Source organism: Natator depressus, chromosome 7 (assembly GCF_965152275.1).
Source record: "Natator depressus isolate rNatDep1 chromosome 7, rNatDep2.hap1, whole genome shotgun sequence".
Classification (NCBI taxonomy): domain Eukaryota; kingdom Metazoa; phylum Chordata; order Testudines; family Cheloniidae; genus Natator; species Natator depressus.
This window is the reverse complement of record NC_134240.1, coordinates 21213071-21357249: the sequence shown is the minus strand read 5'-3', so window position 1 is coordinate 21357249 and position 144179 is coordinate 21213071. Positions and strand designations below refer to the sequence as shown.

At 42.3% G+C, this 144179-nt stretch overlaps 2 protein-coding genes and 1 long non-coding RNA gene across 4 annotated transcripts; all 3 read left to right on the top strand.

Annotated features, from left to right (window-relative positions):
- The first annotated feature begins 2126 nt into the window (after positions 1-2126).
- Positions 2127-43300, top strand: LOC141990448 (uncharacterized). 2 transcript variants are annotated; one of them, XR_012640177.1, is made up of 4 exons: positions 2127-2343; positions 2857-2929; positions 3866-4108; positions 42225-43300. It is a non-coding gene; the product is annotated as an uncharacterized LOC141990448 (long non-coding RNA). The 2 variants fall into 2 exon arrangements; XR_012640178.1 differs by lacking the exon at positions 3866-4108.
- A 19719-nt stretch (positions 43301-63019) lies between these two features.
- TXNRD3 (thioredoxin reductase 3) lies at positions 63020-97109 on the top strand. The gene is made up of 16 exons (XM_074957634.1): positions 63020-63235; positions 70047-70107; positions 71874-71983; positions 72600-72716; positions 74521-74593; positions 75802-75921; positions 76461-76603; positions 80273-80388; positions 80501-80726; positions 81002-81094; positions 81596-81672; positions 83015-83171; positions 83384-83491; positions 88673-88768; positions 91791-91925; positions 92297-97109. The coding sequence occupies exons 1-16, from the start codon at positions 63113-63115 to the stop codon at positions 92357-92359; spliced, it is 1818 nt and encodes a 605-aa protein (XP_074813735.1). The 5' UTR covers positions 63020-63112; the 3' UTR covers positions 92360-97109.
- Positions 97110-102299: 5190 nt separating this feature from the next.
- LOC141991297 (uncharacterized) lies at positions 102300-142985 on the top strand. The gene is made up of 12 exons (XM_074959607.1): positions 102300-102333; positions 108308-108408; positions 109120-109206; positions 112635-112757; positions 119960-120166; positions 120851-121012; positions 130736-130816; positions 133817-133979; positions 135926-136000; positions 137589-137741; positions 138474-138576; positions 142909-142985. The coding sequence occupies exons 5-12, from the start codon at positions 119991-119993 to the stop codon at positions 142983-142985; spliced, it is 990 nt and encodes a 329-aa protein (XP_074815708.1). The 5' UTR covers positions 102300-102333; positions 108308-108408; positions 109120-109206; positions 112635-112757; positions 119960-119990.
- The last annotated feature ends 1194 nt before the right edge of the window (positions 142986-144179 follow it).

The window sequence follows — 144179 nt, the reverse complement described above, 5'->3', positions numbered from 1 at the left end:
TATTTCCCCATGTTAAGTATCCTCACACCTTCTTGTCAACTGTCTAAATGGGCCATCTTGATTATCACTACGAAAGTTTTTTTCTCCTGCTGATAAAAGCTCATCTTAATGAGCCTCTTACAGTTTGTATAGCAACTTCCACCTTCTCTGTCTGTATATATATTTTTCTTCTTACTATATGTTCCATTCTATGCATCCGATGAAGTGAGCTGTAGCCCAAGAAAGCTTATGCTCTAATAAATTTGTTCGTCTCTAAGGTGCCACAAGTACTCCTGTTCTTCTTTCAGTGTTGTGCTGTTAACAGCGGTACCTCACCACAGTGTGGTACTAACCCTGTATCACCTCCTTCTACACCACATACCAGTGACAGTCATTCCATAGTTCATCAATAAGCAGCTTGTCTGAGCTCTTCACTACCAAGTACTGAGTGTGCTTCTTGTCCTTCTTCCAAAGTTCTTTTGAGAGCACGTGGCATTGTGGGACCACGGGTCCTTCTATTTATGCAGTGCACACACAACTCCCCTCCACTGGATACACTGAGTAGTCCAGTCTCCCTCTGATACTAATAGAAGTGAGGTGTGTTTATTGTCAGAAGAACACCACCCTGAAAGCTGAATCAGGTCTAATGTAGAGCATGATGCACTAACTTGGGAGATATGAACTTCTAACATGGCTCAGCAAGTAATACAAATAGGTCCATGACCCAAAATTAGGATCTGGATCTACATCCCAAACACTGCAAAGCATGCAGTTGTTTACAGCCAAGGATTCTGTTCAAGTCAATCTCCATTCAATAGCTTCCTCCTCCTCTGATACCATTGCTGCAGTTTCTATGTCAGCAGTGAGTGTTTATTACCTTTTGCTCTGTAGGGCTGTTTTTAGTTTTCTTACATTTCCAATTATACCTCACAGTTGTCATTGATCTGTTTTTGTTAGCATGAAAATCAGAGCTGTGAGCTGTATAATTTAAGATTCTGCATTCACTAACCCTCTTTTTTGGTTTTAAGATAGACTATTTAAATGGATCTTTATTAAATAATATTACCAGAGCTATCAATCCTCATGCTTCATGGTGTAAACTGATCAGTTGCTGGGCCAGGAAGTAATTGCCTTGGGACTCCCTTGCTAAGGTTCTGCGCAATTAGGTATGTTATGGGAGTTTAACTCCTCCCTCTCTGCATAAGGCACTGGCTATTGTCAGAGACAGAATATTGGACTTTTAATGGATCATGGGTTCATCCTGATACAGCAGGATACTGGATACTGGACTAGATGGATCATTAGTCTGTTTTGCTATGGCAATGCCTATCTTCTTATCAACTGCAATTTTTTAGTCTGTACTCTTAGTTTTATTTATAGGCCAGCTCCTCAGCTGGTGTAAATCAGCAGAGCTGCAGTGACTTCAACAGATGTACGTTGATTTATATAGGGCCAGATCATCAGATGATATAAATCAGCATAACTCCATTGACTTGCATGGAGCTGTGCTGATATACATCAGCTGAAGATCTGGCCCTGTATCATGTTGCCCCTTTCTAGGTAGAGGGAGCCAGAACTGGTACATAATGTGTAGGTGCAGGAGGGAATAGTCTCATTCCATCTGTGTAATTGTAGAACATCTCCGTTGACTTTCCGTGGAGTTACTACAGCTTTACACCAGATCAGAATCTGGTCCAAGGCTCTAAAGAAGCTCTCACTCCAGGATTATCTGCTTTCCCTAGACTTCTCTTCTCTTGCTGCTGCTGTATGTATCCTAGCTTCTTAAATTGACTTTTCACATTGTCTAAACATATTTAGACAAAAGACTTCACTAGTGCTCAAAAGTTGCTTTCAACATCCTCCTACTCTCGTTCAAATCTATTCTCTTCTGCTTTCATGTTCTTATCATATTTAAGAATTCTGTGTAAATGAGCATTAGTGAATCAATTTTAAATTATTTTTCTATGAGTAATTTCAGCTGCGAGTTGCTTGCTTATGTGAATCTAAATGACATGGGTGGGGAAGGGATAAATTGTGCCTTTGCTGTGATCATTTTAAGTGCTGGAGCCAGGTACTGAGGAAGGGTTGAGTTGCTCTCCTGTCACTGCACGGAGAAGAAATTGCACAGTGCTGCGAAATTCGCGGAAAGTCACATGATCAGGTAGCATCTGAGAGGAACAGTGCTTCTTTCTCTCTCTCTCTCTCTCTGCTGCCTTGGCATGCTTACCTCCCAGTTCAGTCACTGCGGAACATGGCAACTGTGCAAACTCAACCGCCTAATTTGGACATGGAAAGGGGCCAGCAACATTAACAGCTGCCAGAGGGCAAACGCCAGTGGAGGCACTAGCTGATTGATGTGAAGCGGTGAGTGTGTGTGTGTTGTGGGAGGAGGGTTAGTGATGACTACGTGAGGTGGGTAAGCCTGTGTAGGAAGGGTAACGATAGTCTGCAAGATGCAGTAACAACTAGGGTGTGACTGGCAAAAGCCTAACAATTCTGTACTCAGCACCTACACCAACAAATTTATCCTTTTGCTATGCAAGGTTTATTTTAAACTGCAGTTTAATCAAGAAACAGTTATTCAGCTTTGCAATAAAAAGTGACTCTCCGTAGAGAGCTTTGTTCTTTTCCTTTTCCTGAGTGGTGATCTGGAAAGAGGAACTCTGCCATGGAAGATGATAATCACTAATTAAAACACAAGAGTACCAAAGGCCTGCTCCATCTCCCATCAGAGTCAACAGGAGCCTTTCCATTGCCCAAAAAGGGAGCTGGAGCTCACCTGAAATGGCTGGATTGCTAGCAGTATGGCGTATTGAAAACTGTTAAAATTGTGGTCTATCACTTTAATTTTTAAGGGTTTACTTGGTCTTGTTGTAGGCAGGGGGCTCTGTAGGGAAGCCTGACCTGGACCTGGCATCAGTCAGTCTGCAGACAGACAGCCCAGGGTAAGGTGAGTTGAGTTGTGCATCTCAGGGAGCAGCCATTTTTATCTCTCTCTGTTTTAGGATCTTGTGTGTTATCCTTCTGAATTCTATGAAATAAAGTAGTGTTACACTGTAATGTCCCAGAAAGAGTATTTTATATTGTTTTTCTAATTTCTCTGTTTATATGCTATGAAACATAATAAGTAGGGATAAAGGAGCCTGAAGCAGCCTTAATCATGGCTCTGAAAATCTTCAGGAAGGAGGATGTGAGTGCCTTTGCAAGCTTTGTGTCTGTTTTCAGTTTTGTCTTCTGGTTAGAGAAGGTGACTCAGAGTCAGGACCCTTGAATTCTATTGTAAACTCTGGAAAGGAGTGAAGTCTAGTGGTTACAGCAGGGGATTGGGTGTCAGTACTACTTTTTGAGTTCTATCCCTGAGTCTCCCATTGATTTCCAGTGATGTTAGGCCACTCTCTTGGCACCCACTACTCGTCCCCCTGAAAGCAATCAGAACCGTGGCATTGAATTCAGTGGGACCAGGATTAGGTTTTATGTCTTTTCACAAGTTATTTTTCCCTTCTGCAAAATGAGGATCATAATGCTTAACTACCTCTCAAGAGCCTTGTAAAACCTAATCAATTAGTTAATGTCTGAGATCCTTGATGGAAATGCAGACATGTGAAATGTCACTAAATACCTGCCTTATTGGCACTACAACGTTAAGGTGGCAAACTTAAAAATATTTAGGAAATGCAAAAGTTACTGTTCTCACATTGCACATACCACAGACACGCCAATTCTGTTTGTCACCATTTGTCCTCAATTAGTTATGATTATGAATAATAATATTGTATTGATTACTTATGTAGTTGCACGTGGCACCTTAGTGAACGCATAAGGGCAGACTGCGTGTCAGGAAGAGCTTACAATGTAAGGGCCATGGTATGCCATTGATTTTTTTTAGGCAGAACCCCTCATTGATTTCACTGGGAAGTATGCTTGTTGGTGTCTTTACGACTTACGGTCTACTCTGTCTCGAAGACGCATTTCTGGCAGCAGGAGCAATGGCATGCAGAATAGAGACTCAAAGCCAGAAGTCTCAGGTCCCATCCTCACAAGGACTCCTCCTATCTCCAGCTGTCTGAGTGACGCCTGAGCTGCTCCCCTTTTGGTGACGCACAGAGTGGCTGCAGCAGTAGTAACGTTGGTAAGCAGATTCAGTTGCTGGGGACTGTGCTATTGCAGGCTGCCTCTTCAAGATCCCCAGCACAACAAGGCACCCAGGGGTATCCTTACTGAGTATAACCTCCAGCCTGCAAGTCCACCAGAGAGTAGCCACGGAAGTGATGATGGGTTTCGAACTGACTAGAACACCCCCGGAAATAGCACCGCCCTCTTCCATGAGACCTTATACTGTGAGGGAGAAAATATCACATGCTCAGGGCACAAGGTGTTGGGCAGATGTAGCTGTGTGTGCTGGGGGCAGGTTTGTCTTTGCTTGGGCAATGTGATACTGGTGTCAGGGGAGTTCCCAGGAAGGCATGGGGAGGCCAACTGTGAAGTAACAAGAACTGAAGGAAAAAATCAAAATCAAGGAAGCAAATCACACGAGAGAAAGCACAGGCCACAGTCACAAGGCATATAGTCCAAAGGAGGAGGAGCAGATGTCTCCAGTGTAGCCCTATAACAAGGTGGCTTGCCCATGGGCTAGAGAGCCTGGGGCTAAGCCAACCCTGATTACAGGATGATCCCCACCTGTGAACAATCAGGTGATTCCTGAATAAAAGGAGCCAGGTTTAAGGGCTGACAGGATGCAGCTGGTGACAGAGCTGGAGGGAAGAGATTGCACGAAGCAAGAAATCTCCTGCATGGCCCTGAGACAGAATTCAGGAGAGTCAGAGCGGAAAAGGAAGCTCAGAGCAGGGAGGCTTGAGAGAGACCATGATCAAACAGGGAAGAGACTGAGTGACTAAGAGGGGAGGTAGATAGGAAGTGATCCAGGGAAACCTGCCCTATGGGGAAAGGAGCTGACCTAGCTGTGCAGTATAGGACCCTGGGCAGAACCCAGAATAGAGGGTAGGACTGGATCCCACTACCAGCCCAAGCAGGGTGCTGCAGGCTGAACCTGGAAGACAGGCTGAGGAACAGCCCCAGAAAGGGAAGAAAGATTTTTTTTTTTTGCATTAAGACATTTTGGGGACTCTAGTTTGGGACATGGTGACCCAAAAGGGGTGGGCTGGAGATGGTGACCTGACCAGATGGCTGAGTTACTGGAAGAGAAACCACCACTGTGCCCGTGTGACTGGTGGCAAGGGGTTCTAGCCCTGTGAGAGCTGCAATGCTACACCTGTCCAGAAGGGGGTGCCTAGGGGTGAGTGGACTCTGTTATGAGCACAGACAGAAAGAATCCCATAAAGCCAAGCCAAGCTAAGCACACTTGCCCACAATGATCCTCAAGTATCAGATGAATAATAATAAAAAATCCTGCAATTTGCTTCAAATCGTTCAAGTTTCTTTTCATGCCCTTTGCTTTTCTCCCAAGCTACCATGTTCCCCTCATTTCGTTTCCTTATTTCAGGATTTGGATCCTTTGTTTTGCAGCATGTCTGCTCCAAATAGTCACAAGTCAGGATCAAACTGAGCCTGCTAAGAGTTGCCTGTGTGAGAGGGCCCCTGGAAGGAATGCTGGGGTGTTCTTCACACTAAAGGCCTTGCCCAAGAGAATTATGGGGAGTTGGATAAAAACCAAACTGTGAATTATGCCTCATCTTCTGTGATACCAACCATAAAACATCCCTAATTATAGCCAGCCCATTTTATCCACTATTGCAGGGCATGCGGTGGAGGGTGTGAGATATGCCAAGAGCAAATGCCAGCTCACAGAAGCTTAGCAAAGCTCCTACCAGCTCAACCAAGGGAAGGTTCTTTTTGTCTGACCTGGCAAAGCCACTTTCAATGGACCATGCAGATCCTGGTTCGAATCTCAGCTGAGATAATGGGCCAGTTTCACCGCTGGTACATACTTTGGGAGAATTGCACCAGCTTATGCAGGCAGCAAATTTGGCTCAATTTGTGTAGGGCACACATACAAATATATGTCCATCAGATGTAGCAGGGCTGCTACTTGGGTAAGTTCACCCCACAGACGTATTCCTTTCTTGTCCATTCCAGGGGTGTGGGTATGTCTGTGTGTGTGCTTGCGCCTGATGGCTCCACTGCTCACACCTGCTAGCTTCCTATCCTGGGGTCCCTCTGCCCAGGCACCCTAATGATCTCACAGCAAGCAGTGCCCACAAATGCTATAGCCGTGCAGGAGTGACAGTGCCTGGAGACTATGGCATCCCTGAGAGCCCACCATCTGCTTTTAACTAACTGAACTATATAACACAGTTGTACAATGGCAAACAACACTGCAGTCCACTGGCTAGTGTGCTTACAATGCCACTGCCCTCTACTGGAGAGAATCAGAAATCCTCAATTGTGTGTCATAGGCCCTACACCCTTACTAATAAAGATTCTCCCTCTTGAGGAAGTGGGTTACTGCAGCGACAAAGGGGTTTATGCTATGGTGCTATGGCAGCTCAGCTGCAGTGCCCCAGCTATACTGCTGTAGTGAAGACATAGTCTTAGTCTTTGGTTCTCACACAATGACCAAAAGTAACTTCCATGTGATATCTGTCCAGTAGAGGGAGGGGAGAGGAAGGGGATCCCTAATGATGACATCACCAAAGTGGCCATCAGAACTGGCACTAACTGGCCATCACAGCAGAGCAGCCAAGCACTGAATAGGCCATAGAACAGGAACTGCTGACCCCCCATACAGGGGGATCCTTCCCCAGGGGCAGAGCAGTGTAGAAGGTTGCACTGCTGCCCTTTGTGCAGGACCTGTTTATCAAATGTTGCAAATAGAGGATTCTGCAGTTACTGCAAAGACGCAATTTCAGCCTCCAGACCTGTCCATCTAGCACTAAACTGACATGAAAAGAAAGAGGGGGGGGGGGAGAAAAAAAAATAAAGAATCTTCAGATTGTTGAAAAAAGGAGTCCACTGAAAAGACTGTCAAGGGTTTGGTTTAAACACACTAAAGTCTGGAAATTCACAGCTAAGCTCCAGGCATCCAATAATCAGACACAGCTGGATAGTGTGAAGGGTGATGGCCAGCTGTGAGCAGATCCTGGGTGCCTGTTATTTTGCTGTGAATTTCCATCCTTTTTGGAGAGTTTAAATCAGAACTTTAATGGCTTTTTGGTGGTGTTCTAGTTTGGTGAATAGTTTCCCGTTGTATCTGCTTATTCGGTGAAATAGCAAGGAAGCGCTGTTACAGTTGAAGATGACAGGAGGCTACAGAAGGCTATCTCAGCTGCATTTGCACAGCAGAAGCCTTTAAAAATCATTGTGCTATGAAGGAGACATTTCCATATTTCATGGCTATTTTTGCCTGGTGCCTAAAGCTGATGATACAGGGAAGAAAAAAAAAAGATCTGAATGAAAAATAAATAAATAAAAGCCCTTTTGCTTTTCCTTTCTTCCTAACAGTTTACATCCCAACCATGTCGCTCAGCAAACCCGACAAAGCAAAGTGGGTTATGCCTGTAAAACGAGAGGGATTAGGGCTGTGCTAAGGATATCTCTCCTTAGTATTTGAGTAAGGGAAGTAGAAATCTGTTCTCAGCTGGAGTTTAAACCCCCTCTTCTCTTTTGCTACCCTGCTGCACCCTAACCAGGTCTCATAAGCCAGCTAGAATCAATAGGGAAAAGGAGGTCAGAGGGATTGTGAGCCATTGATTATCAATGTGTGTTTCCATGCAGAACTCCTGCTGACCTCATGTGAGAAGATCAGCTTTAGAGCAATTAACCCTTTCCCTGGCTTCAATTCTGCACCTGCTCTACTCCTCTTACCCATTAGTGTCTGTCCTAATGTCTGCTGCATTCAGCTGGGATACATGATTAATGGCAGTAACACAGCACGCACAAAAATGTCAGTAATGTGTAAGCGACGGCTGTTAAGCATTGTGTAGCGTGGTCCAAAGGAGAGTATAACTAGGAGTAACAAGGGGAGACTGAGCAAAGGAAACTATGAGCTGAATATCAGGAAAAGTTTCCCTAGGGTGAGATTGATTAGGACGTGGAACAGCCTCCCAAGAGAAGCCGAGAGAGCCTCATTTGTCTACTCAATTAAATGCAGACTGGACAAAGCACAGTAAAAATCATGGGAGTGAGCAATGGACAAAAGCCTGGGTTTTCCGAGGGTGGATACTCCGAACTTCCAAAAATCAGGCTCCGTAAGGCATCTCAACCGGGGCACCCAAAATCATTAGTCACTTTCAGAAATCTTGGCCTGTACTTTCCCATCCCTAACATCTATGTGTCTGTGAGGGCCCGAAAAGCCAGATATTTACTTTCATGTCATTTATATTATTATTGCTAACTGCTATTTGTTAAGCACCAACAACATATTTGGATCTGCTCAAGACACACCAAAGAGAGGCAGTTCATGTCCGAGGGAGCTTACAGTCTGCAACCGAGACACCGAGAAGTCAGGATATGCTGAGAGACTGAGAGAAAGGAGCATATTTATTTCTTATTAACTCACTTCTTCTGGGCACCACAGAAGAGAAATTTCTAGGGGTGATTTGAATGAGACCACGGTGGTGGCTTGGTAGGCTGGGATTGGAAGGTCATTTCATGGGTGAGAAAACATATGGAGATGTGAGTGGGAGAAGGACACCACTGATTAATGAGAAGAGTGGCTGGCCCTGCCACGAAAAACCCATGACTATCAAGAAGGAGGCGGGTGGTGGTGGTCGGGGACTCTCTCCTCAGGGGTACTGAGTCATCTATCTGCCGCCCCGACCGGGAAAACCGAGAAGTCTGCTGCTTGCCAGGAGCTAGGATTCACGATGTGACGGAGAGACTGCCGAGACTCATCAAGCCCTCGGATCGCTACCCCTTCCTGCTTCTCCACGTGGGCACCAGTGATACTGCCAAGAATGACCTTGAGCAGATCACTGCAGACTATGTGGCTCTGGGAAGAAGGATAAAGGAGTTTGAGGTGCAAGTGGTGTTCTCGTCCATCCTCCCCGTGGAAGGAAAAGGCCTGGGTAGAGACCGTCGAATCGTGGAAGTCAACGAATGGCTACGCAGGTGGTGTTGGAGAGAAGGCTTTGGATTCTTTGACCATGGGATGGTGTTCCAAGAATGAAGAGTGCTAGGCAGAGACGGGCTCCACCTAACAAAGAGAGGGAAGAGCATCTTCGCAAGCAGGCTGGCTTACCTAGTGAGGAGGGCTTTAAACTAGGTTCACCAGGGGAAGGAGACCAAAGCCCTGAGGTAAGTGGGGAAGTGGGATACCAGGAGGAAGCACAAGCAGGAGCGCGCGAGAGGGGAGGGCTCCTGCCTCATACTGAGAAAGAGGGACGATCAGCGAGTTATCTCAAGTGCTTATACACAAATGCAAGAAGCCTGGGAAACAAGCAGGGAGAACTGGAAGTCCTGGCACAGTCAAGGAATTATGATGTGATTGGAATAACACAGACTGGGTGGGATAACTCACATGACTGGAGTACTGTCATGGATGGATATAAACTATTCAGGAAGGACAGGCAGGGCAGAAAAGGTGGGGGAGTTGCATTGTATGTAAAGGAGCAGTATGACTGCTCAGAGCTCAAGTATGAAACTGCAGAAAAACCTGAGAGTCTCTGGATTAAGTTTAGAAGTGTGAGCAACAAGGATGATGTCGTGGTGGGAGTTTGCTATAGACCACCAGACCAGGGGGATGAGGTGGACGAGGCTTTCTTCCAGCAACTCATGGAAGTTACTAGATCGCAGGCCCTGGTTCTCATGGGAGACTTCAATCACCCTGATATCTGCTGGGAGAGCAATACAGCGGTGCACAGACAATCCAGGAAGTTTTTGGAAAGTGTAGGGGACAATTTCCTGGTGCAAGTGCTGGAGGAACCAACTAGGGGCAGAGCTCTTCTTGACCTGCTACTCACAAACTGGGCAGAATTAGTAGGGGAAGCAAAAGTGGATGGGAACCTGGGCGGCAGTGACCATGAGATGGTCGAGTTCAGGATCCTGACACAAGGAAGAAAGGAGAGCAGCAGAATACAGACCCTGGACTTCAGAAAAGCAGACTTTGACTCCCTCAGGGAACTGATGGGCAGGATCCCCTGGGAGAATAACATGAGGGGGAAAGGAGTCCAGGAGAGCTGGCTGTATTTTAAAGAATCCTTATTGAGGTTACAGGGACAAACCATCCCGATGTGTAGAAAGAATAGTAAATATGGCAGGCGACCAGCTTGGCTTAACAGTGAAATCCTTGCTGATCTTAAACACAAAAAAGAAGCTTACAAGAAGTGGAAGATTGGACAAATGACCAGGGAGGAGTATAAAGATATTGCTCGGGCATGCAGGGGTGAAATCGGGAAGGCCAAATCACACCTGGAGTTGCAGCTAGCAAGAGATGTTAAGAGTAACAAGAAGGGTTTCTTCAGGTATGTTAGCAACAAGAAGAAAGTCAAGGAAAGTGTGGGCCCCTTACTGAATGAGGGAGGCAACCTAGTGACAGAGGATGTGGAAAAAGCTAATGTACTCAATGCTTTTTTTGCCTCTGTCTTCACGAACAAGGTCAGCTCCCAGACTACTGCACTGGGCAGCACAGCATGGGGAGGAGGTGACCAGCCCTCTGTGGAAAAAGAAGTGGTTTGGGACTATTTAGAAAAGCTGGATGAGCACAAGTCCACAGGGCCGGATGCACTGCATCCGAGAGTGCTAAAGGAGTTGGCGGATGCGATTGCAGAGCCATTGGCCATTATCTTTGAAAACTCATGGCGAGGGGGGAAGTCCTGGACGACTGGAAAAAGGCTAATGTAGTGCCCATCTTTAAAAAAGGGAAGAAGGAGGATCCTGGGAACTACAGGCCAGTCAGCCTCACCTCAGTCCCTGGAAAAATCATGGAGCAGGTCCTCAAGGAATCAATTCTGAAGCACTTAGAGGAGAGGAAAGTGATCAGGAACAGTCAGCATGGATTCACCAAGGGCAAGTCATGCCTGACTAATCTAATTGCCTTCTATGACAAGATAACTGGCTCTGTGGATGAGAAAGCAGTGGATGTGTTGTTCCTTGACTTTAGCAAAGCTTTTGACACAGTCTCCCACAGTATTCTTGCCAACAAGTTAAAGAAGTATGGGCTGGATGAATGGACTATAAGGTGGATAGAAAGTTGGCTAGATTGTCGGGCTTAACAGGTAGTGATCAATGGCTCCATGTCTAGTTGGCAGCCGGTATCAAGTGGAGTGCCCCAAGGGTTGGTCCTTGGGCTGGTTTTGTTCAATATCTTCATAAATGATCTGGAGGATGGTGTGGATTGCACCCTCAGCAAGTTTGCAGATGACACTAAACTGGGAGGAGAGGTAGATACGCTGGAGGGTAGGGATAGGATACAGAGGGACCTAGACAAATTAGAGGATTGGGCCAAAAGAAATCTGATGAGGTTCAACAAGGACAAGTGCAGAGTCCTGCTCTAAGGACGGAAGAATCCCATGCACCGCTACAGACTAGGGACCGAATGGCTAGGCAGCAGTTCTGCAGAAAAGGACCTAGGGGTTACAGTGGACGAGAAGCTGGATATGAGTCAACAGTGTGCACCTGTTGCCAAGAAGGCCAATGGCATTTTGGGATGTATAAGTAGGGGCATTGCTAGCAGATAGAGGGACATGATCATTCCCCTCTGTTCGACATTGGTGAGGCCTCATCTGGAGTGCTGTGTCCAGTTTTGGGCCCCACACTACAAGAAGGATGTGGAAAAATTGGAAAACGTCCAGCAGAGGGTAACAAAAATTATTAGGGGACTGGAACACATGACTTATGAGGAGAGGCTGAGGGAACTGGGATTGTTTAGTCTGCGGAAGAGAAGAATGAGGGGGGATTTGATAGCTGCTTTCAACTACCTGAAAGGGGGTTCCAAAGAGGATGGATCTAGACTGTTCTCAGTGGTAGCAGATGACAGAACAAGGAGTAATGGCCTCAAGTTGCAGTGGGGGAGGTTTAGGTTGGATATTAGGAAAATCTTTTTCACTAGGAGGGTGGTGAAACACTGGAATGCGTTACCTAGGGAGGTGGTGGAATCTCCTTCCTTAGAAGTTTTTAAGGTCAGGCTTGACAAAGCCCTGGCTGGGATGATTTAGTTGGGGATTGGTCCTGCTTTGAGCGGGGGTTGGACTAGATGACCTCCTGAGGTCCCTTCCAACCCTGATATTCTATGATTCTAAGTACTGCTGTAGCACTGGGTGTTTGGATTCCCATTAGATCACTGACCCATGTTTTCTACTGGATGAGACTTCTGAGAGCAACCTCGCTGATGTCACTTCACCAAGGGCATGGCTTTTGTGACATGATATTCTAGAGCCTTTCTAAATGCTCTCTCTAGGAAAGGCCTAATGAGGCCCCTGAAACGTGGCATTTCATGCCCTTGACCTGCCTTTAACAGCAGTTAATTGGGTTTGCTTTTTACTGGATCAGCAGACTTGATCACAGCAAAGAGACCTGCAGTACACTAAGGCACCATTACCCATTACTAAAGGATTAAAGTGTAACTGGGCTGTTGTTGTTATGGTGACCACAGGGAGTCCCAAAATGGTTAAGGGACTTCCAGTGGAGACACGGGATTTCAGACGAAGGCTCAGGCATCACATTAAAGACATGTTGGATACTGAGAACTCAGACATGACTAGGCTGCAACATGGAGGAAGGACAGCCTTGAGGCTAAAGCACAGAGCAGGTGTCTGGAAATCTGCATTCTATCCCTGGCTCAGCCTTTGACTCGGGGCAAGTCACTGAATCTCTCTCTTTCTCACTTTTCCTATCTGTAAATAGGACAATACCACATGCCTGACAGGGATATTGTGAGGGTTAATGTTTGTAATGAGTTTTGCAGTCATTGGCTGCGATATGCCATGGAAGCGCTCCGTATCATTATTATGGAATCATTCTTTGCATATGACCAACAAACTGTAATGAGCATTTCGCTTTGGCATTTACAGGAAGGTAGCTCCAGGCAATGTACATTAAGTGGAAATTTCAGGATGAGCCAAATGGTTCCAGTAAAACACCACCTGAGCCAAGCTCTCTCCCTAAACTTGGAACAAACATCAAGCGTGTTTGACTGTGTTTTTGGAGGACAGGTTGTGTTATTTTTTAATCCCATGTGTTTCTTGGTTCTGTCCAGGCCTGGAAGCCCTGAAAAAAAACACATGCCAAGCTAATGTCAATCTGACCCAAACCAGGATGCACAAAGAGGGGACAGTTCTCTTCAGATTTCCAGAATGAATAAATTCATATGAGAGCTGGGAGCAATTCTGGAAATAAACCCCAGAATTAGAGATTGGTCACAAACCCAATCTGCTGAAACATTGGCAAAAGTTAACGACCCTCTCCAGGACTGGGATTGGGTTTTGAGGGAATATAAAGCCGGGTTTTGATTTGGGATGGAAACCATATAAAAGGTACATTGGTTTTGGCAGCATATGGGTTAGAGTTTTTTTGGGGGGGGGGTCCCAAACTCAAAGTAAAACTCAGGTAGCAAGAATCCACATAAATCAAAACTGCACAGATCCATACAGAGTCCTTAGATCCAAAATCAGGATGATGTGGATGTGTTTAACCCAGATACATGTTGCCAATGTGAGATAAGACTCCAAATTTCTGGCTGTTTATCTGAATTAAACTGAGTCACCAAATCTTTCCCTTCCCTTCAAGGCCCATAGTAGTTTGGAGCTTTCACCCTGCTACAAGAGGAAAACTTTAAAATTAGGTCGTAGCTCTGAACTCCTAGTAGAGCCATTCAGGTCATTGCTATTTTTACCAGAAAAAAATCTTTGAAACCATAATCAGGACACAGTGAACACTTCAGAGGAGATGTTTCCCCACCACTTCTCTGGCCCTAGTTGTGGTATAAAGTTTAATCAGGTTAGCCAGGTTTTCTCTCCTGATTTCACAGCCTCCATTCAGCACACCAGATTATAAACTTTCAACATGTAATTGAACCTGACTCAAGAAGCCAATTGTATTACAGTGAGCTTTAAAAGGGGGAATGGTAAGGGCTAAAGTTTTCATTCAACGAATGCAATTTCTATGCGCAGAAATCAATTCCATTGACATCAGTTGAGCTTTAATGCTGAATTAAAGAGCTGCCAGGTTTCCCCATGGGGCTTTTACAGTCCGGGTTTTATGAATTCATTAAAATGCACACACAAACTTTTAGGTAAATAGCATTACGCTGTAATAAGGGCTACAGATCTACACTATTCCTCCGAGAGAAGATCTAATTTGAGTTGCCTAGTTGGCAAAATTGTTTTCCATTGCTCTGCATCTATTAGCGGAGGGTGTCATATTTTCCCTCGTTCCTGTTCTGCTTTCTCTCTGTTGGCTCAGCAGGGAGTTTTGTAGTGTTTTGAGAGTTCGTAGTGTTTACTAACACTAGAGGAGGGCACAGTGCTTTAGAAAGCAGGCAACAAACTGAGGAGCCATTGGGCTTAGGGCATGTAAGGTACACAGTGCAGCCCATCTCCGATCCACCCAACAGATCTGGGTTGGAGGTTCAAAATTTTCAGTGGACATGGGAACATGGTGGACATTTGCACAGCTACAAGATTTATAACCCCAATGAACTGCAGTTAGGATTCACTCAATCCCAGGTTGAAGGAGTTATGGGGCAATCCACTTGGCGCTGATGAAGGCATCTATGTTAAGAAAAAAGAAAAGGAGTACTTGTGGCACCTTAAAGACTCAAATAAATTTGTTAGTCTCTAAGGTGCCACAAGTCCTCCTTTTCTTTTTGCGAATACAGACTAACACGGCTGCTACTCTGAAACCTATGTTAAGAAAGCGAAGGTGCCATAGCTTTTGGAGAGGCCAGGGGGAATAGAGAGGGTGGGTTCTCTTTGGATGTTGGAGTTTGCTGAATTCAAGCCTCCCAGCAAAACCTTAGGCCACCCCTTTCCAAACAGAATAGCAGGGACTGCGAGGACCTGAGCTGAGGCCAGTTGAAAGGTGAGTTAACGGAATGTGCTAGACTAATACTTTGCACTTTAGCAGCTCCTCCTATCAGTTAATCTCAAAACAATTGCCAGGCCTCAGAGAGGTGAAGTTACAACACAGTGACTCAGGAGAAGAGCAGATAATGAGCCCTGGAAGACCTGAATGCCATTCTCTGGGTCTAACCAGTAAAGGACACTGCATTGATCCCCATTTTTAAAAGTGTCCCCCTGGCTGCATTCGCTACTGACAGCGGGCACAGTTAGACGACTGACTATCAGTCTGCACCTGCAGGCCAGGTAACTAGATAGCCAGAGTGCTCAGAGACTACGATGGGTGCAAAGTTGCAGGAACAAAATTAACCAATTTATTTGAGCATAAGCTTTCGTGAGCTACAGCTCACTTCATCAGATGCATTCATCGGATGCATTTTCCACTGAATGCATCCGATGAAGTGAGCTGTAGCTCACGAAAGCTTATGCTCAGATAAATTGGTTAGTCTCTAAGGTGCCACAAGTCCTCCTTTTCTTTTTGCGAATACAGACGAACACGGCTGCTACTCAGGAACAAAATTGGAAGCCAGGTTTAGTACCTTTGAAAAATTGTCCCCAAAAGCTGTAGAGAGGGTATTTGAATGGGTCAGCATCATCTCAGCTTGGATGTCGCTGTGCTACTGTGTCCCATCCATTCACATGCAGCATGGAGGCCCAGGAGACAAAACCCTCTGTCCACAGAACAAGTGAAGCACAGGCAATGGGAGTGCAAGTTTCCTGCGTGAAGCTGCCTTGCTGACATGCGTTGGCACATGGAGGGATTCCCTTTTGGGATGAGAGTGGCTCAGTCCTTGGCATCTCTCCAGAGACCAAGGAAAAAAGATGAAAGATCCAGTGAGTGTCAATTGCAATAGTGAGCTTTTGTGAGACGGACACTCATCCACTAAGGGCTGGACTGAGAAATCCAATGGCACATTTCACGCAGTTCACTAAACAGTTGGCAGATGGTAGCAATTTTCAGTCACTACCAACCTATCTCAGACTAGAATCAGTGACCTAAAGATGAATGATTCCGTATGTGATTGCCAGCCCTGGTCTCTCATCCCTTGGGTTGGTAGGACCTGGGGAACAGTGGAAGCAGCACATCTTATCCTTGAAAGACCAGGCACAGTGGGAATGCCTAGAACTACTCAAGAGTGATCTCTCTGGCTTATTAAGGAATACCATTAATGGGCTCTGAAGAGACTCCAGTTCAATCCTCCTCTTTGCTGGATGTGGGGACCTTGAGCACAGGACTCTGAAATGCAGAATTTCCTCCAGGGCAAAAAAACCAGACAACATGGCTGCCCTCAATGACTGCTTGGTAATGATACAGAACAGTTTAAAGATACCTGTTAAGATCTACATCTTGTTGTGCAAAAAGCTTATGCATCTCCTGGGCTTCCTTCACCTGACCCGCTGTGTATTAAAATAGCCAACAGATCATAATGCAATAGAAGCAAGGTAGGCACAGTGTGGCCGTATTTTTGCTCCCTTCTGAGTGTGTTGCATTGACAAAGCTGCTGGTAACTATTCATATGGGGCTGCCTGGAAGGCACCTCGAAGCAGAACAGTATCATTGCCTTTTGCTGGAAAATTATTTACTATTAAATAAACAGCATTTTCCATTTTTTTGAAAAAGCATATTTTTTTCCACTAGGGTTTACACGCCATCAGGAAAAAAATGCAGTACAAATTCCTGATGAGTCAGCCTACATATTAGAAGCTTTTCTTCTCTTTTTTTTTTTTTTTTCCAGTGGATCATGCTGAGCCTTCCGAGATGAAAAGACAAGCTATCATCTCTTTACACTTAGAGAACTCCCAGGAGCAAATGAGGAGGAAGATAATTAGACCAAATGTTGATACAATAAACCCCAATGGAATGCAAACCAGGAAGAAAGTGTTGCATTTGCCCAAATTCCAAAATGTTGATAGCATCCTGGTGGGAAATGCCATCAGAGCAATATGACCATTCCCCTCCCCCAGTCATTGCTGGGACCCCTTTTTGTCCTGTAAATTAACCCAAGTGAGCAGACTTTGGATCCTAGTTGGAGGGACTGTGTCTCATGCAGCTGGGATCTGTCTCCTGAATGAATAACAGTTTGAGAAAAGGTTCAGCTTCCCCAGCCCCTCCTTCTAAGGTCAAGAAGCAAAACTCATTTGAAATACCAATTGCTGCAGCAGGATACAAATCCTTCCTTGGACCAAGTGCACTGGCTGTGGATTGCAGGAACTGCCAAAAGACAGGTGCTGAATCAACGTTACTGGGCCCACATGGTTAGCATGCCAGGAGATGTCAATTTCAACTGTAAAGTTTTCCTAAGAGAAAACGTTAGGCATTTGACAGTGCACATATAACATGTAAAATAGATAGAACACAGCACCTTATTAAGAAGAAGATCTGGTACAAAAATTCATCTGGACCAAAACCAGGACATAAGAACAGCCATGCTGGGCCAGACAAAAGGTCCATCTAGCCCAGTATCCTGTCTTCTGACGGTGGCCAATGCCAGGTGCCCCAGAGGGAATGAACAGAACAGGTAATCATCATGTGATCCATTCCCTGTTGCTCATTCCCAGTTTCTGGCAAACAGAGGCTAGGGACACCATCCCTGCCCAATCCTGTCCTAATCCCATTCCAACAGTGGGCCTTCAGAAACTGAACCCAGTAGGTGCATAAAAAGCTGAGTAAATATTCGTGCTGTGGGTTGATACAAACCTCCATTCATTTTTCTTAACTACCCCAGAACTTCTTGTATCTGCAATGAACTATGGTAGTCAATCCACTGTGGGTTTTTCCAAAAGGTCTGACTGTAGTGGACAGAGGGAAATGCTGTCTGAAAAATCTGGGACAGTCCTGAATAACGATGCAAGCAGTGACCCAAAGGTTTAATTTTCCTTTTCCGGGGTGTAAATATTACAGCTGTTTCCATTCCCCCTGGCATAGGGTATCTTTAGAAGTGCCATACCAGTGCTGTTCAGTTGTTTTCCTGTGGAACACTAGCGACACCCAGTGGCCAAGTCTTTTTGTCACTCAGGGTGAGCACTGAAGGATCAGGGAAGAACAACAGCCTGTGGGAGAAAACTGATTTCACTTCCCAGCCTAATCTAGTTCTATAGCAGGTCTTGCGAAAACAGAGGTTGATTTGAAGGACTGGGAAGATGATTCAGATCAAATGACAACTCACCCTGAACCTTCACCCAGAACTTAAACCAAACCCAAACCTTTTTAAGATTCAATGCAGTTTACCTATCTTCCCCTCAACACACTACCTTTACTTTTCACTGCACAGCTCATCACTAACTGAATCTGGCCAAAATGCCATGAGAGGAGCTGTTCTTTCAACACCTCTGGCCTGGCCAAAAGCAGGAAATACAGAATATCTCCTCAAGAAAATCTGTGCATGTGATATTTCCAGTTATGTTTTGCAGACCCAGGATGGGGATAGTTCGGATGTGGGTTACAGAAGCATCTTCAACTTGTGGAAGTCAATCCAAGCTACAAAGAGGACCAAGTCACATTTGGATCCAGTTCCAGATCCCAATTTCAAACACTCCAGAACTCAGATCCAGGGGTTTTCTTTGGCCCATTATAAACATGGAGAACAGCTAGATACAGGATCCAGGTTAGGATTCCAAACCACTCCCACCCAAAGTTCAGGACGGTTTGGATGCAAGATTTTGGTTTGGGTCCATTTCTAATCTGACCCAAACCTAGCCTCCAAGCCTTTTTGCAGTCTCTCATCATTGGTTATTGTGAGTTTGGTTTTTAACTTTCTCAGTGATTGGGGGTTAAAATTGTACTTACTGTGCAGCTCTTTAGACTCCTGAGGACTTTCTTCCCATTACAAACTCACATTTCTTAGGTAGGTCAAGCTTGGGGTCTAAACTCCTTGACTGAGAGCCTTTTAGTATAATGATTTCATATCCCTTGTACATTAACATTTAAAGCTATTAAATGAACTCAGTGTTCTGCATGTTCATCAAATCCGATACTGCTTAATTGTGAGGATGCAATATGTTAAACATTTTGAATGGCTATCACAGGTGGTGGGGAAGAATACCTTGGTTAAAAAATTTTTTTTTAAAAAAGATGGCGAATCCTACCCTGCAATCATATAATAGCTGTATTGTTTGTCTGGATCCAGTATTGCTTTGTGCAAAATGTCAATGCCTGGGTGCTTGTATCTGAGCAATCCAGAGAGGAATTAGCTAGAAAATCATCCTTCTGTCACTGAATTTCCAAATGACAGAAAAAGCTAGTGCAATGAGCTCCACTGTAGACTTGCCAACTCCTTCAATTTCAGCAGCAGGCCAGTTTTCACATTCAGTCAGTGCCCACAGCCCAGTTAGATGTCTGTGATTTTAGCTTTTCCTCTTGTAGGAGGGAAAGCGACTAATTTCTGGACGGGAGATCGGGGTGGGGTGGGGAGAGAGAAGACCTCACAAAAGAACAGCTGCATTTAAATAAATACCCAAACTTTGGGTTTCTAAACGTTCTGACATTCTCCTATCGCTCCTCTTGATTGGATAATTTTAGATCTTTTCATACCTGCCAACATCCTCAAGGGAAAAAAAGATTGCAAATTTGCATACATTTGCACATATTTGCATACATTCAAGCATATACTCTCAGCAGCATGTGCCTTCCCATTAAAAAGTTATTCTGCACTAAACCCTAATGTCAAACCACTGCTAACTCCCATACTGAGCACTGAGCCCAGCATTGGAAAGAAACAGTAGATTGCTCAAGCTGACTTGTACCTGCCAAAAATCTATAGTCAGCAGGGAAAACCAGTAGACCCAGCAGGTCTTATTTTTAGGCGTGTGCTAGTGGCTGCTCAAAATAGAGCTTAGGATGCACACACAGCCACACACATACACATACAGAACTGGTTTCAAATACATGTCCAAAGTTGCAGGCATTCTTCAGACCTTCTAACATGGGCACTAACTCTATATCCATTGGATTGCCGTCTCCTCAGATTTGTCTGAATTGTTCCTGATGTTCACCATGCCACCAGGACTTCACTCACCATTGTACAAATTACTTGTGGGGAAATGCGAATGTCTGAAATGTCAAGTCCTTAACCTCCTCCCACAACCAAATTTAAGCAGGCAGCACCTAAGCAGCCATGGAATCCCAAAGGATTTGGGTCTGCCAGGAATTTTCCAAGCCAACGCCCTAAGCAGAACTCAAGTCATCCAGCCCCCAAGGTGGGTGATGATTTTACAGCCTGATCCAAAGCCAGTTGAAGTCAATGGTTGTCCTTCCAAAGGGCTTTGGGTCAGGCCCTTATTTTCTTAGGAGTCTTTGTTTAAAAACAAAACAAAAACACTGTTTCTAGCCTTTCTTGTTGTAAACATAACCTTCCAAAGGTAAATAGCTGCAGTAATTAGGTTTATTGAATCTATAGTGCTGGGGAATGTGCAATTCATGACATTTTCAATGAGAATGTATTAACTTACACTTTTGATATCTCTTGTTAAAATGTGAAATTAGCTAATTTGTAGGCACTAGATGCGCATGCTAACTTTGTCTGCACATAGCAAATGAACTTAAAATAACAACACTTTCTCATTGAATTTTGAGTGGTTTTTGCTAAAAATCGGGGGTGGCATAAAGAAAGCAGATGGTTTGGGTGTATTTTGGTAGGGAAAATCTGAGAGCCCCTATCACTGTTGCTTTGAAATTGTCCAGAAAGTGATTTTCCCATTCATCATTTTGTGTCCATATGTGTGGTACCCAGCTCCTTGTGGACTTGTAATTAATTGAACTAGGTACTTTGGGCCAGATCCTCAGCTGCCTTGAAGTCAATAAAACTATGCTGATTTACACCAGCTGAGGTTCTGGCCCCGAGACCCAGTATTGTGTAAAGAATGGCTTTATTGTACATGGTGGTCTGCTTGGAATGGTGACTTCCCCAAGTGCTTTGTCCCAGCATGCACTCGTTCTCATGCAGATAGTAGGGTAGCTTTTCAGGGACTGGCGAGGAATGGAAATGGAACATCCTTCCAGGACATTACCCTTTAGGAAAGTCCATTTTCTTTTAACATGGTCAGTATCATTACTGCACATGTTTCCTCACAATCATTGTCATGTGCTTCCCCTTGGCTTTGCAAATATTTTTAGGAAGGGCTAAATCTAAGATGCCATCTTTCAAAAAATGGGGTCTTCCTATGGTTCTGCTTGCAGGCTAGGGGGTTCTGAGGGAAGCCATGTGACCTGGGTCATCTGAATCAGTCAGCAGACAGACAGTCTGAAAAGAGCCAGCTTCAAGCAAGGTGGGATGAGTTGCATCTCACTGCCTTAGGGAGCAGCCTGTTTTGTCTCTCTCTGTTTTGGAGTTCTTGTGGTGTTTTGAATTCTAAGAAATAAAGTAGTATTACGTTGCAACCTTCCAGCAAGGGTATTTTATGTTTTTATCTAATTTCTCTGCTTGTTTTCTGGGAAACATAGTACTCCCTTTTAATGTTCCATTTGATTTCTAAGTGGATGCCTCCTGTTGGTGCCCCTACTTGCATTCCAAAAGGTCTCTCTCACTCTCATATCCAGCTTCATCTTCCTAAGCACCCCACCCTAGTCATCTTCTGCTTACAAACAGCAAAGGACAGGCAGTTGCACTGCAGTTCAGCCTCAGGATAGGCAGGATTGGTAAAAGCTACCCTTAATGTGGATCAAACACAGTCTGATCTTTTCCTGTGACTATAAATAGTCTCCCGGATTATTTGTGTGTCTGCTTCCTACCCACCTTCATATGATACGAGCCTTCAGCAGCCCTCAGCACACTTCCACAATAATATACACACACACCTTTCCAGAGAGCAAGCATTTCCTCCACAGAGAGCTACCAGGTTGTGGGTACATCTGTCATCATGCTTCTGCTCTAATGTCATACAAAGAATAAGAGCATCAGGAAAAAGAAAATAGAAACCTTTTCTAGTGAGGCCAGACTTGCCGGTCATGCCTATGGTAACTAGTGCAAGAATTAAGATGAAGAACTTCAAGCATGATTTTTTTTTTAAAGAAAATCATTCTAGAAGACAGATTAAAGCACCACACCACTTTGTAATAGTATTTGTAGTGCAGATAAAGTGTTTTTACTTTAATTTCTAGCACCAACAACAAAATAAGGAAGTAGGCTGGGATTGTATTTTTTTTCCTTTTAAAAACTGCTACAAAAATTGTTTGTACTGACGGAAAACAACTCAAAGTGGAGTTAGAAAACCAACTTAAGTGGGAAAGTTATCAGCTTCACAAGTGTAACCTATTTGTTTGATACCTGGTGCTTGAAGAAGATACAAAGCCAGCCTGCTAAAGATCACTGTGTTTTAAGTTTAATTAAGTAATGAATCAATGTTTACAAAATGCTTTGAGATTCTCGGGCGATGGGTGTTAATAGACATGCCAAAATATTGTTAGTATGAAAAAATCTTGAATTTACTAACCCCTTCATGTCTTTCTGAAAGCATGAGTTGTTTTTCGGGCCAGATCCACAGCCCATTGAAAGCAATTAAAAGACAACTTCAACATGTTTTAGATCAGGGCCTTTGGACATGATTCAGCAAGGGACTTATATGCATGCTTGCCTTCAAGTATGTAAGTTGTCCCACTGAAGTCAATGGGAATATTCTGAGGCTTGAAGTTAGGCACGTGCTTAAGTACCTTGCTGAATAGGGGCTTTAGAGAATAAATTATGATATTTATATTATTCACAGATTCATAGAGTTTAAAGCCAGGAGGGACCATTAGATCATCCAGTTCAGTGGTTTTCAACCTTTTTTCATTTGCAGACCCCTAAAATATTCTGAATGGAGGTATGGACCCCTTTGGAAATCTTAGACATACTCTGCAGACCCCCAGCGGTCTGCAAACCACAGGTTGAAAACCACTGATCACTACATAAGAGGCCACTAAATTTCACCCTGTTATCCTTTTATTGAGACCCGTAGTTTATGTCTGGCTATCTTCCAGAAAGGCAATCAGTCTTGATGTAAAAACATTAAGAGATGGGCACCCCACAATGGTCTCAATGTTTAATCACCTTCATCGTTAAAAATTTGGGCCTTATTTCTAATCTGAATGTCAGGCTTCAGCTTCCAGCCATTGGCCTTTGTTATGACTTTTTTTCCCTTCTGAGGCAGTTATCAGCTGCAGTGTCACTGGCTAAGGTAATATCACAAAAGTTATTTTCAAGCTTCCTTTGAGAAATTGATCACCAGCTGGAATCAGGAATTTTTTTATTATTATTATTAAATCCAGGTGCAGTACAAACCTATCCAGAGACGTGCTCTGTGCCCAAAAGATCTTGCAACATAGACAAAAGCAGTCACGTGAAGGAACAGGAGAGGTCAAAGATTACAAAACAGAAGACAACTGGCACACATCTCCTTTGCTCTGTTTTATTGCTCTTTGAATTGAGGAGGCTGGAGGTACTCAGCACCTTGCAGGATCTGGGCCTTTGTGCCTAAGCAAGATTTGCCCTGGCTGGCACTGCTGTGTAATGGAAAAGTCTTTCCAGCTACATTTGATGCTTAGGATTTGGCCTTCAATGACTGGGTTAGGTATATAGTTTATAGATGGAAAGACCTCTGCAAGATGAAGCTGGTTTAATGCTAAGGAGATGCACAGTAACATGCTTCCATACTAGGGCGGGGCCCCATTGGTTCAGATAAATGGACAGTCCTCCTGAGGCTTCACACAGGTTTGGCAGCAAGCTTGATCCAAACCTTTGTGCAAGGTTCTGAACTGTTCAAAACCTGTTTTTCAGGAGTTTGGAGTGGAATGAGTGGGAGCTGCAGGGGCTCAGAGATATTTATTTGCTAAAAGCCCAGTTCCGCTCCTCTTAGGGCAACGGAGATTCCCACTGATTTCAGTAGCAGTTGGATCGTGCCCTCCCAGTGTTGTCTTTTTTGCACAACCTGTTAGCTTCACTTTGCAGCTCACTCAGCCAGGAGGCTGAACGGAGGGCTCTCCGAGAAGACTGAGGACCCCCACCTCCAGATAAATGTACAGTACATAAGAAGCCAGCAATACAAGCCACTCCATGATTTCCCTGCCAATGCTTTCCCACAAAAGCCTCCTAGAGCTAGTGCCTATCCTTAGCAGAATCTCATAGCCTCAATGCTGGTGCTTCGTTTGTTTTACTGTTGGCTTGGTAACAGCTGCTGTTACTGTTAGAGGTGGCATAAGGGCAAAAGCAGTGCTTATCACTTTAGAGCTCTTCACGAAAGCCTCGCCATGTCTTTGGCAGTCTGGCAGAGTTTAATAACAGCAAGACTCTCCCCGGAGCAATGTTCCAGCGCTCCTCCAGGGTTGTGCTCTTGTATGTTACAGTGCAGGCCTTCTACATTATTAGCATAACAAAAGCCTGTGAGGCAGAGCCCGGGACTATTCTGTATTATTGCAGCGGCCAAAGGATCTGCGGGGAATAGGCTCTGGAAACAATCAAACTTTGGCATAATAAATAATGATGATAATCATTTTTGCAGCAACTTTTCTCTCTGGCTGTCAAACCCAAACATTTTTACAAACATTTATTAATCAAAGCTTACAACCCCTGTCCCCCACCCCCGTGAGAGAAGCAGTAGAAATGGGCCCAAACCAAACCCCCACGGCTTAACGCACTCTCTGTCTTGGGTGGGAGAGGGATTTGGAAGACAAGCCTGAATCTATATCCAAATTTTACAGCTGTCTCCTAGTTGTGTAATGGAACAAACCAACCTCCCTGAATAGTCTTGAATTTGGAGGGTGCAAGAAATCCAGATAGGGACCCCAGGTTTACAGCTCAGGCTAATCTCTAGTCAACAACTATCCCATTTTACAGACAGGGAAACTGAGGCACAGAAAGGGATTAAGGATGAACAGATTCCAGTTTATTCTACCGTAGTTGTACACAGTCTGCTAAGTTTGGTTTCATCCGTAGAGTGAGCAGTGATAACTCTCAGCCATGCAGGGAGTAGATCGTTTGACTAAGTACAGGCCATTTCTCCATAGTCAGTTTTAACTTCACTTTCAAGGCAGTATCTAGCCCTTGAGCCATGTATGAAACTCCCAGTCTCGTTGTAAGGAAATGGCTAGTGTGTTGTGCAGCACTGCCCCCTGCTGAAGTCAAATCAGAACTGCTTACATGTGCCCTATACTGCAAGCAGCTAATAAAGATTATCCTGAAGCCGATTTGGAAGGAGCCTGTGCTTTTGGAGTGAGAGTAGCTGGATTCTATCCTATTTGCCTCATGAAGTCCCAAGTGGCCAAGATATGCAGTATAGCCATAACCATGAAATCCTTGGTGGGCACAAATTTGTTATAGCATTAATGGCAGGTGCATGGACCGATCCACGACAGCTTAAGGCCTGTTAAGTTTCACCATAAAAACACGATTGCAAAACAACAACAGCATGAAACCAAATTACTTCACTGGGCCTGACATCAATGGGAGTTGGGGACTTCACTCCCACAGGCCCCTTTGAAAACTTCAGCCTCAATCTTGGGGTGCTGAGACAAACTGCACAGAGCACAAAATGCCCATACTTCAGCACAAAATGCCCACGAGGGTGAAAGAGGTGATCCCACTACTGACTACAAGTATGAAGCCATAGAGGAGATGCCTCAAAGAGTTGCCCCTCCCGACAGTTCTTGTTGGAGAAAGGCAAAGTGGGGCCCTGGGGCTTACAAGCCTAAACCATATGATTCCATGTTGATTTCAGCTGATAGGAACACTTTGTTAGAGGGATGGGGAGTGGTTCCGTTCTTTTTGTTTCTTTCTCATGATAATTAGGGTTGTTGATTAAGTGCAATTAACTAACACGATTAACTCAAAAAATTAATCGTGATTACAAAAATTAATCGCGATTAATTGCACTTTTAATCGCACTGTTAAACAATAGAGTACCGATTGCCATTTATTAAATATTTTGTACGTTTTTCTACATTTTCAAATATATTCATTTCAATTACAGCATAGAATACAAAGTGTACAGTGCTCACTTTATATTATTTTTATTACAAATATTTTCATTGTAAAAATGATAAACAAAAGAAATAGTATTTTTCAATTCACCTCATACGAGTGCCACAGTGCAATCTCTTTATCATGAAAGCGCAACTTTTGTTACATAACTGCACTCAAAAATAAAACAATGTAAAACTTTAGAGTCTACAAGTCCACTCAGTCCTACATCTTGTTCAGCCAATTGCTGAGAGAAACAAGTTTGTTTACATTTACGGGAGATAATGCTTCCTGCTTCTTATTTACAATGTCACCTGAAAGTGAACAGCATGGCACTGTTGTAGCCAGCGTTGCAAGATATTTATGAGCCAGATGCACTAAAGATTCATATGTCCCTTCAGTCTTCATCCACCATTCCAGAGGACATGCGTCCACGCTGATGATGGGTTCTGCTCGATAATGATCGAAAGCAGTGCGGACCGACACATGTTCATTTTCATCAGTAAAGAGAAAAGGAGTACTTGTGACTCCTTTTCTTTTTGCAGATACAGACTAACACAGCTGCTACTCTGAAACCTGAAACTTTCATCAGTGTGATTAATCACGATTAATTGCTATTAATTTTTAGTTGCTTGACAGCCCTAATTATAATCATAACTAAGCACAGTTTTTCAGACTTTTCTTTTAAATTCTCCCTCCCTGCTCTCTGCTCCATGAATCCCTCAACCTGCCACCGTAATACGCTCGTAAGGAAAAGTAATTGTGGGAACTCTTGGCCTTTCTTCCCAATCCCGCGTTCTGAAGGACAGGACTATCTGCATGCTGCCATTCATCCCATCAGCCGCCGCTCCGGGTAAGCACAATTTGCTGCATGCTGATAGCTACACGTTGACACTTAACGGGACAGCTACGTGCTCCAGTCTGACAAGGAGCGATCACTCTTGCATTAAAAGAAGAAGGGGATAGGGCGGGGAGTGGAAAGGAGGTAGAGGAGAGGGAAAAGGGAATGGTTAGCTGTTCAGAAGTTGCCCCGTAATCTGAGTGTCAGGACTAAAATGTTAGGTCAGTTGTTTTGATTGAATGTCAGAAGAAATTGTATGCCAGGGACTCACGCCTTGCACTTTACTGACAAAGAGAACTAATGGGAAAATACTCCAAAGTGACAGATTTTGGTGCCAACTCTCTTTTACTGCTGCATCAAACAAGCACAGGAAATGTCACTGCATTTTATATATATATATATGTATATATATAAAGCATTTAAATCAATAAAAATTCCAAAGTACATTCAAACCCAACTGAAAGGAAAGCAGTCCCTGCAGTCGAATTGCAGAAGCTGACAAGTCCATAAAAAAAATGAGATTTATTCTCCCGGCAAGATCACTTCATGATCTTTTCTCTGCGGTCTGCATCTGTAGCAGAAGAACAGCATTGTTAATTTGCTCAATCACATGACTGGATGTAATACACTTCTTTAACCTTCTAACATTTTGCTGTTCATGTGGAGTACCCATGTCTTACTTATTGCTGATCAAATTATGCAGGGGACTCAAAGCCCTGATAAGACGTTTTAAATACGTATGCATCAAAAATACATCTCTGTAACCCATGTAGCAGAAAATCATTATCACAGCCTCATATGCATATTTGGATTTGTTCTCTCAGCCTTGGAAGGCAGCACTGAAAGATCCAAGCATAGAAGAGCTAGAGAATTTTCCTCAGGTGGCATCACATAAATCATCAGTTTCTGATTTACGGATTATATTTTTCCTTCCAGATCTGTTTTATCTTATTTTCCAAAATACAGAGTAATTATATTAACTCCTCCATGGCCAAGATCTGTTCTGAGTCATTTAGTCATTGTTTCTCAGCTTGTGAGGAAAGGGAGAGTTCTGGTGGGGCAGATGGTCCTGTGCTCACGATGCTGGATGAGGACACAGGGAACCTGGGTGCTGTTCCTGATTCTGCTTGAAACATCCTGCATGACCTTGGGCAGGTCACTTACACTAAAACTTTCAGAAGTGCCTAAAGGCCATTGAGACTGTCACTTTTGAAAATGGGACTAAGACTCCTAAATCACATGGGCAGTTTTGAAAATTTTACCCTAAATCATTCTCTGCCTCAGATTCCCACCTGTCACACTGGGATAATAATACTTCCTTTGTCTATCTTGTTCATTTGAAGTGTAAGCTCTCAGGGCAGGGACTGTCTTTTACTGTGTGCTTGGACAACAGCTAACACAAAGGGGCCTCAATCTCCTCTATGCACTAAAGCGGTGGACGTGGAAGACTCAGGGTTTGGAACCTGGAGACAAAGGACTAATTTTCGAAAACTAGTGATTTTGAGAGCCTCTATTTTTGGGTGCCCAACTTGACACAACTTAAAGAGGTCTGATTTTGAGAGGGCAGCTCCTCAGCACTTTCTGAGAAGCAGGCCCCATCTAGGTGACTCAAACTGGGCACCAAGAATCACTGGTTAAATTTGAAAATTAAGGCCAAAGCTCTATACTTCTAGGTCCCCTGTTCAAATCTGGGTTGGGCTGCTCATGACTTGAACGTTCCAATCTGATGGTTGTTCAGTGCATTGGTTCTCAACCAGGGGTCCGGGGCACCCTGCTGGGCCACGAGTTGGTTTCAGGGGGTTTGCCAATCAAGGCTAGCATAGGCTCACTGGGGCCCAGGGCAGAAAGCCCGGGGCCCTGAGTCACACCATCCGGGCTGAAGCCGAAGCCTGAGCAATGTAGCTTTGTAGGGCCCCTGTGGCGTGGGGCCCCGGGCAACTGCCCTGCTTGCTACCCCCTAACACCGTCCGTGGTTTTTATATGCAGAAAAACAGTGGTTGTGACACAGGTGGGCTGTGAAGTTTTTATAGCCTTTTGGGGGGGTCTTCAGAAAGAAAAAGGTTGAGAGCCCTTGGTTTAGAGGCTTCTATGAAATGAGCTGATGACTCTTGGTCCAGTTGCTAGTGGACTCATCACAAAAACGCCACACAAGAAACACATACCAGTGCATGCCACGTGCAATTGGCTATGAAACCTCTGCGATACTGTTGAACGAATGATGTTACATGAAAATAAATTGTGTTCTATTGTGCTCAGAGCAGGAACCAGAAACAAACTCACGCAAAGGATTCTACTTCCCAGGCTGGTGGAGGCTGAGAGCACAGAGGGAAATGAAACAGGCACAGGTTTCAGAGGATAAAGCTAGGTAGGGCTGTTCATGAGACTCCTAAAACATCCCTGCTTGATGGTTTGTAGATTGACATAGACAATGGCCTCCAGGGAAGGAGAGGAGGGGAAATTAATTACATTGCCAAAGTCAAACTAGAGCAAAAGTGAGGGGGGCAGTGTATGCAAAGCCAAATGAACCTATTTCAAGCTGGAATTTTACAGCAATTAATAGCACCATGCCCTGATAAAGGTTACCTTGTCATAGCTAACAGTATGTGATTTCCCCTGCCCCCCTCTCCCCCCGACCCATTACCTATAGCTATATTGTTTGTCAGGAATGAACTTTAATAAGCTGATGCTGTCAGAACTCATCACCACAGTGGCTATGTGCATGGTACAGTGGGTACATGGGAAAGATGTGCTTTGATTTCCCTATGCAATGCTCAGGACTTTTCTCTTTTCCAATTTGGATCATGCCTGCCAGCCATGTGATAAGGCTCAAAGCAGGGCAAGACCCCTGCTCCAACACAGCAGGTGTGAGCATCTTTAGAAACATGGCACTTTCCTGGGAGTCTTCTTGTCTTCTTATAGCAATGGTTCAGGCAAGGGAAGGTGACATGGTTTTGTTTCGTTCGGGGCAGGAGGATGAGAGCCTAGGCACAGGTTCGAGTCCTAGCTCAGCTGATGACTTGCTATGAAACCTTAAGTGAGCCTATTAGGGCCTAATTTTTTTCTAACTGCAGACATGCAATTCGATGGACAAAAAAATGTTCATACAATTGTGTAAATAGTTTGCACAGTTACTGTGCTTGAGCGCACCAATAGACGTGTGTGTGTGCACGTCAGTTGGGTATGTGTGCAAACTAGCCTCACTGTGCCCCTAGATATGTGTTCATAATTGTGCATGCAAATTAATCAAAATTAGGCCCTCAATCCCTATCTGTCTCAATTTCCCCATCTCTAAAACAGATACATTCTTATCCACCTCGCAGGATTAGTTTGAGAATCATTCCATGCTTGTAAAGAGTTCTGAGAACTTTGGCTGGAAGGTACCATAGGCACAAAGATTATCATTAAACTAACCAACTATGCTGTAGGATTTACTCAACACTCTCTGGCTGGGACAGTGTGTTGTGCCTCCAAGAAGTGCAACTCACACTGGCCCAGCTTAGGGGATGGCTTTAAGCCATCTATGCACCCTCCAGATTCTGGATCAGTCGGGGTTCACAACAGCAGCCAGCATAATTCGGGCAGTTGGTCTAAACTACAGCAGCTCTGTAACCCACAGCCAACCAGACTGGCCAGAGCAGCATGCACAGCAGTCCTGCCCCCAGCCTGTCCGGTTCTAAGCCTCCTTCACAGGTCCTATGCCTGGGCTTGTGAGGTAGCCCACACCAGCACCAGGCAGCTTGTGTTTAAGACAGAACCCTACAGTGGCCCTATAGATGGGGAGAATCCCTCCCTCTCTCTTTCCTCTCCTGGCATCACAATGCCTTTGAGGAGCACTGAACATATCCTGTTTGCAAAAAAGAGTGAAAAATAGCATCTTAAGGAGAAAACATGCTAAGCATCTTAGAGACTAACCAATTTATTTGAGCATAAGCTTTCATGAGCTGCATCCGATGAAGTGAGCTGTAGCTCACGAAAGCTTATGCTCAAATAAATTGGTTAGTCTCTAAGGTGCCACAAGTCCTCCTTTTCTTTTTGTGAATACAGACTAACACGGCTGCTACTCTGAAACCATGCTAAGCATGGATTTTTAGAGCAATTGGCAATAACTGTGTGTTTACTTCCATAGGCAAAGCCATCATCTGACATGATTGATAAATTCCAGGGCACTGAACTTACTAAGTTATTCACGTGGGGAAAGCAATGCAGATTCAATAGCTTCCTTGGTGTGGAAAAAGGCCACACGCCTGAGCCGAATAGAAAAGTGCAGTGGCAGAGTACATGCTTCCTCAAATGTGCCTCCTTATAAGACTCTATCCCACCCTCTAGCAATGATCTTTAATGATGTCCATCCTGAATTTCCCCTTCCAATTACATCTGGCTGAACAATGGATTTTCCAGTTCTGGTCAAACTGACACCCCCCACCCCACCCCAGATTTTCAGCAAATCTAAAAACTGAAAACGTTTCAAGCTGGGTTGAAACCAACTGTCTCATTTTGGCACTGCTGAAACGTTTTGATTATTTTATTTTATTTTTGTCTTGGTCGACACTATTTGGCGAACTCAGCATGAAGTCACAAATAGTTTTGTGTGGATCATTGCTGCATTTTCTCAACAAATAACCTACTTGCCAAAAAAAAAAAATTTGCCCAGCTCTACTTCTACTTAACAGGGCATAGGGGAAGAACCATTCACAGAAATCTTCAGACAGACCCAAGTTCACAAGTGCTAATTCCCCCAGATAAGCTTCTGGGCTCAGAAAGTCTGAATACAAATGTTTGCAGTACTGGTTCAGCCCTTTTCCACAACCCCCCAATATTAGGACCATATTCTCTGTGAGTTCAGGTTGCCACCAAGAGGCTCAGCAAACTGTTGGATCAGCCCTAAAAATGTCCCCTTTCTACTGCCTTCCCACTACTCCAGATATTCATAGACGGCTGATCCTGCAATGAGCTGAGTGCCCTCAACTGCCATTCACTTCCCTCTGGGTTAAGGGTGCTCAGCACTTTCTAAGTTTGGAGACCACTCTGAGACAAAGCTTTATATTAGCTGGCTAAGTTACAGCAATAGGAAATGACAGGCAAGGGATGCAGGAAGGACTTTCACACTGCCACAATAGCACATGTGATAGCAGAAACATCTGGAGGGGGTTATTTATTGTCTCCGACTTCGCAATCACAGTACATACAATTACTGTTTGACAAGGACTGGTCACATGACCAACATCTGGAAATGTACTTGGGTCTTCAAATGAGTACAGCTTCACTGCCATTATTATCGGCTTCTGCTGAAATCAGCAGTAAACTGTAGTTAATAAAGGAAAGCCAGCTTTTATGGGCTAGAAAGACAGTAAATATATGCAAAATGGTTTGTTGAATCTAGCAGTGGGGTGCCATAAGAGGCTTCATAAACCAGAGTTAAAGTTTCACATCATTCTTCTAGTCTTGGGCATGGTACAGAATAACTCTCCAGGCACTTCTTGCTGGTACAGTTTGGCCATATACACAATCACAACATCTCTGTCTGCATTTAGTTCACCATTGCTACTAACCCTAGAGCTGGACCAATGATGTGCTTCAGATACTTGAGTGATGGGCTCAGAATAAGATTTTGACAAATACTCATTTAACTGTTTAAATGAATTTGTTTGGGCTGTCTTAATACCCCTTTTGCATTTACTTTCTACATGCATCTGAGTTCTGAGAAAGATTTTGCTGGTAAACATATACAGAGAGTGGATGAGTATGAGATTGGCAGAGATCAAATTGAAATTTGCATGCCCAAGTATTCACATCAGAAGTGCATTTACTTGTCCAACCAGACAACAGAAACAATACCATGTTATTTACCCAACCAATCACAGCTAAACAACTGATCTTGAATTTCAGATATTCACAATTAATCCCTCGCGTAAAAAATTAGAAAAGAGCTTCATTGAACAAACTCAAACAACAAATGAACTGGAAGAATGTGCAATATCTTCTGCCAGCTAATCCACCATCTGGAAAAAGAGGCTAAATTCATCACATAAATGATTGTATGTGCTCAGCTCCGACCAGATCTTTTCAAACATACTGTTTAGGGTACCAGTGTGGGAACCTTATATAAACTACTGTGACACCCTTAGTGCATGTCAACTAATATAACAAACTATGGTAAAATGAGGGTTACCCAATGGGAATGCAGTAAATCGGGAGCAAACCTTCTGCAGTGGAAACAGATGGCATTGAATATTAATGTGCCTAACCCCTGGTGTCCAGAAACAGCAATGCCATTCTCGCGGCTCAGGCTCATTCAGGACTGCAGTCTCAGAACATGGAGCCACTGCATGACCACTGCAGTCCCATCCTGCTTCTGACAGTAAAAGATGCTTAACGATGGAACATCTGGCACTGGATAAGTGTCACTCTATTAAAGCAGCAGTACCCCACATAGTTAGCAAAAGGAGCACTGTGAAAGCTTTGAACATAATAGACATCAATATCACGCAAGAGGAGCAAATAGAATTCATCATTTAGTTCCACCATGAGGAAGGACAGTCCAGTGGCTAGAGCACTAGCCTGAGAGACTGGGGTTCAATTCCCTACTCTGCCTCAGACCTTAGGCAAGTCACTTAGCCTTTCTTTGTCTCAGTTCCCCATCCATACAATGGGGATAATAGAATTTTCCTAACTCCTATGGCTGTTGTCAGGATAAACATGTTAGAGATCATGAGGCACTTGGTTAGTACAGTCACGGGGGGCTTGTATACCTTAGATAGAGACTCACAGTGTACTAATTTCAATTGGTTGCTTCTTGTTAATGCTGGGAATCCACTGTTTTCTAGTAGTTTAAACAACAGGTTGTAAGATAGGATTTGTCCATAGACATACATTGAATCACTAGTAGAGCCCTGATGAGAAGCCGGGATTTCCTGACATCTAACTCCCAATTTGTTCTTCTAGAGCACTCAGACTCTTATTGTTAACTATATAGACCTCTTGGACTTGGGGGAGTCATTTAAAACAACCCAGCTCATTCTATGTTTTCAATTGATTCGCTGGGGGCAGGAATGTAACTAGCATGTGTGTTTCATAAGCTGTGAAATATTTTAAAGGCAACCACGTTTTTGTTCAGAGCAAGGTGTGGGGAAAGAGGCTGTGCTAAAATGATGCAAAGTTTCACTGTAAATCAGATCCAGAAATCCATGCAAATCATCCTCTTCTTAGCTACGGTCAGTGTGGGGGTGAAATACACAAACCCTGGGACATGTTACTTCATATGTCTGAGTGTGCTTTACATGGATGCCTGTAATGTGGCTTTGATGTTTAGTTTGCAGGCACTACTGCACGTCAGTCCTGCTTTATCTGATAGTGGTGTTCAGATTCTAAAATGCCATAGCTGAGAGAACGCTCTTCATAAGACTTTTTTACTGTACAGTAACTGCTGTCTTGGATATCATCACTGAACACAGACACAGACTCTGGCACAGATAGAAGTATAAATTCAGCACCTGGTAACTCTGATATTTTGGGCTTTGGGGATCTGATAAGCAACATAAATGTGATTCACTTAAGGTCTTGCAATGTAGCAACTGGGAAATTCCCAGGTTCCAAATTGGGGAGTTGGATGTGCACGCAAAGGGATGGATTAAGGGATTGATCCTGCATGGAGCTGAGTACTCTCAATGCAGCAGTCTTCAGGGGGAGTTAGGCACTGAGCACCTCACTATGGGAGCTCAGCTGTTGGATGACTGAACCCTATGAGAGACTACAGATCAGCCAAAGGGCAAGGCAAATGACATTAAAGCAGCCAAAACAATGGTGGGTAACCTACAGACTTGACCCTGTGCCAGCACAGTGGTTTCTTTAGCTGAACAGGCCGAACAATCACCTGAAGACCTGAGATTTAATCCCACCTTATATTGCTATTAATTCAGTTAAATTGTAATAGGCAGGAATGCCTGTGTATTTAATGAGGTGCATGGTACCCATCACTGCTATATACCACCATAGAAAAACACCACACTAAGAGCTGGGCTCTCTGTCCAGAAGTTTGGAGACGAGGGCTAAAGTTAGGTCAAGCGTATTGAGAGCAGTGTGTAAGTAACTGAGCAAAATATACATATTTTTCTGATGCCTTGCAAGAGTAGAACTTTTTAGTCCCAAATTGGCTGAGCAGGCTTGGCATTCCAGGGACTGTAGTGTTCAGCAGAGAAGTAGTGCCGAAGTCCTATCAGAAGCGTAGCAGTGACGAACAACCAGAAAGCCACATCCCAATGGAAAGGAAATCCACATTGCCTGTAACACCTGCAGTCCTGAGCATACTCCATTTTGTGGTATTGGAGTACATTCGTTAACTATACACACGGTAGCAGAGGCCGTCAGAGAAAGCCAGCATCCATATGGCATGTGTGGCAAATTGCCGGCACTACTATGATGGGTCTCATGCTTTCTCTTCTGTGGGGGGAGGGGGAGGGTTTCAGGGCACCCTTTTGTGCCCCTGAACTGGGGTATTAACTGCCCCACTAGTGTCCTAGAGGAGGGGAGTGGAGAGGGAGGGACCCAGGCCCACCCTCTACTCCAGGTCCCAGCCCAGGGGGCCTAGGGATAGCGATAAACCACTAGAACTAGCGGTTCCTTCCCCTGGGCTACTTCCCCCTCCTGCCCTTCAGCTTGTGGGGCTTCCTGCTCTCCCTCTGCACAAACCAAGTGTCCTTTTACCTAGGGTTTTGGACTTCTTAGCCCACCACAGCACTTCTCCAAACTCTCCTCTGCTTCCCTCCAAACTGCTCTCTGCTTTAACACCAATCCACTCTACTTCAACTCTTCTAAACTGCTCTCTGCTCCAACACCAATCCACTCTGCTTCAACTCCTCTTGTCTGATTGAAGCAGGGGGGGTTTATCATGTGACTGGCTTCAGGTGCTTTAATTGGCTTCAGGTGCTTTAATTAATTTATAGCAAACTTTCTTCCCCGTACAGAGAATAAGGCTCCCTTCTAACGCTCTCCTGCTGTCCTATCACACGTGGGTGTACGTCCCCCTCACCCCCAAACCATCCACCCCGCAGCTGTGCCCATCTTGTCGGACACTCTCAGGAGAGGAATAATCGGTGACACTGGGCGTGGCACGAGGTAACTCGAGGGGGTGGAAGACCATGAGTGTCGAGGAAGCCCCCCCCCGCTCTAGGCCACCAGGTAACTCAGGAGGGTGGAAGACCACGAGTGTTGAGGAAGCCCCCCCGCTCTGGGCCCAGGCTAGCCTGAACACTTCTCCCTCCTGAAGGCTGCTGTGTTATACCTTGCGTTTCCTTTTGTTTTGTTGCATAGTTTTGCTTTATCCTTTTTGGTGATTCTTTGTAAGTGTTACACGAATAAAATTCTTTTCTGCTTCAAAAAAAAAAAACAAAAAAAACACTCTCCTGCTGCCCTCTGGCCGTGCTGTATCACACATGTCACATCTAAAGAGACCTCCCTGGAATAGCCATGGGCTCACCATGGGCATTCCCCAACAGGCCAGTCTTCAATTGCTCTTCTCTGGGTAGAGACTTTAGAGGTGGGGGCAGAGTTTAAGAATCCAAAGGCAGATCCAGATTTGAACTTTGCAGCTGATCCCTATAATGAGCTAACGTGCTCTGAACACCCACCTACACCTCACACAATGAACTTCAGAGGGTTAGAAAACAGTTCTAGATCCAAAGCAACTTCAAAACAGTCTATGGGTATCTGGACAAGGGGAAGCTATCTGAGATCAAAGGTCCCTTTAATCTAGTAGACAAAGGCATAACAAGATATAATGGCTGGAAGCTAAATTTAAAAACATTCGAACGGGAATAAAGGTGCAAATCCTTAACAGTGAGGGTAATTGTCCACTGAAACAGCTTACCAAGGAAAGTAGTAAACTCATTGTCACTTGATGTATCTAAATCAAAACTGTTCACATCCACAGCAGGAAAGAAGAATTCCCTTCACTGCAGCAGGAATTACTGGATTAAATTCTATGGCCTATCCTATGCAGGAGGTAAGATTTGATTAGGAGAGTGGTCCCATCTAGCCTCAAAATCTATGAATCTTTACTGGCTTCCATGGCTCCTCTTTGAGACACTGCTCCAGCTGATGGAAAAGATCTGGAAGCACATGTGGGGAAAAAAAGAATGTGGGTGTCCATTCCTGAGTAGAAACAAGGAGCTCCCTTTTGAAGGAGTAGACAGACAAAGAACCAAGAATGTTGTTGGGGTAAGTGGGTGGGGAGCCATGGTTGCTAAATTCCTCCTTGCTCAGAGCACAAATGCACATAGGCCCAGTCCCAGCCCTGTCAGGGAAACAAAATAATCCCGTGAGATCTGAAAGTAAGCAAGACCAATTAATGCACAAAATGACTCTGGCTAGCAGAATTCCTTAGCAGTACTTGGAAACCATTCAGAACTGTCTGACTGCTACAGTACTGTGCGGTTTGCCAAAATACCAAAACCAATGGCCCAACTCCCTGGCCAAAGAACAACCAAGTTGTTTCTGCCATCACCAGCAGAGGGCACACGGAGCAGGAAGCAGCTATGAGATCTGTAGCATTGGAAAGGGGCTGCACTGTGTTAGTAATGAAGGATGAAGCTGGGCCATCAGCACCCATACAGTGGAAGACTCAGATCTGTTTTCAAGGCCAAATTCCATGACAGCACAATTTCTTTCAAGACCCATTAGGCAGGAGGAGTCTCTGTTGTTATTCCAAGGATCTCTTTGGGCTGCTCCTGTGAAAGCTTCATTGGCTTGGCAATGACTCACTAAATTATTTAATCTTTCTTACTCACTTCATAAAGAAAGGAATGAGGCAGCCGACTTATTTTTTCTCTTTTTATTTGGTGGGTGTCGTTCCCTTTCTCTCCTCCCCTCCCACATCCCCGACGGTCACAATAGTGTGGGACTTGAGCGCATCAATTTCTGCTTGATCAAGTGCAACCAGGTGCTGTATCACCATTCAGTGTGTGACATCAATGGGGAAATGCAACGGGGAGTGTGAAATCCTTTACGCAGTAGATGAGTCATTTGCTGTTATTTTGGATAGGATCAAAATGTGAGCTGATGAGATGTTGAGATAACTTTATAAGCTGCAATTTTTTTTTCCTTTAGAAGATTTTCAAAGTATTTGCGGGAAGTGATGGAGGGGTGCTTATGTCAGATGACTATAGCACCCTTGCATGTTTCATTTTATGACGTCCCAAGAATTGATATCCGTCTCTTGGCTCCAGGCCTATTGCACTGCATTCATGTCTGTGCTTACCCCTCCAGAGGTGTTGATTTGTCATAAACTGAGAGCAGTTGTTATCCACTGTAATAGCATTCACAAGTGTTTACTGTGAACAAAGCATTATTGGCCCAAAATTTTATGTAATGGCTTGTAATATGTGGCTGGTACATTTGCAGTTTTCCTCATGCAATCACTTGTGTGTGCAAATAATAGAATTTACATATGCCAAAAATTTTCAAAAGCAGGAGGCTGACATCGGTCTCCTAAGTAGAGCTGGGTGATATTTTTCATCCAAAATGTTGTTTGGGGGTAAAAAATGCAGATGCAGCACCACCAAAACACAGTGCCAATTCATGTCAGTTGTGCCAAATTGTTTATGTTTAATTTTGTTTTTACTTCTCAAATCACCAAAATTAAAAAAAAAAAAATTTCAGTTTGACCCAACTCAATTTTTTTCAGCATTGCCAGTGAACAAAATACTCCATTCTTCACACAGCTCTACTCCTAAGTCCTTTTTAGGCACTTAAATAAGTGGCCTGATTTTCAAAAGTGCTGAGCCCTCAGCATTTCCAATGCAAAATGAAGAACTGGATTTCACATCCACCTGCCAAAGTATGAAGGTGATCAGACCTGGGAGCTTTGTTCAGCTTAGCACAGAAATAGGGGCAGCTGTGAGATTTGAATCCAGATCCAGGTTAAGATTCCAAACTCCCACCCACCAAAGTTTAGGGGTGTTTCTTCCAGAGTTTTGGTTTAGCCTTTCTCTAATATACAGATGCACAAACATAGCATAGGTACTTTCACTAGAAAACTAGATCAACTCCGCAATGTCACTAAGGCGTGTGAAAAATCCACATCTCTGAGCAATGTAGATTAGCCAACCTAAGTCCCTGTGTAGACAGTGCTAAACAGACAGAAGAATTCTTCCATCGACCTAGCTATTGCCTCTCAGGGAGGTAGATTACCTATGCCAATGGGAGAACCCCTCCTCATCTAAAACTTTAGACAATTGGCTAAGTGAAACTAGTAGGTGGCCTATTCTCCTTTCCCAGGATCATCAGGCATATTGTAAGTTACTACTAGACAAGATGGACTGGTGGTATGACCTGGTGTGGCCAGAGGCAGGGTATTGTACACTGGTATGTCCCCATATGGCAGCTCCTAAGGTTAAGGCTAAGTTTTAGTCATGGGTATTTTTAGTAAAAGTCATGGTCAGGTCATGAGCAGTAAACAAAAATTAACAGCCCGTGACCTGTCCATGATTTGTACTATATACCCCTAATTAAAACTTGTGGGGGGCGACCCAGGGGTGCTGCGAGTGCTGGGGGGGCAGCAGGTGCTCAGGGTGGCCCAAGGGTGCCACGGGTGCTCATGGGGGGAGCAGCCTGGGACCCCCACTGGTGCCTGGGTGGGCAAGCAGCGGCGTGTGGCCCAGAACCCCCGCTAGTGCTGGGGGGGTGGGCGGCAGTGCGTGGCCCAGGACCCCTGCTGGTGCTGGGGGAAGGGTTGCCGGGGCTGGCAGGCTCCCTATCTGGCTCCACGCGCTGCCTCCACCCTGAGCACCGGCTCCGCACTCCCACTGGCCGGGAACCGCAGCCAATGGGAGCTGCGGGGGCAGTGCCTGCGGGCAGAGGCAGCGCACGGAGCCGTCTGCTAGGAGCTGATAGAGGGGGATGTCACTGCTTCTGGGGAGCCCCCCGAGGTAAGCACCACCCAGAGCCCTCACCCCCTCCCACACCCCACCGCCTGCCGCACCCCACCCCCTGCCCTGCACCTCCTCCCAAACCCAAATTCCTGCTGTTGCTGGGGCATGGGGGGTGCAGTGGCCCAAGTCTGCCCCAGCAGCTACCGGTGCAGCTGGCCCAGGGGCTGCCTGCGCTGCTCAGGCGGCCCCCAGGCCAGCCGCACTGGCCACTGCAGAAGTCCTGGAGGTCCCAGAAAGTCCCGGAATGCGTGACCTCCATGAGAAACTCGCAGCCTTACCTATGATCCATCCTATTCAGAGGTGAACTCCTTGCTGTGCATATTCCTCCCTGGTTTCCTCCTTTCTCCTCTCTCAAGTAGATTACAACCTCATAGAACGGGGTGCCTGTCCTAACATCCCTTTGCTTAAGAGCTATATTAGGTAATATAAGCTATATAAGTACTAGGTATTATTAATTATTATTATAATTCAGTTTGTCTTATCTTGCTTGCAGTAACTATGGCCCTTTAATAATGTATCTTGTTCACCACTGGCAGTGACGCCATGCATTTCTCTGTTACAGATGTTGTGGGATATTTATGATGAATGAGCTTCCAAGAGCTCAAATATTTAATTTATAACTACCGTGGTTATTGATGATTAAAATCCTCTTGTCTTTGCAGTGTTACTTGTTCAGATATTAAGAGAAAATGCTTCCCATCCGATTATGTTAAGCTATGATACACAATGCGATTCCAGGGAAACTGCTGAGAAAGAATTTGAATGTGGCCACATATAGATATAGAGAGACACACACAGAGAAGACAGAGAGAGAGAGAGAGAAATATATATATATATACACACATACAGCTGCAAGAACTATAACTAAAATTTATATAACTAAAATTTACAAACAAACAAACAAACAAACAAACCTGTTATACACTACAACTGCTTCATGAATTTATAACATATGGCGGCAAAGCACTATAAAAACTGTAAACTATAAAGAGGGTTACACAGCTCCATTCATTTATCAGTTACAATGAGTAATTTGTGCACCAGGCAGGAAAAAGAAAACCCACACAGTTGGAGAGTGCATATGTATTTCTGAGGTTCACAGTAGAGAGCCTTTTATAAAGCATACACATGATTTGAATTCCAAATTGAAAGCACTGAGCGGCAATGTGCAGGGTAGTATTATTAAAATGGTGCATCCAGAAAGCAGTGATTGGAGCCTAGGTCAGTTCAGGATGGGAGGACTTCAGAAGGGTCATAAGTTCAGTTCAGTGATGCATAAGTTTGGAAGCTGATGTGAACTAGCTTGAAACTTGAGTCTGCAAATAAAAAATCTCTCTCAACAGACTCTTCAATACTGTGGGTCACTGTGAAGGAAGGGGGTGGGGAGCCTTGTGGTTAAGACACAGCCCTGAGGGAGAGCAGACCTGGAATCTATTTCCAGTTCTGCAAGTGACTTGCTGCATGACCTAGGACAAGTCACTTCATCCCTCTGTGTCCCCAATCTCCCCAGCTGTTCAATGAAGACAATAAAACTGAGTCACTGCACAGGTCAGTGGGGAGACTCCATTTATGAATGGTGCGATGAGGTATACAAATCCCACACTGGACAACATGGGGTTGAAGAGCTCATATGGGCTCAGCTGGCTCTGCCCTGTCGCACCTGTGAGAAATGTCAGGATTGGAGGGAGGAGCTTAAGAGGGAGACCCCAGCTCAGTGGATGCTAGACCAGAGAGGGGAGCAGACTTTCAGCACTCAGCTCCTGAAAAGAGGGCTGGCTGAAGGCAGGAGCTCCCCAGCCAAACTCTGTCCGACAGCCCCTCCCAAAGGAAAGGGAGTGCCAGACGCTGACTCACCTCAAGCGGAGGAGGCCATTTCCCACAATTACTGGTGATTTCAGTTTATTTGGACTCATTCCCCTTGTTTTTGTTTGTTGACTACACCGGAAGGGGAGAGACTTTAAAGTGACCTGGCCGGAGGGCCAAGTCAGAGGAAGACGCAGACCACTTCAGGCCCAAAGCAACGATCGGCAGGAGGTACGTGACAGGCTATCCCATGCCTGGCCACAAGGATGCACTAACAATAAGTTAACCCTTTCACAATAGCTTGTGGTGAGTTTTACTTTAATCCCTGTATTAAATACAGATTATATAAAAGGCAATTGTGAATTAAAGGACTATATTTCTGTTAAGGGGTTCTGGCCAGTTTAGCCTCTGTCATGGTTTATTATGAAACCACCAGAAACCTTTGGATGGAAATACAGCCCCAAATTCACAATAGCCTGTTTCTGATTTGACTTTTTTTTAATTTCTTTATTTATTGGAATGCATGTTTCTGAAGCATATAACACCAGCAATGTGCTATATCCGGAAAACAGATTATTTTTCCCAGTAGGGAAAGTAAATGCATAATCTTTGTCCCCACCACCATGTCCCAGTGCAAATGGTTCAGATCTTTTTGTTTCAGCAAATGCCCTGTGGAGCACTCGAGCTGGGTTTAGGCCCTAGGGTCATTGCTAAGCAGTTTCTCTTTCATCCCCTTTAGCATCAGCAGACGCAGCTTGAAACGTGTGTACAAGGCACTGCTTTACAGCATCCCTTATTCACCAGCACCTTGGAGACTCCAGTTCATTGAAAGTAATAAAACCAGATCATCAAAAAGAATTCTTTTGAACAGGCTTTGGGCTCTGCTGTGCTACTCGGTTACGGATATTCATCTTCCTGGAAACTACTGTTTGATACAGCACAGCAGCATGAAAGCACCAGCCACCTCCCTGGTGCATTAACCTCTCAAGTGTTGAAATCACACTCCCTGAATAACAAAATATCTATCATTTTATAATTGCTTTAGGGTGAAGCAGACCTCATTCTTCAGGACATAAGCACATTGCACATGGGTCAAGGGAATCCCTGTCAAACCCCAATGGCCCACCCCTCAGGGGGTCCCCTGGAGGAGGCAGATCAGCATTGTATATGCATTGTATGCTGTTGCAAGCATCTCAGGGCAATTTGGGAAGGGTCAAAGGTGTGAGTGGGGAGTGGAAGATTCTTTTGCAGGCTGCGAGAGGCCAAAGGGGGAAGGAGAAAGAGAGCAGAGAACTCAACACTGCAGCTAGCAAGCTCAGTCCGACGATAAGACGCTGGCCCCAGTCCAAGGTCACGGCGCTAGAGAAAAAGTCTGAAGCTGCGTTTATCTCTCACCCAGCCACAGCCAGCCATGAAAAAAGAAAAAGTACACTGAACCAGGACTGCAGAAATGGAAAACACCGGCGAGACATCAAGTGGGGGAGCAGAGCTTTGCGTCCCTGGAGCCGTTTGTGTTTTGGGAAAGCAGAGAAGACCACAGAAAGCCGATTTGGACTGGCACAAAGAGGACCAGGAACAGAGGTCGCGGAATGGAACACCCCCAAAGGAACCCAGGACTTAAAACCCTCCTGAGAGCTGGAGCAATTCGGAGATCAGCAGCAGACCCCGGATGACCCGTGCGCACAGGACAGAACTACCGTCCACCCTTCCCCCTCTTCTTTTTACATTACACCCAGGCCTGGCCAGCCTCGGGTAATGAGTGTGTGAGTATGAAAGTAGATTAGAGGTTGGGGCACTAACGCTTTCTTCCTTCCTCTGAGTGACGTGGGGAGCACCCATCACTCTCCACTGTTATTTTATTATTTTATCAATAAAGCTTTAAAACTTAGACACTTGGTGTGTTCTCCGTCATCTCCTCCCTTAACAATCCTGTGGCCTCAGCCTGATCACCTGATGCCTCAGGCAGATTGGTAACAGAAATTTGTCACATCCCCACCCCCATCCCACTCCAGGAATGCAGCCTTACTCAATTGCCCATGCAGAAAACTGGAGGAGAGATCCAACTGAACCATCCAACCTTGGCAACAGCTAGAGACAGGATCCCAAAGGGGATGGAAAATTTGTCCTTTCCCATAAGGTGACTCACAGGGTTACCATGTGTATAGGAACTGTCCCAAACAGAAACTATTGATGCTGATGGCCCTGATGCTGGGGGTTTCGATGAAAAGGGACTTAAAGCCAAACCAGCTCAGGTTTGGATTTGACAGAACAAAACCCTGACTTCTTGTTTCCCTCCCAGCCCCACAAATTCAAACCATCCCTCTCTCTGTCTGCCTCTATTAGAAAGAGAGATGGATCCAAATTGGAACTACAGGCCTGATTCTTGGATACCAAGCCCTCTCTGCTCTGCTCTGGCAACAGAGTGGGGCTACATAGCCAATTTATTTGCAAAATACTTTCCCCCAGTCCCCACCCCAGATCTCCTAGCCACAAAATTCTCCCTTCATATTCCAGAAAGCCCTAGCCAAAACAAAGGTCAGAGAAGAGAACTTTGCCCTCATTTACCTCCTACCTATGTTATGCCACTTCTCTTGTGATCCACAATGGTGTAACAACACATGGTGCCATGACTTGTGAGACAAATTCCCAAAGGTGGCACCTAAAGAATAAACGGACAGAGGAGAATCCACGCTCTTTCAGAAGAGAGAGAGGAAGTGAGGAAGAGGTAGTTTTCCTTTCAGGTAGCTAAGGAACTGGTTGCAGGCCCCGCTTTCACTAGTCAGGATACAAGCTACATGAGGCAAGAGTTTAGATGAGGGCTGATGTTGAAGTGACCCCTTCTAAAGCTATTTACCTGCTCCTGTGCTTGGTCACTTACTGTTTCATGCCTGTTTGCCCTGAAGAGCCCATACTGTCACCGGAGCGGCAGCTGGATTCTTTCGCAGGTCATGTATCAACAGCATCATCAGCTATGTTCTGATTCCACAACATTCACTAACAGTGGTGCTATTAGAAACAGACGGAACATGGCTGAAGGTTCAGATCAGTTGAGAGACGATCAATATGGACTCTCTTGAGGTCATTGTACAGTCACTCTACTGGCTCTGACTAGAAAAGTAGATGGAGCAATAGGTACCTAAACACAAAAGCCAGTGTTGATCGTACCTGTTAATGTTTGAAAGTTATCAGTAGGGACATTTGAGAAGGAAAACAGGTAGATACCTTTTAGTCTTATTGAAGTCCATTGGACTAGGATAGGTTTTTGGAAGGACAGAATGAAAAAATGGATCAAGATTGTCTAATAATTAGATCTGAAGAGCAATGCCTAGAAGGCATCTCCTAGTGTGTGTACGAGTACATAGGGGTGTGTATGTCTATGCACATGTATGTATGTACATACCTCTCTCCACATCTGTGTCTGTGGGCATGATTTTTTCTGTGTATATGTGTTTGTCTACGTCCATTTGTTTAGCATCTGCACATGAGTGTGTGTCTGTATTCATGTGATTTGCATCTGAGTGTTCAAATGTATGTGTGGGTGTGAATGCATGTACCTAGGCCTGCGTGTCACTACACAAGCATGTCTGTATTTGTGACTGTACACATCCCAAACACTAAAAAGGGCATTGAGGAGGACTGGTTTGTTTGCAAAGAGCCAGAGCTAAAGGGGTGCTCTGCAGAACAGCTCATAAACTATTGCAGTGTTAGCTGGGAAAGCAACATCTCTTTATAAAGCCTCATGTAAGCTCTACATCAAAAACAATACAAAACAACTCAAAACCTCCAGGCTACTTTGGGATTATACAGTGGGTGAAATACTTTATCCAGCCTTAAAACCTGTCTTTGACTTTCTGCCTGGGGCCATTTAGACAGCCCAGACTACCAACTATATAACACAAAAGTTGAGCTTGCAGCCATATCCATGAAGGCAAAATGTGGAAGTCCAAGTTCTCTCCTAAGAGAGGGGGTGATGGGATTATATTAAACTCCTCATTTGCTATCAAAATGGTTCAGTGGAGAATTAGCTGCTGTTAGAATAGATCTGTTGTTTGGTAGCAGAAGAAAGAAAACCAAGAATCTCAGGACTCCTGGGACCAGGTCGATATAAGGGCATTGGGAGCTGACATCATGCGTCAAATGCCTGGACACAAGAGGACTACTCCTTAACAATAAAGAACCCAGGAACTCTTACCGTATTTCCAATAAAGTCTTTGAATGGAACCGCAAGTAGATTTTTCTGTTTTAGCCATTTCAGGCATACCATTCTCAGCCTCTAGTTATTGTTTCTGGTTAGCCAGTCAAGCTTCTAATGGAATCTCCTGTTGGACATTATCTCTGAGACACACTGCGGCTGAAATATGGGTAGCCTGTTACCTAGCCAATATATACAAAGCATCAGTCATCTTCCTGCCGTGGAGAGCCAAGAAGTGAGACATCTATATGCAAAAACTCATCCAAAGCACCATGTAGTCATCAACTCACAATGAGCTGTTTACACCTTCCATCCCAGAGTGGTGATAGACCCAGCCAGCCCGCATGACTCAACTTTATTGGCATGTACGTTTGGTCTTATACGTGGGCACTCTTGCCTGCCCATCCCCTTCCCTGTCTCTTTCATTCTCATCTGGGAACCTAGACAGATGGCTCAGATGTCCAGGGAGGGCAAGGCAGCCTCCGTTAGCCTATCAGCAGTTTAACCAAGTGACAAGACCCAGAGGTGAATCCAAAGCTTACAGCACAACTCATTCCAGCTTTCCCCGGCCAAGCAGCTGGTTGCATCAGTGGGAGAAAATGTCTTCCATGGACCTTGGCATCTGAAAGCCTTCAGTCAACATTAGAAATGTTCACAGGGAGAGCTGCTGGGGTTTTTTTAAAGTGAGGGATGGTTTCGATCCAGGTCCTATTTGATGTAAATTGCTAAAGCTGGGTGGCATCCAGTGGGAAAGGTGGGGTGCTGTATAGCACTGCATGGAAGAGGGGGCTTCACCCAGGCATTTGGCTTTAGCTTTTTCTTTGTGGACTATAATGATAACATGTGGCTTATTTGCCATTCGCTTGGGGCAGCATGAAGGCAGATGGATAAGACAGCATCTGTCAGGGTTCCCTCCCCACTCTGAACTCTGGGGTACAGATGGGGGACCCGCATGAAAGACCCCCCTAAGCTTATTTCTACCAGCTTAGATTAAAAACTTCCCCAAGGTACAAATTCTTCCTTGTCCTTGGACAGTATTGCTGCCACCACCAAGTAAGTTAGGCAAAGATTCAGGAAAAGGACCACTTGGAGTTCCTGTTCCCCAAAATATCCCCCCAAGCCCCTTCACCCCCTTTCCTGGGGAGGCTTGAGAATAATATATCAACCAATAGGTTAATCAAGTGAGCACAGACCAGACCCTTGGGTTTTTAGGACACTAAAAACCAATCAGATTCTTAAAAGCAGAACTTTATTATAAAGAAAAAAGTAAAAGAAGCACCTCTGTAAAATCAGGATGGAAGGTAATTTTACAGGGTAATAAGATTTAAATCACAGAAGATTCCCCTCTAAGCAAAACTTCAAAGTTACAAAAAACAGGAATAAATCTCCCTCTTAGCATAGGGAAAATTCACAAGCTAAAACAAAAGATAATCTAATGCATTTCCTTGCTTTACTTACAGTTTTTGTAATCTTAGATGCTTATTTCAGGTAGGGTTTTAGGAGAAGTTTTTTTCCTGCCTGGTCCCTTTCTCTGTCCCGAGAGAGCACAACAAAGAGAGCACTAACAAAATCTCCCCCCACAGATTTGAAAGTATCTTCTTCCCTTATTGGTCCTTTTGGTCAGGTCCCAACCAGGTTATTTGAGCTTCTTAATCCCTTACAGGTAAAGGAGGGATTTTATGGTATCCTTAACTGTATGTTTACAGCATCTTTCTGCTAATGGCTGCAGTGAAGGCAGTTCAGCAACGTCTTCCTTTCCTTATGTATTTATATGGGTCCCATTACTCCACTATCTGGGCATCTGACAATGTATTTGTCCCTACTACACCCCTGTGAGACAGGGCAGTGCTATGATCCTCCATTGCACAGATGGGGAACTGAGGCACAGAGAAACTAGGTGACTTACCTGAGCTCACACAGGGAGGCTGTGGCAGAGCAGGGAATTGAACCGACAGCTCAGTACTAGGCTAACCTCCTAACCATTCCATCACTGCAGTCGTGTAAAGGTTTCCCTTTGCAACAACATCCTTGGCCCTCACACCACCATATCCTGGAGGCCAATTATTTTTATTATTATGGGAGATGCACAAAAATTGGAGTCTAGCTACTGCTCCCTACTGGGTGGCAGATTAACTGTCACCATGTAGTGTACTAGCTGATGTGTACGTATCATCTGCTGCCTCTACTGGGCAGAATCGAAACTCCTCAAAGTGTTTGTGATCATACTGCCCTCTAATGGCTGGGGACTTGCAAAGACAATAAGCCTTAACACTACTACTGACAGGCAATGGAGATTCTCCAGTAGCCCATGTGTTATTGCTGGAGCTGAGATTCCTGTATTTGCTTCACTATGCATATGTATGTGTGCAGTTGGCCAGTATGGTGTCTCTGTTCTTGTGACCTGGGATTCATTATAACCACTGAGACAGCTAATATGTTTGTGTTAACATACGCAGGGGCAGATTCATTGTCAGTCACAGCAAAAGACACCAGTTGGGAACTCAAACCAGGGAGAAAGAATTAGGGGAAGAAAATTCATTAATTTTCTCTGTGCAATGAGCATGTGCATTCCACTCACTTTTTTCAAATGACATTTTACCTGCTATTAGTTCACTGTGAGCATCTTCAGCATAACCTTCGCACCCCCACAACCCAGTTTCTGCAAGAGCAAAATTAAATTTAAGCTATTAAAGTCGGACCTTTCTGAAGCAAAGAGAATCTTTAGAAATGGATTTTTTTAAAGGTCATTTTGAACTGTATGTGAGCACAGAGGGAGACCCAGGTCACTCAGCTAAATAATGCCACCAACAAGCATGGTCACTGTTATTAGGATAATCTCATCATTACCTGAAAAAGGCGGGGGGGTGGGGCGGGGAGAGTCTCTCTCTCTCTCTCTCTCTCTCTCTCTCTCTCTTTCCTTCTTTTTTGGAGACTTCACAGGTGTTTGTTTTTGTGGCTGCCTCTGCATTTTCTGTTTCCAGCTGGGGCCAGGAGAAGTGCTGAAATTATGTTGAAAAGAGCAAGGGACATAGTCATAGAATCATAGAATATCAGGGTTGGAAGGGACCTCAGGAGGTCATCTAGTCCAACCCCCTGCTCAAAGCAGGACTAATCCCCTTGCAGGACATCCAACCCTTGACCAGAACTAGGAAGAACTGGCATTCTCTGTTCTTGTCAGATCAAGCCCAGTTTAACAGACTCTACAAGTTTATACATGGCCCGATCCAGCGGAGCTCTTAAGCACGCACTCAGCTTTGAGTAGGCCCTTTGACTTCAATGAGACCATGCATGGGTTTAAAGTTAAATACATGCTTAAGTGCTTTGTTGAACTGGGGCCACTGTTCAGAGAAGGTTCAGAGATGCATGGTGCTTATCTCACCAGACCTCCTAACCATTTGAGATTCTCCCATCACTGTACTGAGGCCTTCCTTAACCATTTTAATGAAGCTCTCCTAGTGGTAAAGGCCAGCAAGGGGAGATGGCTTTGTGGTCTAAGCCTCAGGTCTCAATTAACAGACTTCCTAAAACCACAGTCTTGGTTCCCCGCAGCAGCAAATCCATTCTTCTAAAGAAAGTAAACTGGTTTTCATGCAGCTTACTGTCTGGTGATAGATTCTATGGCAACTGGTGTTATAAACACCTTAGGTTATTTGCGGACGGAGGTCCTTCTGAACCACAACTATGCTTGTTGAACAAAGACATTAAAAAAGCCCATAACACATTTTCTATGACTAGGGATTTGCTGCAGTGTCGTCAGCCATAATGTCATCTCCCACCCCATTACTGTGCAGTGCATGGTGTGCCAATAGGTTACTCCCCCACCACAGACCCAGCTGCATTTCCATGCATACATATCTAATATGGGATCCTTCAGGTTTAAAAATGCTATGTAAAGTAATTGATAAAACATTACATTATTATAGGTAGCCAGCCTGCTTTATGCCATCTGTGTTCCAGGATCCCTTTTTAATGAGGCTGCCTTTGAGAACCATACATACTAGAAAAAGAAACTGATGGTAGCACTTTCCTATGACTATAAAAATTAATGCAGCCAAGTCATTACAACATAAAGAAGACTGCTTTTTAAACTCTGAAACCCTCATGTTTGGTGGAAGTGGTTTTAATTTTCCATTATTTTGTTCTATGGGCACTAAAATGAGCCCAGCTTCCATCCAGGCAGCATAATTCAGTCAACTTTCCCCTAAAACCTAACAATACACTGCCCTCTGCTGCATTTTTCTCTGACATGTTAAAAAGGAAAAGGAAAAGAAAATAGTCCTGCTTTGCTACCTATTTCAAAATGAAATAAGCAGATGGTTTGTTAGCTCTCATCAATGAGTCAGTAACATCCAAGGTAAAACACTTTTGCTGGCGAGGAGTCAAAATAACAAAACGGATTCCGTAAACGGGACAGTAAAAGCAATTGCAAAAACTAGCAGTGAGTGTCCACGTGCCAGGAGTTCCTATGCCTTGGCCCTGCTGTCTCTCAGCTCCTATCAGAGTTTCAAAACCAATTATGTAACTTAAATAGATAGTTACTATGGTGCCTTTTCGGGGAGGGAGGGGGCAAGTTCTCCCCAGTTTAAGGCTACAAAACATTGCACAGGAGCACAAGACTCAACATGAGACAAAACTGCATGAACTTGCAGTGCACTCTAAACTTTTTCTGCCAAAGGGCCACACTGGGTACCTGCCCGGACTCCCAGGCCATGCCTAATTTGCATAAAATGGAGTTGATGGCAGCCATCCTCACCTTATGATAGAGGTATGGCCTGGGGAGAATTCAGGTCACAACATTCAGTGCTTCCTCTTGATTGAGGTGCTAGAGCATGGCATGCTGGGACCAGTAGTCCCTTTGGACCATTGTTAAAGAGAAGCGTGGACAAAAGGTCCCATTGTTCAATGCTTGGGCTTCATTTGGCCCACAAGTAGCACTTTGACTCTCCTTGCCCAAAGCTGCTTGCATTTGATTCTGCTTGACTGAAATCAGAAAGTGCATTTGCTTAGATTTAGATTTTTAGATTTGGTCTCACTGTAGAGCACTTAGATTCATCTTGATAGATGAAGAATAAAATAAATTAGAGAGGTGATGAGAAACCCTCATGGAGATGGGATGTGCTTCTGAACATGCAGGCCCCAAGAAGTACAGCCAGTGTCCAGGAGGCAGCACCCCCTTTGCTTTGGAGATACATCAGGATAATTAATTCAAATTGCACTCAAGCAATAGGGTTCAGCTCTTGAGCTGGATTGCAAAAACCTCAACATGCAGGGATATTTGGATTTGGATTTTTGGTTTAACCCACTAGAGGAGTGGGGGACCAGGTACAAACTCTGGATCAGAGCCAGGATCAGATGCCAAACTCTAACATTTCAAGGGTTCAGTATTGCCAACCCCAAACATACAAAAATCATGTCAGTCCCCACACAGTCATGAGATGGGCCTGAAAATCATGAGATTTTTAAAAATAAAAAATGTTTGGTTCTCTGTATTTGCCATTTGGGTGGTTGTTCCTTTAAGGGTTCATGTCTTCAAGTTTTTCTCTGCAACCAGATGGGCTACAAACTTAATTTTCTAAACAAAAATTGAGATTCTCAAATAATCTCCTGACTCCAGAAGCTGGAGCTTGAAGAAAAAAAAAACAAATATGTAAGCATCATGATAAAATTGTGAGAGTTGGTGACACTTGTATCTGGGGTTTGTGATAATTAACAGGGCCGGCCAAAGCAGTTCAGAATAAATGAGAATCTACCTGAACCTTCACTCAAACTTGAACTGTGAAACCTTTCTGAGTTTGGAGAAAGTTCAAGTAATGTCATTTCCCGCCCTCCCCCCTATTTCCCTTTTTGTGCTTCTTCTGCATGCCTCAGTTCTGGCCGGGCCTGGAAGTGCCAAATAACCACAAGAAAGGCTGATCTTGTGGGATTGCCACCCTGAAGAAGGAGGTACTGGCAACCTCATAAGCAAGCCTGTTCTTACTGGAGATCCAACCCCACTTGGCAGGCTTGAGAGATTCAGAAAAACATCCAGAATTTGAGGTGCTTATCCAAACCTCTGATCCTTTCAACTTTTACCCATCACTACTGCGCAATTCATTTAACTCAACTGGGGAAAGTCACAGAATGGTGGCCTTCTTTGGTGTCTGTGATTCGCACTCCTGGACCTTTGGCCTGTTTAGCAGCCAGCACTGTGTGAATAAGTAGTAGCTGGAGAAGGATGTATCTCACTTTCTTTACCAAGGGTTCTGTGAAGTCCGCCTGTTGGTCCACAGAACTCCAAGAGAACCAAGCTGCAGGGGGCATGGAGAAGTTGGATGAGAATATAAATCCATGAGACAATCTCTCTTTGATACAGTTTTCCACGGGATGAAAAATTGGGAGAACCCCTGCTCTGTACAGAATAGCATTTAATTGCCTAAAGGAAAAGCCATGTAAGTACACTTTAAGAGACAAACTGCTAATAAATCTGTGACAAAAGACAATGTATAAATCTGTGCTTTTGAATTTATGAGCCAGCCCTCCCCGTTGTGCATTCTTATGCTGCTGCAGGATAAAATAAATTGGTCTAGCTACAGGAATGACAGGAAACATGTGAATATTCCCTTCCCTGTAATATTGATCTTTGATGCTACGGACCTTCTCTCCCTCGAGTTGAGTGGCATAGTCACTGAGGATGGATAAAGAAATTCACAGAAAGCAAGGAATGCAGCTGGGAGTAGAACCCAGGGCCGTGACTGCTGCATTGCTAGTGTGTCTGAGCTACCTCACCATGACTGACTGGAATGAAAAAAACCACTCCTGGGAAATGTGCAGAATCTGACTTCTTAAAGGAACTGGATTGCTTAGAACTATAGCCAAATTCCTGTATTTCTAAAAGATTAAAGACCTTTCTATTCTTTCTTTTTTTCTTTTCTCTTTTTAAGAAGCTCTTGTAAGAAACTTAGCATAAGAAGGTGACTTTGGGGTGTAGGAGATGGAAACAATATAGTTTTTATAACATAGATAAGTTATCCCAAGATAACTGAAATAAGTTGAAATAAGGTGCTATTGGGCTGTTAAGAATACAATCCTGTCCTGATAAAGCCTATCGCCTCCAGAGAAAGGGAAGTGCCTAGAAGATGTAAAAGGAAACTTAGTTTGATAGCATCCTGTTTGGCAAGAACTCACTTATCAATAGCTGGGATGTGAAATCCTCACTTCTGTATTGTTTTGTCTTTATAGTTCCCACTTTGCTATTGTTTGTCTGTATAATCTCTGTCTGGTTCTGTGATTGTTCCTGTCTGCTGTATAATTAATTTTGCTGGGTGTAAACTAATTAAGGTGGTGGGATATAATTGGTTACATAATCATGTTACAATATGTTAGGATTGGTTAGTTAAATTTCAGGAAAATGATTGGTTAAGGTATAGCTAAGCAGACCTCAAATTTTACTATATAGTCTGCAGTCAATCAGGAAGTGGATGTGGGAAATGGGAATGGGGGTGGGGAAATTGGAATCATGTTTTGCTAAAGGAGGAAATTGGAATCATAGAATATCAGGGTTGGAAGGGATCTCAGAGGTCATCTAGTCCAACCCCCTGCTCAAAGCAGGACCAATCCCCAATTTTTGCCCCAGATCCCTAAATGGCCCCCTCAGGGATTGAACTCACAATCCTGGGTTTAGCAGGCTAATGCTCAAACCACTGAGCTATCCATCATGTTTGGCTAAGGGCAGAAATGGGAACAGGGACACAGGTGTAAGGCTCTGTGGTGTCAGAGCTGGGAAGGGGGACACTAAGGAAGGAAACTGGAATCATGCTTGCTGGAAGTTCACCCCAATAAACATTGAATTGTTTGCACCTTTGGACTTCGGGTATTGTTGCTCTCTGTTCATGCGAGAAGGACCAGGGAAGTAAGTGGGTGAAGGAATAAGCCCCCTAACAACTACCTTCTGGCAAATCTAACAGCGATGTGTTGTTCAATAAATTAGTCAAAAGATAGTGCTCATCCCCCAGAGCTTTCCATAATGCACCTCATCTTTCCTGGGCTGCAGAGTAAGTGCCAAGTGTCTGGGTTTCCGGGGTGGAGTACAGTTGCAAGATTCAACCCAGCCCTCATGATGAGTATTCACAGCAAGCTTTGGCAGTTTTAGGCAACAGAACAATGTTGTGCCTTGGATGTCTAAGTTACTGCCCTTCTGGCCATCCCACTCAGTGCATTAGTGGAGCTAAGGTACAGAGTGTTGCACGTAACTCCATGGAGCCAAAGATTGTCAGGTGATAGTGAGATCCTTGGCATGTAACTCTGAAGTGTCAGTCAGAGTTCATTTCATGGCCCAAATCATATAGTTGTGCACATATTTCTTGAAGCTATGCTGGATAAAATAGTGCATAGTATGTATGCACTGTGCACAATGTACAGACAGTTAGTATTTATGTCTTATCTCACCATACCAGGGATGTCTCTATAAAATGCTCTACTTCTGTAAAAATACATATCACTAATAAAGCCCTGTGCAAAAATTAATGAATTAATCAGTGCAACACTCCAAATCAATATTATCTCCATTTCACTGACAGCAAAACAAGCGGAGTTTAAGAAATGTTCGCAATGCCACATAAGAAGTCGGTGACAGAACTTGGGAGCTCCTGGCTTCAGACGCCGAGATGAAATCCACAAGACACTGTTCTCTCTATGCAGAATCCCTATGCGTATCCATCTTGGAAGTACAAAACAGCCATTACAAAAAATACTAGTTAGATAGTCAGTTTGCCACCCCAAACACCATCAATAAGCTTCTGTTAAATTGAGCATTAATAAATATATATTGTACTTCATCCTAAAGGTGACCAAACTTTGATTTTAGGAAACAGAAGATGGGAACTAGTTCCAGAGATCTAGACACTTGAGCAAAGTATGACTTGTTGTCCGATTCTGCAGACAGACAGCTGATCATAACTGCCACTCTGGGACATGGGTCTCCGAGGCTCCTGGGTTGCAGGCCATTTTGGGCTATAGAGATAATAAATGTTGCTTGGCTTAGGACACCATCAACCTCTTGAGTTGTCTTTAAAAATAGCCCCAAGTAAAGAATATTGTATCTAATCCAATGTATCTAGTATCAAGAGAATGCTCACCCTGTTATTAGATCAGTCTACCCTCTAGGTGACAGTTACAGATGACTGTGATGAGCATATCTTGTCCTGTCTGTATATTATGTTTTTTTATTACAAATGGGCTTGAGCTGCAACCTTCGGGTCCAGTTTCAAACTTTCCCAAGGTTCAGGGGTGTTTGGATCCATCCTTGCCTCTAATTTTCAGGTAGAACTTGATGTGCTTTACTGGGAAGCACATACATCACTTTTATATGTTGTTGTAATGGTGATAGAATGAGAAAGTATAGGTTCTGACACAGGGGTCATTTGGCAATTTCCTCCTGCTTTTTAACCTTTAAAACACTAGTGGCTATATATGGTCCTGGCAGCATATAACTTCCCATGTTTCTGTCCCTAGGTAACCGGTGCAAATACCGTATACTACACTGGCATATACTTGTACTACTAGGGCTGACCTTAAGGGCTGTCAAAATATTCAACGAGGTGGACAACATGCTCAAAGAAGTAAATGTCCCTGGGTTTGACTCCACATAGGACCCTAGTAGCCTTTCTTGACTTGAGACACCAGAAGCTTTGAAAGTCAGCCCTGAATACATTCTACACTTGGAGCCCTGCACACATTTTCAGTGAGTTCAGTGCCGTTGACAGGAACTGGATTGACAGTCTGGGAGACTCAAGTCTGCTTATCCATAGAACAGGTACAGAACTGGAAGCAGAAAGAAAATTTCTTCTATGTTGCCCTGCTGATGTGTCTCAACCCCATTCAGGGGTTCCTCTCTAGTGGTGAGAGGGGGGAGTTCATACTCCCTGATCTATTCACCATTAATTACATGCACTCCCTCCAAGCCCTGCCACCTCCTGTCCATAGCCTAACCCTTCCCTATACACAGATTCGTGGACCTGTGGAGAGATGGGGTAGGAGAGAGTGCCTGTGGAGTGGGCAGACCCTTTACCTCTCCAGAGTGAAATCTAAGTCCCATCTGACATATATCCTTTTAAAGTACCTGTATACCAAAGCCAGCTAAACCTGTCCCAGTCTGGGGAGTTCTGCTTCTTAGCTGAAGAGCTTTTCTTCCCATCTCAGCAGCATATGGAGGTTCAGCCCTATGCCAAAGTCTCTCAGGGCTTGTCTACACTACTGCTTAAGTTGATGTAAGTTACGTTGCTCAGGGGTGTGAAAAAGCCACCCCTCTGAGTGATGTAACTTACATCAACTTAAAGTGGTGTCCACACCGTGCTATGTCAGCAGGAGACACTCTCCCGCTGACATAGCTTCCGCCTTTTATTGAGGTGGAGTAATTATGCCGACGGGAGAGCGCTCTCCCATTGGCATAGTGCATCAGCTGCGCTGATGTAGCGCAGTAGTCTAGACTAGCCCTCACTGTCTGAAAGCCCTTTCAAATCCCATCCCAGGCCCTAGCTTGGAGTGCATGGTTATTATGCGAATCACATGCTGTCGCAGTCAGTGATAATTTACTTAATGGTGCCAAAATCTGTGAACTTGCCTAAAGGCTTTTGACATTATTTGCCACGAACATTAGTCAATACATTCTGGGATGGAGGCAATTTGCATGTCACCCAAATGACTAGATATCAAATTAGGCTTCCGACGGGCTCCAGAATGGCGCTCTCCTTTCATCATTAATCTTAACAAAGGGGGGGCCCAAGGCCCTGGATAGGGACCTGAGCTGTTTCCTTACATATGACTGATTGATGTGGCAATCTAAGGTTGGCCAGTTATCATCCATTTTGAAGAAGGCACCAACTTTCTATTTCTGCCTTCAGCTCCAAAACTGCAGTGTGATTTGGAGGGACTGGGGGGCTGATCCCACATAACAGCACATGTAGTTTGTTTTCCTGTGAAATGTTAATGCTAAAAATCCCATGTGCCCTATTCCCCTCCTACAGGACTGGCAACTTCCACAGAAGTCAATGAGGGTTATTGGGACACTGGTATGGCAGGAGAATAGGGCCCCAGTTTAGGACTTTTGTACTGTTCTGTCTTACTCTTTTCATATTAGACAGACAAGGTGGGTGAGATAATAGCTTTTATTGGATCAGCTTCTGTTGGTGAGAGAGACAAGTTTTTGAGCTTACAGAGAGCTTTTCTTCATGACTGGAAAACTTACTCAGAGTGCCAATAAAAAATATTACCTTCTGTGTCTCTCTAATATCCAGGATCAACACAGCTACAAAAACCCTTTCTTATTCACTGTCTTTGGGGAAACTCTCTATTCTGTCCCAGCCCTGTTACACCACTCTGATAGCATGAAGGGAGCAGAAATTATCATTTTTATTACCATAACGCCTAGGAGCCCTTAGTCATGGAGCAGGACCCTATTGTGCTAGGTGCTATACAGAATGTCTTCTTCAGGAATATCCCTGGCTGTCAGGAGCTATGGGCCCCAGTTCCCTCAGCTGAACCTGGGGCTAGCTGGCCTCAGGCCTTACTGGAAATCTTGGGAGGTGGGTAGGCACAAGCCCACCCACATCTAAAGGCCCCTCCCCCAGCCTTGCAGGAGGGACCACTGGACCCAGAACCAAATGAAGACGGGGGACAACTAAGGAATAACAGGGTCAGGAGTGAGGGTCACAGGTTCAAAACTAGGGATCCAGAGGTGGACACTGAGCAGAGAACCCCAGACAGCACCCACTGCTCCTCAAAGCTATCTAGGGAGCCAGCGGATGCCACCCAGAGGAACTCTGGCCAGATGCGTGAGACCAGGGAGGAGTGGAAATAGGGCCCACAATCACAGAGCACCCCCTCGTCTCACATCCTCCTCCTGGCTACTTGTTGTAGATGGCTACTTTGGCCAGGGCCAGGAGGAGGTTGATGAGGAGGTCTTGCAATTTGATGGGGCCATGGACAGGGTGTGGAAATATAAACAGGTGTGGGGAAAAGTGCAGCCAGAACCTCAGCAGGAAGTTCTGAAGGAGCCGGAATAGGAGCAGCAACCTGGCTCATTCGAGATAAGCATGAGCCAGGTTCTCCCTCATGCCGCAAAAGGGTCAGGGGTCAGGGATGGGGGTGAGCTGCGCCTCCAGCCAATTAATGAGCCCAGCTGAGCTGCAGTAGAATCACCTGATCGGCCAGCCTGCCCAATTGGGTGCAAGGTGCCTACAAGTCTGCATTTAAGATCAACAGCAGCATGTTGCTGGTTACTTAGTACTTATACCCTGTATCTGCCTTGTTCCAGCCCTGTGCCCTTGTTTGGTTTGTGACCCCAGCTCTGACTCTTGGCTTGTCTCCTCACTCCAGCGCTGACCCTTGGCTTTGACTCCCTGTTCCCATCTGCTGGGCCAGGCAATCTGGTAACAATCTCTGATAGTAAAATCTGGTTACATTAATCTCTTTTAGAGAGAGAGAGAGAAACTTACTCACAGAGAGGAACTAAACAGGCAATTCTGGATAGTTGTGAGGAAGGGTATGGTGGATAGTTTTAGTACCTGCACCTTGTATCAGAAACCCACAGGTTTCAGGGATTGTATCTGTCTGTGTTCATAGCTAACTTGAAATGGAGGCTCCATGAGAGTCAGCAAAACTTAAACCAAGGGATATTTTTTTCTTTGTGATGTGGCTAGAAACATTCTCAATCTAGGACTCTTCCATTATTAAGACTAAAATAAAAGTAATAGACAAATCCCATTTTTCAAGGGTCCTGGAACAGCAATGATATATACATATGGTCAAAGAGAAATAAAATCACTCATGTCAGATGTCTCCCATTAGGTCCATTTCCATCAGTGGTGGGATTACTGCTCTTGCAATTATTTTTTGACATTCTTAAATAAGAGTAAGGATGGTCTTGTGCTTAAAGCATGGGACTGAGAGTTGGGCTGTATTATCAGCTATGCTACAAACTTCCTGGGAGACCTTGGGCAAGTCACTTCACCCCTCTCTGTGCCTCAGTTTCCCCATCTGCAATACGGGGACAATATCTATCATACAGGGATATTACGAGGCTTGATGCATTAATAGCTGCAAAGTGTTATCAATTTTTGTATAAAACAGTCAACATACACAATGGTGGGCAGTTGATGAATGTGCTGAGCCAATAATAGTAACTGCCCCAAAGAGCTTATAGTTTAAAAGCACAAGTGGGCGCAATAAAGAAAAATGCAGAAGGCCCAATCCTGTTTCAAATTAAGACAACAGCTAAACTACTTGTGGGAGCAAAATCAGACCGACAGTATATTGGCTACGATCCCTGAGCTTTATACCTTTGGTGCTTCAAGGAACAGGAGGGAGGGCACATAGCAGACACTGCTTGGGGACTGTTCTAAGTGTAAGGGTAGAATGAATGATGCTCAAAGGCATGTGTGGATAAAAGGAAGAGTCAGAAGACAATCCTGGATGGAAAATAAGGATCAGGAGAGATATTGGAAATAGAAGAAGCCGTCCAGGGCCTAGCAGAATCTTTTTTCTAGGATCCAAGAAAAATAATTGAGAATTATTGGAAATCTCTCCACACAGACTAAGCTTGATAAGTTTATGGAGGGGATGGTATGATGGGATTACCTAATTTTGGCAATTAGTTGATCTGTGACTATTAGTGGTAAATATGCCCAATGGCCTGTGATGGGATGTTAGATGGGGTGGGATCTGAGTTACTACAGAGAATTCTTTCCTGGGTGTCTAGCTGGTGAGTCTTGCCCACATGCTCAGGGTTTAGCTGATCGTCATATTTGGGGTCGGGAAGGAATTTTCCTCCAGGGCAGATTGGCAGAGGTCCTGGGGGTGTTTTGCCTTCCTCTGTAGCATGGGGCACGAGTCGCTTGCTGGAGGATTCTCTGCACCTTGAAGTCTTTAAACCATGATTTGAGGACTTCGATAGCTCAGAGATAGGTTAGGGGTTTGTTACAGGAGTGGGTGGGTGAGATTCTGTGGCCTGCGTTGTGCAGGAGGTCAGACTAGATGATCATAATTGTCCCTTCTGCCTTAAAGTCTATGATTCTATGATATAAACAAGATTCAAGCGAGAGATGTCAATGCAGTTTTGGGCTGAGCATGCGGAGGCATCAGATCAGTCTGGAGGGAGAAAACAGTCCCTACTTTTTCATCTTGGCCAAGTGATGTGTCCTCCATTACTCCAGATGAGACTGCAGATAGGGGTGTAAGCAGTTCAGAAAGAGAATTATTCTTTTAGGTGGTGGGATGAAGACAGTGGTGAAGCTTGCTCCTTCCCATTTTCCAACTTTGACTTCAAGTTAAATTGTCATTCTCTTTAAACATGAATGGGAAGCAAGAGAGTCAGCAAGAATTTCCAGTCATAGGGATCTCCCCACCAAAACACAAGTCACCTTTCCATTTTCGGAGCTCTTTGCCTGTTGTGGGAAGATGTGGGTTCTTGAGATTATATTGGGGCATTGCCACCCATCAGAAAACTATCCACCAAAGGTGAGGAAATAACCAGACCCTGCATTGGATGTTTCTTGCTGTTCTAGGGTCATCAGCTTTTATTCATAGCAACACAGAAATTGCTATGATTCTTGAACAGACTGATAGTCAATTTAGTTGAGTCTGGGATCCTGTGCCCAACAGGGGCCAAGGCTAGATGCTTCAGGGTAAGATGTAACTACTCTGCCTCTTTGTGCACCTAATTATGCAATAGTATCCAGGAAAGAGAAGGGGAATTTCTTCCTGAGTCCAGCTGGAAATCAACTTGAATAATGAATATTGATAGCACTGGTAATTATATCTTAGTGCTCTCATGTATCTGCAAATTGCTATTCTTATTCAGAACAATGTTTAATCCTTGTCTGAAACTTAGTGGAGCCTCCCAGCTCTGCCCTCACTCGGTTACACAGCAATATTGATAGAACAAAGAATTATAAGTTAAAAAAAAAAAAAAAAGCAACACTCCACCACTGAACTATCACTGCCAGAATTAGGCAAAAAACCCATCTACCTGATGTTGTAGCCATGAAGAATGAAAAGGTTTTTGAATCATCCATCATCTTAATTTATCAATAATATAGGACAAAGTATATACTATTTAAGACCGTCATTCTCAAACTTTTCCATACAGCAACCTCATGCTACAACAGAAATATGTTTCAGAATACTCCTCCCATAAATTTTAGGATCTCTCCCCATCAAGTCATAACACATAGGAGGGTGTTTGCAATACCTCTGGGTGGGGGAGTCACCATTTGCAGGTTGAGACCCCATGATTAACAATGTATAAGGGAGCTACTTTGAGCCTATCTTCATATAACCTGAGAGTTATGTATGCAAGTCTTTTACTCCCATTTTCCAAATGATAGATTAAAGGCAATGGTGACATGCAAAGATTTTTTCAAGTTAGGTTTACACCCTATTTTGTTTGTGATGTATAAAGAGAACATGAAAGGTTTCTTTGGGGGGCGGGGGGAGATGTATTTTCCTGTCTGTTTTTTACTTTAGAGAGACAAGGTGGGTGAGGTAATTTCTTTTATTGGACAAACTTCTGTTGGTACGAAAGAAAGCTTGTCTCTCCCACCAGCAGAAGTTGGTCCAATAAAAGATATTGCCCCACCCACCTTATCTTTCTAATATCCTGGGACCGACACAGCTATAACAACACTGTTTTTGCTTTATCAAGAATGTCAAGTCTGGTCTTTACTGCATTTGCTGGAGGACTCTTAGAAGTCTCAGATATGTGTTGTGAGCTCTCACATCTTAATTGCAGAGACATGTGGGAGTATATATATTTAACAATGATGTCCTTTACTCCAAGTGTTCATTAGGCATTAGAGTTAAATGAGTGCTAACAAATACCATAAATGTTTAAACAGTCTTAGCAAATATCTTCCTCTCTCAATGTTCAGTTATCACTTGCTTGATTCTTGTTATTAGCCTTCATTAGTTTTCCAATTTACCACAAAGTCTTCCAGGGTAGGTAAGACCTGAATTCCTTATACAGAAAACAAGCGGGGCCTTCTTTACACATCCTAAGTAAACCCATTTTTCCCCTCAGTGGGTCATCTTTAAGAAACTTGACCAATACCACAGAGTAACAGAGTTCCTGGCTCTAAGCCTCCAGCTCATTCTATCAGACTCCCTATCCATTAATATAACAACTTAAAAAATGATTTCACAAGTTTTGCCTGACCACAGGAGTGTTTTTTCAGGACTTGGCTGTTTTAAAATGTGTTTTTATATAAGGAGCTTTGACTGTAAAGAGGTCAAACACACGTTGTGTATACAAGCTGCTTTCTTCAATCCATCTGCAGGATTTGTCCATTTCCCCTTACTTTCCCTCACTCTCCCTCAGGCCCAATCTTTTTAATGAATCACAGCGACCACACACAAAGACTGCGCTGTTAGAATCTGTCCTGTAGATGGCAGCTTCTCCCAATTTTCTCACTCTATAGGATTCATAAGCGAGATATCTTTACAGCCCACTGTTTACAGGGTCTTTTAGACATCATCTGCAGCTAGTTATCCAGGTGTAAAGTTGCAGCTTGGCCATCTGTAGCAGCAATCAGATAATTTTGCAGTTTGTTGCTAAAAAGAAAAGAAAAAAGCACAAATGGTGTGGGTGTTAAATGTGTAGCCACTTCCTTGGGTGGAGAGTAGGCAGACACAAATAAGCTGCTAAAAAGCAAAGGCCCAGTCACCTTAACATTTACCTCTTATTGGTCTCTAGTCTCTTGTTGTGTATCTCTTTTTTTTAACCAAAACCCCATTATTCCTATTTTACAGATGGGAAGCTAGAGGAACACAGGACAGAAGTGATGAGTTTGCACAGGGAGTAAGCGTCACAGATGAAGTGGGCTGTAGCCCACGAAAGCTTATGCGCTAATAAATTTGTTAGCCTCTAAGGTGCCACAAGTACGCCTGTTTTTTTGTTTTTTTGTTTTTTTTTTTTTTGCGGCTACAGACTAACACGGCTGCTACTCTGAAACAGACAGAAAAAGCGCCCAGGAGTCCTTCCTCTCTGGTTCAAATCACTAGAGCCCATTCCCTTCCCAGAGCTGGGACTAGAATTCACGAGCCCTAAGGATAGAAGCTACAATATCTGCAGGTGACGACACCACCCAGACAACTAGAGGAGCCTGCTGCGTGTGCGCATGCTCTCCCTTCTTGGGCTGTCCCAAGTTTTCCTAGAGGGGCGAGGCGGGGCTGATGTTGGACTCTCCCTCCTAGGCTCAGTCTATTGGTCAGTCTATGGACGGCGTAGGTTAACGCACACCCCGGCCTCATCCCGAGTAGACTCTTCCAGCCTCCTTCTTCCTCCTCCCCGCCCTCTCCGGAAGGAAAGAGGCGGGGCTAAAGGGCCACTAAGTACCGGTATCTGCGCGCGTCGGCTAGCGCGAGCATAGCGCGCGGAGCTGCCTTTTACTCGCCCTCCTGCTGCCATGCCGCCCCCGGGCCAGGTCCGGCTGCCGGACTGGGATGCGCTGCGGCTCCGCGTCCGGACTCTGATCAGCTCCCACCGGGTCGCGGTCTTCAGCAAGAGCTACTGCCCCTACTGCAACAAGGTACGGCCCGGCGGGTGGGGGGCGCCTGGGGTGGGCCTTGCCGCGCACACGCCCCGCGGGAGGAGGCCTCCCGCCGGCTGCGCCCGGCAGTTGCCCCTGGGGGGGCTCGCGCTCTGCCGCTCAGCCTCGGGCCCGGCGGGGGCGGGGGGGAGCCCTAATCACCGGTTCTGGGGCGGGCGGGTTCCTTCCGAGCCTCAGGGCGACCTGAGGCGGGCTCTAGGCCCGGTGCAGCAGGCTGGTGTGAGGGTTTGCACTGAGCGCCCCACGCCTTTTCCTGAGCGTGGCCTGGAGGCAAATGTCTCTCTCCTTCTCCTCCTCCTCCTCTCTCTGAGGGCAGGTATTGGTCACAGGCTGCCGTTCAAACAGAGCTCGCGCTCCAGAGCCCGGACCTGGCTCCCAACTTACGCTGGCGCGAGGAGCCGGCCAGCTGCAAACGGGAGCTCGCGCTTCTTGCGTTAGCGGAGACCCAATGGGCGGAAGTGGGCAAATGCCACCCCATGCACCGCTTCGTGTATTACGCCCAATCTTAAAGCCACTATTCAGGGATATCGGGTTTGTGAGGGTTTTTTGGTTGTGTTCCTCAAATGCTCAAGCAGAGGGCATCTCTTTTTAGTAACCAATCTGGATGAAGCTAAGTTGTCACCAAGCTTGAGCTTCCTGTCACCTTTGAGCTGTTGGAAAGGCTGACTTATCATTGACTTGCTTTTATGTTGTTGAAGGGTAATTCTGTATTATGTCAATACTGTAATCAGTGTTATAATAAACAAAGAAATTGCTGAGCATTGCAGTGGCCAGAACAAGGATTTTTATTTTGGCACTACTTGGTAATACTTACCTATGTCTTCCTAGGTCTAGTCTGCTTAGCTAGCTGACAAAGCTAAGCTTGAACTGGAGAGTGAAAGTAGCTAGAAAAACAAACGTGCAAGGCCTTCCCTATGCATCATAAACAATTGCCTGTCAAATTCTAACTGCAGAATCTTGGTGCAGATTTATGCACATCTTGATTGATTCTCAAATACTTGTTGAATTGACACTTAAAAGTGAAACCTTTTTAAAACTTGAAAATCTTATGTGGTGAGGAAAAGCAAAGTTGGAATATTAGGCAGTAACTTCTAGTAGCATTTTTCTAACTATATATTTTACATTGAAATTGGTTCCTTGGTAGTCATTCCTCTGGTTTCATACCCTGAACTTGGATCTGTGTGTGTAAGTGGGATGTTACAGTGGAGTCTTGTAATATTACTGTAGAAAGAAGAATCCCAATGATCATGTTTTTGTTCTAGTTGACATAAATTACATTTAGACCTTAATTCAGGTCCAAGGTAAAATGTCAGAAATGTAGTAGGTACTTCAGATAAGAACATCATCTTGGGTCCTGAAAATATCATCATCTGTTGCTAAGTTTTATTTAAACTTTCAAAAATCTTTCTAATAGTCTTTTTACAGAATTTTGAGCAAGTGAAGTGATCATAGGGTGGTAGATGAAATCTCTTTTTAGGCATAGCAAAGTTTTTTTTTTTTTTCTTGAGAGGATTCTTTTTCTTGGTGAGTCTGTATTGGAAATAGAAAAGGAGTACTTAAAGCTTATGCTCAGATAAATTGGTTAGTCTCTAAGGTGCCACAAGTACTCTTTTTGCAAATACAGACTAACACGGCTACTACTTTGAAACCTGTATTGGAAATACCCACTAAGAGAGGAATACAACAATTGATGCTCATCTGCCTTGCTTTGTCTACTATTTCACAGTTCTGTTTGGTCTATCGACAGTTGCAATACTAGTTGTAGAGTGTTAGCAGCCTTTTTTAGCAATGTATTGGGGGTCCAGTTAGATGGTATTGTCATCTTTTTTTATTTTTTTTTTAATTTTTTTTAAAGACTCTCTTTTCTTCCTTACCATTTCACCTGTTGCTGGTGCTCCAAGAGCTATTCCAGTTGAGGGGAAATGGCTACAAATTAGGGCTGTCGATTAATCACAGTTAACTCATGCGATTAACTCAAAGTTAATCGTGATTAAAAAAATTAATCACAGTTTTAATTGTTCTGTTAACCAATAGAATACCAATTGAAATGTATTACATATTTTTGGATGTTTTTCTACATTTTCCAAAATATTGATTTCAATTGCAACACAGAATACAAAGTGTGCAGTGCTCAATTTATATTATTTTGATTGCAAATATTTGCACTGTAAAAATAAGCAAAAGAGAGAGTGTTTTTCAATTCACCTCATACAAGTAGTGGAGCGTAATATCTTTGTCTTGAAAGTGCAACTTATAAATGTAGATTTTTTTTTTTTGTTACATAACTGCTCTCAAAAACAAAACAATGTAAAACTTCAGAGCCTACAAGTCCACTCAGTCCTACTTCTTGCTCAGACAAACAAGTTTGTTTACATTTGTAGGAGATAATGCTGTCCACTTCTTATTTACAATGTCATCTGAAAGTGAGGACAGGTGTTCGCCTGGCACTTTTGTAGCCGGCATAGAAAGGTATGTACTTGCCAGATACGCTAAACGTTCGTATGCCCCTTCATGTTTTGGTTACTGTTCCAGAGGACATGCTTCCATGCTGATGATGCTTATTTAAAAAAAAAAGTATTAATTAAATTTGTGATGGTCTCCTGCTCTGTTTTACCCACGTTCTGCCATATATTTCATGTTATAGCAGTCTCGGATGATGACCCAGCACATGTTCTTTTTAAGAACATTTTCACTGCAGGTTTGACAAAACACAAAGAAGGTTCCAATGTGAGATTTCTAAAGATAGCTACAGGACTCGACCCAAGGTTTAACAATCTGAAGTGCCTTCCAAAATCTGAGTGGAACAAGGTGTGGAGCATGCTTTCAGAAGTCTTAAAAGAGCAACACTGGTGCAAAAACTACAGAGCCCAAACCACCAAAAAAAGAAAATCAAGCTTCTGCTGGTGGCATACGACTCAGATGATGAAAATGAACATGCATTGGTCTGCACTGCTTTGGATTGTTGTTGAGCATAACCCGTCATCAGCATGGATGCATGTCCTCCGGAATGGTGGATAAAGCATGAAGGGACATATGAATTTTTAGTGCATCTAGTACGTAAATACCTTGCTACACCGGCTACAACAGTACCATGCAAACACCCGTTCTCGTTGTAAACAAGAAGCAGGCAGCATTATCTCCTGCAAATGTAAACAAAGTTGATTGGCTAAACAAGAAGTAAGACTGATTGGACTTGTAGGCTCTAAAGTTTTGCATTATGTTGTTTTTGAGTGCAGTTTTTTGTACATAATTCTAAATTTGTAAATTCAACTCTCATTATACAGAGAGTGCACTATAGTACTTGTGTGAGGTGAATTGAAAAAATACTGTCTAGTTTTTTACAGTGCAAATATTTGTAATAAAAAAAGAGCGCTATATCTTTGTATTCTGTGTTGTAACTGAAATCAATATATTTGAAAATGTAGAAAACATCCAAACATATTTAAATAAATGGTATTCTATTATTGTTTAAGCGCATGACTAATCACAATTTTTTTTTTAATTGCTTGACAGCCCTACTACAAATCTGTGTGGTGTCAGTCTAGAACTCTGTTGCTGATTAGTGTTCCTTCCTGCTGCTGCTGAGGCAGAGATTCCCTTGTAGGTAGCCTTTTTGGCTCCATGGAAACAGCCAGCTCTTGGGAGCACTATATTTACTGTCCCAGAGAGAGGAAGGGCAAGTACTGCTGCAGGTAGGCTGGGGAGCAATGTTGGCTCTGGGCTTAGTGGGGGAAGAGAAGGAGGAACATGCATGGAGCTGGATTAAGGGACGGGTGGTAAATCTGGAGCAAGGAAAGATGCTTGAGGAAATTATTTAGTGGAATAAGGGTCCCTAGTGTGTGTGGTGTGTTTGGCAGAGGAAGAGGGTGGAGAGAGTATGTTGAAAGAGAACAAACGAGGTCAAGAAAATTCATCTTCTGTTTGCCCTTTGGCTCTTTTAGGAGATTAGATAGGAGCAGGAATAAGAAACAGTGACCCATTCAGTGGAAAATCCTTAATGGTAGGATGAGAAGGAAGGTGGTAGACTGGAATGGAGTTGTCAGAATTCAACTTTCTTGCAGTTACTGCCAGTCAAGAATAACTTGCATGTATTTTAAATTCTTGCAACCATGGAGAAATTGATACTGGATGAGATGGAAAAACTTATAAATGCTAGCAGTCTCTATACTGACATGTAGAAGCAACTTGATGCACAGAATAACCACAACTTCACATGACTGCTGATTATGATATGCCCTCAGCTAGTATATTATGCATCTAGACAAATGTATAATTGTTACAGAATGCTAATTGACTTATGAAACAGCAGACCCAGGACACACTGCTTATTAGCTAACTCCACCTTGTGGGGTTTAAAGTAGCTAAACAGGTTGAAGTAATGAGAGCGAATGCTGCCAGGAAAAGTTTTAAAAAGTGCATTGTCATACTATAGTGCCTTTGTTCCAAGTTATTTTCCGTATGAAACTTAGTGTTAAGTAACTCACTAGTAATGTTTGTCCCCAACTGTTTGTTTCGTGTGTAAGAACTGTAAGGAATTTCTTGTCTGTGTACAAATGCATTAGTTGAATTCAAGTGTGATGCATATTTATATGCTACAAATCAATATACAGACTGCAAATGTCATCTTTCTGTACAGTTTAGTTAGATCTTGTAGGAAAAGTACCCTATGGCTGAGAATAAAGATGGCAAGGTTAGAAAGTCTTAAAATTAAAATCTAAAATGTTAAAGGACAAATGTACCCTCCCTTCTCGAGTGTAACTATTTGAAAACTCTTCTGTTCTCTTGTTCTTGCCTCACTCCTAAAGAGCTGTTCTTGCTATATTTTAGAGCAGTTCAGTGGTGTCTTTTTTGCCGCTGCCACACTTGAACTGTTTGTTCTACAGTAGAACCTCAGAGTAACAAACTCAGTCAACCTCACACCTCATTTGGAACTGGAAGTACCCAATCAGGCAGCAGCAGAGACCCAAAAAAAAGCAAGTACAGTACTGTGTTAAACGTAAACTACTTTTCCTTTTTTTAAAGGAAAGCAGCATTTTTCTTCTGCATAGTAAAGTTTCAAGGCTGTATTGAGTCAATGTTCAGTTGTAAACTTTTGAAAGAACAGCCATAACATTTTGTTCAGTTAAAAATATTTCAGAGTTATGAACAACCTCCGTTCCTGAGGTGTTTGTAACTGAGGTTCTACTGTATTTATTTCATGAAAAAGGTGTCTGTCTCCTGTAGGCTGCTTTAATACAAATTAAAGTAAAACAGCAGCTAAACAGTTATAATTCACTGGCATCCCCCAAAAGACTAAAGGCCCCTACTCCATAAATATTAGTCCCATCAAGCTCCACTTTTCCAAAAGTATACATAAACAGCCCTATCAGAGTGCCCAAATACTCATGCTCCTTTGGAACCAACATAACAAAATTGAGAGCCCCTCATAGAGAAATCTGCAATCAGCACTCTTTCTTAAATCAAGGGTATCTGCTCCCTAATTGCCTCTCCCCATCTTCCCTTCCCGGCAGTCAGAAGTTTAGGATTGCCGCGGGTATGGGGTTGCATCCCTGATCATCTTGGCTAATAGCCACTGATGGACCTATCCTTTATATAGTTATTGAGTGAGCCCAGTTATACTTTTGGCCATCAACATCCCGTGGCAATGAGTTCCACAGTTTAACTTGCCACTATGTGGCAAAAGTACTTCTTGTTAGTATTAAACCTGATGCCTATTTAAAAAAAAAAAAAAAAAAAATTGCCTCTCCTTTGTTCCGTACTGTCATTGTTGCAGTCTCTCAATAATGCAGCTACCTAGCCATGTAGGATTTTATAGGTCAAAAACAGGAATCTTCAGTTTATTTTTTTTGCATGCTTTTTAAAAAAAAAAATTGATGTCCATCATTTTGAGGGTCACTGTTGTTCATTCTCAAGTCTGAAGATTGAGAGAGATGGTAAATTTGTGTTCCTAATCCTGGTGTGGGTTGTCAGCCAGGGATCTAGTAATTTTCTGTGCAGTTAATGGTGAAAGTACAACTTCTAGATTTCAACCTAATTTTGCTACTTAATAGCTTCCTCGCAAAACTTTCCCATCCCCAAAGACACTTTGGCCATATGTGTATATCTGTTTACTAAATGACCCTTTGGTTTTTTGTTCTCTACATCTACTTCAAAGCAGCTACCTCAAGATGTCTTGGTCTGATTACTTCTGACACAATATAAGGGGTTAAAAAGACAAAGTTCTCCCATCTCCTTCAGGAGAAGCATGGGGTTGGATACCAAAGTCTGAATCCTGTTGATTACCTAAACATACTTCTACACCGAAAATGAACATGTGATTGTAGCACAGGTATTGCTTTAATCCAGCTAGTGCAGCCATAAGTTAATTGTAGGTGAACCATCTCAGGAAGCTTGCCAGGGACCCTGAGTATGTACTTGGGTTGCTAACAGGTGGTGAAGTGCAGGCTTCCATGGCTTTGCTGCTGTTGTGAACCACAATAGCTAGAATAAAGCTAGGACAGAGATGCCTACTTGCATTAGTCACACTGTCGTTTGTAGTGTGAATGTACCACCTGTGGTGGTGAAATCACATGAGATAGCAAAGGGGCTGCTTCTGAAAATTAACTTGGAAGTAATGACTTAGTATCTGCATAACTCGGTGTCTTAAACAGTTGTATCTAATGTACTAATGTTCAATAGCAGATCTTGGTCCTAAACTACATCTAAATATCAAATCTTTGACTTGTGAAAATGCAGTGCCCTTGTGTTCACAATAGTAGATATCAAATGAAACTATTCTGGTTTGTTACAGGTGAAAGAACTTTTTCATTCTATGGGAGTAGACTTTTATGCTTTGGAACTTGATTTAACTGGTAAGTAAAAATGACAGCTCATGTTGAGATGCATAGATATATATTTCATCCGACTTAAGCCACTCTTTTGCTATAAACTGTCTTTTACTGATCAGAGACACCTAATTCTCTCTTGAATGATGCCTCGTTTGGTGCAAAGTTACAACAGCATTTAAAATACATGCTAAATTCTTATATCACAAGGCACTTTTTTTTAAATCGTGATTTATTTAATCAAATAGAAGTCTGATGGCTATGTCAGGAAATTGCTCACTGTTCTGTCTTGCAGGAAAACTAAGGGGGAAACTGAGTTATTTTTTTTGTGTTCCCAGATGAACTGTTAATGTTTTACTTGACTTAGAAGCGACCTTTGTGAAGAAATTTGCTGAGTCATTGGAAGTTGGGGGCCGGGGGTGGGCAGGGGACACACTAAATTTCATTGCTTAGGCTGTAGCCAGTGCCAGCTTTTATTAAAGCCAGGAGTTTTGAGGTTACAATACAGTCTTATGTTAAAATTACTTTAGTTAATGAGAAAACAGTTAAGGGGTTTACTGGGCATTAATTGGTTGTAAAGATTCTGAATATATTTAGAAACTTCAGTGGTCATATCTTTTTATTTTAAAACTTCGCTACTTATCCTGTTTACCAATTTAATACTTCATAAACGTCCAAAAATAACATTGTGTTGAATAGTTTTAAATGTACTGACTGACTCTCACTGAAGTTTCCCTTTTTTGGTTTAGCATTCTCTCCAAACTAGAGAGGTTCCCGCACAGTAAATGGATCCTAGTCTGACAAAGGGAACTGTAATATACATATGGATTTGCTGAGTCCATCTTACGTTTTGGGATGGTGATTGTGTGTTAAGGCTCTTTAATAATTAAGGCTGTGCTTCATTTGCAGCTCCTGAGATTATTGGCATTGTCTCTGAGTGGGAATAAATAACACTAAAGTGCATTGTATATTCCCACAATTAATCACACACATTTCCTGTACTGGCTGGACTATATTTAGATTTCATAAAGCCACCAAGAAGGTGCCTATCCAGAGCACGTTCCATGTTGACAGTTGTTTAAAAGGACAACTATTGTCAAAACCAGCAGTAATTGAAACTTCAAAAGAAAATACTCTGCCTTCCCTAAAAACTAATCTGAAGTAACATATCTAGTCTCCAAAAGACCCTATGAAATTAGTGTAGTAGCGTGCCCAGAAGGTCTATGAATTCTGGCTATTTTCAACAAAGAGGTGAACAAGTTCCAAAGCCCAGGGGGCCTAATGAAGAACACCCTGCCAGCAGGGGGTGGCGTGTGTGTTTTTGTTTTGTTTTTGTTTTTGTTTTTTGTATTGAGTTAGCTCAAATGCCTCCACTGATATTGACTGTGGCAATATACATAGGCAGGGAGGTAGTCTCTCTCAAATAGCCAGGTCTCGAGCAATGTATGGCTTCCTTCTAAACTCAGTGACTTAAACACCACCTGGAAACCATCTCACATTTAGGTTTGTGAAGCTTCAATTCATTCCATCTATCAAGACACGTACTCTTTGAAAAATCTTCTTTTGTTTCAAAGCTTGTGCTTTTGAAGAATGTGTCTACAAACTTGCCATGTCTGAAACAAATACGTTGATTTTATGGAGGGCTTGTGATGTGTTTTTTCAACAAACTGCACTTCAGTTCCAGTTTTTTAAAAAACCCATACATTTAAGTGCACTTTCAGTGAGGGATTGTTTCAAACTCTCATAGTGGTGTGTGTGGGTTTTTTTTGTGTGTTTTTTTTTTTTATCCTTAGATGATGGACCCAATATTCAGCAAGTGTTAGTAGAAGTGACTAGCCAGAGGACTGTGCCCAATGTGTTTGTGAATGGAACACACATAGGTGGATATGATAAAACTTTTCAGGTAATCTTGCTTTTCTTGAGTTTGAAATTTAGCTGTGACTAGAAATGAACTGACTAGGTAACTTATCTCTGTTTTTAAATACAGTCTAGTCACTTGATACCTCTTTTTTGCAACCACTGGTTTCAAAATATGCTAGTGAACTAACTTAATGCATACTTATTGCAGTCCCATAATGTCAAGAAGGAAACGAAATTAAAAAAATGGGTATTAAAACGAGAGACAGTTGTTCCATCCTGCGACAACCTTTTTTAATTCCTGCCTTCTTGATGTTCTATACAGTGGGTAGAATTACAAATGGAGTGAGCAATGGGTCATCAGTGATTTCTTGACTTGGTTTTTTGGTATGTAGCTTTTGCTGTGTGACTTAAACATAATTTTAGACGCAGAAAATGAGAACACAGTCCTGTGAAAGGTTCTATAATTGTGAGCTTTAAGTATCATGTGAGAACTCCCTTTCTAGCCCTCAGATTTGAAAAACTGTGTGCTAATGATCCTCTTTAATAAGGAATCCAAAATTAGGGTAGGAGCATCAGACACAATGACCTAGGTCATGAAAAAGCTGTGTAATTCACACTTGAACATATAGCTGTGTGAGTAACCCATATGTTTGTTACAGGCTTACCAGAGTGGCTCATTGCAGAATGTGCTAGGGAATTGCATAGATGATGCAGAAGTTTATGATTACGATCTTATTGTTGTTGGTGGTGGCTCTGGCGGACTTGCATGTTCCAAGGTATGCACTTGGGTTTGCACTTGTACACTGAATTTTGCCTATATATCAACTGTACATGTAAGATTTCTCCTGAAACTCTGTTGCTCTGTGCACCTGTCATTCTAATGCAATATAGTCTACATTTCAATGAGTCTTTCCATTCATTTGAAATTTAATGGGCTGAACACTGATGTAACTGTAGTGTAACATGCACTCCTTCAGAAGCTCATAGTTCAGAACTTTGGGCCAGATTCTTTCCCATAATATAGTCACTTTTTGCTTCAGTCTTTCAACTTTGTCAACTTCCTCCTGGACGAGTAAGGAACTTAAGGAAACAGCAGCCTTTGTTTCTGGTAGTTGTTCAGAAGGGTTGAAGGTTCAAAGTATTGATACTACTTTTGGCTGGGCAGTGGAGGACAGGGGGATGACAAACATATGCATAACATTCCCTTTAGATAATTACTGTTGACAGTGCAGGCTGTTGTATAGGGTTGCTTCTAGATATTTCTTCTCCAGGTGTGATACATATCTTCAGATGGTTGGAAGTGAAACTCCGGCTGCTCTGCTCCTCTGCAACTTCTGATTGAATTAGGTGCTGTCATAGATTCTCAGGGTCTGGTCTATGCCCCAGCCTGTAACCAGTCTCTTCGAAGTAGTCCTTTAGTGTGCCAGACCCAAAGGCTCCACATAGTTCCACAGGGAAAGGCCCATAGCCTCCATGATTCCGAAGCTGGTACCTGTAGGCCCAATTGTTTGTGGTTCCCTTCAATAAGCCCAGCCAAGCCAGACTCCTATGGGAGACGTGTTCCTACCCCTTCAGAGCATAAAATATCTGCAGAAACAGTAAGAAGCCTTTTTAAAACAAGATACCAATTTTAATAACCTGGAATACAGAATCTAAAAGTCTTTAGGTTAGCGTGAGATGCAGGCTTAGGATATGATTCCTGTTGGTAGGAGCTAGGGTTCTGCCAGGTCCTGCTGCCCCTGACCTTATCCTGGCCCTCTGTCCCCTTTTGTTCTTAGGGCATGTCTACATGTACAGCGACACAGCTGTGCCAGTGCAGCTGCGCTGCTGCAGTGCATCTGGTGAAGACACTCTATGCTGACAGCTTTCCCATCGGCATAATAAAACCACCTCCATGAATGGTAGAAGCTATGGCTCTCCCACCAACATAGTGCTGTGCATACGAGTGCTTATGTTGCTGTAACTTATGTTGCTCAAGGGGGTGGTTTAGTCACACCCCTAAGTGACCTAAGTTATCCTGACATAAACTGTAGTGTAGACATACTGTTAGTCTCCAGGTTCCTCCTGTGTCCGTGTATCCAGCTCTGTCAGACATTTGACACCTTTACACATTCTTCAGCTTAAGGCCTTTGCTGTGCTTACCTGCAGAGAGGTGGCGGGGAATCTCCTCTTGGCTGTAGATTGCTAGGTGTGAGTGTCCCAGCTATTGAGGTTTTCAGTTTCTTCCAGATCCTCCATTCACATGCATAGGCTCTATTCAGTTCATTAATTATTCTAGTCTCTTACCAGGCAGCCACATGAGTCTGACACAGAGTCCCTTTCCTTTGCATAGTAGAACAAAGCACAGGGGAACTGAGGTGCACAAGAACATCATAAAAGTATTACCAAAATTCTCACACTTATCACAAGCACTGGTGGCATTACGGAGAGAAGGGTAAGTGGTACTAAGACTGGCATCAGAAATGCCTTCCATCAGACAAGCACATTGGAGGACATGCTTTCCTTGATCATTTAAGCTTTTAGCATCAAAAAGCAATGGAGAAGTTCATCAGTTCATATCTGACTTCTTTTTTAATACAGGAAGCTGCTGCCTTAGGAAAAAAGGTCATGGTGCTAGATTATGTTGTACCAACACCTTCGGGTACTTCATGGGGTAAGCGGTCCTAGCCTCAAATCACAATATATATGCATAGATTAAAATGCTGATGTCAAGCATTGCTTAAATTATTTAGTTTCAAGGTTTTGCATTCCTGTAGTATGGTAGTTGTATGGATACGAGGCTGTGATTCTACAACATAAATGATGGAGGAAATAAACCTCACTCAACCTGCCTGTTCGAGATGGATTTTTCTATCCCGCCTGCATTTCACTATTTACTTCAATTTCTTATTAACAACTCTTGGATTTCACGTTCTCACTAAATTCTTTGCTACGTAACCTTCCCTTTTTAAATCTTAAACATTTTAATCACTTATAGGGAAGCTGATATCTGTAAAGCACATTTTGAGCTCCTTAGATGAAAATGTTAGTTTGAATTGGCTTTACACGTGAGTGGCTGAATTACAGTATCATCTCTTATCATTTTAGCTGAAGTGCTTAGCACTGTGATACATTCAGTATTTCATAGGCCCAAAGGGACTATACTTCTACAGTAGGTGTTACAAGCACCTTGAAGTGGATGCTTTTCCTGTGGTCTCCAGAATTCCTCACTTTCCCTTGACCTTGCTTTTTGCTGTTTTTTCACATTTTTTGATCCTGGCTCCTATAGAACAGATTAGTGGTCATCCTTTCCATAAGTAAACTCTATTGTGTAGAGAAGTATTCTTCTTTTGTTCTGAAGAAAGCATATGTTGAATTTCTTACAATCACTCATAAGAGGAATGTTTGCCCTTCATTTCTTTTTTGAAATTTAGCTCTGTCTCTGACTCCATAGAATAGGCGTGGTTAACACTGCAGACTGTGGTGTCTTGCACTTCTTAGGTATCATGAAAGTGTCATTCTGTTCTATCTGACTACAGAATAAGTGGCGGTGAATTAGTCCAAAGCTACTTTATATATGTGAATGTGTGGGCCTATGCTTAAAGCTTTACTTATGTAACCTGCTTGGTATTGGAGTTAGAGTTAAAATGTTATTGCTTAAGTAAAAAATGTTACTTTGTCAACCTTGTCCAATTACATACTGCATAGGAAGGTATGTAGTTGTAAAGGAAGTTCTCCATCCATTGCTTGCATGTGTACAGAAAGTAATACTAATGGATGGCTAGACAGTGGAGTACATAAAGCATGTCATAAGACAGACGTGCACATCTAAAGTTAATGCTGGTAATAACATTAAATAAACTTTCTTTCTTTCCATCACAGGACTTGGTGGCACTTGTGTAAATGTAGGTTGTATTCCTAAGAAACTCATGCATCAAGCTGCACTTCTGGGACAGGCACTTCAAGATTCAAGGAAATTTGGCTGGGAGTATGATGAGCAAGGTCAATAACACTGAACACTGGTGGGGGAGGATGCAAATCAGAACTTTTGTTTGAGCTTAAATAAGAATTCTTTTAGTATTGAAGTGACTAAATAGAATTCAGTTTGCCACTTGAACAACTTTTCCATCCCTCTCCCCCAAAATCTCTTTATGAAGGCACTGAAACCTGTTTTTGAGGCTTGATTCCACCATAACTTGCATAACCTAGCTTGTTGGGTTACTTGTAGTTGGGTTTCATAAACCCAAATAACTTTGCCAATAGTGCTAAGAGAGAAGCCATTTTTTATGTCTGATGGATATGAAGTATCCCTAGAAAAACTTTTTAATGTTACTTATTACATGAAATGTGTATTTGTATTCTACTTGGGCTTGCTAATTTAGTGAAGCATTGCTTAACCTATAGTATTGCCATAATTTGAGTTATGACTAATTAGCAACTATTTTTACAATTTACTGTAAGCTTCTATTGATGTTCATGAAGTTAATGTGTTTATACTTCAGTTTCTTTTTAACTGTAAAGCTTCTTGTTTCTATTTTTAGTTAAACACAACTGGGAGACCATGGTAGAAGCAATTCAGAACTACATAGGCTCTTTAAATTGGGGTTACAGGGTGTCCTTGAGAGAGAAGACTGTGACATACGTCAATGCCTATGCAGAATTTATCGAACCACACAAAATAAAGGTAGCTGCTGCATGTTTAGCTTTGGCTTATTTTCTCTGACCTGTTAAGAATCACTCCCCATATGTCCTAAAACTGCTCTTTAGTTGAAACCTAGTATGTAAAAGGTTTCAGCTTAATACAGTAACTCCTCACTTAATGTTGTAGTTATATTCCTGAAAAATGCGACTTTAAGTGAAACTATGTTAAGCTAATCCAATTTTTCCCCATAAGAATTAATGTAAATGTGCGGGAGGGGAAGGTGTTAAGTTCCAGTGGGGGGGAAAAAAATTGACAGACAAAAGGCATTATATACATTTTAAACAAGCAGTTTAATACAGGTATAAGTGGTTTTTTTTTTTTAAACAATTTTAAACTAAGGGTTTTCGTGGTTTTCTTGCTGCTACTGGTACTGCTAGGCACTCCACTATCACTTGCTGAACATTTTTGACTCATGATGCTGGGTGATGCATGCACGTCCGGAGGAGCATGTGCTGCTACTCACTTCCTTCAGCCTGGAGTGGCCGGGGTCATGCAGCATCAGTCAACTATTGCAAGAGAGAATTTGGAAAACCGTGTCATTTCTCCATGGTAATTTTGCCCCCCTTCTGGAAGCCCTGTGGGTTTAGGCTAGGACTAGTTATGGAGGCTCTTACTTTCACAGGAGCCCTGCTGGAGGACCAAAGGCCTCTCTTCCAGGGTGCCCTGGAAAAATGGCCCTGCTGTATCTCCCCTAGTAACCATGCACTCAGGACCTGGGCAGCATTGCAGCCAGTATAGTAAGAGGAGGAAAATTAACACTTGCTGCAGGGCTGTGCCCCTTTCTGCTGTGTGCATGCAGGGGCAGAGACATGCAGCTGGCATTAAAGTGAATGGCAAAGCTCCTGTGTATTTCACATGCTTTCATGGAAGCAGGGCCAGGTTCTGTGCATCTCTACGCCGCTTCTCCCCCTTGCTACAGTGAAGCAGGCACTGGAATGCTATTCCTGTAACTTGCTTTGGGCAGGCTGCTGCCCCCTGTGTTCTTACCTCCCTCCAGCGAAGAGGGGGGAGCAGATAAAACATTATTTATTCTGTAGCAAGGCAGGGCCTCTGCTGTGCACCACCCGCAGCTGCTTTGCAGGCAGCTGGTGGCCTCGCAAGCACTTGGTGTAGAGCCCTATTCCCAAGCAGGGCCGTTGGGCCTTAAAGCAACAGTGAATCGCTGGCAGGGGGAGTAGTTGCATGTGCTGTGTGTTTACAGCAGTACAGTACTATAGTTGGGAGGTGCCCCTGCCTTACCCTACACAGGCACAGCCCACTGGCACTGGAGATGAGGCAGACAAGGAGGCTGAAGGTACTGTAGGCTAGGAGAAGCACATTGCGCAGCAGTGGCAGCAGCTTCCCCTAATCTGCAATGACGAGGGGCTGGGGCCTCAACCCTCAGCCCACCTGCTCCACCCCTTCCTCCAAGCCCCCACACTTGACCGGCCTCTTCTCTCTCTCTCCCTCCCTCCCTCTTCCCCCCCCACCTCCTCCCCTTTACTTCGCAGGCAGGCTATGGTCCTCCTTCCCAGGGCAATCAATCAGCTGGCTTGCTGTGTTTAGGAGGGAGGAGCGAGGACCCGCCCTCCCCCCCCCTCCTGCCTGGGGCAATCAGCTGGTTTGCAGTGTTCAGGAGGGAGGGGGGAGCTTGTGCGCTGAGTCCTCTCTCCTCTTCCTCCCCCCCCCGCCCCCCCCAACGCTGCAAGCCAGCTGATTGCCCCTGGCAGGAGGGGGAAGGTGCTGATCCGTGGGGTCTGCCGGTGGGCGGGAGGCGCTGTTGGTGCGGGGAGGGGGGAAGAGCGTAGGGAGGCTGCCAGCTGTGGAGAAAGCAGGCAGGCAAACAACGGAATAGTGGAGCATTGCACAACTTTAAATGAGCATGTTCCCTAATTGATCAGCAACGAAACAACATTAACCAGGATGACTTTAAGTGAGGAGTTATTGTATGATACTTTACTTATCTCACTTAAAGAATTAAAATTACAGGAATAATTTACTGACTTAAGTAGATTTATACTCCAGTAACCACTGTCATAATACTCGCATACTAATACCAGTTATGTAGACGTAATGTGGGGATCTGCAAATAGAGAATCTTGCATAAGTAGAGAGATAGAGCTTGAGTATGTAACAAACTGTGTGACTTGATTCCAAAATTTTAAATGAAAAGCTATGAAACATAACTATTAAATTGCCTTAATGTTTATAGATAATTGGTGTTAACTTAAATCTATAGCATTTAAGAATCAGGAGTTTACTGGATCTTTTATTCAAAATCCCTGGATAGTTGAATCAAGTTAAAACGTACTTTCTTCTTGTAACTTGCCTCTTGCCTCATAACGTCACTGAAAATTGGATCTTAATCTCAGTGAGTAACTATGAATAATACTGCATACTGAGCCAAGAAAGCATTAAAATTAGTTTGGAAGAGGAGTGTTAATTTTAGAAAACACACACATGGCCTACCGATCAGAAGCTTTTTTGTTAAAACATGGAGGATAGGGGAATTCTCTACATAAAGAGCCATATCCAAAACCTTGCTTGTTCCTCAAGTTCAGATCCCTTCCATGATATTATGGAGTTGGAATAGTATTCTGTGTATTGGCATAGGAATGAAGCCACAAGACAAGTATATACTTAATTTGTACCACACAGCGGGTATTATAGCTGACTATCAGATTGGACCAGGGTTTACCCAGGTTAGGGATGCAGCAATGAATAAAATTTTACATCATGTAGGTTCACTGGATACAGCTGCCTGACCCTGATGTAGGTAGTTTGATTTAGTCACACAATTTAAATCCAGAAGGTTACACTGAATGAGGAGTAAAACTAGTTGGCTTATTTTTTACCAATATTATAGAAGAAATTCAGTTTCCACCTGTTCATTTAATATAAGTTTGGTACTGAGCTGGGCCATCAATACAGGAAAGTAGAGCAGACTCTTTTTAAGCTGCTACATGCAAGAGGACAAATCTGACATTCCTTTTCGCACAGGTTTGACTTGTAGTTTCTCAAACCCCTTTCAAAAAGAGGCATTTTGCAATATGAAGTCCCAAAGACTGACTGCCTTTGAAGTTGAGGGAAAGTTAAAATAAACCATCCTTTGTTTTCTTCCCACCTGAGGTATCAGCCTGTCTTAAAGCACTTTTCTAGTCTACTCCTACACAAGCCTCAAAATTACTTGGATAACCATCTGTTTTGCTGCTAGCATCAACATCGAACTCTTATTTCAAGTTCTTTAAGAAACTTTCAGTCTTTCTCCTTATTAAATGTAAAATCTAAGTTATTAGCTTAAACCTTCTGAGCCCTGCCCAAGTCAGCTGATCACTGTTGTTCAATGCAGCTAGTGTGGGGAGTGTAGTCTAGTGTATTTTCCCCATGTAAACCCATTAACAATGGATGTTACCATGTAGTTCAGTAAAAGGATTTCTTAAGAGTATCTCTGCAGTATAATGGCTTTTCACTTAGCTCCATCTGTTATCAAGACTCCTTTCTAAATCCTATTGCGTTTATCAGCTGCTTGATAAAGTTGAGGTTTTTATTGTTGGCAGTAGGCCTTGTGACTCACAAGTTATTCCTGGCATCTAAGAATACAATAGTTCTGTAATTCTGTTTTTTGTGTTTTGTTTTTGTTTGGTGGTTTTTTTGTTTTCCTCTGTATCTCAGGCAACCACCAGGAAAGGACAGGAAACTTTTCACACAGCACAGACATTTGTCCTAGCAACAGGGGAAAGGCCCCGATATTTGGGTATCCCTGGAGATAAAGAATACTGCATTACTAGGTGAGATGAGATGTTAGTCTCGGTTAATAAGACTTCCCTTCTGTCTACTTTTGCACATGCAAATTGAAACAAAGCTGAATTGTAAAATGGTGTTTTCTGCATCGCTTTTCAGCGATGACCTCTTCTCCCTGCCTTACTGCCCTGGCAAAACTCTAATTGTGGGTGCCTCCTATGTGGCTCTGGAGTGTGCAGGATTTCTTGCTGGCATTGGTTTGGATGTCACAGTTATGGTGCGCTCCATCCTTCTTCGAGGCTTTGACCAAGAAATGGCAGAGAGAGCAGGTGCCTACATGGAAACTCATGGTGTTAAATTCGTCAGGAAATTTGTACCTATTCGGGCAAGTACTTTCACTTTTTCTCTTCTCTCTTGCTAAATAGCCAGCCTGAAAGGAAAGGATTACCCAGAATTCAAGTGTCTTGAGATAAAATGTCTTCCAGGAACAAAGTTCAGCTCTATAGCAGATAAGCTGAAAATTCTGTATGGCCAAGCTTTTATGTTAAAAGCATTTTATTGCTGAACATTCAGCAAGGTGTGTAGTGTATATGTCGTGTAATGCAATAAGGCTCTGCTGGTTAAGGTAACTTGACTAAGATTATTAATTCTTTCCTACAGATTGAAAGGTTGGAGGAAGGCATGCCTAGAAGACTAAAAGTGGTAGCACAGTCTACTGAGGGACCAGACACTGTTGAAGGAGAATATAATACTGTAAGCAATTTTGTACTACAAATATATCCCTGTTATCAGGCACTAAATGATGCCTACAAATATATATTTGTATCAAAGTAAAATGTATGTTAATGATCATTAAAGCTCTTAAATCATTTGTACTATTTGGAAACAAAGGAAGGGAGGTTCAATAATTCTGGCAACCTGCCAGCATTGTCAACATTCCATAGAAAAATAACAAGACTTTGATATTCTGTCCTGTTGCAACTCTGTCCACAAAATTGCTGAAACTTTAACTCTGCTACAAGGGGGTTGACTGTTTTGTAGATGGTGTCATATGTTACCAGTTATCTGTTCTATTATTCTAGTGTCAAGGTAATCTTTTTGCTGCTAACTACTGACACCTACACATTTTAAGCAACTTCAGGAAATGTGGCTTCAATTGTTCACTTGCTTAGTTTTCATTGAAAAATTGAAACGGAATACTTAGAATAACATTGATAGAAAGGAGTTCTTGATAGCTTCTTTTTTTATTTGTAGGTTTTGATGGCTATTGGTCGTGATGCCTGTACCAGAAACATTGGTTTAGATAAGATTGGTGTCAAAATCAATGAAAAGTGAGTGTCTTAATTTGTCTGGCATGTTCACTTCAGAACTGCTCTCAGCTTCTTAACCCTACCAGTAACTATTGATACTGATTTTTGAAATTCCTGCTCATGATACTTGTCAGTTGAGCATGGAGATTTTCAATAGCTTTTGTCCCAAGAAAGGGAGCATGAGTGTTATCTTTTTCTAGAAACCACTATTTTTAGAGTGTGTGTGTGTGGGGGGGGGCTCCTGTAAAACTGGACTTTGAAGCACATATAAGTTTTTTAAATGATAGAACTACAAGCAACTACTTTTACTTCAGTTACTCTGATGTAGTCAGTAATGCTTTTGCTTCACTGACCTATGAGTAAGCTTGGGAAACCTGATTGATATTATCTGGCGAAATTATAAAAATGTGTATGGTTTTTGAGCATTTTTTAATGTGTGGTTGTCTTAATGTTTCAGTTGTGGGAAATTACAGGGTGTCAGACAGTGGGGTGTTTGTTTAATGACAGAAGTTGAGATTCAAAGAGTTACAACGGTTAAAAGATGTTGTCAACATCACATGTTTAAAATATACTGAATAAACATCCATAAATCAGACTAAGTTCTCAGGCAGCTTTTCTTACTTTGCCTGTCTGTAAACTTTTCTAATTGTCAATAGAAATATTTTTTTCATCCATTTGTGTGTGTGTACGGTTGAATTGCTGTTTACCAGCATTTACTGATTAAAAATCTTAGCCTGTGTATGAGAGATTTAGCAGGAATACACCCACTAAACTGAGGCTTTACACTTGCGTTTCTTAGAGAGGGCCCTTAAAATGCTAAAATGGTTTAATAACCTGCTTGTATAAGGCTGACTCATGTTTCATTTTTCTGATTGATTGAACCTCCATTAAATTCAGTGTTCTGGTTTAACCAGATTAAGTTAGCATTATGAACAAAGCAACAGTGCCCATTGGCTGAATAGTTCTTAATACTTCACTTGTCATCTGTGCTGATAGATTAGACTTTTGCTTAGGTGGGAGATGTCTATTATTTCAGCAAGCTATATAATAATCAAATAGAAGGACAGATCCTGATTTCTCTCCAATGTCAGTGGTGGTGTTCAGATTTACACTTGTGTGCAGAGGTGAAAATCTGGCCCCTTAAGTACTGACTGTTTGTTTGGCATTGTATGGGAGAGAAAAGGCAGTAGTCTGTGGCCCAAGAAGTTTATGTTCTAACTAGAGCTGGCATAAATACTTTCTTTTCTTAGAGCAGTGTCTGAAAGTATTCTAGGGTCTCCGTGTAATAGAATAGGTCTTTAACTGAATTGAGAAGGTAGGGTCAGAGTACTGATCTACACTTTGTTGGGTTTTTTTTCAAAAGGAATGGAAAAATACCTGTAAATGACGAGGAACAAACCAGTGTGCCTCATGTCTATGCTATTGGAGATATCTTGGATGGAAAACTTGAACTTACCCCAGTTGCAATTCAGGCAGGCAAGCTTCTAGCTCGCAGACTTTTTGGGGGTAGCTTTATAAAGGTAAGATCATATTCTGTGAAAATATGAACTTCACTTTCACCATGGTATTTACCTCAAGAGATTAGCAGGTGCTGGCTGAGAGTCTTGGGTCTTGTGCTACTATGACAATGATTTGGTGGTGCAACTTGTTCGTCCCTTTTTTTTTTAAATGTGTCTCTATGTAGGCATATGAATATGTAAATATAAAGAAAACTGAATTCTTTTAATTTTAGTGTGACTATGTCAATGTACCAACTACAGTGTTTACTCCTTTGGAGTATGGCTGTTGTGGATTACCTGAAGAGAGAGCCATTGAAGAATATGGAAAGGAAAACATAGAGGTGAGAAGCTGAAGTCTTCATTTCATAGCTGCCTGTTTAAATGTGCTGTTGTATCTTCTCAAGAGGCTACTGGTCTAAATGAACATTACAAGTATTGAGGAGATCCCTATTTAAACACTTTGGTGTAATCTTACAGCATTAGTCAAGTGTATTCTTTGACGGCTGACAATTTCCAAAGCTTGTCTCTCACCAACAGAAGTTGGTCTGATTCAAAGATTTTTCTCACACACCTGGTGTCTGAAAAATCCAGAAGCATTTAACTTTAGGAATATAGTTCCATGTTCTGGGAAATCCAAATTGGATGAGGGAAGGTAATTTCACTTCACTGGAACAGCGCTGTAAAATTCTTTGAACCAGTACTCCAAAAAGTTATTCATCCCCTTGTGTACCACAAGCCTTTGCATGCTCATTTTAGGTGATGAGGTCCTAAGTCGTCCCCTGTTTTCTGTTTTTTGTTCACTCTTATTTGCCCTGTTCCTTTTGTAAACTGTTTCACTTTTCCTCCCTGGCCAATTCTTGGGCTGCTGGCATGGGCTTTAGACTCTGATTTAATCTTCATTCCAGTTCCTTATGTCTCCCTCCTCCTAGTAAGGTTTTCACAAATGTATTTGCAATAGAATTGTTTTTGTAGACTCAACTCTGGAATTTGTGCTTGTAGTGCCAAATGTTTCCCTTTGATGTATAGAATCATAGAACTGGAAGGGACCTTGAGAGGTCATCTAGTCCAGTCCCCTGCACTCATGGCAGGCCTGATTATCTAGACCATTCCTGACAGGTATTTGTCTAATCTGCTCTTGAAAATCTCCAATGATGGAGATTCCGCAACCTCCCTAGGCAATTTATTCCAGTGTTTAACCACCCTGATAGTTAAGTTTTTCCTACTGTCCAACCTAAACCTCCCTTCTTGCAATTTAAGCCCATTGCTTCTTGTCCTATCCTCAGAGGTTAAGAGAGAACAATTTTTCTTCCTCCTCCTTGTAACAATCTTTTACATACTTGAAAACTGTTTTCATGTCCCCTCTGTCTTCTCTTTTCCAGATTAAACAACCCCAATTTTTTTCAATCTTCCTTCATAGGTCATGTTTTCTAGACCTTTAATCATTGTTGCTGCTCGTCCCTGGACTCCCTCCAATTTGTCCATATCCTTTCTGAAATGTGGTGCCCAGAACTGGACACAATACTCCAGTTGAGACCTTAGTAGAGTGGAAGAATCACTTACAACACTCCTGCTAATACATCCCAGAATGTTTTACTTTTTTTGCAACAGCATTACACTGTTGACTCATATTTAGCTTATGGTCCACTATTATGCCCCAGATCTCTTTCCACAGTACTCCTTCCTAGGCAGTCATTTCCCATTTTGTAAGTGTGCAACTGATTTTGTTTCTTCCTAAGTGCAGTACTTTGCATTTGTTCTTATTGAATTTCATCCTATTTACCTCAGACCATTTCTCCAGTTTGTCCAGATCATTTTGAATTTTAATCCTATCTTCCAAAGCATTTGCAACCCCTCCCAGCTTGGTATTATCCACAAACTTGATAAGTGTACTCTATATGCCATTATCTAAATCATTGATGAAGATATTGAACTGAACCAGACCCAGAACTGATCCCTGTAGGACCCCACTTGTTATACCCTTCCAGCATGACTCAGCCACTGATAACTACTCTCTGTTAGTGGTTTTCCAACCAGTTTTGCACCCACCTTATACTCTCTCTATTTGGAGCTGCTATGTGGCACTCTGTTTTTACTAGTTTCTGTTTTACAATTCAGCACTAACTTGGAAGTTACTGTAATTTTAGTGCCAGCTGACTAAAATACTTAGGATGCTGCATATGCAATTCAAATTTGTGTGTGGGAGGGAGGGAGAGCTCTAAAGGAGGGTGGCAAGCCCAGGATCTACTTGATGGGGGCTGTGAGGGCATACATGGTAATAAGACCAGAGAGGGATGGGCCCCTCTTTATTCACACTGATGGGAGTGCCCTCACAACATACCAGTTTGTTACAGTTTTAAGATGGGGACTGGTGAGGTTGGGGCTCCCAGCACATGAATTTGGTTCCCACTCACTCAGGATCATGGCAGCAACAGCCTCGGCCCAGTTGGTCTGGGGACTAGTGCAATTCAGGCAATGGTGCATTGGCATTCTGAAGCATACAAAACATATGAGATCCCAGGTAGGGAATCAGAATTAATTTTCCATTATTGTTCTCCTCTTCCACTCCCCCCCACCCCCCGAAAAAAAAGATAAGTCCCAGGCAGTCTGCGAAGAGCTACAAAATAATCTCTCAAAACTGGGTGACTGGACAACAAAATGGCAGATGAAATTCGGTGTTGACAAATGCAAAGTAATATACATTGGAAAACATAATCCCAACTGTACATAGAAAATGATGTAATCTAAATTAGCTATTACAACTCAAGATCTTGAAGTCATTGTGGATAGTTCTCTGAAAACATCCAGTCAATGTGCAGCGGCAGTCAAAAAAGCAAACAGAATGTAGGGAATCCTTAAAGGGATAGATAATAAGACAGAAAATATCATATTACCTCTATATAAATCCATCATATGCCCACATCTTGAATATTACATGCAGATGTGGTCGCCCCATCTCAAAACCGATATATTGGAAAAGGTTCAGAAAAGAACAACAAAAATTATTAGGGGCATGGAAGAGCTTCCATATTAGGAGAGAGTAATAAAACTGGACTCTTCAGCTTGGAAAAGAGACGACTAAGGGGGGGATATGATTTGAGGTCTATTAAAATCATGACTGGTGTGGAGAAAGTAAATAAGTGTTATTTACTCCTCCTCATAACACAAGAATTAGGGATCACCAAATGAAATTAAAACAAAAGGAAGTATTTCTTCACACAACACACAGTCAACCTGGAACTCTTTGCCAGAGGATGTTGTGAAGGCCAAAACTATAACAGGGTTCAAAAAAGAAGTAGATAAGTTCATGGAGGATAGGTCCATCAATGGCTGTTAGCCAGGATGAGTAGGGATGGTGTCCCTAGTCTCTGTTTGCCAGAAGCTGGAAATGAGTGACAGGGAATTGATTACCTGTTCTGTTCATTCCGTCTAGGGCACCTGGCATTGACCGCTGTCGGAAGACAGGATATTGGGCTAGATGGACCATTGGTCTGACCCGTTATGGCTGTTCTTAAGTAAAATACAGTATTTTAATTGCATATGCAGCAACCAGAGCATCTTAGGCAGCCGGCACCAAACAAAAACTAGTGAAGATAAACTTACAAAACACCAAAAAATAAACTTAACTGTTTTTAATTGGAATGCTAAACAAAGCATCGCGATGGCCAAGCTTTATTTTTTTTTATTACTCTTAAACTATGTTAAGAATATCAAGGTTTCACAGTCAAGTGTTCGAAAGTTAGAAAATGCCAGAATTAGTTACCTGTGCAACCACAATTCAGCTCCTTTATCATGTATATGCAGTCTTGAAGTACATGATCGTGTACTTTCCACACAATCCCAGTCTTATTCAGTGGATAGAATGGATGGTTGTGGAGCTGAATAAGGGTTATGTAGTGAAAGACTAGTCTGTAAGATCCCTGCCTCATTGGTGGCAACAGTTGGAATGTGTATAGTGAGTGAGATCGGAGTGCTGAAAAAAGGACTATACCACTGATCTCATAGGCATGTTGTGAAAATAAACTCAATGTGTGTGAAGCACTCACTGTGGTGATGAGCACCATAGAAAAACTTATGAGGAAATTTAATAATTCAATCTTCAGAATAAGGTTTGACTAATGTGTAGTGAATGAGACATGGGGATATGCGTTGAACAATGAAGATCAAATACTGGAGGGATGCTCATTAAGTGAGCAATAGCCATTACTGCACAGAATAAGCAGGAGTTCTGTAGGAAAAATACTCTTGAATTATATGATCAGACTATCATAACGCATATGCATAAGGGTAGTGAATTTAAAGATACACAGGCAGCCTTTTCTGTTTCCTTTTTTTTTTAAGAGCTTGACTTTGCAACTTCACTGTTCTTCTAAAGTAAAATTTCCTATCCTCCTTAAAAGGAAAAACAAAAACTGAAATCCCATCGTGTGCACCAAACCCACATGGTTCAGCAGCAGGATTGGAACGTATAGACCTCTGCCACTTGAGCTAACTGAGTAACTGATAGCAGTATTAGGTTGTAATCCTCTGTGGACCAGCACTACAGAAGGGTGGGACACTTTGCCCATGGATTACACAGATAGAGAAATAGTGCAACTCTGGGATATTGGGTTCCATTTGAGGCTCTGGAGGGCAGTGTCCTCTTCTGCCCTTTCCCTTCCAACCTGTTCTAGTCTTTTCCCCACCACTGGCTTCTGCTGTTAATCTCCTTGCCCAGTAAATCCTAATTGCCTGTCCCAGTTCTTCCACACTACCTGATCTGTCATTGTCTCTTCTCCCTTCCCTTCTCTTCCCTCCCCCCCCCCCCCCCCAAGCCTCTGGTTGCCCACTCATGTTTTCAGTCTCCACCTCTCCCAGTCCTAGTTTCCCTACACACCCATTGGTTTCCTGTTCTGCCCATCTTTCCTCCCCAGCTCCCAGACCTTTCCTCCTTGCCCAGCCAGTTATAGTCTCTGCCTCGGTTCTTCCCCATAATGTCATAAGTCCAGTTTTTGTGCCATCTGACTCAGACAGAGGGGACTTCCACACTGCCAGGGTGTCAGCCAGAGGGGGTCATTGAGAGCACAGAAGAGACAGACTCCCTGCATCCCTAACACACAGGCCATACTTACTCTAAAGCATGGGAAACCACTGGTGCTTTCCAAAGACACCCTTGTCCTCAGAAATGGCTGAACTAGTTTAACTGAAATTGTCCCAAAATGTTCAGCCTGAGGCTAACACCCAGCATGGAAAACTCCTGCCCAAATAGTTGGTTATAAGCAACTGGAAAACAGGATATTTTGGGAAATGTCAGGCAAACTCAATAGGTAATGCTACTAGCCCTGCATATAAACTCTTTGATTTGGAAGATGGGGAGTGGATGGAGCACTAAATCCAGTTAGAAACTGGAGAGTAGTGCCATCAAATATTAATGAGAAATGGGTAGCTAGTAGGTTGGAGGTTTGGTTACAAACTAGGAAGCTTATAAATAGACTATATTAAAATTTAAATTTAGTCTTAACACTACTTCCTCTTGCTCCTTGCAGGTGTATCACACTTTGTTTTGGCCTCTTGAGTGGACAGTACCCAGCAGAGACAACAATACTTGCTATGCAAAGATAATCTGCAATAAACATGACAATGTATGTATTATAAATTTGGAATTTGTCTCCACTGTGAGCATGTGTTAACCTCAGAAGTAAAATTCTAGGCTACAGACTCAAGAACATATATTTAGTGATTGACTTGAGGCCAGAGTCTCAGGTTATGGCCAATTCCAGACACACGTTCTGTTAATGCAGAATCCAAGTACATTTTATTAAGAACTTAAACATGTTCTTTTGATCCACCAGGTAACATTTGGGTGTGTCGAGCAGATTGAGCAGTTGGTAGTTGGCACCAGATGAAACTTATGAAACTTGTCTCAATTTGATAACATTCATTTGGGGGTGGATTGGTATAGTTGTTGTGTTTGGATTTTTCTCTAGAGTGAGTTTTGGGAGGTGGTTGTGCCTTATTTCTGGTACTTCAGAAATTCACGTTTCATTCGGTTCCAGTTAAGTGACCTTTCAGAGTAGCAGCCGTGTTAGTCTGTATCCGCAAAAAGAAAAGGAGTACTTGTGGCACCTTAGAGACTAACAAATTTATTTGAGCATAAGCTTTCGTGAGCATCCGATGAAGTGAGCTGTAGTTCACGAAAGCTTATGCTCAAATAAATTTTTTAGTCTCTCTAAGATGCCACAAGTACTCCTGTTCTTTAAGTGACCTTGTGTTGCATACATTTTTGTGCCGTGTTTAAACTTGCATATTCTTAAGTCTCTAACTTTCTTAAGGAAGTATACCCCTTTCTGTTCAGTTTCTGTCTCTTTTTGAGGATAGAAAACTTGCTTCTGGTTATAAAACTCTGCGCTATACATTTTTAATAGGAAAAACAGGATTTTGTCATATGCCCAATATGCTTTTAGCTGCAACAATACTTGGTACCTTCTAATACATAACAGACCCAACCCTGAAGACCTTTTTGGAGAAATATATAAAATACTCAAGCGGGGAAGATAATTTTGGCATAAAAATGACTGGTGGTTGGGAGCAGAAACACTGTTTCTAAATACTATATTGTATCTAGCTATATCAGAGGTGGCCAAACTATGGCCCGCGGGACCGTCCTGCCTGGCCCTTGAGCTCCTGGCCAGGGAGGCTAGCCCCCGGCCCCTCCCCTGCTGTCCCCCTGCCACCACGCAGGCAGCACAGCTGGCTCCAACTGGGCAGCAGGGCTGCAAGCTCCCACCGCTCTGAGTGGCATGGTAAGGTGGGGGTGGAGGGGTTGGATAAGGGTATGAGGTCCCAGGGGGCAGACAGGGAGCAGGTGGTGGTTGGATAGGGTGTGGGAGTCCCAGGGAGCCTGTTGGGGCAGGGCAGTCGGGGGGGGGGAGGTTGGGGGCCCTGAGGGGGGCGGGAAGTGGGAGGGGCAGATGGGGGGCAGGGGCCAGGCTGTTCAGGGAGGCACAGCCTTCCCTACCTGGCCCTCCATACAGTTTCGCACCCCAGTGTGGCCCTTGGGCCACAAAGTTTGCCCACCCCTGAGCTACATGATTGAGGGGAAGTGAGCTTGTATTTTTCTTATCCTCTTCCTGGATTATTCAATGAAGATCTAATTTGTTTATAAGACTGTATCACAGAGCATTAGAACTTTACTGTAGAAACTATATAAAAACACCTGGGGAAGGGAGTACCTAGTGTAAATTTCAGATACCTCTTTTGAAACGCAAAGTAAATGGATGTTCGCATACAATTAATATTGTATTATAAGGTATTTAGTATCCTGCCTTAAGTATTGTAGCCAGACTCAGTGTGGCGATAACTGCTAACGCTGACACTTCATGGGAAATATACACAAACATTCTACTTTGAAACAATCCTGTTGCTGAGTCATTTATATTTAATAAAATACACAAGGGAAATTCATACAGAATTTTTGTTGCTTAAAGATAATTGCCAGTTTACTATTGCCTACAAGTTATTCTTGTCTGCAACCTCATTTGCCACTGCAGCCAGCGGTGACTTCAGAAACCAGTTAAGTTGATAAACTCAAACTTGCAATAGACATGACTCACATTAGTAACAAGAGGGGAAGAGAAATAGCCAAAGTTCTCTAAATAGAACTTTTGCAGGCATCATGAGTAGGTATTTAAATTCTGCCTTCATATAAAGAAACACAGTACTATTTCACACATCAGCAGCAATCTGAATGCACTGTATGTCTCTAGAACAGTGGTTCTTAACCTGGGGTGCATGCAGCCCCTGGGGGTGCAAGACGCCCCCTCTGGGGGTGCAAGACATGCCAGATTTTTTTAGAAGGTAATTCATCGAAAACACAAATTAAGGACAGGCACGTAAGTACAACTACTTTGTTTCATCAAACCTATGTATGTATTAACATTATACCTTTTTAACGATTACCATAATATACAAACAAACATATATCTAGTTTTAAAGAACTGACCTACTTCAACGATATTTGGTAAGGGGTGCAAGAACATATATTTTGAGAACCAAAGGGGTGCAGGCTGCAGTAAAGGTTAACTACTTCTCTAGAATAATGAGAGCCAGCTGGCACAGAATTAGGCTTTGTCTACATTGGCAAGTGAAAGACAAACCTTTTGTCGGTCAAAGGTGTTAGTAAAACACCCTCCCGAAAGACACAAGTTTTGTCGACAAGTGCCAATGTGAACAGCACTTTGTCGGCAGGAGAGCTCTCTCCTACTGACACACAGCAGCTACACTGCGCACCTTTTAGTGGCACAGCTGTAGCAACGCAGCCATGTCGCTAAAAGCTGCATGGTATAGACGTAGTATGTTTAATCTTGAGCTGTATTTCTGAATTACAATGCTTGATGTAGTAATTCTAAAATGCATTCTGTGTATTGCTAATGAATCCCCCCCCGCCCCCAAGTGGTTAATTTGACTGGAAATGAACTTGAAGCTTTCATTTACTGACTTAACTGATGCTTATAGATGTCTCAGAGCATCTGTGCCAAGTGTACTGTTGACTCCATTCATTTCAAGACAAATCTTCAATGAACGGGAAGTCGCTCTTCAAATATGAATATGAAACTTCACCAATACAAAACCTATTTTGCTCTGACCTAATTTTTTTCTTTAAAGAACCGTGTAATAGGATTTCATGTTCTTGGACCCAATGCTGGAGAAATTACCCAAGGTTTTGGTGCAGCAATAAAATGTGGTCTCACGAAAGAATTACTTGATGAAACAATAGGTATACATCCAACATGTGCAGAGGTAAGGGGGTACTTCAACTTTTTCGAACCAAGAGTTAATTAATACTTAATATTGAGGGAAGTTACCCATGTGCAGGAAGAGAATAGACCCAGGGTGACTTAAATCTAAAATGTCATCACATTAAACATTTTTATTTTATATTTTGATGGAAGTCCAATGTTACTTTAGCCTTTTAATATACAAAGCGTGACATTTCTTGTAAATAAGTAATTATGCAGTCTGCATCTTGTCTTCCTATTTAAACATTTGTAGAAACCTAGCTTGTGGTATACTATAAGGGGCAACCAACAGCCATTTAAACTACTGCATAAAGCATTAATAAATCCAAAAAGTCATTGTTTTTGTTTGTGTTTGTTTTTTTTTTTTTACAGGTGTTCACTACAATGGAAATTACAAAATCTTCTGGAAAAGATGTCACTCAGGCAGGATGCTGAGGTTAAACCCTGCTGTTTTTATCTTTCTCTTGTCATGTACATTTTTCTCTTTGGAAGGCTTAAGAAGTGTGAAATACCCTTGAGTAAAATAAATGAAAGCAGCAGTAGCATCAAACCTATTACAACTAGAAATGATGCATTTCTTAAGCTTCCTCAGTAGATAATGTTGGCAATGGAAAGAATACAACAGCAGGGAAAATGCAAACTATAAATCCTGACTTGCTTGGAAGTGGCACATAAGTGCTTTTTTGAAGTTTTGGCTCAGAGCCCCATTCTGAGGTGAGCTACAACTGATGACTTGCCTTGCAAACTTAGGAAACTTCTTTGCATGGTCAAAAAAGTGAGCTTCCTTCTGAAGGAGCTTTTGAGTTGCATAATTAATTTAAAGTTAACTCATTGGGTTCCAGTGTTTTTTGTATGAATGCTTTAGATATAAGGATGACTGTATAATTGTATTACTCTTGCCAGCAGCTCATTTTACAATTCATGTTGGGTCACTTTTTTGTGTTTGCAGTGACTAACATGGATTTTAATGCTGTTCTTGACTTAGTTTTAAAAAAAGGTCATAAATCAAATACAGATGCTAGGCAGTGCAGCTAATGCACTCGCATTTAACCTCTAAAGACCTGGCTCAAGTACCAAATAAGTTACAGGTGAGAGAATTTTGTGATCTTTTCTTTCTTCATAGTTGCTTTTCTACCATAACTAGTAATATCTTCCTGAATCACATGATTTTAATAGTAGGAATCTTGTGGGTCAGAGCTGAAGTATATTGAAAAAGCTCCTAAAACTTGTTGTTTGTCCTTGCAATCTGTGAGCCTAATCAGTTCTGACAGTGTCAAGTTTAGTTTCCACACCAATGTGTAAAATACTACATCATGTAAAAGTAATCTAACCTACAGTTCTGGCCTATCTAATAAAATTGGAGTCTCAATTATGGTCTTCTCTCCCCATGTTATCTGTTCCATTAATACAGTAGCTAGAGAACTGGCTACACCACTAGGCACTAGAATCCACTTTATGGACTTTAATGAACAACTTACTACTACTTTAAATTATATTTAGTAGCAGAGAACAGTGACTCGTGCTATCATGCCCTGTGTAGTTCCTGTATAGTCAGCAGCTTGAAACTGTTCCCCCTTGTTCTCATGTTAATTTGGGAAAGTGTGTGCTTGAATTTGGTGCTTCAGTTTTGTCCAAAGATGTTTTGAAAGACTATTTTGAACACTGTCTTTATATAATTTTTAACTATTTAATCTATGGTATATCATGACATTTAAAGTTCAATAAATGAACAGTTGCATATGATGTGTCAAATACTTTGATCAAGATACATTACATTTATATGGCACCTGTCCTGGGTAGAAGGGGTTGTGTATCTTAAGCTTGTTTAGGAGCCAGTGAACTAGGTCTCTTGACACTTCTGGAAGATTTTTCTTAAGCAGTTACAGATGCAATCATAGTTATTACTCAGTCTGTGTACGTGGAAGGACCACTCTTTGCATATTAAAGTTTAGTGGAGAAGAAGACATCAATTTGGTACCAGGAACTGTATGCACTTCAGGAGGAAGAACTAAGCATAACTTTGGCAATTGAAAACTGCAGAAATGTTGAGTATATAAAATATATGCATAAGGAATTTGACTAGTTTTTTAGCATCCACATTTGTTGCAAAAGGTGCTAGAATACTAACAGTTCTTGGTTTTCTTATCACTTGGGATTGACTGTGGGGGTGGGAAGCACACTACAGTGCCCACAAATGCCATAAAGCCCTAGCTGTTGTTAATTCAAAAATAGGATGGTCCACTGAATTTAACAGTACCATCTACCTGCAGAACTCTCTGACTTTTTTTCATTTCTCCCATATCAATATTGCCCAAGCCCAACCCTACTTGAGAGTTTAGATCACTGCTGAAGTGATGATTGCAAAGTATGTACTAGAAACATACTGAGCATGAGTCTTGTCTGGGCAGCCTTACATGGATACCACATGTGCAGGGGTTATCTGTGCTTTGGATCACTCAGTTGTAACAGCTTAAAAGGGGACCAATGAAATTATACATTGCTTTGTGTGGAGCATGTGCTTGGATGAATTGAGTGGCAATATAAATTCTAATTTACAACCAGACAGAAGATCTAAGAATGGAGGAGCAAGCAGAAGAAACAGATTCCAGAAGTTACTACTCTTAAATATCATGATTTGATAAGCAGTAAATGACAGCATAAATTGCTCAGGTCACATGTTACATTATGATTTTATTTATAGTTTATAAAAGGTTAATTATTAATGATGCATTGTCCTGGTGGACTCTAGTCATAAGCAACCTATTAAGATCTAACGTTCAAGTACGCTGTTTATAAACTCTTACCTATGTCTAACATGCTTATCAATCTATTATAAACTATTTAATTGGAGCCATAATATGGCCAATACTTGTATAGTTAGCCTCTACATATTAACTGAAGAGGTTGAGAAGCATACAATAAATAGTTTGTACAAAGAGGAATGTTTAAAAATGGTATCAATCTGCTCACAGGGAACATTCTGCTTGTAGCAATTCATCAGTGGCACTTCACTTTTGCTTACAGTGAAACCTTGCTGCCATTCTGATCTCTGCTTTAAAGATATCAGGCTTGCATCAAATGTGATTGTGTAAAAGAATTAGGATTTGAGAAATAAAAACTCAGTCATTCTGCTGAGTGTGGTGTTAATGGGCTTGTTGGTCTTCAACCTAATTATCACCAGGACTGGTGTGCCAGTCTCTGCAACAGCATTTTCCTCTAATAAGCTTTGTGTTTTACTTTCCTGGAGTTTGGATGTTGCATGGCAGCTCCTGAGCCTCTCCAGGAGAGGAAATATCAGACCAGCAGCATAATATCCTCAGCAGGCCCTTCTTTCCAGCATCAGGATCCTCATCCCTCATAACCAGGATCTCTCAGGCATGCTGTATGTCAGGAAGCATCATGAAAGACACGGCAAGTGGGGATTGTGAGTCACTGTAGTATTGTCAAAATACTCTAGTGGCAGGTTTGGGAGCTTCACTTGTGCTCTACTAGATTAATTCATTCTAGGTGTAGTTCTGTAAAGGTTTTGATGAAGCCTGATTCCTTCAGAGAATTGAATTGGGTACCTGCTAAATCCTCCCCTTTTGTTGACATGTCTGTAGCTCCTATTCCTCTCAAGTACTAGGTATCCTACAATAGAATGCTGCACTTCACTGCTGGAGCATATCATAGATAAATTACAGACATGACTGCATTAATATGAGCAACCAAAGATTTCAGCATAGTCTGGGAATATGGGTCAAATAGGCCTGTCCCGTCTCATGCCAGGTAAACAAAGGATTCTAAGTACTAGGTACCTTTTCATATTCTCTGTAAGCACGGGATCTAAAAAGTATTTTCCTTATTTTGATGGCAGAAAAGCCTGTCCAGACAAGCCTCTATTCATGTTTGTCTTGAGTTTCCTTTGATAAGTTGATGTAGTCTGCTTTTTTTAAAAAAAGCAATGTGGTAGTCTCATGTAATGGCAAAGTGAAATACTAGACACCTTAGCCTGAAACTTACCTGAGAAAGCATACTTACGTTCCAGCTCCGTTGCAGTGGAAGCATTCATCCAACATATAAGGCCATACTGTGTCAGACCAGTGGTCCATCTAGCCCAGTATCCTGTGTTCTGATCAGGGGCCATGCAAGTAGATTATTGGTATACTCTCAGTCATGATAGCACTCTTGACCTTCAGCAGTAGTTCACAGGAGAGTAACCCCCTTGTCTGGTTTGTTACATTTAAGTTCAATTTTCCAAGCAAATCAATCTAGGCTACATCTAGCTTAGGGGTTGGTTATGGATGCCAATCACTGTAGTATCTGATTTAAGTTCAGACACTATAGCATTGATAGTAATGGAGATGCATTTATTTCCTTATTAGATGCTTCTCAAAACATTTTCCTTTCATGTTGCACTTTCATATTAGTAAATCTACAAAGTTATTTGTAACTGGAAACAAATTCAACTATATTACTCAGCGTGCTGTTAACCAAAACAATATCTGGTCTGTGTCTGCTTTATAATTAAGGTTGTGTCTGTATGTGCATCATGTCTCTTGAAGCAGTGAATAAACACCAAAGCTGCACATTTTTATTAATAACTGGAAGAAATGTCTCCAAATGCAGGAATGGTAGTAATTATAGCACATGTAAATAGGAAAATAAATTAGTTTGTGCAACCTAGTCTTTGACTTTGACTGTAATTACAGCTTGAGTATTGTAATTTGTCATTAGTAACACTTGAACAGGTAGTTACCTCTGTCATAGTTTCACAAGCTAAGCTGTGTTTGAGTCATGAGGAAAAGGCCAAGGTTTTTCTAACAGATAACAGTTTGAAGTATCTTACTGTAACTTTAGAAGGATAATTGTTTGTTTTGTTTAAAAAATATTGTCTGATATTTAAGTGGGACTGGCTGAAAAATTTCAGTCAAATTTTTAAATGGAAAATGTGTTTTGACAAGTTGCAAGTTTGCGGAAAGTCTGCTTTCCTTGAACACTTCATATTTTTTTTTATTTAAAAAAAACTTCTGGCAATGGGCAAGGACTTTTTTTTTTTAATTCAAAATTGTTTTTTCTTTTTCTGCAAAACCCCAAAAATTCCAACAGAAGATTTTGATAAAAACTGGATTTTTCATTTTGTCAGTGCTCTACTTCAGGGAAGGGACACATTTCTTGACCAGATGTACTTTGTACTTAGTGTTGCTACACATACAAGATAATCCAACTAAGAGTAGAGAATAAAATTCTCAATTGTTACCAGATGTGTCTGTTACTTTGAAGTATGCCCATTTATGAGGGTTACTCTTCTGGGGAGGGTGGGGGGTTTCGGTAATTCTATTGATGTACTGCTTGTGTCACTTGTGTGTTCGTATGGATCTCTACTTCTCCCTTCTGCAGGACCTAGGTTCCCCAGGGCTGGCTTCCTCCAGTCCCAGAATCGGCTGAACCCACACTAACAGAGCAAGTCTGAGTGGACCGGGTCAATCAGCACTCTCAAGCTGACCCCCTTATATGCCCCTGGGCTCAATAGGCTTGGCCAAGCAGCACTTTCAAGCTGCCACCCTTATGTGCTAAAGGTACCGCACTGGAATAGCGTAAGCCTGGCCAGAACAGCATTTCCAGGAGGCCACCCTTATGTGCCCCTGGACTCAGTAGTCTGAGTCAAGCAGCACTTTCAAGCTGCCACCCTCGTATGTCACAGGTTCAGCATGTCCCTATCCCCACCTTTACATCACAATTGTACTGGTAGTAACCCACTGGATGAGCAAACCCCGCAGTATTTTTGGGTGCTACAGGGATCTTTATCTTAGGTAAATGAAGCGTTGCTGCAGAGTAAATGGGGAAGCTAAAAACACAAAAGAGTAAAGTTCAGAGAGAGAAGCAACAGGCTTAACCATAAAAGTTATTTATTGAATAATTGTGATAACTACACAAGGAGAGCCTAAACCAACATAAGTTACATTATTAAAGGTTAATACCTGGGGTTAAAAAAAAAAAAAAAAAGAATCTCACCGCTCCCTGAAGCTTGAACTGGTTGGGGTTCTCACGTGATGGTGGTAGCTAAGGGTCCCAAGTGCTGGAGACAGGCAGATCCCCCAGCACAATCAGTCAGGAGAAGATGAAAGCCCAGTGGAACTGATGCAGAGTTTTGATCCATGCATCAGAACACTTATTGGAGTGTGAGTAGGGCTTTTTGTAGGGAAAATACAATGGATCAAGGGAGGACACTACCTTTGTTTAAGGGTAAACTGATAACTTGGGTTTTCTTTAGGCTAGACAGTAGGAGCTGATCACTCTTGGCTATGGATGATGTTCCTTCCAGGGAGCTCATAATGCAATTAGGCTGCTTCAGTATTTTGGATATCAATTAAGGATTCATCACTAGAATTGGTCTGATAACTGCTGAGCTGGGTGTGTGCAGGTGTAGGTTCATTAACATCTAGAGCAGAGATTCCCCATGATGGAGTGCTTCCCTGCTTTTCTGGTCCCAGAGTTCAGTGCAGTTCTCTGTTCTCCATTCTGTATGCTAATAGAGATGCCTCCCTGTCCCATCTTCGATGCAGATGAGGCTAGAGGAGTTGCCTTAATCTTGTGACCCTTGTCTGGAGCAGTCTAGATGTGTCTCCCCCAGCCCTTCACTGCTCTCTGCAAGTCTTTGATCAGTTTTGGTTCAAGCAGAGGGGGGGTCGGGGGGTGTCTTTCATGAGTCAGACAGGCTGGATACTGTGTCCTGGTTCCCCAAGAACACAGAGCTGACTGGTATCACAATATATCTTTGTGAATTGGATACACTGTGGGTAGTTGGTTTTATGGTTGTGGGTCTTTTACACAGCAAGAGAGAAGATAAACAAGGTGAATTTCCAGTCATTCTGTTCAAAACTGCAATGCCTAATGAACACTTAAGAGAAAATATGATAACCTACACCCCTTCAAATAAGTCATGAACACACATAATCTACATATCTGAGTCTAGCAAGAACTCTTCCAGAAAAGCCATGGAGTCCAGACTTAAAGAAAAAAGAAGCACTTCTGAGGAAAAAAAAAATTAAGGTCACTTTTATATATGGCAAAGGATACAACTGCAGTTTCTAAAGAATCTTTACATGTCATCTGTCAAGGTTCCTTCCCCACTCTGAACTCTAGGGTAAGATGTGGGGACCTGCATGAAAAACCCCCAAAGCTTATTTTTATCAGCTTAAGTTAAAACTTCCCCAAGGTACAAACTATCTTACCTTTTGTCCCTGGACTTTTTTGCTACCACCACCAAGCATCTAACAAATATAACAGGGAAAGAGCCCACTTGGAAACATCTTTCCCCCCCAAAATCCCCCCAAGCCCTACACCCCCTTTCCTGGGGAAAGTTTGATAAAAATCCTCACCAATTAGCATAGGTGAACACAGACCCAAACCCTTGGATCTTAAGAACAATGAAAAAGCAATCAGGTTCTTAAAAGAAGAATTTTAATTAAAGAAAAAGTAAAAGAATCACCTCTGTAAAGTCAGGATGGTAAATACCTTACAGGGTAAACCCATTCAAAACAGAGAGAATCCCTCTAGGCTAAATCTTAAATTACAAAAAGACACAAAAACAGGAATATACATTCCATTCAGCACAACTTATTTTATCAGCCATTTAAACAAAATAGAATCTAACGCATATCTAACTAGATTGCTTACTGACTTTTTACAGGAGTTCTGACCTGCATTCCTGCTCTGGTCCCAGCAAAAACAACACAAAGACAGAGTGAAGCCTTTGTCCCTCCCCCCCCCCCACGGCTTTGAAAGTATCTTGTCTCCTCATTGGTCATTTTGGTCAGGTGCCAGCGAGGCTGTCTTAGCTTCTTAACCCTTTGCAGGTGAAAGAGTTTTTCCTCTGGCCAGGAGGGATTTAAAGGTGTTTACCCTTCCCTTTATATTTATGACATCATCTTTTTAAAATGTCTATTGTTTATAACAACTTTGATTACGCTGAGATTGAGTGGGGAAAATATTGTTTGGGCATTTGATATGACAGTGGTGCAAAATACTGTTGCTGGTCAGTTGTACTTCCTGTTTTATCAACTAGCATAACATCATATGTAAATTCCTCATCAGATTCTCTCTGCAAGATATTGTTTTCCAACAGCTCTAAAGCTGAACATGAACAGGCATGAAGCACACTTATGTAGGGAGGGAGGAAAAGAAGTTGAGAGGTGGGTCTGAGCCTTTTTATTAGTGGCCTGCCCAAAAGGTCCTTAAATGTTAGTGAAAGAGAAGAAAGTCTTCTGAATCTTCTTTCATAGGCTTTAGAAAAATTAAAAAACATCCAACAAATCACCCACAATACATTATTTAAAAGGAATTCATTAGAAAATATTTTTGTAAATTAGTCAATTAATGTTTCTATTTAAAGGAACTCTTAAATAAAAGTAAATAAATCTGGCCCTACATTTAGATTTTGTAAAGAAGACTTGTAAAAAAAACTAGGTCTAGTAAAAATGTTTCACAGAAAAAAAAATCACTTAAAGCTTCCAGTTGAAACAGCAGATTTTTAAACAAACACTCCTCTGCAGCGTTTGCAGTCCAAACCTCATGGCCATGAGAACCTGGAAACCAACATTGATTCTGAATGACTAGATGGGAAAAATAAACAATGAGCCATGAAAAAAGGAACTAGATTTTTAAAGTTTACAGTTTTAATGAATTAAACTGCCCATAAATCAGTTTAGCAATTTGATTAGATTTTGTCCTTTTAACTAGGAACAACTATTATTTTTTTGCAAAAGTACCCTAGGCAACTAAATTATTTGTCAATAAGACTCAACCCTTTCAAAAAGTTTACTCCTACATATGTTAATTTAAGAGGATAAAATAGAAGAGTAATCTGTACATATTTGTGCCATGATCCTTGGTAACTTACTTGTGACTTGGTAACTTACTTCCTAAACTTACTTCAGTTTAGGAATACTTTGTATTTTGCCACAATTGTCCTATTCTGCAACATTTTTATAATCATACAAAAATTGTAGCAATATTTTCTTATTTGGCATAATTTCCCTCATGTTATAAAAATATTATAAAATATAATGGACACTTTTTGGTGTGGCATTTGAAAACCTGTCTTTATCTACATTGATCTGTTTTAAATAATTTGAACACGCTAAGGGTGAAGGAATTAATACATTAGAAAGATGCTATAAGTTCTCCCTAATGTTGGGATGGACTATTTTGATTAAAATTAAGTTAAACTATATCTCCTTTGCCAGGTCAGGAGCAGTAAAAATTTTATTTGCTGCTTCATGGACAGGCAAGCAAAATTTGAGCTTGTGCTGGCACCTTTATATGACAATACACTATTGCAGTGCTTCTGTACTTGCATGTATGTTAATCAGAGAAACAGGTGGTTGCATAGAAATGGCAGCTGCTACAACCTGTTCAAGATTAATTTAAGAAAATCAGTTGCACAGCAGTTTTTAAAAGGGGGCAGCGGTGGGATGGAATTGGCAAGGAATTCTCTGTGTAAACAAGAGGATATTATTGTCACAGAAGTTTATGGCTTATAAGGAAAGCCTTATCTCCTTACTCTTTTGCCCCACTACAAAAAAAACCCCACAGGTGCATGTAGAGCACATTTAGGGCTGAATCATGTCAAGAATCATGTAAGTGACCTTTATTCACTTAAGTAGTTCTGCTGACTTCAAAGGGGATCTCAGGAATGAAAGTACTATATGCCTGTGCCTTGGCAGGACTGGGCTCTTAAAATACAAAGTTGGTGAGATGAAGAAGGAGCCTGTGCTTGTATTTAGGCTCCCCTGTTAAAAAATAAAATATTTTAAAAATAAATTGAAAACTCTCCTTAAAAAAAGTTTCAATAGGATTCTGAAAGTGGCATGTTGCCCTAGGGTCCTCAGGAGGAGAGGGGTAGCAGAGATGTTGTCTGGGTTGGGTGGAAATAGCTTACAGCAGTGGTTTTCAGCCCTTTTTTAAAATTTGCAGACCCCTACAAATTTTCAATTGGAGGTGCAGGCCCTTTTGGAAATCTTAGACAGTCCACAGATACCCCAGGTTGAAAACCACTGGCTTACAATGAGCATCCAGCAACTCATTGGCTGGAGAGTCCTCACTGCCATAGAAACAGCCTAATCAATCTGTTTGTTGCCTTGTGAAATAAAGCTCTTAAATTCACACCTAACCATTTACATAAATCTGGTGTGTCAGTGTCACTCCCTGCGTAGGCCAGTGGGGTCTCTGAGGAGAGGAGGGATGAGGGGGGTCTCATGATGGTGATGGATTGTGGTGGGGAAGGTTTGGGGGGATCTGCTGGAGAGGGTGAGGGGAGGTTTTGGGCGGATCAGTGATGGAGGGGGTGGGAGGAAGTTTGGGGGATCTGTGCTGGAGGAAGTGGAGGAGATCTGTGCTGGAGAGGAGGCTGGTGGGGTACAGGCGCGGTGAGTTATATCTCCACGGTGGTGCCTTAGCACCAGCAATATTTAGAGCCCATGGGCCCAGCTCCACCAATATTTGGGGCTAGGTGTCCCCCCCCAGCCCCACCTGCCACCTCCCCGTGCCTCCCCCGAGTGTCTCCCAGCCCCTCTTGCTGCCCCCCCCTCGCACCTCCCTGGGCCCAGAGCAGAGCATCCCACCTCTGCCTCTTCCGTGCAGCTCCATGCTGCCTCCCTGCTGCACCTGCTGCCGCAGGGTCCTAGTGCCCCCCACTTCACTGCCAGTGCAGAGTGACTGAGCTTGCTCTTCCACCTCAGACCCTTCCCTTTTCTGGTGGGACCCTCCACCAGCACAGGACCCCCCGCCCCGCCTGCAGTCACCGCTCCTGCCTCATGCTGGGCAAGGAGGCAGCCCCATCCCCCATCCCCAGTGAGGCTACAGTCAGGGGCAGTAGGAGGGGAGGAGGCGCACGCAGCACCCCCCGGCACCCACCACGGGGGAGGCGAGGGAGATTCCTGGACCTGAGAGGGGCCCTAGAAGCACATGCAGTGACAGTGGTGGGGGTGAATGTGCTGCTGGGATGGGCAAGGGGGCTCCTCCCCCAGAGCTCGCTCCTGCCAGCAGGAAAAGGGCTGGGGGGAGTCCTCCTCTCTGGCCCCTGTCCTGGAGCAGCCTGCCTGCACCCCAAACTCATCCCCAGCCCTGCCCCACCCCAGAGCCCACACCCCCAGCCAGAGTTTTCACCTCCCCACCGCACCCTCAACCCTCTATCCTAGCCCTGAGCCCCTCCAACACCCCAAACCCCTTATCCCCAGTCTCAGCCAGAGCCCTTGTCCCCCTGCACTCCAACCCTCTGCCCCAGCCCTGAGCCTCTCTAACCTCCCAAACCCCCCAGCCCCAGACAGAGCCCTCATCCCCCTGCACTCCAACCCTCTGCCCGAGCCGAGCCTCTCTAACCCCTCAAGCCCCCCAGCCCCAGACAGAGCCCTCACCCCCTACACCCCTACTCTTGCCCTGAGCCCCTCCCATACCCCCAAACCCTCATCTGCAGCCACACCCCACAGTCCTCACCCTGCACCCCCTCCCTCTGCACCCCTCACATCCCCAAACTCCCTCCCGGAGCCTGCACCCCAATCCTGTGCCCCAGCCTAGAGCCTGCACCCCAGACCTCCTCCCCCACCTAAACTCCTTCCCAGAGCCTTAGGCAGGTGGGGGGCGGACGTTGGGCAGGGGCGGGTTCTGGGCACCACCAACATTTCTACAAACCTACCACCCCTGGGGGGGATCTGTGGTGGAGGGGGTGGGCAAGGTTTGGTGGGATCTGCTGGAGAGGGTGTGGGGAGGTTTTGGGGGAGATCTGTGCTGGAGGGGAGGGGAGTATCTGCGCTGGTATCTGTGCTGGGAGAATGGGGGGAAGTTTGTGGGGGATCTGTGCTGGGGAAATGGGGGGAAGTTTGGGGGATCTGTGGGGGGGATGGGAGATTTTAGGGGGTCTGTGCTGGTGGGGGAGGTTTCAGGGGATCTGTGCTGAGGGAATGGGAGAGTTTGGGGGATTTGTGGGGGGGATCGGAGGTTTGGGGCGGATCTGTACTGGGAGAACGGGGGGAAGTTTGGGGGATCTGTGCGGGGGGACGGGAGGTGTGGGGAATCTGTGGGGGGAAGGTTTGGGGGGATCTGTGCTGGGAGAACGGGGGGAAGTTTGGGGGATCTGTGCGGGGGCATGGGAAGTTTGGGGGATCTGTGCTGGTGGGGGAGGCTTGACCGTTGGTTTGTGGGAGGCAGAGGGATCGTGAGGGTCGCTGGGGAATTTCCACCCCCATCAGAAGCTTCCCCCCGCCACCACTGTGGGGCGGGGAAGCGCCCAGGGCCGCAGGCCGGCGGGGGCTCGTTGCCAGGTAACGGAGCTGCCCCTGCCGGGCCAGGCTGCCGCGGGGAGACCCCGTTCTGGGCAAGGAGGCGGAGGCCGCGGGCGCCGCTCGCACAGTGCTGCAGCCGCGTCCGGGGGCGAGAGGGTCGGGGCGCAACCGCTGGCTCCCTCCAGGAGCAGGCCCAGCCCCCCTCTAATCATCCCCCCGGTTAAATACAGCGCGTCTCCCACCACCTGCCCCGGACCAAAATTAGCGCCCCCCTCCCGCGTAAGAGATCCCCAGCCTCCCACCTGTCTAACCCCCTCCGGAGCCTCCCATCTACTCACCCCCCATCCCCCTCCCGAGCCTCTTGCCCCTCCGGAGCCTCCCATCTACTCACCCCCCCTCCCCCTCCCGAGCCTCTTGTCCCTCCGGAGCCTCCCATCTACTCACCCCTCCACCCCCCTCCCGAGCCTCTTGTCCCTCCGGAGCCTCCCATCTACTCACCCCCCCACCCCCCTCCCGAGTCTCTTGTCCCTCCGGAACCTCCCATCTACTCACCCCCCCACCCCCCTCCCGAGTCTCTTGCCCCTCCGGAGCCTCTCATCTACTCACCCCCCCATCCCCCTCCCGAGCCTCTTGCCCCTCCAGAGCCTCCCATCTACTCACCCCCCCATCCCCCTCCCGAGCCTCTTGCCCCTCTGGCCTCCCACCTGCCTACCCCCCATCCCCCTCCGGAGCCTCTGGCCCCTCCGGCCTCCCACCTGCCTACCCCCCATCCCCCTCCGGAGCCTCTTGCCCCTCCGGCCTCCCACCTGCCTACCCCCCATCCCCCTCCGGAGTCTCTTGCCCCTCCGGCCTCCCACCTGCCTACCCTCTTGCCCCTCCGGCCTCCCACCTGCCTACCCCCCATCCCCCTCCGGAGTCTCTTGCCCCTCCGGCCTCCCACCTGCCTACCCCCATCCCCCTCCGGAGCCTCTTGCCCCTCCAGCCTGCCACCTGTCTAGCTCCCTCCCCCATCTCCTCCGGAGCCTCCCATCTACTCACCCCCATCCTCCTTCAGAACCTATTGCCCCTCCAGCCTCCCATCTCCTTACCCCCATCCCCCTCCAGAGCAAGAGCCCCCGCCCCTCCAGCTGCCCCAGCTATCCTCACTCCCTCCAGAACTAGAACGTCTCTGCCCTTCCAGTTCCAGCATCCTATCTGCCTTCCCCCATTCCTTCAGAGCAATAGCCCCCAGCTTCCTTTCTCCCCATCCTCCCTAAATCTCCTTCCTGCTCCTCCAGTTTCCTGTCCATTTTAGCAGAGTCCCCCAGCAAGGACAACCCTTCCTCCCATCTATCTAATCGCCACTGCCAATACCAGAGAAAGCACCCCCCCCCCCTTCTTCAAACACATTTCTGTTTCCTTCCCACTTTTCCACTGCCACTTCCAGGCCTCTCATTACAGCCACCATTGCTCGATTACATTTTTATCACTCTTTTAAAGTTTAATTTAATTGATGTTTGATGATCCCCCTCCCAGCTGGAAGGAGAAGGATTATCCAAGTCACTCCTTTATTGCTTGGAGTGGCAGCTTCTTTGCATTCCAGATCCTTGCTGGCCTGGGGAGAAGGAGACTGGAAAATGAAAGTTGGATTGCAAAGTATTTACTATCAGGCTATTCTATTTCCCCGCCCCTCCCCCAATCTTTAGCAGAGTAATAAAATGGTCAAGAGCAATAAGCCCGGGATTTCTCCGTGCCTGAATTTGCCACTGATTGGCTGGGTGACTTTAGGGAAGTCATTTCACCTCTCTGGGGATAATGATACTTTCCTAACTCATAAAAGTGTTGAGATGATTATTTAATGTTTGCACAGCACTCCTAAGATTTCAATGGTGTATAAGTGTTAAGAGCCCTATGTAATTGAAAACAATTGCTTGGTGATAGCCAGAAACTAATCTACATTAGCATTATGTGAGATCCTGTTTAAAGGCTGTTGAGAAATTACAGTAGCTTTTTTCTGGATTTTTCTTTTAAGATGACAAAGAGAACTTAAAAGGAGTGAAAGAATCTTAAACAGGAATGACTAAAGCCTTAGTCCCACTAGCTGATCTTTGCACAGTGTCCATTCAGGTTCAGAGAGTTCTACCTGGGCAGAGAGGTTGGCCCATGTGGTCAGAGTACAGGATGTGGAGTTGGGGAGAGGAGAATGGTCTGGTTAAGGCACAGGACTCAGGTCAGGGTATCTTATTTTTGTGTTCAGCTCTGGCACAGACTTCTTGTGTACCATTTAGCAAGTCACTTGCAGTCTCACTTTTTAAATAGGCCATTGATTTTGAGTGCCTGGTTTTGCGCCTGATTTTTCAAAGGTGCTGAGCACCTCTAGCTGCCACGTACTTGCTACTGCAACACAAATGATAACATGACTTCTGAAAATTGGACTCAGGTTGAGCACCCAAAACTATTTCATTTGGCAGAAAATCCTGTTTTCTCTATGTACGCTAACATTTTTACTTTTAAATTTCAGACTAACCTTCTGTGGGTTAATGACAGAGAGAAAACTACCAGAAATCAGACAGAAACTTCTCAATGATCTGATTAGTTCCACATTTACTGGCTAACAACTTTCCCAGATGGAACTAGACAAATCAATCAATAGTGCTGTTCATAAAAAGCCTAATGAAGATGCTGCAGTGAGTTGCAGGAAAAGGTGAATTTGATGGATAGAATCAACATGCAAATTAAGAACATGGGAACATTTTCCCTTTGTCCTTTTTGGATTGCTATGACTTTACCTTGAATGAGTATGATTTAACAATGAATCTAACTTATTTCTGAGATCCGTATAAAACTGCTAACTTTGTGTAACAGTGAGTGAACATACAGTGTTTTATCCTGATGATGATGATCTTTTAAAGATAGTATTTAAATACAGTAATCACTTAGATATGCAAACTGGCTGAATCAGTAGCAGCTTAGTTTGTTGTCTTCATGCAACCTCAGTTTGGTTCCTTTTTCTGGCCTTGGATTCTGCAGGAAGCAGTGGTTGAGAGCACTGTAGAAGCTGTTAAACCTCTGAAAGGAAGGAAGCTTATTTCTCTGCAATGACCCTTTTGGCTGCTTAAAAGCAGCTTCAGCTCCTAATGATTTCCATCCAGCCCTCCTGGGTCAGAAGTGTTAGAGGACTGGGGTGATATAATATATGTGGGCTTCTTATGAGAATCATTAGCAATTAATAGAACTGAAAAATTAATGACAAAAACCTAAGGCGAAGAATCCATTCACAGGGGGATTATTTGTCTTTGGAGTTCCTGGAGGGACTTTGGGTGTTGATAAATTGAAATGTATTATTTAAATTACCCATTGTTGTAACCTAATTCTAATTTGTTGTTGTGAAGATTATCTTTTCTAGATGATCTAAATGTATCAGAAGATGACCAGAAATTAAAAGAGACCTTGAAAGTGTACGTATGTATAGAGATGAGGGATGGGCTGGTCCGGTTCCCTGATGAGATATAGGCCCTTTTTAGAGGACTTGAACATCCACTGTCTTCTGATGGAGCTTTGGGTACTAAATGCTTCTTAAAACGGGGCCTATAATGCTTTACTGGAACCAGAGTGGAGTCTTCAGTCCAATGTTTGGTCTCTCCGCAAGCCTGGAATGCTTCAAAGGCTCCACAGTGCCCTTGTGGCTAAGACAAATGAATTATGAGCTACAAAGTCTAGTCTCATCCTGCTCTGCTTAGTAGGATTGTGGGTTCCAGGATAGGCAGACTAAAGGGAGGGGAAACCAAGGGCTTTTCAGGGCTCTAAGTAAGCTCCAGAGAACATCTCCACCCAAAGAGAAATGAGAATGGATATTTGTAGGTATAAGGCCAGAAGGGACCACTGTGGTCCTCTAATGTGACATCCTGCATAACACAGGCCATAGAACTTTCCTAAATTAATTATTATTTGAACTAGAGCATATCTTTTAGAAAAACATCCTATCTTGGTTTTAAAATTGTCAGTGATGGAGAGTCTACCACTACCCTTGGTTAAAATGTACTCCATTACTGACTGCCACGTTTTGTTGTCATCTTTTCAATTACCCTTTGATATCCTGTACAATTCTAAATAGTGAAATAATAGATCATTCTCCCTATTGCAGAATTGCAGGAAAAGAAGTAACTGCAAAGGCCGTTTGCTTTCTTACCTTTGGCCTCTACTTGGTTAAAAGCTTTACCCAGCAACACTTAGATATAATAGGAGGTAAGAGGCAGCAAATTCTAGTCAAATAAAAGGGGATAGAGGAACATTTAAATAAAAAGGAAAACCAAAGTCTGACAATATGATGATGGAAAAATATACTGAAGCATCTGGTGTTGGGGGGGAGTAAGTCAGACGGGAGGGAGAGGTCACAGAAATATGGAAAAGAGAGAATTTTACTCCTGTATTAACAAAGTGTTTTGCCGGTGGTTAGCCATGCAACTCTCTAGCACTTGGCATAACCTCTTGAAAGTGGACCTATAGATATAATCAAAGTTTAAATTAAATCTTTATACGGTGCCCGTGCAAGATAGAAACAAGCCACCCACTGGTATCTAGTTTGAGGCCTTGGTTTAATATGTGTCAGTGAGAGCGTTTCTCTGTATAAGCATTATGTATAGTAGTAAAGACAAAAATGCCACATATTCCAAAGACTTTTTTGGTTTTGCTTACCTTTAATTGCTGGTTTAAAGTAAATGCCAAGTTCAGTGAAACATTTTAAGGTATCAAACTGAGGTGTATTAGTCCAACAGTTCTGAACATCTTAAAGATAAATTTGCTCTTCTACCTTATCTTAAATGCTTCAGCTGTTCATAAATAATGTTAGGGAAAACTTGTTAGTTCAGTAACACAAAGGTATGTTTTGATCCAACATTCCTAGAACATTTAGCCACAGTCAAGCAGTGAAACTGTCCTCTTCACAATTCTGTTTAGTGACTTACAACAACAAGACTAGAAGACTGATCCTCATGGATGGCAAAGGGTTGTTCAGCTTGGATTTACTTGCTTCTAAGACTGTAGGTGAGAGAGATTTTTATCTGTCAGGCTCAAGAGGTCAGTCTGCCTTGAACTCCATAAAAGATTAAAGATGTAGCAAATGTCCAAACTCTGTTTTGTAGTTAGGACATATTTTCCTGGTGTGATCATCTTCCTGTTCCATTCATTTTGATTTACACTCACTTGCCTTCATGAAAAAACCCTTGGGCTGCAGCATACTATTGTACATTCATTACCTACAAGCAGCATATATAAGTAGGCGTTGGTTACTCTTGGCTTTGTTTGCACACCAGAATAACATAACTGTGGTTTTTAAAAAACATTTATTGAGGGGATGGGATGGGATCAGGAACTTGGAAATAGGATAACAGAATATTTTACTTATTAAGTTAACAGTTCAGCCCAGGTTGATAGCAAATGCCCTGAAATTGTGATGACTCTTCTTTGAAATGAATTGGGAGATTCAGTTCAGTCTGCAGTGGACAGGTGTCCATCTATCACTAGCTACTTCAGTTGGCATTAATTGGCTCTTTTGACAGTAATTTCAATAGAGGCACCACAAATTGAATGGGCCACAGACACTGAATTCTTCCGTCGTCCGTAGATATTGTCCCGTTGTTGTCGAGGAGCATTATTGGGGCAGCGTGTAGAAAGCTTCCATTGCTGTGTTGTTCATGTTGCACCTATTTTGTAGAAAGAAGACTTCAGTCTCTAGGTTTTTCTTAATCTATGAGCACTAAAAAAAATTATAATTTAAAAAGCTTAATAAAAATGATTTTCAAAATTAATGGCATTAAAATTTCAATATAATTTCCAATGAAAAACAATTTAGTGTCCCTTGTGGTTCTTACAGTTACTCATCCTTTATTATTATTATTATTATTATTATTAATATTATTATAGTAATAATTCTTAAAATATATTAATATTAATATTACAACATAAACCCAATTATTATAACCCTGAATTTGAAGAGTTTCTTGCCTATTGGGGAAAGTCTACTGCTACTTTATTTATTTATTTATTTATTTGTATTGCAGTAGTGCCTAGAGGGCCCCAGTTAGGATCAGGATCAAGCTATTATGCTTGATATTTTACAAACGCAGAGTAATGTACGGTGTCTGCCCCAAACCTAAGTCATGCTTTTCATTTGCTGTTCTCTTTTGGATGTGACTGAAGATCAAGTATGAGCTTCTTTCCTCTCAAGCTATGTCCTCTTCCCCATGGATCCAACAATAAACTCACAGGACAGAATTCTTCTATGTAGTCTACAACTCAGAACTCAGAACTGCAATGTGAATCTTGACTGCATAGTCTTCATTCATTCAGTGCATGGAACGTTCATTGGTGTTTATGGGAGCTTTGCCAATGTAATTAGTGCAGAATAAGCAATCAAAACTACGGGAACTGCGGCATGGCTCAGAAAGAATTCAAGCCTTCATAAGAATTTGTGTGGCAACAGTGGTTATCAGACTGTCCTGTTACAAGAGATTGTTACTTCAGTGCAAGAACTTGCCACTGGATACCATTTGGGAAAAATAGCCTTATTCAAACCAAAAGATCCATGTTTTTAAATGTCCATGCTAACTGTGCTTGCAAAATGTATATGTTTTTTAGAAACACACATTTGCATGCACAGAAATGGGGATTTTTTGTGCAAAGACTGAAATGCATGAGCAAACTTGTATTTTGCTTGTGTTTTTTCAGTGGTCACCTTTAAACACCCTTAGTTCCAAGTTACCATATAATGGTATCTGCGACACCATAGTTCCAATCAGATAGGGAGACGGTAGGGAGATGTTTTTTTGAAAGTGTAGTCCAATGTCTGAAAAACAGTAGGAGAAGCCTTGAAAAATACTGATGGAATGTAAATGACTTTTTTTTGCTATATACTTTTTTCCATTTGTGTTGTGAAAATGCTTCTTTAATCCTTTAGAAACAACACATACCCATAATTCCCCTAACGATCTATTTGCTTAGCCACCAAAAGGCTAACCTGTGGCAATAACTCCTGCCCATATATTTTATTGCACCATGTATTTTCCCATACCAAAAAAAAAAAAAAGACATTTTAAGTAAATTTGCTAAGATAAGTAGGATTGTATATATATTTAAAAAAAAAATAGTAGGCAATTTTTCACTTGCACCAAAACGTTATACTTTATAAAATATTCTGTGCTGGAAAAAGAACATGAGTGATTTATTAGACATTGTTTCAGTTTGTGTTTTGATTTTGTATTTTGGGGGTTTGTTTTGTTTTTCTAGTTAAAAGGGAAATAGATTTTCACAAGTACCAATTCAACACAGTGAGAAGCATCACTTACTGTGAAAAATTCAACGTTTACTTTGTACTGAGAAGAGACTATGCTCTTAAGGTAAAAGCACCTGCTATCTGCTGTGTTTATTTTTTTCAGCTGTTTTGATTTTGAGTTTATTTGTGAGTTTTTGAACTAATTCTTTCAGTATTTGGCAGTTTGAACTAATTCATACATGAAGGAGGAGGTCTCAAAACCCTTATATGGCACTGTAGTATCCAGGATTCAGGTAGGAAGGGGATAGTGCAGAGTAATTACAGACCATTCAGGATATCCTCCTCTGACTGTCCAATAGTCCAACAGAAGTTGCTGCTGGAGTAATACAAAACCATTCTGCGGCCACTTTCTCCATCTCTTGAGCTGTTTATTTCTGTTCTGCAGTACTTGCACCTCTGCCATTTTAAAATCAAGAACCTGTGTTCATGGTGCGAACTCAGTTCATCTGTGCAGCAAAGCTCAACATTGTCACTGTGCCAACAGATTGACCCAGTTGTTTCTCTCATCATAGTTTATTAAACTAGTTCCATTGACGTTTAGTATGACATTACACATTGCAAGAAAACAACAAACTCCTGAAGGAGAAAGAGTGGCTGATTTTTGCATCCATTATTGGCATGGAAAGCAGTACAAGTTCAGTAGAACTACAGTGAGAGAAATATGACTTTTATCACTTTGTGTGATGACTCTATTTAGCTTAATCTATCTAACCTATTTTAGGTATTTTAGGATTCATGTCATCATAGTAGCTGAAAACCAATGGAGGAGATAGAAATACAGCCCAACTTATCCCATAAGTGCCTATCTCCATTAATTGTATGTCTCTGATTGTCTCCATCGCTCCATCCGTTTACAAAGAGGAAAAAATTATAATTCCTGCCATTTGTGAATTCACCGTGGGGGATGATGTGCATTTATCTGTTGTTTATAATTTAATTTTAAAAATTCAAATAAATAGTCTGTCAGTGAGGACAAAGTTTCTGAAATTTTAAAATATATATTTTATATATGGTACATATATCCTTGCTCTCAAAGGCCTAAGTCTAGAAAGAGATGACTTCAATGCTTTGCTGGATCAGGGCCTTAATTACCCACAGCCTTTTTGGCATGATTTGTGAACATCACTTTTCTTTTCATAAGGTGTATAATAAGAATTATGAAGAAATCTGCTCAGTAGAAAACATGGAGTCACGTCTGTTGACACTTATGGTATTCAATCCTGTGAGTGATGAACTCATTACAGGAGGAATCAAAGGAGTAAAGGTAAGGGAATATCTCAGATGAGGTTTGAGTTGTCTCATGCAACATTTTGGAAGCACAGGCATGAATTTAATGTAGGGCAAAGGGAGACTGTAGGCCTTGGTGGATTGAGCAGGGGAACTTTCACACTTAATTCACTGGTTTGAGCCCAACATTGGTCAATAGTGACTGAAGGATGTTACCATCTGATGACTGCTTGGTTGTGCCAATTAATTTTCTAGTGGTCAGATATCCAGATCACAAAAACACTATCATAACTTAGTGGCAGTCTCAGCAGAGAGATCAAGGGCTGAATGCACTATGGTAACTAAACTCTTCCCACTCCACTAGAGGTGATTTCTTCCAGGATAGAGATCAGTTAGATCACGGGGGCTGAAACTTGCATTGCCACCACCCTTGTTGTACTTGTTATGTGTATATATAAATACAGGTCTATAGAATTGTCAATTCAGCACCTTTCACCAACACTCTATTTACTTTGAAAAGAAAATGAGGAGAAAATATTGTAGATTGGCTGGTTTATTTAGTTTCACTAATAGCTGGGTTGGCATGATGAACAAAGAGAATAGTCAGTGCAGCGGAGAAGCATTTCTTAGGTGATGAAATTTCTTAGGTATTATCTCATGTGATCATCATTTCATTTTTTTCTGTCAAAACAAATTAAGTTTCATAAATGTTTTCTCATTAATGCTGCTCTTACTTTCGGCTTATGTCTTTTGAAGTATCCAGGTCTGTCAGTATGGAAGTAATGGGACAGCTTAATGGCTTATTGAAAAGGTTTCGATAGTTGACATTCAGATTTCCAGTTCTAGACTCAAGTACCAAATCAAGCTTGCAAAATTATCTTTGTATTCTTTTTTTCGTTTAGTTTTGGAAGTTTAAAGAAACAGAAAATACAGATTACTCTAATGCAGCTCACATGTCCAATTACAAGCTTTTCCCCAGGTAAACGGATTATTTGAATTTAGAGAATGAATATGTACATGGGTTCTCGCAACAATTTTTTTGGTGGCCTCAGAGTGCAGCCACCAATTCTTGCTGGCTGACACTTTTTCCTAAAATACTTAATTTCCTAAAATAATTAATAATTAACTTTAGGAAAAACAAATAAATATGCACATATACACATCCAAAACATTATAATTAATTTATGTAGGATTTTTTTGTGTTTTTTTTTTGGCTGACTCAATAAAAACAATGCTGTGAAAAGTGATATTTGTATGTTTGTTAGTCTCATTTTTCACAGCAGACTTACTGGCTAGCTGAGAGGCTGTGAAAAGTGATAAGTGATATTAACAAACATACAAGATGACAGGTTTCAGAGTAGAGCCGTGTTAGTCTGTATCCGCAAAAAGAAAAGGAGTACTTGTGGCACCTTAGAGACTAACAAATGTATTTGAGCATAAGCTTTCGTGAGCTACGATGAAGTGAGCTGTAGCTCACGAAAGCTTATGCTCAAATAAATTTGTTAGTCTCTAAGGTGCCACAAGTACTCCTTTTCTTTAAACATACAAGAATCACTTTTCATAGCTTCCCAGCTAGCTAGTAAGTCTGCTGTGAAAAGTGACACTTGCATGTTTGTTAATATCACTTTTCTTAGCAAGCCCAGGACAAACTGCTGTATCTTGTGAAAGCTTTTATAATGTTAATATAACTTATTATGTTAATATAACTTATTATGAATGATTGAACATTGTGTATATTCATAGACACATACACTGCATATCTGGAAGTAATAGCTATGTGATTTCTATTCAAAACCATGTGCTAAGTGAGTTTATCATGCACCTTTGAATGCCTCACCTGCACTCTGCCCACTAATCCATCTCCCCTGTATTTATTCCAACATTCTGAAACTCTGAGTAGCTTCAACCAGCAGTCTTTTTTTTTTTTTTTTCAAATCACCCTGCCAGAAAAATATTTCCCCTTCTCCTCCCAAATGTGAAATTCCTCTCCCCACCTCTGTGCGATTCCAAAAATTATACTGGTCTGAGGCTCAGGACAAGTAAATTCTATCCTGGGCCAGTGTCAGCCTTTCTCTATATATAAACATCTAATATTACAATCCATCTACGTATGGCACTGAGAACTAGAAACAGTAGCTTTATTTCTTTGGAAAGTAGATATTCGCAGGTTCTCAATGGGATCAAGGACTAGCTTCTAGTCCTGGAAAACTGAGATCTTGCACTTTCAATCTGTGTAATTTGTATGTAGAAGAAGGTATTTAGGATGGTTTCATGGCTCTTTCTGAACCCAGTAGACTTGGACTTATAATAAGTAGGGCTCTTGGCTTTACAGCAGTGGTGGGCAACCTGCGGCCTGCAGGCCACACGTGGCCCATCAGGGCAAGCCGCTGGTGGGCCACCAGACCGTTTGTTTACATTTGCACGACTGCCCGCAGCTCCTAATGGCCGCATCCAGGCCCGCGCTGCTTCCCACAGCTCCCATTGGCCAGGAACGGCAAACCATGGCCAGTGGGAGCTGCAGGCAGCCATGCAAATGTAAACAAATGGTCTGGCGGCCCATCAGCGGCTTACCCTGACAGGCCGCAGGTTGCCCACCACTGCTTTACACACAGAGTAAAACAAAAATAACCCCTGTGACCTTTTTTAAAACTCCAAACATTCCTAACATAGTTTTTATGTAAACTTATTTAGCCTGGGATGGTATACTATAAAAGTTTTATTGGCATTTGTTTGGAATAATCAGATTTGCTTACCAGTAGTAAATCCATGAGTTAGTTATGTGGCCATGCCAAACAAGTGTTAATAAAACCTTTAAAACACACCATTATATATTCCCAACATAGTGTGTGTGATGATTAGACAATTGTTTGAACACTATAATCAATTGAAACGTGCTCATTACCAGCTTCTAGGAAACTATGCTTTTTAAAAAAATAAAATATATCCAGCAGCTTTCATAAAATGAACTGTGTAGTCTTGTAGTATGCAAAAAACTTCACAAACCAAATGATTCTATCATTTTATTTAAATGTGTACAGTAGTGTTGCCGTAGTCTTAATCATGTTTTTTTTTTAATATAGTGCAGAATTCCCACACATGAGGCAAATCTGGTGTACAAATATGGCGCTTGATGTCAATATGCAAAGACTTTATTGCTTTTCTAATTGCGATCTCTTCTGCTATGATACCAAAGGGAATCTACTGTTTCAGCTAACCAATGCCCACCAAAGTACCATTCTCTCCTGCGTCTATTCATCATACTCCAATGCTTTGCTTACCTCCTCCAGGGACTCTGAAAGTAAGGTGGCACACAGGAACAAAGCATCTGAGCCTATGATCACACTTCTTTGTTTCTTCTTACTTTACCATATGTTTTTAATGAGACAGCAGTGATAGTAGTTTAAAACAGCAGTAGTGCTTCAGTGTATAAATGACATTCTAATTCTAAACTTAACTACAGCAATTCTTGCTCCCACATTTGAAGGCATGAAGGAAATTTTCTGTAGGCCATACTGGCAGAGAGTCTCGTAGTTATTGCCTCTCTGGGGAGCACACAGTCCAGGTCACGTGTTGTGTCACATAATCGATTTCTTGCAATAACAGGTGGCCCTAGAAATTAATGGGCCTCAGTCTTTCCTATCATCATCATCTGTGTTTCTCTGAATTTTCATAAATAGAAATGTTATCTGTTAACATTTGAACCCAAACATAAATCTTAACATATAAAGTGTGACTTCTTTATGAATGTAGATCTCCTAGAGCTTTTCTAAAAAGTTCAGCAGATGAATGTCTTATCCATTATTTATTAATATTTAATCTCCCAAAAATATCTTCCCATTATCCTCCACTGAATCCAGGAATCACTTTCTGGGATAATGGCAAGGTGCTGAGCACATCCTAAAAGATGCAAAATGCCTTCAGCTTCATGGTATGGAAGGACGTGGTCCTTTGAAGGATTGGGCCCTACAGTACGTCCTGTCAACTTAAATTTTGAAGGAGCCATTCCTCCAAGCAGTAGTGTTTTTCATTCATCATCTTACCAACTCTATGTGATATAGTTTTTGATTTGACTATTTTCTATCAGGAATCATTCTTTCTTTTGTAAGAATAAGCAGGCACATTCTGAATGGTAATTGATAATGTTACTTTCCAGACTTTTCCAAATAAAGAAGCATCTGGCCTCCTTTTCAGTACCCTGGCTAAAGCATGAGAAAATGCCCAACCACTCTGTTTTGATTTTCTCATGATAATTATTAGGAAAATCAGGGATGCTCATGATGAAAAGGACTAAAGTCATAAATGTTTTTCAAAAACACAGAAATCATAGTGTTCATGATTCCCATGAATTGACTTCCTTTGTTAACTAAGTGCATTTCTTCACAGTAGAGTGTATCATTAGCACTCGGGAGAGAAAATACAGTATTAGATCAAAAGCAAAATTACAGGGTGTTTTTTAGTGTTTGGGGGTGGGGTTTTTTTGAAGAATAATCAGGTTTTTGGTGTACTCAGTAAAATAACCAGAGACAAAGAAGTGTAGTTTATTTTGGCTTCTTCATAATTTAATTCTCATTTATTTACTGATTGATGGTTATTGTTTTATTTTAACCAGTAAAATCTTGGAATGACCAGGGCAGTTTGTTGCATGTATTTCATGGCCATACCAGGTCTGTCACACACATCCTCCTCCACCCAAACACTTTGTCTTTATTTATCTCTGGATCTTTGGATGGGACCGTGAAACTCTGGTCCCTGGATAAAATGCAGCTGTTTTACAGGTACTTAAAAAGGCCATACTATTTATGTAAGTTTCACTGCTTACCACTAATGAAATATAATCCAGTTAAAATGCATTTCTAGCATTAGCATTTGTAGCATTTTATGGTATGTTGGATGAATTTCAAAGGAAAAATAAGGAATCTTTAAGGAGTAAGATAAATATCTTTGTAGATTATATGCCTCTAAGAATATTGCCACAGTTTGGCTCTATTTTCCAATTCTTTTGGGGCTGAACCTGTGAGGAGTTGAGGCTACTCAACAACTTGCAGGAGGTGCTCATCATCTCAGAGCATCAGGGCGCAGATCCTCAAAGGTATGTAAGCAGTTAACTCCAATGGATTTTATTTCAGTGGGAGTTAGGCACCTTAAATATCTTTCAGAGTAACAGCTGTGTTAGTCTGTATTCGCAAAAAGAAAAGGAGTACTTGTGGCACCTTAGAGACTAGCCAATTTATTTGAGCATGAGCTTTCGTGAGCTACAGCTCACTTCGTCGGATGCATACTGTGGAAACTGCAGAAGACATTATATACACAGAGACCATGAAACAATACCTCCTCCCACCCCACTCTCCTGCTGGTAATAGCTTATCTAAAGTGATCATCAAGTTGGGCCATTTCCAGCACAAATCCAGGTTTTCTCACCCTCCGCCCCCCCACACACAAACTTACTCTCCTGCTGGTAATAGCCCATCCAAAGTGACCACTCTCTTCACAATGTGTATGATAATCAAGGTGGGCCATTTCCTGCACAAATCCAGGTTCTCTCACCCCCTCACCCCCCTCCAAAAACCACACACACAAACTCACTCTCCTGCTGGTAATAGCCTACCCAAAGTGACCACTCTCCTTACAACGTGCATGAAAATCAAGGTGAGCCATTTCCAGCACAAATACAGGTTTTCTCACCCCCCCCCCCCCCGCTTTTTTTTCCAAAAAACACACACACACAAACTCACTCTCCTGCTGGTAATAGCTTATCCAAAGTGACCACTCTCCCTATAATGTGCATGATAATCAAGGTGGGCCATTTCCAGCACAAATCCAGGTTTTCTCACCCCCCCCCACCCCCATACACACACAAACTCACTCTCCTGCTGGTTTTCTCACCCCCCCCACCCCCATACACACACAAACTCACTCTCCAGTAGGAGTTTGTGGGGGGGGGGGGCGGAGGGTGAGAAAACCTGGATTTGTGCTGGAAATGGCCCAACTTGATGATCACTTTAGATAAGCTATTACCAGCAGGAGAGTGGGGTGGGAGGAGGTATTGTTTCATGGTCTCTGTGTATATAATGTCTTCTGCAGTTTCCACAGTATGCATCCGATGAAGTGAGCTGTAGCTCACGAAAGCTCATGCTCAAATAAATTGGTTAGTCTCTAAGGTGCCACAAGTACTCCTTTAAATATCTTTGAGGATCTATGCCCAGGTGCTCTGACCATAAGGCAAGAAACCCTGCTAAATAGAAAGGTATGTATCTCCGCTATTCTCAGCTCATTAGATGGTGAAGATCTCTTTAGCACAGCTTCTGTTTAGAACTGTGCAAATAATGGATTTTTCAGTTCACTAGCAATTTGGGTGAAACCCAGACCAAAAAGTTTTGTTTAGCTTTTGAGCATTTAATGCCTTTGAATTTTTTAAAATACAATTGATGGAAAATTCAAAACAAAAAATCATTTGGTGAGTAAAGTTAAACACATGCATAAATATTTGCAGCGCAGGGCCTTATTCATTAAAGGGTCAGTTCACCTTTAATAGTGAGTTCTACTATAATTCCTTGAGTATTTATACAAGAGCTACAGTGTGCAAGAAGTGTTTAATTTATAAAGAAAAAATAAGGTGTACAGTTCATGAGCTTGTTGTACGGTTATGAATAAATAAATCTTTACCTCTTAAAAAATGTTTAAAGTATGGCATTTCCCAAGGCATAAATAATGTATACAGCTCTGAATCTGCTTTGAGGTATTGGCCCCATACCATATAATTGATTTTTAAGGAGACCTTCACATCAATTACTTGATATGTAAGTGATTCAATAAGACACATCATTTTTACTAACGTCTAAAGGGATATCATGAGATCTAGAAATGAAGATTGTGTCCCTTGAGTGTTATAATTTCTAGTAACATTTTTATATAACCTGCAGGAATTAGCACAGTATTTACTTATCATGTAAGTACATGGTAGTTCCATATCTTTGTGGCATGCAAAACAGATTCACCAAGGTCACTAAAGCAGTCAGTGTTGACTGGAACTGGTTCCAGTTTTTTTTCCCCTCTGAGTTCCCCAGGGAATTGTCAGAATTTGAGTCTGGTGTGAAGAATTCTTTTTAGCTGAACATGGTCAACATTGAAAAACGTCCCATGTAGTTTAACTTGGACTCTAATGTAATTGATGTAACTTGCTTCTGACTTACTTTAATTCATAATTTTCTTTGGCTTGTGGGGACTTTATCTTTCGTTTAGTTTATCATTGTTCACTGAAGGAATTGTTTGGATGGGCCTGGCTGAGGATAAATTGCTGTACTGCTCTTCCGCCCGCAATCTTCATGTGTATGACTTGAACTATTTTACCAAATTCTGGACTCGTGTCAGCAGTCAGATTAAGGCTCTGTCCCTCTGTGGTGCCAATGGGAAATCCAGCAGGGTGGTAGCTATGGGCTCTGATAACAGGTATGTCTGACTACATGTGCTAATGAAAGTTTGAGGTGGTTTGGATCCGGGTTTTTGGTTGGATTGCATCTCCACTAGTAGTAATAAACTTCAATAGAAAAACGGTAAAGTGTGTGTATTAATAAACACCACATTCAACCATATCAGAGGGTTTTAGCTGCCGCCTGTTTAAAACTGTAAAGTAACAAACTAATCAAATCGAGAAGATATCTGCTTGCTTGACCCAATATGGGTTACAAATTTTCACTATTTCTGAGATTTATGTTCTATTAGTCAAAATAAATACCTGTGAAACATTCTTAATGAAAATCACGCACACAGGAAAAAAGTATCAGTGTCCAGTTTTGACCTCCAGATTGTGCAAACTGAGCAGAACAGCGTACCTGCCCATGTTTATAACGGTCAAATGTTGGCATTACAGTACTGGAAAAAATAGCACCACAACTTTTAACTCCATTGAAGTGTATTAGCTTATGAGAGCTTTTAACATTGAGTGAGTGGAAAAATCATGGTATTTTTCACTTTAAAATAACAGGGCCCATCCATTTAAAAGGGGATGTTTGCATGGAACATTAAAGTTACTGGGGGACGATGAATTGAAGTGTCATCCCTGTGTCTTGATTAAACAACAACTCTTCATTAACCTTTTCCCTTTACCACTTTCTTCTGTTTTTCTTTCCTAAGTTTACGAATTTTCTCTCTGAATAATGGGACAAAGTTATGTACCGTGCTGCCGCCTCCCTATCCCTCTCCGCTCCAGTCAGTTCTCAGCTTTGCCTATAATCGAACCAGTGGAACAATTTACTTCCTCCTGACTTCTTGGGATATATGGATCTACACAGCGAGGTACTACATCCATTTTACTAAACATTTACTGCTTTCTAGCCTCTTTCATTTCTCACTCTGTTGTATTCGTTTTTTTGTTTGTTTTCTTTTCATTACACTGGATGGGTAGGATGTTTTGGTATTAGGTGAAGACAGTGTATTCTGGAAAATGTTCAAAGTGTTTTACAAATCTTAATATTAATGAATATAGGGTAGGTAGATCAGTATTATTACTGCCCATTTTCCAGATGGCAAAAGTGAGGCCCAAAGAGGCGAAGTGACTAGACTGAGGTCACACAGAAAGTCTGTGGCAGAGCTGCTTATAGAACCCAGATTTCCCAGCTCCCCATCCATTAACCATAAAAATAGCCTTTCTTCATATTTGAAGCACTGTACTTACAACAGCTACTTAATCCTGAGAGTCCCCTGTGAGATAGGTAACTAGAAACACCCCCATATAGGGAGATACTGAGGCTACACCTACAGTTGGAGCTGGGGATGAGATTCCCAGCCTGTGTAGACATACTTGCTCTAGCACTGTTCAAGCTAGTGCACTAAAAATAGCAGTCTAGCTGGGGTAGCCCAGGCAGCAGCAAGTGGCGGCATGGGCTAGATATAGCCTGCAGCGGGGCATAATTGTCAGTGTTGGGATTGTAATATGGGAGTTCCTGGCTTCAAGTCTTGTCCACACTGCTTCTTCCTCTCTGAGAAAGTTTGCAAGAATTCTCTTTCTTTCTTTCTTTCTCCCACAGCCCCATTTCCTTATCAGCAAAACCTGTTTCTGGTGAATTAGTATGAAAGCCTCAACTTCTTTAAATGTGTTGTGATTCCTGTTAGTGTGAACCTCATTTTACAGAGAAATTATTCTGTAAAAGCCACGATTTCACTATAAAGGGGATGTACTGCATTATCCCTGTGTTTCCCTTCCTACCACTGCTTGAAAACCAAGGCATTTATGTGTAATAGACATTTTTCTCCTTTCTAATGATGCTGCTTCCCCTGCCTTGATTATAACTTAGGCTATGACCACATTAGCACTTTTGTCAGCAAACCTTTTGTCGGTCAGGGTGTAAAAAAGCACCCCCTTGACTGACATAAGTTTCACTGACAAAAACTCCAGTGTGGACAGCTCTGTGTCAGTGGGAGACGCTCTCCTGGCGACATAGCTATCGCCGCTTGTTAGGGGTGGTTTAATTATGCCAGCAGGAGAGCTCTCTCCCGCCAGCAAAGAACAGCTACATGGGAGACTTTCCAGTGGCGTAGGTGCAGTGGTTCAGTTGTGCTGCTGTAAGGTCCCTAGTGTAGACGTAGCCTTAACTGAAGGCAGGTGAAGCAGGAAAGAAGAAAGATTCAGCTACAGAAAAACGAGTGGAAAAGTACATTTTTATTTTAATAGGGCTTTGCTTACCTATTGGAATTGTTTAAACTTAAGGCTTTGCCTACACTGCACTTTCATCTTTAAAACTTTTGTCACTCAGGGCGTAAAAAACCATCTCCCTGAACAACAAAAATGTTAATGACACAAACCACCGGTGTGGACAGTGCTTTGTTGGCAGGAGCTGTGCTCCCGGTGAGGAAGCTACCGTCCCTCGTTGGAGGTGGTTGTACTTTGTCACCAGGAGAGCTCTCTCCCAGTTAAAAAGAGCAGCCACACAGTGCACCTTTCAACTATGCAGCTGGCACAACCACGCTGTTGTAAGGTTTGCAGAGCAGACATAGCCTTAGTGTGGTGCTTAGAAAGCTCATATGATAAATAGGGCTGCAGTTTCTGCAGTTGCCACATTGTCCTCCAAGTAATTCCCCCTGCCAAGCAACACCTTACTGTCTGATTGGTGTACGCAACTGTGAGAGTGCAGTTTTATTACCTTTATTACTTGTATTGCTGTAGTGCCTAGAGGCCCTGATGAGGGCACTGTACAGAGAGAGCTTATAATCAAGGATTGTGTCAAGATGCCATAGGCAAATAAACAGCAAACCAGAGTTGGAGCAGTATGGGGAACAAGGGAACAGAAAAGAGAGGTGCATTTGCATAACCAGCCTGACCAGGTGCAAATACTTGTGTGAGCATTTTAAAATATAGATTATTTCAATGAATGTCTTGCAAAACCTGAAGCTGGCTTGAGGCAAGCTAAAAAATTGGCTTATTTGCTTTTGCCTCCCCATTTACCCCATTCTTATCGCCCTCAAAATTTGGTGTTTTCATTACTAGTGACTGTACTCCATTTTCATCATTTGAAGGGACAAAACGGGCAGCATTACCAGATAGTCTATGGATTTCAATTAATAAATGTCTTCATACATTTTGTTTCCTATATAATTTTAATTAATAAAGTGATTTTTCAGCTACTTTTCACTTTGTTTCACATTTGGAGCTGACTAAATAGCAGACCATAATAATCTGAGGCCAGGCAAACCCTGGAGATAGAGACAGACAAATCCATTATCTACTTTAAATCTCCAGTGAGCAAAACGTGGAAGAGACCACACTTAAGGCAGAAACTGTAGGCCTGACTTCTTATCACAATATAGAATGGAGCTGTTGTTTGTGCTTTCTTTCCCCACCACATTAAGCCCTCACTCCCCTTTCAACTCTGAGGCCTATTGTTGTGGCATCTTAACTCTGGCCAGGAAAGCATTGCTTCCAACAATGTGCTCAGCGAGTTGCAAAATTTCAGTTAAAATATCAGCCAAGTGATTTATAGGTTTATCCGCCCTTAATGCCCAATGATCAGTTTGGATTAATACTTGGGAAATATTTATCCCTGCCAGTTGGGTGAGTTGAACAACTGGCATGCAGGCATTTTGAAGCATACAGGAGACCAGGTTTCTGATTTTGTGATGAAGTGGGGGGGTTTTAAGGAATGGACCCTCTCAACTGAAAACAAATTTGCTGGTCTCCTACCAGATAATTATAACAGTCTGACATTTCTATTGGGATCTTTGGGTAGGAAAGATGCAAAGAGTTTATAAGCTTAAAAATACATAGACGTCATTTCATCCACCATCTGAGGTGAAGAGCAGAACCATATAACCACAAAAACAACATTGTGTGGCAGTTTAGGTCAGGAAATGAAGAAGGATAATATATTCAGCTGAAACCCTGAAGGGAATTTAGGTCATTAGAACCTTAGCCACAATGTGGGTAGGACACCAAGGTTAACAATCCTATTCTTGAGAACAGTGCAATGTGATCTTTAATAACAGCGAATAGTCAGCACCAAAAGAAGCCTATGATGCTTAGTTTATTGTTGGTATGTTGTAATTACAATGTATATATAGTCTGGAGGTTTTTACCTATAAACATTGGGTGCATTATAAAAGGAGACGAATTAAACTTTTTTTAAAAAAAAACAGTGACCAAGATAATTTCCCTGCTAGCCTGAACCAGTTTAAGGAATTCGTCACAGTTTTAATTGATGATTGAGGATACCCAGGTAGCTGTCCTAAATACTTGTTAAGTAGGCTGCCCTTGACTAATACTCAAATGAAAGACAGACAGCAGGGGTCAAGTAAGAATGACTAGAAAGTGATAAGGCCATGGTGGCTTAACTAATTTTGGCAGAGTATTGTCCCTTGCTCACCTAGAAGTGAGAGTTTAATGTACATACTGGACAGTGGAGTGGAAAGTTAAGGATAAAATGAGGGGAAGAGTAAAAACAGCCATAGGAGGTAAGAAAAGAAAAAAACAAGTGCTGATGCATTTGCCTCAAGACCAACGTGCTAGTGTATATCTGAAAGTTGGTAGAACATGGTCCTTATTGTCTCTGATTGTTTTATGCTTGAGACCCTTAGATGAAATGAGAACAAAATATTATGAAAGTGTGATTCTGATCTGGAAAGGGATTTTATAAATAATTGGGTACATGTTTAGTGTCTCTCATGGTATGTCTGTGCTGCAGTCGGAGGTGTGAGTGCAGCACATGTAGACATACATGAACTAGTTTTCAGGTACCAATAGCAGTGAGGTTATGACAGCATGGACTTCAGTGCTAGCTAGCCGCTCAAGTGATTACCCAGGTATAGCCTGTGACCCAGGGTGCCTGGGGCAGCGCTCACTAAAAATGCCAAGCTCAGGGCAGTCTGAAAAGGAAGAGCAGATACTCCCCAAGATACTGGTGGGTAACACTGAAGTTAAACCTCCCAATCAGTCACAAACTGCACTTCTGATCCGGTTATCAAGAAGCAAAAAAAGAAATCACACAGCCCCCTTTATTGCATTCCAGTCTCTGGCTCCCAATCAGCACCTAGGTCCAGTACAGTGAGAAGTTATGTTAAACTCTGCTCACACATACAAAATGTTCTTCTGACCCCAAAGGGTCAGCCACATCACCAGGTCAGTATAAGTTTGGATCTTACCCATAATACCACGCTGCCAGCCTATCCTTTAGTGTCTAAAACTAAAGGTTTATTATCAAGGAAAAGAAAGAACAAGAAGAGAAATGTTAAATGGTAACACGGTCACATACATACAAAAACTTCAAAGTCCATATATCAGGTTCCTAGCTGTATTGATGATTTACTGGCTTTTAAGTCCCTCTGGAATACATCCACAGCTTGGATGGGTCATTCAGTCCTTTATTCAGAGCTTCAGTTTGTAGCAAAGTTCCTCCAGAGGTAAGAAGCAGGACTGAAGACAAAATGGAGAAGATGCAGCTGCCTTGTATAGTCTTTTGCCATGCGGCCTGTGCTTCCTTTGTTTCCAAAACAAGCTGCTCAGCACATGGCTTGGAAGCCTTTTCTGTCCATGGGCATGTCCCATGCATGCCTTGCTGAGTCTGTATCCTCTGCCTTCTCTCAATGGGTCAGTTGTATAGCTGATGGTCCCTTTTGGGCCATCAAGCAGGCTAGGCAGAGCTGACGCCAAACTGTTTGGGGGGGGTCACCCAGAAGCATGGCACAAGTTTTGTAATACAGACATAGAGACATATCTATAACTCAGTATACAAATGTGATACAAACACATAAATGAGATTATCATATTTGGCAAACTAACATTTTTGCAGATATCTTACATGGCATATCTGGCACAATTCATTGCAATTTTACAATATTAGTATTCATAATAACCTCAAGTGTCCCCCAGAATTCATACAGCGTCACATAGCCTACACAGAAGCCCAGGCTGCCATAGCTTCACTGCTATTGGTACCTGAGCTAACTATATTAAAGTTAGCTCAGGTATGCCTAAACATGCTGCAGTCATACACCATGATTGCAGAGTAGATGTGCCCTCGGTGACTCTATTAAATCTGCTTAGTTTCCAAATAGAAAGTTAGGCCTGCAAGCGCGACCTTTGGTCTGAAAGTCTAGCTCAGTTCCTTATGGCTTGTACTCATTGCTGGTAATAAAGATTGTACAGGCAGAATTTAGCCTTATACTTGAAACCCAGTTAATAATTCTATTGATGGTGCATGAGATATTATAGAATCCAGCTCATGGCTGTGTTGGCTCTCCACTGCTGATTTGAGTAAAAGGTATTACTCACTTCAGTGACAAAAATAAGGTTTTACGTATGACATGGAATACAAACAAGGAACAGATCTTCTTTCAGAACTGCACTTAAAATGTATAGTACAAACCTCTGCCTTTAAATCATCTGTGTAGCTGAAAGCATTCAAGTACTTTTCTTCTAACTAACAATGGTGGGACAGTGCTCCATGTGGGCAACAGATGAATTAGAGTTGTTCTCCCTCCCTGCATTTCCAGCATTAGTGGAGAGCTTTTATAATAATCCCTTTGCTTCTGGAGGTTATGAAATCCAGAGCCAATAAAGGAGTCCCATCATAGATTTATGTGAATAAAAGACATGGTAATTTTGGAATTCATAGCACTGTATGTTTGGTAAGAATTGGCACATTATCCTGATTTAATAGATGAGGAGGGATAGAGACACGGACATTAATCATTGTTCCTTCATCACAGGCATTAATTTGCTTACACATGAGATTCTAGCACACCTGACCAAACCTGACTCTTCTGCTCCTTTCTCTAACTTTGCGATTAGGTGAGTGGGAGATGGCTTGTTGTTTTGCAGCTTTCCCCACAGCTCAGTGACTAGGTGTTGCGTACTACTGATGATAGAGATAGAGGGTGTCCTGTTGTGCAATCATCGGTCTCTTTGCATTTCAAAAGCTGCATTTCCATAATATTTAAAACCAAGAAGTACATACACAGAATAGGTGTGATACTTCTGGGCATTGTGATATTTTCCCTTCAGTAGTATTCAGTACAAGATCTTTTTCTTATTTATTGTTTGCATTACAGTAGCAGCTAGAGGCCCCAGTGAAGCTTAGCACCCCATTGTGCTAGGTTCTGTACATATGTAGTTTGCCAGTCCATGCCCTGAAGAGTTTACAATTCAAATAGAGAAAACGGACAAAGGATGGGAGCGGGAAAGAAAGTTTAATATTGCCATTTTATAGATTGGAAACTGAGGCACAAAGAAATTAACTTGGCTGAATCACTCAGGAAGGCTTCGGTTTCTAAAATGATTCCAAGAGAATGAAAACTCCTATAGGAGAGTTTGGGTTTTATTTTTGGATCAACGGGATTGCACACAAAACAGTGCAGATCTAGCCTTGCGTCCTGTTACTTAGCAGGTCGATGACTTTGTGCATCAATATTTAATTTGTCTCATTTTTTCTTTTCTGTGCTGGAATGAGTGTTCAAGGCATAGGGTATGGATTCCATGTCGGCCAGGCATGGCAAGAGGGCCCTCACTTCCCTGAGAGTGGAGCTCAGAACAACACATCAGACCAAATAGGGTTTGTAGAGTTTTACCCAACCTTTTGTTTTTTTCTGTGCTTTTTCATTTACTTCCTTGGTGTGCTGTTTTAAAACTGTGAGAATGCTGTGACCTGCAGCTCTCCTTATTCTGTTCATATCCCCGACACACAAACAGCTCTGCTTAGTCCTCTGTCTGTCCATTTCAGTTGTGACCTGTAGTACTGCCACTCCATTCCTGAACCTATCTTAGGGTGATCAGACAGCAAGTGTGAAAAATCAGGACGGGGGTGGGGTGTAATAGGAGCCTATATAAGAAAAAGACCCAAAAATCGGGACATCTGGTCACCCTAACCTATCTTGAGTGATTGTGCTGGGAGAAAACATCCACCATAGGCTGAGATCATCAAGCTTATTTCTTTTGTGATTTACACCAGGGTTTAACCTGTATCTCCAGAAATGAAAACAGTGCATTAACCCACAGCCTCATCTTACACCTAGTTCTCCTCTGGGTTTAGTCTAAATTTCCCCTGAAATGGCCATTACAAAATACAATTTAAAATTTCAGGTGTTATGTGGGGATGGATAGTTTCATGTTGTTTACTGTCATTTCTAATCTACCAGTAGGCTAGTAGTCATGTTGTGAAGCTTTGAAGATGCACAAATGTGTAAAGTGTTTGGGGTGGGAGGAGATGCAGGTTCCCCAAAGCTCTGTAATGGAGAGGTGAGGAACTATGTATTCATGTGTGTTTGTACAGCACCTACCATTAGTGAGGATTCTGATCCTGATTAGGGTATCTGAGCACTACTGTAATGTACATATTAAATACTAGGGCTCTCAAGTGATTAACAAAATTAATCGCGATTAATCGCACTATTAAAAAATAATGGCATACCATTTATTTAAGATTTTTTGGATGTTTTCTACATTTTCAAATATTTTTATTTCAATTACAACACAGAATACAAAGTGCACAGTGCTCACTTTATATTTATTTTTGATTACAAATATTTGCACTGTAAAAAACAAAAGAAATAATATTTTTCAGTTCACCTAATGCAAGTTCTATAACGCAATCTCTTTATCATGAAAGTGCAACTTACAAATGTAGAATTACGTACAAAAAAAACCCCTTCATTCAAAAATAAAACAATGTAAAACTTTAGAGCCTATAAGTTCCATCAGTCCTACTTCTTGTTCAGCCAATCGCTCAGGCAAGCAAGTTTGTTTACATTTGCAGAAGATAATGCTGCCTGCTTCTTGTTTGCAATGTCACCTGAAAGTGAGAACAGGCACTTGCATGGCATTGTTGTAGCCGGCATCTCAAGATATTTACATGTCAGATGTGCTAAAGATTCATATGTCCCTGGATGCTTCAACCACCATTCCAGAGGACATGCGTCCATGCTGATGACAGGTTCTGCTTGATAAGAATCCAAAGCAGTGTGGACTGACGCATGTTCATTTTCATCATCTAAGTCAGATGCCACCAGCAGAAGGCTGATTTTCTTTTTTGGTGGTTTGGGTTCTGAAGTTTCCTCATCAGAGTGTTGCTCTTTTAAGACTTCTGAAAGCAAACTCCACACCTCATCCCTCTCAGATTTTGGAAGGCACTTCAGATTCTTAAGTCTTGAGTCCAGTGCTGTAGCTATCTTTAGAAATTTCACATTGGAACCGTCTTTGCATTTTGTCAAATTTGCAGTGAAAGTGTTCTTAAAATGAACATATGCTGGGTCATCATTCAAGACTGCTATAACATGAAATAAATGGCAGAATGTGGGTAAAACAGAGCAGGAGACATACAATTCTCCCCCAAGGAGTTCAGTCACAAATTTAATTAGCGCATTTTTTTTAATGAGCGTGAGTTAGCTATGATTAATCAACAGCCCTATTAAATACTAATACTCAGAGATTGTTCTGGTGCAGCAATAGCAAAAATTTGCTTCCTGGACTCTGAAAACATCACCTTAATAATCTTTCCATTTGCCGATTACTTGAGAATCCAGGGATGGTTCTGGGATGGCTGACAAACTCAGGTGTAGTGCTTTGAAAATACAAAGAGTGATGTATGAGTTAGGTATTCTCATCATCCATGTTGTACTAGCCGAATCACATGATTTCCCAAACCATTAACAGTGATAAATGTTGACAATTGTAGTATACAAACACCAAGGAGGAAGAGGAATTATTTAGGGTGACATAAGGGAGGGGTCACTAGGAGTAATAAAAGGAAATTAAAGAGGAGAAACTTCCTTGTAGCAGGACCTTTTAAATTTTGAGATATTTGGGCAGAATACTAGAGAATGTACCACAGGGGTGTAGACAGCTTTTATTATGGGGTGGAGGGGAAAGGGAAGAAGATGTAGCTCCTGTTCCAGACTAAGTGTTTCCTTTATTAATGCAGTCTCTACATTTCTGGGGGGTAAAGCCTCCAATTGTGTACACCCACATATAAGGAACAATCCTGCGTTGACAGGAGGTGGATTAGATTAACTCTAGTACCAGTTGAGGAAAGAATTTAAGATCCCATTATGCATTGGAGCCACAGTCTCTAACTTCTGTGGACCAGATCCTCAGATCTTCCTCAGTAGAACTGGTGGGAAAATGGGAAGTACCAATTTTTTCATTGAAATTTCAACCTTTGTGGTATTTTCTGACCAGATGTATTACTAACACAAAACTTCCTTTGGCTCCAATGAAAGTTTTACCTCCATACAAACTGAGAGAGGATTTCAATATTTATGACTAGGTCTGCTCTGGATCTCAGCCCAACTCAGCACACAAGGCATGTTCAAAGATTTACAGGAAATAAGTACATTACCCTGGTTTTCTCTCACTCTCTCTCATCTTCTTTATTGCTTATTTACAATTCCAGAATATTGTGTGTTGTAGTGATCAGGCTTTTCAGTCGTTTCATTGGAATAAAGATATGTTACTGCTGCAATTAACTCATAAGCGCGTTCATACTCCAGATGTATTATCCCATTAAAATTTTCACACCGGGGTATTTTTTATTTCAGAACTGATCCTGCATGTAGGGCAGCAGTGTGGACTATTGAAGAAATACACCAGCACTTAAACAGAAAACACCCCTTAGCCTCGTGAGTTTCCTTACTTTGCTGATGGGCTTCTGTTGCTTTAGCAGCAGAAAAGGTTTTTTTCTGATTCATTCTTTATTTTCTGAACTAGTTGTATATTGATGAATTTTTAAAAATGAGGTAGCATCACTCATTTACAAAGGTAGATAATACATGCTTCCTGCCCCATACAGCATACAGTGGGCTGTAGCCCACAAAAGCTTATGCTCTAATAAATTTGTTATTCTCTAAGGTGCCGCAAGTACTCCTGTTCTTTTTGCAGATACAGACTAACACGGCTGCTACTCTGAAACCAGTCAAAATAAAATGACACACAGTTCAGAAGAAAATTAATAAGGTGACAAGAGGTGTTGTCTGGTGGATAAGAACAAGATAAAAATGGAGTAGTCTGTAAGAAAGTACGAAAACAAGAATGGGAAAAAGAGAGCAGCTGAGGAATAAAGTGAAAAGATTGGGATGAGCGTAGGGAGTGGGATGGAGCTAGGGAAAGTGAGAGCAGTAATAAAGGAGGGAGCAAGATGATAAGGTAAGGCCAAGGAATTTGAATTTGTAGTGGTAAGAGATGGGAAGTCAGTGGAAGAATTGAGGGAGGATGATGAAGGGGTCACAATGGCAGGAGAGGAAGGTTGGTTTGACAGTGACATTTTGGACAGATTGGAGCCAGTGAGAGACAGTGAAACCCAGAGAAGAAAGTTACAACAGTTAAGGCAGGAAATGATCAGGGCACTGACAAAGGTATTAGCCATGGGTCAGTAAGGAAACTGCACATCTTGGGATTATTAAAGAGGAAGAAGAGACCGAATTTAACTTCAGCTGGCTTTGTTCATGTTAGTAGTTACATTAAAGGTTGCCTTGCATGGGCGTCACCTAAACTAATGGTGGATATGTGCCATTAAGTAGTATTGACTATTATTATTGCTACTTTCTTTTCCTCAGTAAGCACACTGCTACTTTAGTTAGAAATACTCTCAAGAGTCAGGTTGCTAATGCTGAATTTTTAAATCATTATTTTCAAAGGCTTTTTGCAATATGAGATATCCATTATCACTAGAACTGGTTGAAAAATTTTCAGTGGAACAGTTTTCCATCTGAAAATGGAGTTTCGTTGAAATGGAAACTTTTTGTGGGAATGTTGATTTGTGGCCACATTTTTGATGGAAAAGTGTTAAAATGAATTGTTTTGACTTAACATATTTACCATATTTAAATGAATTGTTTCAAATTTATTATTTTATTTCATTTATATGTATATTTATATATTTAATAATTGATAATATATATTATATGTAATGTTTAATATTATTTTATACTTTATCAGAATGAAATCTTTCAGTGTTTCCAAATACATTTTGGGGGGGGGGAATTTCAACTTTTTGTTCCAATTTGGAAAGCAAACAAATTTCAAAAGGTTAGAATTTCCCATAGGACAGAAATTCCACTTTCTGACCAGCTTTCATTGTAACACTGAAAGTTATAAAATATAATGTTGTCTGTCTTGAGTACATCCCAAATCTAGAATGATAGTGAATCTAATAAATGGATCAGTGTCGTATCAAGATTTCGGAATGACTTGAGCCAAATGTTCTGTAAATTATTTGTTTGCCGGTACTAGGCAATGGCATTTTATTGTACATTGTACTTTCCCCATATATCTAGATACAGCATCTGACATAAAGCACAAATGAGCCTCTTCAAGTATGGCGTCAGTTTAAAAAAACCTGTGATCGCAGATTTCAGCTGTTATTGTCTGAATTAGGCACCAGTGATAGAAAGTAAGCGTTTGTACAAGATGTTCACAGGTGGTCAGAGCCACACTAATTGTTTATATTCATCACAGTGTTAGGAATTTTCATTTTTAATAGCCTTCAATTTAGCATCAGATCACACCAACCCTAGATTTGTTTTTAACACAGAGACATGTAATCCATGCAATTCAGCAGCAAGAATCTCTTTTCATAATTAAATGTATGTCCAGTATCTATGTGAACTGGGAAGGAAATGGGACTTTGACACAGGCCAATATAAAAGAGTTTGTGTGTTTAGAACTGAAAGTTAACTTAATTATATGGGCTGTAGAATAGGAAAAAATAATGGTACTATCCCCCCACGCTGGTCTGTTGGCTGGTTAGAACTTTCATCTCTCCTTCAAAGGATAGAAGAGCATTTCTAAAGAGGATACATACTACTATGATATATGCCACAGAAATAACCTGAAATTGATTACTTTAAATAGGGGGCTTCTGCTTTGTATACATACACTCCTGCGACACTGAACTGAGAGCACCACTGAGCTATGGAATAGCTAAAATACTTTTTCAGCCTTGCCATAGCTAATATTGCCATATACTGTACCTTCAGCTTAATGCCCACTTAGCAATGTCTGTCTAAGGTGTGGCTGAGTTTAACTACTAGCTAACTTTTATTAAATTGTTTTCCTGTGTTTTAATAATATGCTAATGAAATTTTTTAAAATATGTGAACTTAAAAAATAAAATTAGCCTTTTATAAGATGGCCTGAAATGAATGTAGCAGGGATTGTTAAATTTGGGCTAATTTTTGTCAGCCCACCTCAGAGGGTAATGGATTCTGATTGCAGAGGAGGTTGGTCAGGAGTGAATTAGCAGTTTCTGCAGCAAGTCAAGAGCAAAGGGAATTGAGACTCCTCGTACTGAATATTGCCACGAGGAAGCTGACAATGTCCATTGTGGACCTAGGAATGCCAAATGACCTAAAGGGTGCTCCTCCTTGTTACATCATGTATAAACAGCAAATTAGATGCCCAGAATGCAGTAGCTGAGCATGCAGTCTCTAGAGCCTGTGTATATGTAAAGATTTCTAAAAATATTGCATGTCTCTATATTTTAAAAAAAAATAGGGTTGGTGTGATTTGCTGCTAAGTTAAATGTCATTAAATAATTCATTAGTTGCCCTCTGATGTGTGGGTCTGACAACCTGCGAACATTTTTTACAAACTCTCTTTGTGCTAATACAATGTTTTCCTAGTTATGTACAGAAGAATGAATATTTTCAACATACTCGAAAGGAGAGTGTAAGAGATCCAGTGAGATGCGAATGTCTCTGCAGCCTGTCCTCCCCAATATGCTACTGGATAGATGAAGGGCTGGTGTATGCAGATACCCAGGAATTTCTGGTTCTTGGTATGCAGGTAAAAAGCACAAGTATTTCTGATTAATCAGAGATATGCAGATATTAAAATTAACTGACTTGACAATTCTGAAGATACAGTGAGGTGTGCACGCTATTCCATCAGGGAGAGGCGCTCATTATGTAAAAGCCACTAGGAAACTTTAGAGTTGATGTAAACATTGTGATTAAATTTGAGTGCCTAAAGCGAGGTACCTAAATTTGGGCCAGGTCAGCCCATTGCTTTACATGTGGATTATGGGCTTAATAAACTAACTACGTTGAAAATGTGTATGAAAATACTCTGTTCCGACTGTCCTACACAGAATTTTCCTGTTTCCGTACTTGAGGAATTTGCCTGAAGCTGGATGGCATGTGAAAAAGTGGGTGTGAGTGTATAAATAAGAAGTTGTAATAAAGGCCCTCAAGAAACACTATGTCATGCCATCTAAACCCAGAGCAATATGCAAAATAAAAGACCTTGCAATCAGTAGAATCTGCAGGTGATCTGAAAAACAGGTTCTTTGGCATTAAATATTTAAATATGGATTTAGAAGCCTATCATTAGGTTACCCAAGTTTGAACATTTGGTCAGTGAGTGCTGAATACACTTCCTACAAACTGATGGTCACCAAGGGCCAGATTTTCAAAGGTATTTAAGCATCTAAAAATGCAGATAGGTACCTAGTGGAGTTTTCAAAACACCTGGGCACCTAACTCCATTGAAATAATGTGTTCAGCTTGTATTCATGGCAACCCCCCAAAGATTAACATTAATAATCTTATATGAAATCTTGTTACTGTCTCCTGGTCATAAGCTGTAAAAAAAATCAACTTGATCATAAGGAGGAAAAAAGGCAAAAAGAATGAATTTATAGTAAAATGTCGATGTCATGGGGCTTGTTATTTTTATCGCTGTAGCCTTCATTTTTCAACAAAACTTGTTCTAGCCCATTTAATAAAATATAATTACTAGTTTTAAAACATTTAAAATTACTATCCTTGTTCAACTCCATATTAAGTGTGCAGGCAAAGGCCAATACTGCCTTTTTGTCAGCTTTCAGCCTTGCCAAAGGCAACAGGCGCAGCAGCACTGACTTAAACCAGCTTTATTACTGTTTCTAAGAACTTGTCTACATCAGGAATTTACTTCAATTCCAGCCACCGATGGCTTGAATTGAGGCAAATTCCCAGTGTAGGCAAAGACTGAAAACCCAGGGAAATTACAGAATCTGTGTGCCCCATCAAATGACTTTGTGACAAACTATTTCTAACTGAGAGTTCCTGTTCTCTTTTAGCCTCCAATGAAGATTTTAACTTGGCAGCTTTCAAGGTTCCCAGTGAATGTGCTTTAATTTTTTAGTATCTCATCCACCTACCTGCATGCATATCTCAAAAGTCAGAGATACCATTTTTTAAAAAAACAGTTAAAATAATTGAATCAGTATCTCCCTGAGCAGAGGCATTCTTATATACATGAGCAATTTTCTGCATCTTCCTCTAGATCTCTTATCCTATGTAAGGAAAAGGAACCTTGTGAAATGTACTTCCAAAAGTGTGAATTGATTATAAATGGCATCGTGTTCTTACAACTATTTTAAGCAAGGTCTCCAGTGGAAGGGGAATAGGTGAAATCTCTGCAACTGCTGATGTGTGATGCAATTTAGATTCCGTGGCCTGTTCTTTAGTAATGGAAGATCATTACATGCAGGTGTTACATTACTGATTGACAAGATGTGACTCACTGAAAAGCTGCGTTGGTTTTGGTTATATTGGTTATATTATATTAACAGTCATTAGGAAATGAGCATGTAGAATAAAGTGTTTTCTGTTCACTGTTTTTTCCAGTTGTGTTAGTTTTGCCAACATGGTCTTGGTCTAGTTTTTCAGATTTACATGTGCAATGTGTTTGATAGTATGATCTGTTTTTTTCATCTGTGGGAGTATAATGCAATTCTCTTTGAATAGGATGGGAGAATCCTGTTTCTCCACACATCAATACAAAATCTAGTATATTATGAGATGAAGGCCTATAAAGATCCTGTAAGTGTACTTTGAATTTACAGCCTTTCTTTTATTAAAAGAGTTTCATAACAAAACATACATAGCTGGATAAGGCTAGATATAAAAATAAGAAACTATCTCTTCTCTTGTACTATGGCTGTCCTTAATACCGAATGTACAGACCAATCGGTTGTCTTGCTTCAGAAATGTAACCTACCACACACACAACATTACAGAATAATTCTGGCTATTCTTGCACAAATTCGCCAGATTCTGACTCAGAATATTGGTGTAAATGCAAAGTAGCTCCATTATCCTCAGTGAAGTAAGTGTGCTGAATTTGGTCCACTATTTCCAAAGGCAGAGCAACTTCACTGTCAAATACAAAGGAGTTCAAGAGCTTTTCACAGTCTGGAATCTTCTCAAGGGAGCTACATTACTTACATACACTTCAATATCTCACTCACAAACTGAGTCATTATTACAAGTTGTTGTCGTTTCAGCTAGGATTTCTAGATGCGTCATTGAGTCCCGTACACAAATTCTATACTAATTCTTCCATCCCTCTGTTTTTCCCTTGTCAAGAAGGGTTTAAGCAGATACCCTGTCCCCTGCTGGCATACTTAACTGGTAATTACAGTAGAGTAATGCTGTAGGTGTATCACCCCCATCTGGCCAACAGTGCTAGCATATGAAATGACAAACCTCATATGAGGCATAGAAGAAAGGTTCCTGGCCTTTGGAACTTATTGTGTAAGCAGATATGTGTTGAGTCTATAGTGGGTAGGAGGAATTAGTGTTTGTAGCCTTTGTGGGAAAAGTGAGTTTTGAGGAGCAATTTGAAAAAAAGAGAGAGAGGCTGGGTCTTTTGCATTAATATAGGAAGAGAATTCCAGGAATAAGGGACTGTGTGGCAGAAATGAAGATGAGAGGGAGAAGGATAGAAAGGGAGTAGTGAGGCAGGGTTCATTGGCAGAGCAAAGGGATGAGATTGGAAGTAGTAACAAATGTAAATTAACATTCCTTTACTTTATATGGTAATATGGTCCAGACTGGAGCCCTGCACGGGACTATTTTTTTAATCCTACTCTGGTCCAGCCCTCCTTTCCCACACTCCCACCCTCTCCCACATTGTTTCTTGCATTTTTATCCCTCTCCCACCCACAAAAACCTTAGATCCTCAAATCCCGGAAGAGATACAGATTCCCCCATGCTACTGAAAAAACAAACTGTCAGTTGATATATATAAATGGAATTCAGACATAATTTATACCACTAAAAAAATAAAACAAATCTTGCTTAAACCATGTAAAAATAATGCCTGTTATAATAGACATCAAATCTCTTTCAATCTCTCGCTTACACGTACATATTAAAACCTTTATTTTAAAAAAAAAAAGATTTAGTATTTTCCTGCAAATTACCAATCTGTTTCCACCCCCCATCCAATCCCAACAAAGAAAATTTTGCCCGCTCCTGCTATTATGGCAGCTGGTCCTGTGGGACCCATGGGATCCCAGTCCCACTGCAGGGCTCTGGTCCAGATTTGTGTATTGATTGGTTTATCTATCAAGTATGTGTCTGCCAAAGAATAGCCCCTATTAAAGACCAGCACTCACTGTTTTAGGTAATTGAATTAAAACATGATAGAGATCACCATCAACTGATAAATATGTGCCAGGAATTGGAATACAAATTGGTGCAGATCTGGAGTTTACCTGCCCTGCAGTTGCTTCACCAGATCAATATCTCGAATGAAACTATGGTTTTCACCAGGATTGTGAGTATCAAGAATAACTGTGGATTATCAGCGGGTATAAATATACAGTATATCATTGAGGGGATTGTTGTTATTATTTTATTATTTAACTGCTTACTGCTGGGTTTCTGGCATCTCCTTCAAGGCTTCTGGTACTGGCCACTGTTGATGATAGGCTACTGTGCTAGAGGGACCGTTGCTCTGATCTGGTATAACAAATCCCATGTTCCCTGTTTATTTCTACAAAGTGTGCCTAAGTGCTTTTCAGTTGGGGCTGGGGAGAACCCTGCCCCAGTTAGGGAAGGATCTAAATGTAGATGTGTGTGATCAGTGGGGTTAATGAACAGTAGGAAGTGAAGTAGGGTGAGGAACTGCATATATTACAAGAATAAGATCATGTGGTTTTTCAGCTTTGGTATGTGCATGTCTTGATGCTACATTAAAAGGTTTCTCTGGTAATAATCACTGTTACGAACAATACTTTGGGGCATCATAGAAAAGGTGAGTCATAAAGAGAGTCTTGAAGGGTGGTATTTTGGTAGATCAGAATTGGGAGGGCATTGCATGTATCATGGGTAGCAGTCTTTTTAGGCCTCCAGGGTGGAAGATGGCACAAGAGTGGGCCTGTACCATCTCACTTCCTGGTACAGCATGTGTCTTCTGGAAGAGCTAAAAATAAGCCCATTCGTAAATGAGGGCAGGAAACCTGTAAATGCTAACAATTAAAATAATTTTAGATTTTTGGAGTTTCAGAACAGTTCACTGTTCCTTGGCCTGCATTCTGGAGCTGTAAATGTCTTTGATGTTCATATTGAAGGCCCAGTGGAGTTGTTGGAGAAAAATGAGAAAAAGCCAGGTAAGATTCATTAAAAAAACAAAGGAATAATAGTTCTCTGTCATCACAGGTTGGAAGTCGTGGGTGATGGTTTCATTGCTGATGAAAAGATATAAACATGAGATGGTATCTGATGGCATTATTCATAATGGGAATTGTACTTTTTCTATTATTAAGTGAATCACTGTAACTGAAGGGTCAAATCCTAAGACACTTGCTCAATTTTTACTCAGTAGTTTTTTGCAGTATTTATTCCTTAATAATATTTTCCTATTTATTTGGAGTAATTTTCCATTTGACAGAGGGAGTGGAATTAGGATTTTGCTATTCTCGTCTTTCAGAATTTGAGCCAAATTCTGAAGATCGTACGCAGACTTTAATAATCATAATCATACCTAGGTATTAAATAGTGAGGTTAGTGGAAAATCTCCAGAAGCAGAACAAAGAAACCAGGTTTTGTTAAGGGAAACATATAAATGCAAGGGACTCTCAGAGAAAGACACAGGAAGCTTTGGGCAGGAGAGAGGAGCTTGCTTTTGTTGCAGGGGTGTCCCTTTTATTAGGGGAATCAACCAAGGTCAGAGAAAGCTAGCTGACCTAGACAAAGACAGAGGTTCCATGGTTCTGAGGAGAAACCACGAGCTGCAAGAGAAGGATCCTGGACGCCCCAGAGAATCCTGTCCAAGCCCAGAGAACTCTCCAGAGAGGGATGAGGAACCTGAGGTGGGGAAATGCGTATGGTTTTGTTTTACTATTTTGTCGATCTGTTGTGCTAAGTAAGAAGTAATTTTGTTTAGAATTCTGTGCAAAGTCAGTGTGTCTGTTGGCTTCGCTATTAAATTGTAAACCCAGACCACCATGCAATTCTGAGAGGGGATGTGTTTAAGCTATGGGAAGTCTGAGGGGTCGCGTTAGTCCCAGCATCTAGGCAGTTGGACTGTGGGGTCTCAGCTCTCAGGAGGGGTACTAGACAGAGGATCTGCACCCCAAAAGTGTGCCTAGAAACACAGGCAGCTGCCTAGGGTGGCAGATTTCTGGGAAGCTGCCTAGGATGGCAGATTTGTCCCAGCCACCCCTCCATCATGACAGAGGGGTGGCTGGACTCAATTTAAGTGGGGTTATAACCTAGTTTGCCAGGTCACAATGCCATTCACTCCAATTTGGCTTGGCCATCCCCTTTCATGAGGGAGGGATGGACAAGCCAAATTTGAGTTGCGTTGTGACCCCATATGCCAGGTTGCAATGCCACTCAACTTTGGCCTGGCTGCCCCACCACTACTCATGACTGAGGTGCGGCCAGGCCAAATCTGCCTCCCTAGTTTATGAAGAGGGTGTCAGCAAACTGAAGTTTTACCTATGGTAGTAGATTCTCTTGAGCGGCCTCTTCCTAGAAACTTCAGCCAGAGGCAATGCCTGGACTTTGTTCAGACTCAAGGGCTTAAAGAGGTAGGCTCCAAACACAACAGCCTTGTGACTGTCCAGCCAAAAGGAACTTTACCAGGGCTTTGTGTGTGTAATCAGAAGTTGAACCTTGTGCACTCTGTGGTGTTTGTGCTTCAGGCAGGTCCAGTACTGCAAAAATTATCCTTGAACAGTCACTGAAATAAAAACCTCCAATTCACTTCAGCATTTTGGGCCCTTTTAAAGTTGCTTTATGCAGCATTTGTAGTGGTGATTTTTTTGTTATTCACAGTAATATTTGAAGATGGCAAAAAATTATCTGATAAGTATGTGAAAGTTTTCCCAATACAGGTTCATCCCAGAAATGTTTATGGGTAGTTATTTTGACATTGATTGAACAGCCTGAGTGATTTATTTGAACCCTATTCTTGTTTTTAAAAGTTCAGTCATCCAGGAAGGGAGCAGAAAAAATAACACATGAGATAAGTGACCAGGCACACAGCTTGAATTGCAAATACTCAAAGCAAAAGCCTCCGTGAAGAGTTGTGAGGAGAATCCTGAGGTGGAAATATATTTGCATAAAACATTCATTAGCTAATTTTGAATAACAAATTCTTAGAACTTGAAGTTCATTCATGAATTATTCAAAAGTAGAAAAAAGGTCTTTTGTAATCAAATAAGATTTTTTTTTGCTACAAATACTTCACCTAGTTTTATTCATGCTCTTGTATCAAAGAGCATATACAAGTTCTACAGAGGGGCAAAGTTTTGCTGAAACCTATATTGGTCCATGTTTTTGGTTTTGGGGTCATGTTCTGTGCTCCCTACTTCTCTGCATAGTACCCATTAGCACTCTTCTCTCTTGTTCATATAACTCATGTGACACAGAATATTTTAAACTATACTACAATAGGCTGAGTTCTGGATATTGAGCTATGGATAATGATTCCCCAGAAAGACAATCAGGAGCTCAGCTGTGGCACCCTGATCTGGCCCCACCCAAAACAATCAGGTTTGGTTGAGGGGACTAAGGGTGTGGTTGGCATATACTGGTGCAGACCCCACCACCTCCGCACCTCATTTGCCTGCAGTCACTAACTCACCCTTTCCTACTTGAATTACTCATGATCCTGGCACAATTAATCTGTGCAGGTGGCTCTGGTAGGGGCATGCAGCCAGCCTGAACAGAGATGCAAAATAACACTGGTGTTCAAGGCAAAAACAAAAAGCTAGAATTTAACATCCGCAGTCTTATTATGTTGTATAGATAGGGCTCTACCAAATTTTTGGCCATGAAAAATGCGTCACGGACCATGAAATCTGGTCTTTTGTGTGCTTTTACCCTATACTATACAGATTTCACAGAAGAGACCAGTGTTTCTCAAACCAGGGGTCCTGACCCAAAAGGGAGTTACAGGGCAGTTGCAAGGTTATTTTAGGGGGGTTGTGGTATTGCCACCCATACTTCTTGTGCCACCTTCAGAGCTGGGCAGCTGGAGAGCAGCAGCTGTTGGCCGGCTGCCCAGTTCTGACGGCAGCGCCCCGCCAGCAGCAGCACAGAAGTAAGGGTGGCAATACCATACCATGCCATCCTTACATCTCCGCTGTTGCTGGCAGCGGCTCTGCCTTCAGAACCGGCTCCCGGCCAGCAGCTGCCTCTCTCCAGCTGCCCAGCTCTGAAGGCAGCACCACCACCAGCTGCAGCGCAGAAGTAAGGGTAGCAGTACCGCAACCCCTCCTATAATAACCCTGCAAACCCCACAACTCCTTTTTGGGTCAGGACCCCTATAATTACAATGCTGTGAAATTTCAGATTTAAATAGCTGAAATCATTACATGTATGATTTTAAAAATCCTATGACTGTGAAATTGACCAAAATGGACCGTGAATTTGGTTAGGGCCTTAGACAAAAGTAAAACTCAACCCCACATTGGTTCAGCCAACCCGCAGTGAGAAGACCACATGCTTAATTAGCCCATTTAGTATTCTCTGCTACAGCTACTGAGATATTTTTCCTTCTCAAAACAACTTGATGCTTAGATCCTGTACCTAGTCCTACACAGCATTGAAATATCGTGTAAAGAACTGGAACTCCATGTCTGAATCCCTTCAGACTTTGGAGAACTTGGCTCCTGATTCAACTTCCCAACTTGGGTCAACCTCTGTAAGATGGATATGAACCCCTTTCAACTTTGGGGAAGTCAGTATTTGATTTTCACAGCTCAGAGCTATCTCTGTTTGTAATATCTTTTGTTTCCGCAAGGGTATTTTACCACTATTCAATCACTTTCTGGAGTAATGTTTACAACAAAATATCCAAACTGTATGTGATTTAGAAATTTAATGTAGAAAGCAAACTTTTTAGAGCTATTTAGTCTACACAGCAGGCTTAACAGCAAGATCATTACTGAGACATAGACCTGGGGAGTATTGTTTAGTAAAGAAAAGTGAAGTGCTGATGCTTATCTTGTCAAAAGAAAAAAGATGGAAACAGAATAACAACACTGAAACCTTCTTTAAGAAAGATGTAGGTAAGTGGTTCTCAGACCTGCCTCGAGCCCCCACTTCTGTTGTATCCCTACCCGATGAGACAATCTGAAGAACTAGCTTGCTAAGAGATTTTCTTTCAAGTATTAGTTGCTGTGGTAACAGCATGAAGAGAAGATCAAATGGATGCCAAAACCAGACAGGTCTCTATGAGAATTCCTGATACGTAAATGATTGATAGCAACCCTAATCCGAAAGGTTAACAAAACAGATTTTCATGGCAGCTAAGGTAGGGCTTGTCTATACAGCAATTTAGTGAGAGGCAAGCCAGGGTGTAAATCTAACTCTAGCCTAAGACTATGTCCGCGCTACAGAGTTTTGTTGACAAAAGTAATGCCTCTTTAATTAAAGCGCATTAATTAAATGGCTGTTGCATGTCCACACTATTCTCCTTCTATCAGCAGAGTGCAGCCAAGCTGGCAGCTCTTATATCGACACAGAGAGCAGTGCACTGTGGGTACCTATGCCATTGCGCAACTAGCCGCAGGGTGTTTTGGGAAAGGTTTGCAGTGCCTCATGGGATAGGTACAGCATCACATGATGCGGGTTTCTCATGTTGATCCAGCTACTGCAGTGGTGTAGTGATACAAAAAAAGTGGATAAACTAACTGTACTAACCTCCATATTCCCCAAATGAGAAGTAGGTAAAATCATTTTATACCAGCATTTATCCCCAGCTACACTACTGTGCTTTGATATACTGCTGTTTGAAACAGTATGTGGTAGTAAGGTCCACATGGCCAGTTAGTGTATGGCAGGCAAAAGTGCCATAGATTTACACCCCAGCTTGACATGCACTCTCTGTATAGAGTAGCCCCTAATTTCACCTTTTCCAGGGGACCTGGACCTTGTTTACAATTCTCATGATGTCCTGTGAACTGACAGTCCTGTGGTTTCATCAGAACTGAGCGCATGCACTTTTCATAAAGTAAACATTGATAGCTTAATAAAATAAGTTTCACATTCACATTTATATTGCCTTCTCATCATAAAGGGCTGGGCTGAGCCTAGGGCTCTCTCGAAACGTTGAGTAACATCCACATGATTGGCAAAATGGAGTTTCTTTCGGGTCTAACCTGATTTCTGCACATAAATGGCCTGCTGCCTATGTAAATGCCACTCCCACACACTTTGATTATTAGAAGTCTTCTGTTTTTCTTACTGAATCACATCTGTATTATACATGAGATACAAAGGTACATTTTATCTCATCTGTTTTTTTAATTGGCTCTAAAATTGGTTGACCCTTCCCATGCTGTAGTTGAAATCATGCTGTAGTTGAAATCATGCAAGCAAAAAACACATTTAAACAGTTTATTGCTTATTAAGGTACTAATAGTTTCCCTCACTGGTTTGTACCAGGATTCTTTTTCTGAGAACTGTGTTCTTCAGTCCTATTCAAAACCATGAAATAGACTTTGTAGATGGGTAGGGCCCTTCAGCATTCCACTTACAGCTGTGTTGTGGGACCTGTTTAGAATCCTGTTTTCCCCTATCCTGGTACAGCATAGTTATATTTTTAGTGTAGATGAGACTTAACTCTGTCCCTGAACTGAGCCTGGACATCTCCAAGGGCATCATTATATTAACATGTCCAAGGCTTTAGCATGTAACTGCTCCCCTAGACTGACTGTCATTGTGGTATTGGTGGTCCAGTAGTCTGTGGATCTACTGT

Bases quoted from the DNA above. Each gene is read 5' to 3' on its own strand.
- TXNRD3 (XM_074957634.1), top strand. From the start codon at position 63,113: ATGCCGCCCCCGGGCCAGGTCCGGCTGCCGGACTGGGATGCGCTGCGG. The intron at 70,108-71,873 runs GTAAGTAAAAAT...TTTTATCCTTAG, and splicing joins TTTGGAACTTGATTTAACTG to ATGATGGACCCAATATTCAG. The intron at 71,984-72,599 runs GTAATCTTGCTT...TGTTTGTTACAG, and splicing joins GATATGATAAAACTTTTCAG to GCTTACCAGAGTGGCTCATT.
- LOC141991297 (XM_074959607.1), top strand. From the start codon at position 119,991: ATGGGCCTGGCTGAGGATAAATTGCTGTACTGCTCTTCCGCCCGCAAT. The intron at 133,980-135,925 runs GTAAAAAGCACA...CTCTTTGAATAG, and splicing joins TTCTGGTTCTTGGTATGCAG to GATGGGAGAATCCTGTTTCT. The intron at 138,577-142,908 runs GTAAGATTCATT...TTCTATCAGCAG, and splicing joins GAAAAATGAGAAAAAGCCAG to AGTGCAGCCAAGCTGGCAGC.